The 143,826-nt window shown below is 40.1% G+C and overlaps 4 protein-coding genes across 6 annotated transcripts in view; 2 read left to right on the top strand and 2 right to left on the bottom strand.

Moving 5' to 3' along the window:
* Window positions 1-8,374, top strand: part of ZDHHC6 (zinc finger DHHC-type palmitoyltransferase 6) — an 11,837-nt gene extending 3,463 nt beyond the window's left edge. Inside the window, exons 3-10 of the mRNA XM_034062513.1 lie at window positions 1,072-1,231; window positions 2,193-2,354; window positions 2,946-2,999; window positions 4,478-4,645; window positions 5,520-5,561; window positions 5,912-6,057; window positions 6,146-6,189; window positions 7,800-8,374. Of these exons, the coding sequence (XP_033918404.1) occupies window positions 1,072-1,231; window positions 2,193-2,354; window positions 2,946-2,999; window positions 4,478-4,645; window positions 5,520-5,561; window positions 5,912-6,057; window positions 6,146-6,189; window positions 7,800-7,903 (880 nt within the window). The 3' untranslated portion in view covers window positions 7,904-8,374. The remainder of the gene's footprint in view (window positions 1-1,071; window positions 1,232-2,192; window positions 2,355-2,945; window positions 3,000-4,477; window positions 4,646-5,519; window positions 5,562-5,911; window positions 6,058-6,145; window positions 6,190-7,799) is intronic.
* Window positions 8,375-12,172: 3,798 nt separating this feature from the next.
* ACSL5 (acyl-CoA synthetase long chain family member 5) lies at window positions 12,173-43,373 on the bottom strand. Its single transcript, XM_031053884.2, has 23 exons — window positions 43,310-43,373; window positions 42,686-42,876; window positions 33,357-33,534; window positions 24,084-24,269; window positions 23,432-23,540; window positions 22,708-22,772; window positions 22,528-22,629; window positions 22,099-22,198; window positions 20,721-20,899; window positions 19,874-19,906; window positions 19,608-19,659; window positions 18,979-19,052; window positions 18,455-18,532; window positions 18,127-18,261; window positions 17,520-17,654; window positions 17,348-17,443; window positions 16,923-16,995; window positions 15,880-15,968; window positions 15,682-15,798; window positions 15,102-15,245; window positions 14,030-14,131; window positions 13,578-13,649; window positions 12,173-13,149 (listed from the first exon to the last, which is right to left on the bottom strand). The coding sequence occupies exons 4-23, from the start codon at window positions 24,237-24,239 to the stop codon at window positions 13,009-13,011; spliced, it is 2,052 nt and encodes a 683-aa protein (XP_030909744.2). The 5' UTR covers window positions 24,240-24,269; window positions 33,357-33,534; window positions 42,686-42,876; window positions 43,310-43,373; the 3' UTR covers window positions 12,173-13,008.
* Window positions 43,374-60,317: 16,944 nt separating this feature from the next.
* On the bottom strand, window positions 60,318-70,755 carry TECTB (tectorin beta). Its single transcript, XM_005154523.2, has 11 exons — window positions 70,701-70,755; window positions 69,730-69,818; window positions 67,747-67,937; window positions 67,182-67,324; window positions 67,032-67,104; window positions 64,404-64,507; window positions 64,241-64,324; window positions 63,901-64,063; window positions 61,950-62,019; window positions 61,002-61,034; window positions 60,318-60,516 (listed from the first exon to the last, which is right to left on the bottom strand). The coding sequence occupies exons 2-11, from the start codon at window positions 69,803-69,805 to the stop codon at window positions 60,464-60,466; spliced, it is 990 nt and encodes a 329-aa protein (XP_005154580.1). The 5' UTR covers window positions 69,806-69,818; window positions 70,701-70,755; the 3' UTR covers window positions 60,318-60,463.
* Window positions 70,756-85,766: 15,011 nt separating this feature from the next.
* Window positions 85,767-134,674, top strand: GPAM (glycerol-3-phosphate acyltransferase, mitochondrial). 3 transcript variants are annotated; one of them, XM_034062160.1, is made up of 21 exons: window positions 85,767-86,093; window positions 106,092-106,221; window positions 108,183-108,305; window positions 111,172-111,245; window positions 114,151-114,264; window positions 115,517-115,666; window positions 116,555-116,651; window positions 117,584-117,720; window positions 119,094-119,193; window positions 119,901-120,113; window positions 120,512-120,625; window positions 122,608-122,693; window positions 123,357-123,472; window positions 124,093-124,163; window positions 125,249-125,513; window positions 125,925-126,067; window positions 127,646-127,723; window positions 129,792-129,932; window positions 130,667-130,856; window positions 130,966-131,024; window positions 132,985-134,674. In XM_034062160.1, the coding sequence occupies exons 2-21, from the start codon at window positions 106,120-106,122 to the stop codon at window positions 133,099-133,101; spliced, it is 2,490 nt and encodes an 829-aa protein (XP_033918051.1). In that variant the 5' UTR covers window positions 85,767-86,093; window positions 106,092-106,119; the 3' UTR covers window positions 133,102-134,674. The 3 variants fall into 3 exon arrangements, with proteins under 3 accessions (XP_033918051.1, XP_033918050.1, XP_033918052.1); XM_034062159.1 differs by lacking the exon at window positions 85,767-86,093 and adding an exon at window positions 104,515-104,570; XM_034062161.1 differs by lacking the exon at window positions 85,767-86,093 and adding an exon at window positions 104,515-104,570 and having other exon boundaries at window positions 129,795-129,932; window positions 132,985-133,536.
* The last annotated feature ends 9,152 nt before the right edge of the window (window positions 134,675-143,826 follow it).

The raw sequence follows: 143,826 nt of genomic DNA, 5'->3' as shown, positions 1-143,826 counted from the left end.
CTCATTCCACACGTATTTCTAGCCTGTTGCAATGAAGTAGGTAACTTAAACCAATGCTGAAAGTCTTCTGTGCTATGGCAAGTTTCAGTGTATGAATGGAAGTTAACTGCTTGTGCCCCACCTGAATGGGGTGAGACCAAAGGACTTCAGAAGCACTTGTGCTCATGGTTATGATTGCATGTTCGAGAAATTGTCCAGTGACAATTGAGGTAGCAGAGTAATTAATTCTTGAAAGGGAGAAACTGAACTTCCTATTGAGAATGAACTAGCTTAAAAGATAATGAGGTCAGTAGTTCTAAAACAATTAACTTTTATTTTCAGAGAAGCTGGATATTTGCACAATTCAGTCCTTTGTTTATCAGTTAGATTTGGTGCAGATGAATTGCAACATTATAATGTTAACTTTTATACCCATTAAGTAAAATCAATGCAATTTGGGATATTGGTTATCAGTTGGATTTTTTTGCACATGTAAGCTGCATAGAAATAACCAGCTTTGTATTGGATACAAGAGTGTCTCTAAGGTATTTACTCTTGTTAAAAGGTATTTGAAAAGGTCTTACAGTGGTGTGAGGTCAATACATAACAGTAAGTAAAGCTTTCAGAGGGTCTACTAAAAAGAAATTCAGTTCTGCTTGTGAATCTTTATATTCTTTCTTCAAGTAGTTCACAGGGGATTTGGTATTTCATTTATTTTCCTGGTGTGCTTATTTTAAAGAAATGGCAATAGTTACTACTATTGTGTTGACAGTTCTTACACGACCCATTCTAGGCCTCTGTCTGCTGGCTCTGAAATATGATGCAGCTACCAAATTTGAGTAAAGAGGAGGGATCATTAAGGATGGTACGACCTGGGGGGCACTTCTTGTTCTGCTTTTATTTCACTCTACAACATGAAATACCATTCTGAATAGCAACAAAAAAGAAGTTATTGTGTTAATTTGTCAGAAACTGGTGGGTTTAAAAGAATTAATGAAGGTTGAGTAGTAGAAAGTTAGCTATCTTATTCTATGAGCGTTTTGAAACACATCATGAATGTCCTTTATATTAATCAATACTTATTATTCACAGATGTGTCATGAAGATGGATCACCACTGTCCTTGGATCAACAACTGTTGTGGGTACCAGAATCACGCATCTTTCACTCTGTTTCTCCTCTTAGCTCCACTTGGATGCATTCACGCTTCTTTCATATTTGTTATGACTATGTACACTCAGCTTTACAACAGAGTAAGAAAACATAATTAAATGTTTAAAATATTTAAGTCACATGGATAATTTATTTCTGGAAGTATGAGACAATTTGGTTTCCTGGGAAGCAGCATGCAGAATTCCTTGTTAATCTTTCAATATATACTCTAAGTTCTGCTCTCCGCCTGTGAGAAGTTGCTTGTCATAGTCACTGGGAGTTTTCTAGAAATAGAAGACAGTTTCTGAGTAGCACTTTGTATGGAGAGGGACAGGCTGTGTTTTGGCTGGCATAGAAACTAGCTGCTATTTATTTCTAGCAGACAAGTTAAATGCTATTTATTTTTGCTTGCCACTTTTTTTAGAATTGTATTCAGTTTTTCAAGGGGGTCTAAAAATAAATTAAGTTGTGTTTGTTTTTAAATGGAAAAAATTAACTGCAGCAACAGTAAGTAAAGCTTGTTCTGGAATACATCCCTTATCTCAGACCCATGGTTAAGATTATAAACTTTGATTTCAGCCTTTGTGGTTGCAATTAAGAGCTTGAGTATATCTACTGAGTGTAACAGGTGAAGACCACGTGCTGTATTTGCAGAGCAGTAATGCTGGGGAACAGTTATCTCCAAAAGCTTTTAGAGGAAAACTTGTAGTGTTTCTATTGAAAATGGGTGTTGTGTTATGTTAATATATTCTATCTGAAACTGATGAATGTGTTTTTGTTAATGTGCCAAAGTCCAGATTTTTTTTTTTGTTGTTGATTTTGGGCCTAACTTGTGGATCTTGCAAGATGGGGATTTTGGTTTGTTTTCCATCTAGAGAAGCCCTACACCTAGCAAAGAATGTATTCCTAAAGAAAGGTCTTTAGAATATTTTTTTTTAATTACTCCATTTGCGTTATAAAACATCTGTAGTTGGACACTTACAAGCCAGATTTTTTATTGTCAACTTGTTTTGTTTCAGCAGTCAAAATGTTCTAAAGCTGAATGATACTTTTCCTTTGCAGATATCTTTTGGGTGGAGTTCTGTAAAAATTGACATGAGTGCAGCCAAAAGAGACCCTCGACCCATTATTCCCTTTGGACTGTCTGCATTTGCTGCATCTTTATTTGCCTTAGGACTGGCATTAGGAACAACTATTGCTGTTGGTATGCTGTTTATTATCCAGGTAAGTTTATGGCTTCTGTTGCAAAGAAGTTAAAAGCACTAAGTTGTGCCTGCTTGTGGAACAGAAGCAGAATTTGGAATTGAGATGGGAGCAGCTGTTTATAGCTTATGTTGCTGTGTAAGTTTTTTAGGGGCTTATGTTGCTTTATCTCAGTTCCTCTGTTGTACCACAACCATTTTTTGTGGGAGAACTTAGAGGTGAGAATCTAACACTAAGAAAATATGAGATGGCCTTTATAAGCTTTCTGGAAAACACAAAATACTTGGTATTTCAGGAGTATGTGCCCCTGTCCCTGAGGATAGATATAAACATGCCTGATGTATTACTTCGAAAGTCTGAAATCTTTGGAAGGAAATGAAAGTGTGCATTTTATGCATAAACGGAAATACTGTGATACTGTCTAAGTGTATAGTTCTAGAGGATAGCATTAGCACGTGTTTATGCTGAATCTTAATTATGAGTGTTTTTAAGCCTATGAAAGTTGCTTTGTTCTTTAAAGCAAACTCAGTTTGTTAAATTAAGTTTTCTTTGACTAGCTGGTGTATTCCTGCAGAAAATCAACATTAACTTTGCCTAACACCTTTATTTTAGATGAAAGTCATTTTGACAAATAAAACTTCAATCGAGTCCTGGATTGAAGAAAAGGTAAGCTTTTATTACAGTATTCTTGTACTATATTGTTACAAAGTCTGTTCTCCACAGTTATTGATTTGTTGTTTCACCTCTCTGGCTTTAAACCAAAGGTGTCTTTTCTATTCACCACTGAATAGAAAAGACCTACAACCAGCTTTTCCTTTACTGTCTCTGAAATTACTTAAAATAGATGATAAGTCACTGACTGCATAGATTTTTCTTTTGTTTGGGGGAATTGATGTGAACATAATAAAGTATTTGCTTCAAGAGTCTTTGTTTATGTACTTGGAATGAGTGTGTGTGTTCAGCTGAAACTTGAGTTGTCTTTGCTTCTCATCATGCCTATGTCTTTAATTGTCCACCTCCCCATTCTAGGTGGCGTGTTTGGGCTCATGATTTTTCTCATTTCCTACTTCTCTGATTAAAGTTGAAATTATTTGCCTCCATTTCAAAGAAGTACTGGAAAATAATTATACCTAATCTTTTCTTCTCTAAATTTCTCTTTGATTTCCTTACCTTTATAGAGATTTTTCTCAAGATTTTTCAAAAGAAATAGAGCCAAGCAGAAGCTAACTTTAGATGAAGCAAAACTGACTCAGCATTTAGAAACTAGTTCAGTGCTACCAAGTTATTTTGTATAAAATCACATACATTTCATTATTACCTTATCTTTCTTCTGTGTCAAAATTAGCATGAGGATTTTGACTGTGTGTAAGTCCCTAAGCATTGTAATGCTTTCCCATTGCACAGAATCTAGCTTAGCTGGATCCTAGTCCTATTAGACCTTTTAATAATAGGACAATGGAATGTAAGTGAAAGAAAACCCTGTTACAACTATGTAGTAGAATTTAGAGTCGTATATTAATATTTTTATTGTAAAATACAAGCTGCTAATATGTCCCTTCTGAAAACTGAACACAGACTGTAATACATGACAATGCAATACAATGCAATAATTACATTATTGCAGCAAAGAAGACAAACTCTTCTGTGGCTGCTCCACTAGATGTCATTGTTACTGAGAGAATGGAAGGTTCATGGCTGCAGACTGTGGGAGATTCAGAGCATTCCTGTGTACACAATTCTTAGAGGTGAAGTAGGCACTACAGATGTTGAATTATTTTCACGTTGATTAATCAAAGAATCCCGAGTAGTGGATGCCTTTGTATGCAACTGAGAAATGGTCAGGCATCGGTCCTTAAAAAAAGCCATAAAATAAAATCAGAACTTAGAGTGGATTAATGAATATAGCCAGTTAATTCTGTTAACAAGTTAACCTAAACCAGGCATACTTCAAAACGCTGGTTGTTGTACGTAGGTTTGAAAGCCTGGTTTACTATATCAGGAATATACTGCTCTTGCTTCAAAATGTTTGCCTTTAGGTCTCATTATACATACAGAACTTATGATCCAGCCTTCTTAATATTTACTGCTCGATTGCAGTTTGTAGGTTATGTTTTTATGTACTGTATTTCTGAATTATTTTCCAGGCCAAAGACAGAATCCAGTACTACCAAACGGGTGAGACCTTTATTTTTCCCTATGACATGGGAAGTAAATGGAAGAACTTCAAGCAAGTGTTTACATGGTCTGGGATTCCTGAGGGAGATGGCCTGGATTGGCCAGTAAGAGATGGCTGTCATCAATACAGTTTGACGGTAATTGATCTTCAGTGATACCTCAAATTAATCCTCCCCAGCATCCAATTGCCTGCTTTCCTTAGCAGTAATATACCAGTGTTTTAAATAACAAAAATAGACAGACTAGTAGTACATATATTTATGAAACAAGACTTCCGTCAAATGTTCTCCCATTTTCGAAGGAGGTGATCCTGCCCCTCTACTCTGCTCTCGTGAGACCTCACTTGGAGTACTGTGTGCAGTTCTGGTGTCCTAAACATAAAAAGGACATGGAACTGTTGGAACAAGTCCAGAGGAGGCCACGAGGATGATCAGGGGGTTGGAGCACCTCCCATATGGAGACAGGCTGAAAAAGTTGGGGCTGTTCAGGCTGGAGAAGGCTGTGTGGAGACCTCATAGCAGCCTTCCAGTATATGAAGGGGGCCTGTAGGGATGCTGGGGAGCGACTCTTCATTAGGGACTGTAGTGATAGAACAAGGAGTAATGGGTTAAAACTTAAACAGGGAAGGTTTAGACTGTGTATAAGGAAGAAATTCTTTACTGTTAGGGTGGTGAGGCACTGGAATGGGTTGCCCAGGGAGGTTGTGAATGCTCCACCCCTGGCAGTGTTCAAGGCCAGACTGGACGAAGCCTTGCATGGCATGCTTTAGTGTAAGGTGATCCTGCCCATGGCAGGGGAGTTGGAACTGGATGATCTTAAGGTCCTTTCAAACCCTAACTATTTTATGATTTTATGATAGACTAAAAAAGTTATGCTTTTGTGAGTGCTTTTAAATGCTAATGATACTTCCTGTTTGTTGAATGATTTCAATACCTGACTTTATTTTGTTTTGAATGCATAAGTCCTCTTAAAAGAAACACTGCCTAAATTTCTGTTTGTAATCATTTACAGATAGAGCAGCTGAAACAGAAAGCAGACAAGAGAGTAAGAAGCGTAAGTATTTGTCAAGTTTGGTCTTTTGCTGAAACAAATCGCTGAAACACTTTCTTCATTTTAAACTTAGCAATTAAATAGAGGCTTTGTGTTTCCACACAAACAATATGCTGCAACCTCTGCTTAACCAAACTTAGCATTTAGCTTTCTTTGCATTTGCTCCTTAGGTGGTAATAAACATGATAATAAATATGCTTCATTATTAAACAGTTAATTAAAAATTTAGAGACCCTTTGACAGCCATTGTCATTATGCTCAGTTCAAATAGTATGCTTGAATTGCCTTTCTTGGTATGAAACTGTCAGCAAGGCTTATAATAATAGATTGCCATGTTGTGTTCAAATTTGTAGGTGCGGTATCGAGCAATAGAAGATTACAGTGGTGTCTGCTGCCCTGTGACTAAAGGTGTTAAAACGTTATTCACAACACCGTGTTCTGAAGAACCTAGAATTGCACTGAGTAAAGGGGATCTGATTTTAGCCACAAGAGGCTTAAAGTTAGTGGCTCCACACCTTAATTTTTGGTTAAAAGAAATACTGAGATGAGTTCTGATATCTAATTACCTATTACGCTTTCTTCCCCAGCCACTGGATGTATGGTGAGAAGATTCTCGACTCAGCTGCTGATGGTATTATGAAGCAGTTATTTTCACTTTTCCTGTTGAAAATTACAAATCACTTTTATAGTTCTCTAGAAATGTGGACAATATTACATGTTCAGTTCTCAAAAGATATAATGACTGACCTTACTGGCATTAGCTTCTCTCCCCTCTAAAAACACATCCACATTCTTTGCATCTAGTAGACTTGCCAGTCTTGAAGCTTATTGAAGGTTGAGTGGGAAGCAGGGAACTTCTTCATATTGAAGAAAAAGTTAGATTTTTAGACTCTTAATGAGGTTAATGATTATTTCTTTTTTTGATATTTAAGTATTTCTTAAACATGTTATTTCCTATCTAAACACCTTTTTCCTTGCCTGTGCCTTCTGAAGAGCCTGTAACCATCCATTGCAGCACTCCAGTCGTGCAAATCATTTGACCATGTTTCTGTAATGGCAATTATGTCATGATTTCCCTGCTGCACATGGCTTCCATCTGCTGTTTGTTGCCCATGCTGTGGGCACTGGCATAAATGCATTCAAGTTGCTCTGTGGATCTGGACTCCAACAGTGGCACGTTACCCTGTGGCTCATTTCTAGCAAGCCTGATGTTATCTCCTTTCCCTTCAAACCTAGTTTAAAGTCTACTCTATAAACTCTGCTATTTCCTGAGCTTAGCAACTCACTCCAGTGAACTCTCAAACATCAAACCTTAAATGAGTCAGAGAGATGAGCATGGTAATTGTTGTGTGTTTGTTCCTACCAGAGGGTATTTGTGCTACATTGACTAGTTTAATCATGTGAAATGGGTAGGGAACTGAGTGTAGACTGAGAAGCTAGATTAGAATTAAAAATAACACTGGGATTTTGGAGAACTAGGCTTCAAAAATAGAGTAAGATTTGTTGGGACTGCATAGCAAAATGCCATAATAAAGCCAGAGTAACAAGCTGCACTATTAACAAGGTGGAAAAATTAATTTTTAAGTAGCAGTTCATCTAAGCAAAAGAGTTAATCTTAAGATGAGTCAACACTTCCAAGAAAGAAAAAAGCATATAGCTTCTGAGTTGCATGAAGTAATCCTTCCATCCTATTCAACACTGGCAGAGACTCAGTTGAAATACTGCCACAAGTAAAAGCAGATACTGCATCTTAAGAAAGAGGAAGATCAGCTGTAAAGGGTCAAGAGGAAAACAATGAGAATTATCAGAGTAGTAGAAAATGTGACCTATAAGGGAAGGCTGAAAGATTTGGGATGGCTTGCTGGGAGAGAAGAAGAGGTAGGAGAAAGCCCAGGGTATATACAAATAGTCATCAGCTGTGTGAAACCATGTTGTGGAGAAGGTTGTTAGGTGTGTCTCTGGTGTGTAGAAAGAGGAGTTGTGAACTTGAACTGTAGTCAGAAAGATTCAGATAGGGTATTAGGAAAGATTTTTCTTAAGGAAGGTAGAGCACTTTGAAAACATGTTAGGCAGTGGAAGAGAACTGCTGCATAACCAGGCAGTAATGTTGGGAATCATTAGATATCCTTGGAGAATAAAATAACTTGGGTATAACTTTTTGATATCTCTTCCAATCCTGTGTTTTTCATCTATAGTGGGCTATGTTTTGTTCCAAGTTAATGCAACTTTTCATGTCTTAAGGTGCAATAAGAGAACGAGGCTGGTTCCCTAGGAAATGTGTGGAAAAATGCCAATATGACTCAGAAACGGATCAACCAGTGGATGGAGAGAAGAAAAACAGATAGCCTTCTCATTTTTTTAAAATAAGAAATGGAATTTTTACTTCAGACCACAATCTTTTACTTGAAATTTTTTGCATATTACTTCAGACTTATGCAATGAATGCGTTAGGACAAGGTTTTCTTTTCCTCGCAGCTGAAAGGGTTGGATATGCCTGTGCCATGGTTTGCAGACTTTTCTTAACAGTAAATAATTGAAGAAGCCATTCAGTGGATTGCCTTCAAGATGCATCTTCTTCAGCCCGAGTCAGGGCTTTTTGTGTTTCAGTTGCATTCTGAGGGTTCATGATTTAGATGTTTTTCTCAACCACATCTGATTGCGATGCGTGCTGCATCTCTTTTATATTTTAATTTCTCTGAAGCTGCCCCTGAAAGCTATAAAATAAACATCTGATTCAAATTCAAGGTGAAATTTGTTACCTGTGACTTTTAATGATGTGAATTGTCCACCTCAAATAAATGGTATGTTCATATTCACTTGTGGATTTAATTGTTCTTCGAGCTACCAAGAACTTGTTTATGAGCATGGGAATGTAAAATGACTGGGAGGTAAAGTGTTCAGAACTATAAGTTGTTTTTCAAGGTTAGAATGACTGCAGCTGTGAGAATATTCTATGCAGTGAGAATATTCTATGCTTTTAATGCGCAAAAAATATAGCCAGCTGTATCTGCTCCCTCTGAAATATGAGTGCATACCCAAGAGACTAGTGTTCTTGATCCATCTTGGAGTGAAAGGAAGCAATAGAGCCAAGAATAAAAATTTTTCTAAGCCTAATTGCTACTGATTAACGCCTTTTCTAAAGCATTTTTATTTAGCATCTGGTATGAATTATTAGAAGGAAGACCTTAAAATGTAGTAACCTGTACCAGCTGAAGGCGTTCTGAATGTATCCTAAATGCAGCAGGTCGTTTTGTCTCTCGTAGTGCAGTTGCATGTCACATGTTGGGAGTATTTGCAGTTTACTGTTCTAAACTAATACCTGCTTTACATCTACCTGCATGAGTTTCCTCAGATGAGCATTTCTTAACCAGTATCAAGTGTATAGAGAAATAGCTACATATAAACAAAGCAGCATTTCTCCTGCATGCTTCTAGTCTCAGGCTTTTCATCTCCAGCACAAAGAGAGGCTTTTGTTACGCCCAACCTGCTGTGCATTAATGCCAGTGGTGAGCCATAATCCTAGGTTGTTTCTCAGCTGTGGTAATGGGGCATTTGTTAGTGATTGGTTTCAGTAGCTTGCAAGTAGGTGTTTTGTCCCTCTTGAAATCAAAGCACTTAGTAGTATACCCTTACATGTATAGGAGTGTATTATTCTCCTAGTTTCCCCCACTAGCTAGTAATAGCCAAAAGGCCATAACTCAGCAGGGTGTAGCTATATGGAATATGAGCAGAAATTGATATGAAGTCTTCCAACCTGCATGGAATACTCTTAGTCTCAACTGCAGTAGTTTCTGTTCAGTGTCTGGAGTTGAGAACCAAAGATTACAAAAATAAGCTTGTCTCTTAGCTGAAGAAATTGACAGCTAAGGACCTCTTTGAAATTATCAAATAGCTGATGTGTATTTTAGCAGGCACCAATTAGTGTAATAAGAATAGAGTAACAGCACTGATGACCACAGTTGATTCATAGCTACTAGGAGGGGAATTTATTTAAGCTGTGGTCTGTTTATAGGGGAGTGGATGTCTTCTAGTGGTTGAAGAACATGGTTTCATCTTACTGTAGGCATAAGTTGAGTCCCACCTCTTCTGTAACACAGGTAACTGGGGTTGCTGTTGCCCTCCCATTGAAAGAGACTCCATTGTAGAATGGCAGGTGTCTCAGTTCTTCATGAGGGAGAGCCTGGTTGCCCTGTACAACAAGCTGTGCAAAACACTAACCTTGGTATTCTCACAGCTGGTAACTGAGGTGATTACCAGCAGTACAAGAAATCAGTGACAAAAGTTTCCTCCTCTGAGAGACTTCTGATATTAATCCAGATCTCTTAAGAGTTGAGCACGTACAAGTTAGTGCTGGAGTTTATGCATTTCCCATATAGTTAGTTTTTCAAATGCTAAGAGGTAAGCAGATGGAGAAAAGAGAACTTCCCATGCTAGGATGCCAGTGATATGCAGGTTATTTAATTTTTACATCAAGTTGCCCAGCTCTGCCATTTGAAGATGATTCTACAGTGACCTTGATAGCTTTGATTGAAGTAAGAACCTTGTCAAAACCAAATTATGAATGTAGAGGCAGTATTATCCTCTGAATACTTTTCTGGATCAGGAACAGAAGAGACTAACCAGTAGTTAGTAAGTTGCAAGCACAGATTTTTTTCACAGAGATTGAAATAAAACATGCTTAAAAAGTTGTCTTTGGTATACAATTCTTACACTATATGGAGAGCTGAAATCAGGCAGTCTAATTCCCGATGCAGTCTATACAAGTTGTTTCCAATTTGTTAAGTAAAAGGAAGCTATATTATCAACATTCATATTATGCCTGATGTGAAGCATGTATTAGTCATGGTATCTAATTATTCAGCTTATATATGCTTCAATACTGTAGACCAAATGGATAAGTTCGTGATGGACAGCTCCTAGAGAAAAGTTTTCAATGCAAGCAGAGAAGACTGGATGTTAGTTTTTAGCACCAGCTTGTATGACAGGTAAAAAAAGTTGCAGAGAATTAAGCTTCATTATACCTATAGTCATCCTTACCTCAAATGCTTGTTCACTGGATATAATAGTGTTTCAAGCCTGCTATAGCATTCTCTACTGCTTCAACAATAGCCTAAAATAACTGTTGTACTGTTTCAATGCAAGTGCGGCTAAAGTGCTCCTGTCTTCACTTCCGATCTGTATGGTGTAAGTAGTTCATGTGGTAGAGGTTTCAGACCAATTTACACTTGAATTGCTATGTATTGGTTAGTGCTCAGACAGTTCCAGTACTCAGTCAATTCTGTCATTGTAACAGCTACTAGCAGATGCTGCAAACATGAAAAATCTAAAGCACTGTGAGAAGAGACTTACTGGCATTAAGAGCAAATCAAATTCACGAACTGAGGTTTCCTTTTCTGAAAGGAAAAGCATCTCTGCTCTATTAGGAAGTGATCTGTACAAAGTTGCCTACTTCTACCTGTTATGCCTCAGAAAGTAGCATTCTTTACTCAGGTCACAAATGAGATCCCTTTAAGCTGAATGAAATAATGTGCTTGATACCCCAGTACTGCTAGTTAAAGGGCCCACTAGAGTGCTGGGTTTCAACATGCAAACAGATCACTGTAGAGAAGTTTCACTTGTTGATACACCAAAACAAAGTACTTTCCTGTCACTGCAGCAGGTGGCATCATAGGATTCAGCGTTGAGTTTATACAGCGCTCAGTTGCCTTATGTTTAGTGTCCCCAGACGAATTGCTTATCAGAACCCAAACCCAGTCTCAGCATAACTTTTTCTTCTTTCTGGTTCCTTTTTCACTCCCCAGTCTCACACCGGCGGAAAAAGATCAAGCCAGCAATAACTTTTAAGTCCATTGCTTTTAGGAACCATGGGAGAGATAAACAACACTGTTAGTGCATTGTCAGACTCTTAGGCACCTTTATAGCCTCAGGGTATAACAAGCACAATAAGTGACACTAAAGTTACTTGAAAAAGCCAAAGGCTTTAGCTTAGAGTAGAAATAGAATTGGGCCAGTTGTTTCTACTATTCAAAGCTATGTCTGCCTCAAGGCTTTCCTAACCCATCTATCGGTTGCTTTAATTTTGGGATATCTGATCAAAAGCACTAAATAAAGGGTGGAACAGGCACTAGCCATGGGAACCCAGCACAGACAAGGAGAACTGGCATAGGAAAGCTACATGTACTCCTCCCCTATGTAACATCTCTGTTAGCACTGCATTGCCTTTGATTGACAGAGCAGACAACTTACAGGGACAGCAGAGACAGCATGCACCAGTTGAAGACATCCTTCTAAAGACAGAGACAGTATGCATCCTGCCTGAAGAGGTTTCTAATGAAGCAGCTTTAGCCCTAGAAAATTATATCTTATGCCTTAGTTCATGTGATATGCTAAGCTGGAAGAACAAATTTGTTGAGGACTGTAGCCCATTATGCCTTACACTACAAGGAAAGTAACATCTGACTGTCATATTGCCTCATGGCTTGAGCAGTGATAACAGAGGAAACAGGGTAGCTTTCTGCAGCAGTTACATTGGAACTGCAGCTATACATAACCAGGCAGCAGTAAACTTTTCAACTGTCTGGCTGCAGCAGAGAAGTCACACACACAGGCTTTGATTTAATTGTGCAGTTACAATTTATTGCATCCTGTATCCTTAGGAATGACAGCTAAAAGTTCTGCACTTACCAACCTCAAATTTAGAAGTGTAGAGGTTTTTTAACTGCCATTGCATTTGAGAACATGTGCAAAAACTGATCCAGTGCCTCCCATACTAGAGTATAAACTATGTTTGCCTTAGACACAAGTACTTTGTAAACTGGTTGACGTCCAACTATTCATTAAAAACAGCCTGTACGCTGTGGTCCAGGGTTAGGAGCAGGAAATTCATGTCTGTATTTGCTGAACAAATGTTAAGTTCCAATTCAAACTGTGACACATCAAGTTGAGACAGGTATCCCAAGTAGACTAGCATCCCAAGTGAAAATTGAAGTGTTATTTTCCTGCACTTGGTTTTGGAACCATCTCCCCCCACCCAAAACATAACTTCATGAAAAAGTTCAGTCTGATTGCAGATCAATCCACAAAAGGTCACAATGGAGGTTATAGCTGGAGCAGGAAAACAAGGATTTGCTTTTGACAGTGAGATGTGCACACAGCTGTCTTTTAAAGGCTGAGGGCCTTAAGTGGTCTTGCATTTCAGTCACAGTCCAAGGAAGACCAAAGCTCTGTCTCTGCCCAGACAGCTGATGCTCAGTCCTGCACCATGTGAACACTGCCAGTTGTCAGTTATACTACAGCCATCTTCATCTGAAAGTCATCTTTCCCAGGATACCAGAAAAAAATACATTGAAGTTCTCCTTGCTCCCCTCCACTCATGCCTGTGTCCTCCATAGGTCATGTAGTGTCACAGATTCACGTGGATACTCCATGCAGTTTAATTTAAACCAGCCACTTACTCCTCTGCACTTGTATAGAGGGCCTCAATCTGCTTCTGGAAGAGTTTAACAAGCTCTGCTCGCTTTGCCTTCAGCGTTGGTGTCAAGAGTCCGTTTTCTACAGAGAACATCTCTGTGTGGATGTACAGGTCTTTAACCTGTTAAAAGAAAGTATTTTAGCAACTGCATTTACACAGTTACTTAGGGGATAAACAGTTCCTGTCACCTTCCTTGAGCTCAGTGCAATGACTCAGTCTCAGGAGTTGCCATTAGATAAACTGGTTTATTTTTTCATGAGCTCAAACTCCTTTAGGCTGACACAGCAAGAGGAGAGGCTGGAACCACAGTACAGCTCCTGCAGCCTATGGTGAATCTCCACTCCATCCCCTGGCAATTACTACTGTTGCCCTGTACAGCCACCTGTTTGCTGATCAGAAGTCACTGTTTCACCGCCTGCTTTGATCAGTTGTCTGGGGCAGCTGTCTTAGGTCCCATTCTGACACAGCCAGTATCAGGAATGAAGACTTCCCAGCCATTGTATTAGCAATGCAAGTGCTTGTGACAGGCAGGATGTAGAAGTACTCACTTGTTCAAAGGATTTAAGGCCAGCCTCTTTCCCCAGTTTGACCATATCTTCTAAGATAGCTTTCTTCACTGTCTAGAAGAAACAGAGCATGAAGAGAGTGGGCAAAGCTGCCACTTTGTAATTGCAATTCAAGACCATACCGATTGCCCAGTCAGTGAAAACTAAGGTTGGCAAGAATACATGTACATATTTCAACAGTCAAGATTTATCGTGTTAAGGCCACTGTGACCTCACATCTTCTCATTAGAAAAGCAGCAGTGATAGCCCTTGAAACATCAAAAAACACCTATACTTGGTTCCAGTTTTTAATGTAAGTCTGCTTGCATCACTCACCTGGTATTGAGCCAATTTAATTTACAAAAAGGGAAGGTAGAATGAAGTCAAATCAATGCAAGACTGGACTTCAGAATTAAGTTCTATCTACAAGCCACTAAAAACATTAAGCTACTCACTGGATTTTTGCAGAGGTCTTCATAGGAACCTTTTACTCCTAGTTTTGCTGCAAATTCTGGAAGTGTCTCAGGATCAGGAACCACTATTCCTATTAGAAAAGACTGAAAACAAGTGGAAGTAGTCATGTCGAGACCAGGAAAAGACATGTGAAATTATGTGTGATTAATTGTAGACAATGTCTCTATAAACAAGCCACATTGTAGCCTCATCTGTTCCAGGAGTTTGGAAGGTAGCTACACAGATTTTAAGTCACTTAGACAGCAGTAAATGTACTAATGCAGGGGGTTTTGTGTGCTAAATGTTCCAGCAATTGCTTTTGGCTGATTTAAATACTGATGAATGGCCTGTGCTAGCATATGAGAAGTGCGTGGAAAAGGAGTGGAGAAACCCTCCTCCTATGGAGAAAGGCTGAGATAGCTGGGGTTGTTCAGGCTGGAGAATAAAAGGCTCCAGGGTGACCTTATTGCAGCCTTTCAGTACTTAAAGGGGTCTTAAAAGTAAGATGGGGACAAACTTAGTAGTAGGGCCTGTTGCAACAGGACAAGGGGTAATGCTTTATACATACATCTGTGCAACTAAAAGAGGGGAGATTTATACTAAATATAAGGAAGAAATCCTTCATTGTGAGGGTGGTGTAACACTGAAACAGGTTGTCCAGAGTATAGGTGCCCCATCCCTAGAAACATTCAAGGTTAGGCTGTAGAGGGCTCTGAGCAGCCTGGTCTAATTGAAACATCCCTGCTCACTGCAGGGGGATTGGACTAGATGACTTTTAAAGGTCCCTTCCAACTCAAACTACTCCATGATTCTAAATTCTCCAGAGCTGACCTGACATACTTATTGCACACAAGCATGTAATTAGCCTTTACCCAGAGCTTGAAATCAAGCTCTCCTTTTCTCTGGTATCAATTGGGAAGGCTATAGGTCTGAGCAAATAGCCCTATAAACATGGCACTCTGGGGAGCAGATCTTGTTCAAAGACTCTCTTGCATGTGGATACCCTTGTACCTGATCTTCTAGAATTCATTGAGGGAGGAATCTTGCAAGATCCTCTCTCCTAACATCACTTACCCTCAGGCTTTCCCCGTGTACAAAGACCTGGGCTACAGGAGCACTTCTGACATAGACATTTTCTATCTTCTCTGGAGCAATGTATTCTCCTTGTGCAAGTTTAAATATATTCTTCTTCCTATCTATGATCTTCAACGTTCCATTCTAGAAGTTAAAGAAAGCCATTAGTTTCAAGCCTGTCTTGCTTTTATAAGATAATAGGTTAGGGTTTGTTGCATGAAAGGCACATACTAGTCTGGAACTGGTGTCTCTATAGACAGAAGGAGGCACTTGGTCTAAATTCTCCAGTTGGCTCAGGACATGATTAGATAGCTCCTTAATTCTTCTCTGAGAGAAACCAAGATACCTTGCTGCACTTCACTGTGGAAGTGACAGTGTTAATTACTGGCCTAGCAGGTGTTATTTGAGATCTTGTAACCTAATTGGTCTTTGGAGCTTTGCCTGGAGTTACTTTGGGAATGATCATAAAATACTGTGTAAGGCTTTTATCTTAGAACTTATTTCTCCAGCTTTTTCAGATTACTGTGAACGAGCCAGGAACTCATATCCAAGGAGTGGTTTGTATTAAACAGTTACTCACTGGCAACCACCTCCCTATGTCTCCAGTGTGGAGCCATCCATCTTTATCAATTGCTTCTGCTGTCTTCTCAGGGTCCTTCAGATAACCCTTAAACACATTTGGTCCTTTAATGCAGACCTGTAGCAAGCACAGAACATTGTTAGTCAACAGTGTCTTGCATTCCAGTATTTCCTGACACATACAGGAGATATCACTCACCTCGCCTTCATTGTTAGAAGAGAAGTAGTTCATTTCTTCCACATCATCTAGTTTTATGATATTACAAACCAGAGGGGGTCCAACATGGCCTAAAAAAGCAAACCCCCAAAAAAACCCAAAGAAGCAAAAGATAGTTATGGTTTGGGAGTTCTGCTAACTGTTGAACTTATTTGGTCTAAAACTACAAAGCCTAGGTATTTAAGTAATATGAGAGAACTCAGATGCCCCCAACATATGAAAGGCCTCAGCAATGGTAGATACTTAATGGCACTTTATTCACTGCTTTAACAAGAACCAGTACAGTTTAAAGGATTCTGACACTAAACACTTAAGAAAGTTATTGGAATGCCATTTTCAGGCAATTAGCTGCTATTTATCTTGCATTAAGTATCAATTATTACAACCATTTATTGGTGCAATTAACCACAGCAACCATGTAGCACACCTGCCTCCACTGGATTCCCTCATAGGCCATGGTATTCACTTGCATTTAATCCTCATTATGCTCTTTATGTAGCTATTACATTACCAAACATAATAACTAGAGCTTGAATTTAGAATACCCAGTATTAAAACATCCTTGCTAATAAGAAAGCCAAATCATCAAGGTCAGGTGGTCATTCAGGAAAATAGTCAAGTATCATGTCTGATATTTTAGTCATTATTCTTGGAGTAAAACAAGTTACTTGGGAGCTAAAGCTAGCTTCTTAGAGACATTTGGGAAATCCTCATCCAGTTTTTCCAGCTCTGTACAGCCAATCTTTTCCTGTACACAGATAGGACCTAAGCAGATCTACATCACTTAGACATAGTGTGACATGAGAGATCCTCATGTACTTGAGTCCTCACTCAAGGACTAAACTACTTGAGTCAAGATTTTATATCTGTTAAGCATACAGGTAACTGTTACTACTAAGAATCACTCTAAAGATAAGTACCCAGGGATTTAACTTTCATTTAACAAAAATCAGTAGAGCACCTAAGCTTGAGTGCCACTTCCTGCTGACAGATATGGGAGAGTTTCCAAGTCTCATCTACTATACCTGTTGTCCAGTCTCCAGGCATTGAGAAAGTGCATCCAGCTGAACATTCAGTCTGGCCATAAGCTTCAAAGATCTGTGTAAGAAAGGAGGAATATTCTTTGAACATCAAACCACTGGTGTGAAAGAGCTAAGTTTCAAGTATGCCTGTGTTCAAGTCTTAGGAAGGAAGCCAAGACTTCTTGGTCTTATTGGTGCAACCAAATGTTCATGTTTACCTAGCCAAACCTTGCTTTGGTCACCTAATTTTCAGAACAGGACAACTGTGTTCTCAAATGTACTACACTGGTAGCCTGTTGAGCTTATCAAGCAGCCTGTAAATACTGAAGACTGACAGCAATCTTCCCTGAACAAGCTGGGCTGGACCACAGCTCTATTGATGGTCACTTATTCGGGCATAATCAAACATAAGCAAAACCTCATCTTACCTGACAGCCTAATGCTGCTCTAAGAAATGTCAGGACAGAGGGAGATATAGGAGCTGCGCCTGTTACCATTATACGTACTCTTCCACCCATGATTTCCTACAAGTGAAACAGAAGCCATCAGATCTTCCAGTTCTACATGGCTCACCTGGCATTTACACCTAGAATACCTTACCTGAACTCTTTTGAAGATTAACTTATCCCAAATGCTGTCATTACGAATTATGCCCTGTTTTATTTCAGCCATCTTCATAATCACAGCAAAGTTTAACAGGCAGCGTTTCACTGGGCTCTTTGCACCACTTTGTATCTGCAAAGGAATGTATTGATGACTCTTGGGTTTAACACTCACATCTGTACATCCTGTTCTTGTTTATGAGGAGTCACCATATCTTTGATATTCTTGAGTCCATCTTCACTACTGCCATGGTCTGGGCTATGAACCAAGGGACAACACTAATCTGTGTTACAGCTGACATATTCAGCTCATATCTTTGATGGACAGAGATCCTTCTAGCTTTGAACTTGCTTCATTTGCATTCCAAAGTAAATGAACATCTCATCTTTGAACAGCAACAGGCTTAGCCCAGTCATGACTGGATATGCTGTTCTTATACTCCAGGTCATAGGGCTCTTTCCATCTCCTCAGAAAGGATTTTAAAGAATTCTTCCTGCTAAGGAGTAATTTACTAGTGGTGATGATGCATTCAATATTCATTTAAACTTGTATCTTGCTTAGATATATGAACATGAAGATGATTTAGCTAAAATTGCCCACATACCTTGTCATATATTCTATTGAGCAGTCTTGGTACAACTGGAAATAGTGTTGGCTTCAAGGTTTTCATATCGTCTGTTAGGAACTTGATGTCCCCTTGGAAGAAGCCCACTTTTGCTCCACAGCTGTAGACCACAGTCTGAAAATTGACCAAACAAGTCAAGGGTAATTCCTAGCTTCATTAGCCATAATTATTGTCTATGGAAAGCAGCATGATTTTTGGTGCCCAGTGGCATGAAAGTTCTATTGCAAATAGCTTTTGAGAAAATACAGGCCATTGTACCTTTTACTATTTGATTTATAGAAGTTCAGATGCGTATATCTGTACATACCTGTACAACTCTCTCAAACATGTGAGCCAAGGGAAGGTAGGATATGACAACATCTGAACTTGTAATCTCAACTGTGTTCTAGAGGGGAAAGAAACAGATGTAGGTCAGCACTTCCTATGCCTTCTTGAGTTAGTTAAGTAAACAGCAAGTATAGTTTGGATCAGTTTGAGTACTTTCAAATAGACACTTCAATGACTGAAGCAACCCAAATCATCCATCACTTCTTCAACATTTGCAGCTGTAACTCTGCCATAGTAGATCAACATAGTTTTTTGGCAAGACTTGTAATAGTGTAGTTTGATACTCTTGGCACTTAGGACTGACTCATTCTAGAATAACTTCTGTGTGGAAGTTCTTGTTCAAGGTTAAATCAAGTATCTTGCAATACCATTGTCCCATTGATATATGGACATTTGGGAAAATATGAGTTTGCTGCAAGTGAGTGGTTTGCAGAAATGCCCAGATTAAAGCTAGTTCCATGACTGAGTGACACAGCCTAAAGGTCACCATTAGCAGTAGCCTACCTCTGTGCATCTAAGGAAGGCAGCAGCATTTGAAACAACATTCTCATGTGTCAGCATGGCTCCTTTAGGGTTACCTTTGGAGAGATCAAGCAAAGGTCACTGTGACTCTGACTGCTTATGCTGTCAGTTTCCCTTGTCTTCTTCGACTCAGTTTGAGCTATGTTTGTATTAGGTTTAGTCATAGCATGCTTTGTCTTAAGAGATCACAAATATGCCTCATCTTGGGCACTTTCAGCTAGGGATATTATATAAAGGGAAGGTCTATTGAACCAGCAGAGTAACCAGGAGTAACACTGAGAATGCTACAAGATATTTCTCTAGGCCCCATGGATCAGAATACATACCCTATGAAAAATAGAGTCTTAACGTTAAAGATTGACTGTTTAACTGTATAAGACAACATGGATTTGGCTATTCTTCTCCCCAGCTCTAAGGAGCTTTGTCTTAGTATACTTGACTTGTAGCAACAATCTCCCAAGTAAAACTGAAGTAGTTGGCTGACACTGTTCTTATTTACTATTTTACTTCTGTGTTGTTATAATTTCCTTTCATGCTGCAAAGCTATTTTTTCAGCCCAGGGAGTTTATTGTAGTGGGGAAGCACTACTATATATATATTTATTCTCTTACCTGTGGTTCCACTGGTAAAACACACAATGCAAAGATCTTTAGGCTTTGGAGGCTAAAGGGAAAAACCACAAAGTTAACAGGGTAAGGATTATGTTTATTATTTATGTATCATATTTAAATTATCATTTACATACTCATCCTAAAGTGGGATGAACTAAGAATTCTGTTTAGAAACAGAAAGCCAGCTTCCTCTACTAGCAGCATGGCAAAAGGTCTTTGAAAAGACTACATTTACAGGTTTTTAACTGTTCCACAGAGATACTTACCACTGGTTCTCTGATGTTGTTTCTTCCAAGCTCCTATGTTAGAGAGAAAACACAGCTTAACAACTGCAACAGAAATACATAGAATCATAGAACCATAGAATAGTTTGGGTTGGAAAGGACCTTAAGATCACCCAGTTCCAACCCCCCTGCCATGGGCAGGGACACCTCACACTAAACCATGTCACCAAAGGCTTCGTCCAACCTGGCCTTGTACAACAGTAGATAAAGGGGTAATTGCATTCACATGCAACACTTGTTTTTACTTTGCCTCTTGATATTCTGTCTCAGGGAGAGCTGCTGGTCTTCCTGAATTTCCACAACTTGGGAAAGTGGTCTCCTGGGGTTGTGGAAAGCACAAATTAAAATGTGTAGGAAGCAGTCAGAGTTACTTAAGGAATTTGGAAGTCCTGAGTGGTGAGATTTCATTTTATTTAATGTAGGCCACATCTCTTAGACTTCGCATTTATCATCTGGAAGATTAAGCCCAGTATTGGGATGTCAAAACAGCCAGTAATTTGCACTTACAGTTCAATAATACTCAACTGTCAGCTTAAAAACCTGACAAATCCCATTACAAGTACACCATAAATTAAGCTAAGGAGGTCTTCAGTTTCATGCATACTGACTATCCACAACACGTGGACACAACTTCAGTCAATGGTTTGAACTTTGCAAGTTCATTTGGCTAAATATATCAATTTTCAAGATGACTGCTCATCAGCATTTCAGGTACAGGTGTGACAACTGGATAATGTGATCAAAGTGTCATTGTTGCCAAAAGAGATCCAGATGTCTAGATGGCAAGGTACTCCTCTGTAAGATTGAGCAGAAGCCTTTAGTCACCTACCTCAACCTCCTGCAGTGCTAGAATTTCAACTCCCACTTTAGTTCCTCTGTCCTTGAGATCTTTATCAAAGAGATCCATGAGAATGACAGTCTTCAGACATGGGGTCATTCCTTGCTCACAGTTCTCAAGCAAGACCTGTGCCTTCTCGGGCTTGTCACAGATCACTATGCTTATGTCAGCTACAGAAAAGAAATTACATTTCAGAAGTCTGTTTAGAAGACATGAGGCTAGTGACAGCTCAGCAGAACTTACATTTAGAACATAGCATTGTTTCTAAAGCCATTTGTTCATGTGGATTTAGCGGCTGGCTTGCAGTGCTATGAACATTCCTCCTACCACAGCCAAATGATTGATCAAACTTGAGATTTTGGCTATACAAAACACTGAAGAACTGAAGATGAATCTTCAGTCACAGTCAAGAGAGGCATTTAAACTCTTGATGTTATCATAAAAGCTCAAAGTTGTCTTCACAGACTGTTTAGATTTAGCAATCTTCCTCAAATCTAAAGAAATTTAGACCTAGTTGAAAGAGGTAATCAAAATAGAGTTTATGCCTCAGCTTCCCTACCTTTAGAAGAGAGTTTTGTGCAATTGCAAACACATTTCCCATTAAGTCAGCTGAGGAATTGAGTTGCCTGAACATGCCAATTCCTCATTAGCCTAGTAAGTAATAGCTGCATAGTCCCAAGGCAAGACCTGTTTGCAAGGTTTGCCAGCATAACTGTTGAAGCAATTTTGTATGGAAATCCTGTTTATGGGTTGAATCCCAGATCATCGTGACAGCAGTGGATATCCCCCCCCTCCACTCCCATATATCCTGACTGGAAGAAGAAAGCTTGAACTTGAATTCAAACTTCCTCACCAGTTTATTTTGTGATGGCATGCTAGTTGTTGGTTCTGTAGAACAACAGGCCCTAACCAGATAGGTTGAGCAGATTTAGGCATATCTTTACCCTTCCCTCCTCCACTCTTTACATCCTGCAACTTTAAATCAGAGACACACATCTAGTCTTAATTTGCATGCAAGACTGTCTGCATTGTCTGGCTGTTTGGCAATGTGGGAGTTCAGGATTGCAAAACGTCAAATAGCAAATAGTTGAGCACTTTGATTGCAGGATGATGCACAAGATCTAGCAGGTCTTCAGTGAACGTGCAGTCAATACACTAGGAGACACAGAAAAGCCACTGGCTTCTTCTAGGCATTGACCATGCCCCCTGCAAAGCAGCTTCATTTACAGAAATTAAGTGTCTATAAAAGTATATGAGCAATAAAGTTAAAGCTACTCTGATTTTTGCTTTGAATTCCCTTGAACTTCAGCCTTCTCAAAACAAAGCTTCTTAGAGAAGTCCTTATGAAATAATGAAAGTCAGTATTTACCTTTCTTAACAATATATACAATGGCCTCTGGCCCCAGAGTGTCATAGAGTGGAACAGCAACCATTGAGTAAGTGTAGCAAGCATACTCTGAAATGATCCACTGAAAAGAGAAAACAATACAGCTAAGAAAACCTAGCAGCTCAAGACAGGATTATCTGCAAATTTCATACAGCTTGACTAGCCCATGCACACAATAGTAGTGGGGGTTGTGTAAGGAGCATGTGTACATGAGATTAAGAGTAGTGAGGGTTCAAGATCATTGTATTATATGTCTGGCATGCTATGCACTTAGTCAATAATAAAGTAACTGAGAAAGAAAAGCCAGTTGTGATTGTTCCTCAAGTGGCCTCAAACTCTTTAAATACAGACCCTCCCCTCTCCCTATTGTGTCAGAATATTCTGGGAAAGAATATTCAGGTTGTTTCTTACCTCTGGCCTATTCTGAGCAAAAATGCCAATGAACTGGTTTGGCTGTGGTTTGCATCCTTTCTGCAGGAGCCCTGATCCCAGGTGTTGAGCTCTGTCCAAAACCTGTAAGACAGTTTTCCCAGACTTCAGTGTTACAAGATAGGATCCCAAATGAAATAATCTGTCATGTACAGTACTCACTTGTTTATATGTCAGCCACTGATAAGGTTGATTGGGTTTTCTGTAGCCTAAACAGCTGCCATTTCCTAAGGGAGGAGTTCAGAAAAGCAATCGTAAAGCTCAGTACTGAAGTTGCACAGCACTCCAATGCAACATTAAGTAGGAAATACATTCAGACAGACATCCAGCTAACTGCACAGAGCATGGAAATGCTGTGTCTATAGTTAACCATTCTGCCTAAGACAACATTGTAGGACTGCTCGGCTTATCCTTAAAGGCAATAGTTCCAAGATCTGGGGATATTTTCCCATTTCATAACACACGAGATTGAAATAGCTTGCAAGCTGTCACTCATTTCCATGGACAGGACCCCCCAAGTCATATGTGCACAAATTCATACCTGTTGTAAACAGGCAGTAATTTTACACTGAAAACCACACAATGAGGCAGAGCAGAGGGGTTTTCCTGCAACTCCCTCTGATGCTTAGTGTCTTCTGCCTCTTCACTGAACTCTACCATCTTAAGCTTCTGATGTTTGTTCCTGCCCAGTCTGCCAACTAAGAGTGCTTCTAAATTGGTGTGCACGTGTGGGGAATATGATCACTTGTCACTTTACCCCACAAAAGGCTAGGAAAGCTTTTACTATCCTTAATTATTACTACAGACAAGAGGCAAGGCAAAGGAGCTTGGAATAATTTTATTTACCTGTGATAGGGAAATACTAACTAGCAGATGCAAAGCTTACCAGAAGCATGCAGTCCTCTCTGGAAAACTTCATATAAGGTTTTACTATCTTCATAGTAATAAGAAAGTAGGTTATTGTCTGTCAAGAGTGCACCTCTTCTGGCTCCTCCCTAGAAAAAGAGCACAGTTATGAAACAGTGCAGAACAGATGCAGTGTCATTTGTTCCTTAGGCATTCTCCCAGCAATTTCCTTTGAAGCATTTCAATAGCTTTGCTTTGTTTAAGGAAGTCTCATTCTCCTTCCTGATTTTGATCTGCTCAGTCATATGCAAAGGAATTTTCTAAATGGCCTCTAAATGGATTAATCTTCTATTACAAGTTATTAGAGAGACCTTGACTAAGATTGAGTGTTATCACTTGCTTAGTTACATGAAGCCTAGCACCAGCCTCAAAGCTGATGCAAAGGATTTAAAATACAGAAGAAAGTCAGTGACAGCGAAGGCCACCTGTTAAAGAGACCACCTAATCCTGTTGGCAAGAGCAGCTGCTTCCTACTCTTAGTGTCTTAAGACTTCTTCTCCCCATCATACTCTTGTGTTGTACACCTGGGAGAAAAGGCTGGGTATAACAGTTTCCACCAAAACCCAGAGTCAGAATGGATCAATATTTAGATTAAGCTCAAAAATAATGTATGCCCACAAATAGAGTATTACCTCAATTCCTATTGACTGCTTGTTCAAGTCAACAGGAGGCAAAATAGGCTTTGGCCTGCTTATCACCCACAGGAAGACGCCGGCTCCAAATACAATAAGACTAATCAATGCTGGTGTTGGGAGCGGTGAGAACAAGACTTGAAGTATCCAGATCATTGTGCTGGATCAGGGGAGCCAGAGTTGAACCTGAAACAAACAGGAAATTCAGTAGACATGAGCTAGAAGCACTCACTACCCCTGATCTATGGTTCCTTCAGCAGTTTGTTAAACAATACTACAAATTATTTCATCTGTTTTCTCCTAAAGAGTCTTGGTACAATAATAAAGCATGCTTATGCAATGCTTTAAGCCTCTTAAGAGATCGCAAGTCACCTGTCCCCATTAATCTTAATCCATGCTGCATCCACCTCCACAAAAAGCTGAAGCCTGATGAAGTCAGACAAGGAACAGATGTTATTCACTGTATTGAAGAGTAAAAAACTCTGTCTGGGGGAAAAACAGTATACAATTTCACAAATTAAATATGACCAAAAAATGCCTACAGTTCAGTGATGCGAGCAGCAAAAGTAAGAAAACATTCTGCAATAGGAGGAGGTATTGCTAAAACAGCAGGGGTATTGCCAAGTTAAGTGTTTGGTACATGTCCTGCAGACTTGTATGTGTACAAGAAGTACCTTTGCGATCAGCTGCTCTTGCTGGAAAGCAGGGTTCATGCTGGATAAGTATTTCAGACAGTGAAAAATGTGTCTGGCACGAAATACAGCACAAGGCAAAACTGTTCAAGTTAGTAGGAAGCTGTGACCTAGAAGACAATGTGTGCAATGGAATTCTGGCCAGGAAACAGCAGCAGTTCTGCTGTTGCATCCTCCAGAGTCTTTCTTCAAGGACACGAAAGCAAAACCCAAAAATGCAGGATTTCTTAGAAGTGACAGGCATCTACCTCAGCCTCCTCCCTTTGAAACAAGTACTTTAAAGTGTTCTGGTATGTTTAAGGTTGAACAGCTAAGAAAATGTAGCACGGGTGACAGCTTTTTGTCTGAATCAACTCAGATTTCACCAACTTATCTTTGCTAGTGTCTAAATAGCTATGCAGGACATGACACATCACATTTTGCAAGATGAATAACCACACCCTGTCAAATTCCTTCATACAGAATCAAGGGAACACAGTCAGTAGACAGTATGTCAGCTAGAAACTAACTAAATCCCTGTCCAAGACTATCAGGCATTCTGGAGCAATGGGCTCCAGTTATCCTATAACTATAACTTCAAGAAAGTTGAAGGAATTTTCCAAAGTTAATTAATCCAGCCAGGCCCCTAAGTCAGAATTCATGTCTCTGAGCCCAGACGGACCAGAATTAGATCACCCACATCTGATTTATGGGTTTGTATATTCAGTTTCCAGTGGCTGTGTTAATCAGCAGTCCTCACATGTTCTCTGGTGACAGAAGGCATGCTTTGACTGCTCAGCATCTGTATAAGGAAGAGTATCTCAGAGGATTGTCATCAAGTCCAAGCTGCCAAATCCTGGCCGCCTACATATTTGAACAGTACTAACTCCCTAGCATTGGAACTTTTCTACTCCAAGCTTTAGTTATAATGTGCACTTCAAACTCTTGACCTTGGTTTTACGTATTGAGAGTCCCCAAAACTTGTGCTACAGAAAGAAAGGCAGGAACTGTGCCATTCTGCACTGCCTGACAGGTCCAGTCACTGGGTATATCAAACCTATGAAGCACAAACCTGGTCTTTCTGCAGCACAGAAGTCACCCGTCTCCACGCTCTTCCTTTGGGCCTTGATCAACCAAGCCTAGATTAAATAATTCCCCTAAAACCAGGTCTGCTGGTTAAGTTTACATTCAGGTCAAAGGCACGTAACAGTATAGGTTTGAGCACTGCTTTGTCTGAAGCCTGAAGGTTATTAATAAAGCAATTTGGCAATCAGCTGCTCTTCATGATTTAGACATTTGGCCTTGTAACTCATTACTGGAGCAGTTAGCAAACAGCTTTCTGTAGGTGCTTAAGCAGTATCTGGTTTATGGTGTGACTCAGCCACTTCCTCTTTTGTTAACAGGAACAAGTCACTTTTTTATAGCATGAGCACTGAGGCAGCCTGGTAGAGGCATCTCCACTTTCCAACATGAACAGGAGTTAGATATAGACTTTATTTGTTTAACTCAAAGGCCAATACTAGATCCAAGTGACAGAGCAAATCACAGTTCTACCATTTGTATGTTGGAAGCTTAGCTTGTTGGCAAAACTAGACCTTGGCACATCTATTCTCACATCTTTTCAGACAGATACCAGAGTATTCATGTTCAATTCACCTGAATTTTCATAGACTGGTTTGGGTTGGAAGGGACCTTAAAGCTCATCCAGTCCAACCCCCCCTGCCATGAGCAGGGACACCTTCCATTAAAACAACTTGCTTAAAGCTTGGGCTGTTTTCCAATCTTTTTCCATCCCTACATGGACCAAAAGGGGTTTTCACTCATAACCCTCCCCAGACATGAAGTTTTTCAATCATTAGTAAGAGAGTAGAGCTATATAAAGGCAACAGAGGAGACCACATGCCTGTACAGCTTCACTTCTTTTAATGGCTGAAGTATGCTCTCGTGTGCTCATTTTAATAGTGATTTTAAGATAATTTCCTAGAAACCAGGAAGGATTGGTTGTCTTTAGAGTATCATGCTAGAGGAATAAACAGAACTGGGGATCAGGCCTATAACACCAAGTCCTCTCCTATAACTTATTAACACTGCCTAATCAGACTGATCAGCACAGTTGTCTCAAATAGTTACTGCCTGTTACATGGCCTTATTTGACAGAAAATTAACAGAGGTCACTTGTCTGACCTTTTTGAGGTAAGGATCAGAGAACTCACTAACCCCAAATGCTCCATGCAGCAGTAGATAAGTCACTGGAAATCTTTCCATCAGGGTATTCTCATCTCCTCACTGACTCACATGCAAGGCAGTTTGTACAAAGACAACTAGCAAGAGAGCATCAGGCACTGAAAGGAAATGATGCTTGGAGCAGAGAGCTCTGAGTCCAGAGAGAACAACTGATCAAGTTGTGAAAAGCCTGAAGACAGTTAAATGCAGCAAAACTTTTGCCTTCAGATTCTAAACTGATTCCCTGAGTCTCTGGTTTCTCTTCCTCGCCATGTAAGACAGTAGCCTAATCCCACTGTAATCTAACCAGCATCCCTGTAGCTAGTCAAGGATGGTTTTCAGTTATAAGTCAAATGTATTTTTCATTTAAAGAAAGACCTGTTGATGCTTTTCTCTCTCAAGCCTCAGAACTATTATATGCTCACTTGTTTCTAGGGGTTTCTTTTGGGTTATTTTAATAGCTATCTTCATTAGCCTGCTTGCAGACTATACATGACAGTCAAAACCCAACATCCTTTAAAGCTACAGAAGTCAGTGTTGTGCCAAAAGAAAAGCATAGATACCTAGATCTTGTCTGCAATACATAAAAATAAAAATGTTTTTCATATCTGACAGGCTATTTTTAATTCCTCTACTTTATTAACTGTTTTGCTTTTACTTTCCAACCCTGTTTCCTCAGATGGGCTTTAGTCACTGCTATCAATGTACACAGGGTGTGTTATTCAAGATGTGAAAAGAGACTTGTCAGCAAATTTGTCTCAGTTCCCAGTATTAGGACAGTTGCTTCCTATGCCAACAGCTTCTACTGCAACTTCTCAAATCCAAGTCATTGCTAGTTAATCATCACTGGTATCCTCCAAAAGCTACTTAATCCTGTTGCCCTCGAAGCAGAAGAACGAGCAGAGAAGGTACAAGTTCCTGCCCATGGGAAGAGAACAGCTCTACCCTAGATCTGTTCTCTAGAGCAACTACAACCAGAGTTAAACCCACAAATCCAAATGTCCTATGCATTCATAATACCCAATCTATATCAGCTAGGTGAAAACTCAACTCAGTGCAGCATGAGCCAAAGCCACAGCAATTTTGACAGACACCAGCTTGCACTACAGGGCAGGTCTGAGGACCAGCTGCTTTCTTAAGCATGCAGGGATGAAGTGCTGGGAACCCCCAAGTTCCAAAGGGCTCAGCTCCCAGTGACCAGATAGATATAAAATGCACAGGGTGTCTCAAACCAGATGTAGGCCTCTTGTGCAATATGACACTAGACAGTTAAAGTATACGTGGATTGTCTGCCCTGATCAACGGTCAGGGATAAGACACACTAGGCTCCAGAGTGCAAAGGCTTAGTTTTTATCAAAAGAGATTACAGTGATACCATTTACACCCTTGGGTCCAGGAGTGCATGTTCTCATTTCTACCATACCCCACGGCTCCTTAGTCTCTACAGCAATTCCTTCAGTAACTAAAAGGAAGGAAACAGTTATTCCCTATTCTCTCCCAGGCAGGAGATTCTCTCCACTGCAGAGTGATTGAACTTTGTGCTTCCAAACATATAAGTATGAAGAAAGAAAACTCAATCACAGTACTTCTTTAAGGACAGCAAAGCAATGACAAAACTCATACAATTTCAAAAGAAATGGTCATACACTGCTTAGGAAAATGCTTTCTAGAATTTTCCCTAAGAAACAGTTTGCATATGCTTTTGAGGTGATCTCAAGAATTTGTTGATTTGCATTAGTAAGGTAACATGTAAGAGTATGGACTCTTTCCAAGCTGGAAGAGCATAGCTAACTACACTGGGGTTGCTTTAGATAGCCTACTTTTTACATGTGCCTACACAGTGCAACCTTTGCTTAGTGCCCTGCAGATGTGAGCCATTGTGCCAGTTCTTGCTCCTTGGAAGCATTATATCCCACTTTCCTCTAGCAGCAAGGACAAGCCTTGTGTCCTGCAGGGCTTAGGAGCACCTAACTTTTAGCATCCAGAAAGAAGCTAAAGTGTAAAAGCTCAGCAGTGACTGCTGAACAGAGCCACATAAAAACCACCAAACCAATCCACAGTAATTTGCAATAAGCCTAAGTTAGGCTTTGTTTTGAGAGTACCTCTTGTGAAAGTCAGAGACAAACAGTTCAAGTACCCTTTGATCTTGACTGAGAAGGACTCTGTGCAAGGGGGGGGAAAGAATGAGGCCTCAATAATTTACTTTCGGGAAGTAGAGTGCTCTGTGGTTTCAGAGTGTATGTTACAGGCTGTTTCTGGGCCTTGCTCATGAAACCTACTGACATCAGAGCTTCATTATACTTCAAGAGAAAGACTATTTTTTAGAAATAATTTTACTGCATCTGGTATTACTATCCCTCTATCAGGAGAGTAGCAACACCACAACACTGCTTAGTACTAGAAGTTTTGCCAGCTAAACTGAAAAGTCGAGCTTTCAGGTATTTTTCTATATCAGATTTTCTCCTTGAAAGTGACCTATTCAGAAACAGAACACATGCAACTATCCCTTTGAGACTTTGAAAAGTTAAGGAAAGTAGTCAATAAGAAGTTTTGTTACTGCTTATCTATTAGATAATACAGGACCAGGTTCCAGCAAAACATAATTTCCTATTAATATAATGTTGATGCATATATCTCTAGATGTTCAGCAAACACAACTTAGAGAGCTAGAACTTGAAAACTCACACAGAACTCTTAAGAAAGCTAGAACATCAGCATCAAGCACATTACATAGCTTACATATAGCCATACAGACAAAAAGTACCACTAAAAATTTTCAGATGCTACTGTATTTTATCACTACATATTATCACAGTACTTACATGCTTGCTCTTTGCTCTTCATGGTGTACATGAACTTAACTTAGCCTAAGATTCACATTTGTTCCCAGTAGCACACTACCAAAGATATCCTATCAGTCTCCTGAAAGAGCTCATTATCTTGGACTCTACAGCTAATCACCACACCTGCACACAAGTTACAATAAAGCCCATGTAAGTAACAACAAGCAATGCCATCAGCAATAAAGGAAATAAAAGTAGAAGCTCATTACTTATACAGAAAACACTTCAGAATAAATACAGGGAACCAGTAATCAAGAACACCTACCATTGTGAAGATGGGGAGGAAAACCAATGTCTTTTCCTTAAGTAAAAGGGAGTCTTACCAACACAATAACAAACTAGCACCAATTAGGTAGCACTCATTAAAACCTACAGCAAGTATCCTCTCCCTGATTTAAATAAATCAGCAAGCAGAAAAGCATTCTGGGAAGGGAACAGATAAATGGGAGGAACTTGCACATGGGAACTGGAGTGGTAAGAGAAAAAATAATATAGAGGAAGTCGTTGAGTTTTTTCTCTGTTGATGAAAAGAGCTTGAGGTTTGCGTGTTTTTGAATAGCCAAGTGAGAAGTAGAACAAGCCCTATTGAAGCAGGATTTATCATTTATTGCTTCTAATCTATTTTCTGTGTGTATAAAACTGTACTTTCAATAATAGCAATTTTCATCCTATAGCAGAGCTTTGTAACTTGTGGTATTGAAAAAATTGCTTTGGGTACAGTATTTCTCATATACTGCTGTAATGTATTTGCTAGTGGGTTGGATCCCCATTTCTGCTGCTGGTTTTGGCTTACTGGGTTTTAGTGCTTTTCTTGTTTTGTTTTGCGATTTGGTTGGTTGGGGTTATTTTTTGTCCCCAAAGCTACCTGCTGTTTTTCTGCTGTGGTATAGACTTACATATGCGTAATTATTTGCACAACATAACAGTGAATCACGTTTCAGTCTTCAGTTTTGTTTCCTGCTATGACAAGGTTTTTCTTTGTGGTTTTGCAGTTGCATTTCTTCACTTAAAAGTTGAACAGTTTATAGCTGCTGCAGTTTCGTTTTTCTCTTTGATGCTTGTTTAATATAACTGTAACTTTGCAGCAAGTTTGCAGGGGTGAGAAAACAGCAGCTTTTCCTATCTCTCTTCTTTAGTACCTTGACCTCAGGTCTTGGAATTGTTTTCCCACTTAACAATTAGCCCATATGAAAGTTTTCTTTTATGTTGCATGGTTTCAGTTTAATCTGCTTAGCCAGACTAAGCGTATCTGTGATGGAATAACATGGCACGTATGTGCATAGAGAATACAACCTGTCCTGGACCTTGGCTTGCCAAAATGCATAGTCTCTAGTAATCATATCTATGCTTTTATTGCTGCTGTAAACTTTATGCTATTCAGGTAAAGTTAACTTACATTGCAATTGTGATATTATTTAGCAATGCAGATACATTGTAGGAAAGCTGAGGCTTAATTCACTGCTTTATGTGAAAATGAAGAAGAAACAGCTTGTTCTGCATGAAACTTCTCTGCCTTTGGCTTTGCCTACCTAGATCTGTTCCTGTGGCATTTAACTGAAGTTGTGAGCTTCAGCTTTAATAGTGCACATCAGGGTGACTCCTGCTTAGAGAAAGGCAATACCCCTTACAGAGAAGAGTAAGAAGGCCAGGCTCCCAGCCCAGCCAGCTCCATTATCACCATCTTTGAGTACCTCTCTGAGGACTTTCCCCCTTCAGATATCTGGCCTCAGGCTGTTTTTTTTTCCAGGAGGAAGAAAAATAGCAGTGAATTTGCCCTGTCTCTGATTAACTGTTAAGTAGTGATGCTGTGTACCTCATGCATAGGCTGTGGGTGTGAGAGAACATGCACATAGCACTGTCCTATATGACCTGCCAGAAGCCCAGCATGTGAAGCAGAGGTCCTTGAGCTGGTAAAGTTATGCTGCATTGCCTGGGCTCAGCAGGTCTCACAGCTCCAACATTAATGGGATTAAAGGATGCATACAAAAAAACCTTGGGGAGGATAGCTTCTCCTTAATGATAGGTTCTGTTTAATGCTCCTGGATTACAATACAGCTGATGCTCTTTGCCTGGTGTGCATAGGAAGTGACATGAAAATTTTTAGGCTTTTCATTTCTGATACTGCCTTAACTGATCTGAATAAATTCCAGATTTTTTGAGAGGCATGAATCCATTTATTATTAATAATTCTCTGCCAAAAAATAAAGCAGAGTTGTGAATAACTCAACCTTTACATCTTTTTATACATATATGTAAAAAGTATATGTGCATCTTCCTACCCATTAGTAAATTAGGATGAGCAGTAGGTAGAGTATGTACATAGAGCTCAACTTGTTTCCTTCCTGTTGTCACTGTTACAAAGGGTTTGCATAGACAATAGATGAGCTTTCATAATAAATCTTAAGGTGCATGGCACAGCATGAGCTTTTGCTATCCAAAGATGCCAAAATAGTTCATCCACCTATAGCAAATAGCAGAGGATGTAAATAAATGGAAGGGAAGCATTAGCTCAGTGAAGAGTTTTTTCTGTTGTCTCTTCAAGACTTGAATCTAAACTTTGTGAGTGTGGGAAGTTTTGGCTCACTTTATTTGAAGGATTTCTGAATTCCAGTTTGTTAATGCTGTAAAAATAATTATTCTTTATTGCTCTGCTACACGTTTCAAGGGCAGCCTTCTGACTACTGTTAAGCAGAGCAACTATACAGGGACGTAAATAATCTCGGAGAAAGTAGTATGGACAGCACAATGGGTTTAGTGCTTGGAGAAGCAATTTGCTTTGTGCCAGTTCTCTTTCTTGCAGCGTGGCTTCTGGTTAATGTTTGTCTCTGCTCCTTTGTTACATCTGCAGCTCTGTACACAAGAAAGAGCTTGGAGGAGGCTCCATCTCTATAGCTACACCAACCAGCTGTACTAAGGCAGAGACAGAAATCTGGTGTGCCATACTCCAACATCTTGCTTTTAAAATACTAAAAAAGGCATTATAGCCAGTTTCTGTGTTAATAGTTGGGGATTAAGGTCCTATTGGATGTAGTAAATGTTCCCAATAAGCTTCTGTAAGTGATATAGCATTTAGCAATTTTTTACTGACAAGATTTTAAAGCCTATCTGCGTTGCTGTGTAACCAAATGATTCTACTATTTCTGGAACTCTTTTAGATGTGAGTCTGAATGGGAGCCTGGCACTGTGTGCACTGCATCTTTAAATAGACGTAACTAACAAACTGATAAGAAAACGGCTCCAGCTGGAACATAGGTTTCCAGTTCCAGCCATTCTGTAGCAGCCTGGAGTGTTCAGGTGGCTGCTCTGATTCAAGCTGTGATTTCTCTGTAGGCCACCCCTGAGCCTTGCTTCTTTAGTAACATGCAGCCAATTACACAGTTGTTGCCTTTAGCAGCACACAGTCTGACTAGAAGAGTACATTGGTTCCAGGCATTGCAGCAGATTAAGGCTATTATCCCATCTGCAGTACTTCTCTGCAGGAACAGGGTGTCCAGTACTTGGGAAACACAGGCTCTGATCGGGAAAGATTTACTTACCTTACTTCAGTGCTTGAGGGTGGAGGGCTGATACAGCTTGCTTCCTTCACTGCTTTACAACTCCAAGTGTGTGTTCAAGGGTTGGTGCTTCGCCAGCTCCTGTGGCAGGACTAAGCCCCGAATCATCAGTGTGTGGCTTTAATAAACAGGCAACACTGCACCCAGGTAACCTTTGAACCTGCATTGCAACAGGTTCAAAGGTTAAAAAAAAAATTAAATTATTCCTGATCAAATATAAAGAGCAATTTTGGCAGGTTAGAAATGTGTGTTTAAACACACAGCTCTTGCACAATAGCTTTAGAAGAGAGCAGTGCATTTTGAAAGCTAACCCCAGCCCTGCAAAAGCTGCACGCTTGAGCTTTAGATAGGACTCTCATGTACACAGACTATGCACAGGGCACTGAATAAGTCTTGTTCCACCGAAAAAGAGTGCCTCTTGGACCACACTTCGAGCAGGAAAACTTGTTCTCTACTGTTTTGTGTAGGGGACTCTCCTTAATCATGTCCAACTGCTGTGGCATGGGTTTCCTTTGCAGCTCAAGTGGTCCATGAAGTAGTCTGCTCCTTGATGGCAGGGATCTCAGTGCAGTTGGGATGTACAGGGAGCTGGTTATCTTACTGTGATGCACCTTCCCTTCTGAAGGTGTGCAAAGGGTGTTGTTGCACTTGCTGGTCTGGCAAGTAGGCTAAGTCTGCTTCATCAGGGATTTCTTCTGTTGATTTAAGTGAGAGTTGGTTGCTCTTTTGTCTTCTTCCATGTATGAAATGAGAGCAACAGGGCTGCTATGCCTAATGCTGCTTGAGAAAGACCCAGCTGTGTGGTGAGGTATGCCAGCTGGGCTGGCAGGTGGAGCCAAGGGCTCCACTTCCAAAGGCTGTGGATGTGATCTTTGGAAGAAGTTTGCTCCTCATGGTCCAAGAGATAAGGCTCAATACCAAAGTCCTTTCAGCACTCACTTATTACTGTCAGGACTGGTCAAGTTCATGAAGCTTTTGTTAATCCAGGCCTGGTTTGACTGATGCTGGAATTTGACTCCTGTATGATATTTGAAGAGTAAATCGATGTTAACACTTTTCACTTACGATCTTAAGTATTCTTGATAGGAGTGGGGGAACCTGCCTGTACCAGTGGACATGAATAAAAGCGGAAGCACCTGGGGAACACTCATCCTAGACATTCTGATTGCAATCTGCTCTTAAGTTTTTAGCAAATATCAGTTTGAGGAGGATGAAAAGAGTGGAACAGATCCAAACTTGAAGTAAAGAGATGATACTGGTGTGCAAGTCTCTTGGTTCCAGTCTGTGGTGCATTTTGCATATGGGAAACAAAGCAGTCAATGTTGTTACAAGGTATGCAATACATACTAATAATTAGTAGCTTATCAGGTTCCTGTTCCATGTAAGTGGACATTGTCTCACCACCTCAAAAGAACTAGACTAACACCATCTATGGTTTAGGCTCCTAGATGCATCTTTTATAAGGATGCTGGGGAGGAACTCTTCATTAGGAACTGTAGTGATAGGACAAGGGGTAATGGGTTAAAACTGAAACAGAAGTTTAGACTAGATAAAAGGAAGAAGTTCTTTCCTGTAAGGGTGGTGAGGCACTGGAATGGGTTTCCCAGGGAAGCTGTGAATGCTCCATCCCTGGCAGTGTTCAAGGCCAGGTTGGACAGAGCCTTGGGTGATACGGTTTAGTGTGAGGTGTCCCTGCCTATGGCAGGGGGGTTGGAATATGATGATTTTAAGGTCCTTTCTGACCCTAACTATTCAATGATTCTGTGATTCTGTGTGGGTGGAAAAGGACAGCAGAGCCACTGGAAGTGGAAACAAAGCCAATTACTTGAGCTAACTGTACATGTAAAGCTATAACTGCTTTTCCTTCTCCACCCTTTCACATTGGTACATAAAGTGCATGGCTTTTTACCTCCTTTGAACAGCAAATTTATCCAAGTTGTGGTGGTTGTCACCTTTCAACTATATAATTGCTTCCTGATTCATTAAGGCTACTGATTAGTTTACCATTTAAAACCATTCTGGGAATCCTAAGCAACTCTGAGTAGTGAGTGTGTCATCTCGGAGTCTGGTAGGTTGGGCTCTTGCTCAAAAGTCTTGCTGACTTGCTAATGGTGGGTGACCTTTTTCAGCTTGTTTTGAAGCAGGTGTGAGAAAACGTGCTCATAAGCCTTGGAAGCCACATGGGCTTATGTTCTCTAGTGCAGGCTCATCTGTGTATATTACCTGTGTTCCTTATTGTTTCTGAATGATTGACACTGTAGTTTGTGACCTCAGTGATGAAACCACATGAACAATGACATGATAGACTAGATCAGCTGTGGGCATCAGCTGTGGACATCACCTATGTCCCAGTTCTGAAAAAGAGGAACTTGAGGCAGAGCTACTCACATAGGTTGTGAGTCAATCATAAGATTGGGAAAAAATGCTTTCAGATTATGAAAATGATGCCAGTTTTTCCCCTCAAAACCAACTTATGAAGAAAATAGCTGACAAATGGCACAGAGCTGTCTGTATGGGTTGTATCAAGCTAGTAATTTTTGAAATCTCTGAACAGGTTATGGCTCAAAACACTGTCAAGGTATTAATTTTTGACAAGAGTGTCTGAATCCATGTGGTTTTGAAGCATGTGATAATCCAGATTTTCTCTTGGTAGTTTTCAGAGGTGATAGAAAGATCTCTTTCTCTGTTTAGATCCATTATCTGTTCTTACCTAAATCATCACTAGTCACATTAACACTTTCAAGTATCACACTGGCACTTTAATCATTTGCTTTGTGTTCAATTCACTTGACACTCGAATGATGAAGAATATGCACCAAAAAAGGAGCAAAAAATTTGAATGGAGTGTTTTTTCAAGCTTTTTTTTCTGGCTCCATTACTGACAGCAGGATTCACAGGCATGTTTTAGATACCTGCCAGTGAACATACAACTGCGGGGTATTCCTGAATGCTGATTTAAAGTGATTCTTACTGAGGTTGTGCAAGCAGTGTGAGCTGTAAAGAGTGGAGCTAAAGGTCATTACCACATAAAGCTGGAGTTTAATCACTTCTCTGTAACATATAAGAAGCCTTTTTTTCTTGGTCTTGTGAAATCTACTGAAATGCAATAGGCTGTTGAGTGATAAACATGTAAAGAACTAACCCTTCAGCCTAAGTAACTGCCTTGACTGTAGTTTAGTGCCATGATATTATATGTTGTTCTTACTGCGTTAAAGTCTTTGTGTAAAAGGATGGATGTGTGTAAAACTGTCGATCAAATAATGAAACTGCACATGTCTGAATGTTTGCAGTTGGTTTGTAGTGCCCAAGAGCAACTATACACTTACTTTGTGGACTGGTATAGCTGTTGAACAAAATTGAAGGATCTGACTGAATTTGCTTCTTCCATGTTACCATTGACAATCTTGCATTGTCCTCTCTGCAAGCAAAGCTCAAGTGGTGTGTCCCAGTGTCTGTGATTTTTAAAACCAGATGAAACAGACTTCTAAGACAATGGCAAATGTTACATAGACACAAGTATGAATTGTCACCAGTCACTTTGCAGGAACTGAAAGTGTCTGATTTATATCTTGACTTGCTGACTGAGAATAACAACTGACAGATAGTTCTACTGTTTTTGACTAAAAAATTATGTAAAACTGTGGATTTACAGTGGTAAATTTTGATTTGGGATCAGAATTTGTCCCCAAAAGATTTATTCTTACTCTTATACAAAAAAAAATTGACATTGATCACTTCTCTTTCATCTGATAAGAATCATTGATGAGAAGTTAATGAAGCTGTCTCTGTGTAATCTCAAAGTAGAGCCATTCCTATCTCAAAAGCACAGAATGCCATATATTGCACATCAGCTCCAGAGACCATCCAGCACACATGCTGGCTGGCTGCACAGATTTGACAGCAAGGCTCTGTGGAAAGTATGTGGACAGATTAAATTATCAGGTCTTTTCATTCCCTAAAGGTTAATGGCAACGGAGGCTGCTCAAACATGAAGTGGGCAGACACAATGGATACACACAATCACGGGTTCAGCTTGCAGCAGTTCAGTTCATGAAGATTTCATGGTATATAACTCCTGATGAAAATGAGAACTGCCTATCAAAGTTGAGGGTCTGCTGACAGTTTGAAGCTCAACATAATTTTGTTGGGTTTTTTTTTCCCATGCAGATCTTGGCTTCTGCATCAAATCCAGACTTTCAAACTCAGTCCTGAATCACAACTAAACTGAATCTTCCAATTCATTTGTTCAGTAGTTTTCACAGCTGGGCTCTGTCTTTTTGCCTACACATTTACCTGAACATTTTGCTGTACTTAACCTCCTCTACTGCCAGGATAAAATGTGGCCAAGAGAAGCAGACATGACAATTTATGAACAGACTTTGACTATTGACCATTCATACTGGAAGTATGAATATACTATTGACTTGGTGACTTTAGACTTTGGATTTGTGGACTAATAAAAGAGTTAAAAGCTAATGTTCAAAGTAAGCAGTATCTGACGTGTAATATTTGGATGAGGAAAGTTTAAAGACCACTGGGATTGCTTCTGGGTGTTATCACGGAGCTGTAATATGTTTAGGTGGTTACACTTTGTTGAAACAATCAGATTCTATTTGTAGTGTAGCAGCCATGAAGTTTTGATTTGTCAGTGTCAATCCCAAGTAATTTTGCTCAGCAAGAGGGCCAGCAATGATTATTTTTTTACTTTATTTTGTTTTAAGACACTATGCTTTTGATAGTGGCATAATAAATACATTGGTTTGATAAGTGGTCTCTTGCAGTCCATTTGTGTTGTGTCTTGGACCTTATCTGTTCGCTTGTGCTAAACATAAAGGATCAGCTTTGGAGTTCAGCTCTTATTCTCATATTCTGAAGAGCTGTGATCTGATTTGGGGTCCAACTCTAATATTGAAATGTTGTAATATAGGGGGTCTTTTTTTCCTTTCAGACTAGAGATAATGCCACACAGAGCTTGCCTTTAACAACAAGCCTTTAAAATACAGTAGATCTTCTGCTTATACATTGTTACAGAAGCAATGCAGAATGCTTGTAATGTTCTGAAGGCTTTCTACCTGTGCTTCAGCTCAAGCCTTGAATGGGTCAGTTTTTCTCAGGTAAAGACCAAGCTGAGTATAAGATCAGGATGTGACTTGTTATGAGGTAAGGTGTTCATGTTTTTGTGATTTAATTCCACGAACTTCATTAGATGCATACATTTAAATGACCTAAGAATTATGCCATCTGGTGAGTACTGGCACAGGCTTTAATTTCCAATGTAATTGGACATATTTCTTTATAAATCAGTTGAAAAAGACCACTGGAGCTAAATTTAGAAGGCTTTAGAGATCATAGTCCAAGATCACAAAAAGAGACATTGTCTTAAACTGTGGATTTAGATTGTAGTTAAACTTCCCTTGTTGAAGTTGTTTATGGTTTGGTGCCTAAAAGTAGGTTCAGAAATTTAGGGGCTGTGATTGAGGTTGTTTCAATAGCACATATGGCTTTTCAGGGTTGTGCAGATTAAGGATTGTCAAACTTGATTTTGTGCCAGCTGAAGCTACTGACATTGAAAAAATGCCATTTACTTGACTAATCTGTAGGTGTATATTGCAGTTCAGGGAAAGAAAGAGAGAAAAAAGGTAATGATACTCAAATTCTGGTAATGGCTATTTTCTATAGTTAAGTTATAACCCCTGCATCATGTTTAGTAAGGGTTTGGAATGAGGTGAGTAAATAACTGTGTACCAAATTAATCAGTGTATGATGTACAGGTGTGTAACAGGCACATCTATACCATTTACACTGCAGTCACTGCGATAGACTTGCAAAAGGGATCAATTTGATGCTTTAGGGTTTAGCTACATTAAATATAATACTCAAAAGGTACTTCAGCCTGTGGAAAGTCCTGAAAAATCACTAAACAGGCTTGTCATGGTGAGTACTTAAACACAGGCATTTTCCATTGTGTTCAGTGGGATTTCTCCTGTGTTTTAAGCTAACATATTTCCCAGATTTAATTTGCTATGGACAGAGAGGACTCTGCAATACCTGTATTAAAAGATCAGGGATTTTACTTGGGTTAGGTTAGGAGCAAAAGAACATGCTGATGTATGTTGATTGTATATTTGTAGTTGATTCTGGTTTAGTTAGGGGATGGATTAGAAGTCCTGAGCTTGCAGCTCACCTTGCAGTGATTCTAATGGAGAATGAATTCAAGACAGAGCGCATCATGTCAAGTTCTACAACTTTTATGACCTTGTGCTTTGAATTGCTGTCACCTAGTACATTTGAATGATATCACTACTAGATCTTATGCAGCAATCCACTAATATATATTGCTGAGTTACCTCAAGACCTGTGTCCCAGCCACAAATGATTTGAAAAGGACCTACTGTTCTTGTTGCAAACTTTCCTTAGAAGATTTCAGACCACAGCTGGGGTAAATGACTGTGTTCTGTCAGCTGCCTATTCAGAGCAAGCTCAGACACAGATTATCTGGGTTGCATCTTCTGTTTCAGAGGTTGTGGGATATTTCATGTGAACAAAATACAGTGATGTGTGAGTACTGTAGCAGTGAACCATGCTGGATCTGTTCCCAATAGCCAATGAAGAATATGCAGTGCTAAAAACTTTGTTAAAAAGAAGAAAAAATGCAGAAAGAGGAAAAACATTTAGAGAATAAACAGAATGCAAGAGAACAGAAAACCTGTTCATGCTGGCTGTAAACAGACAAGCTGCCTATTCTGCCTTGGTAGTTTCATGACCTTTGTCACCAGTGGTATTGGACTACCTGCGAGGTCTTGATTGTGTAAAAGTTTGAAGGTCAAAGGAAATCATTTGGGCAGGAAAAAATGCCAGTAGATGTTTGCAGCAGCCATTGATGACCCCTTTCTGCAGGACACTGCTGGTATGCTGAGCAACAGGGAGGGTACCAAGTGCCACATGCTGCTTCTCCTGGATCTTTTGCTGGTATCTGAAGTTGTTTGCCTAGGTTGCTGGAGGATTCGGAACTTCTTCAGCTGTTGTGGTTCCACTCGGTTTCAAAGCACATTAAAACTACCCATCCTGCCTTAAATGCATCCTGTGTCTGCTGGCACACTGAGCAGAGGAGCATGTCCAGTACTTCACAAGGCTGTAAGTTTCATTCAGTTCTCATTGAAGAACCAAGGGAAATATATGAAAAGCAAAGAAACAAGAACACCCCAAGCAAATATACCAAACTTAGTACTGCCTGCCTTCTCCTCCATCACCTGCCAGGCTTTTCTGTCCAGGAAGAGACTTTCTACCCTATCTATATTATACATAACTCAGCTTCTGGCTTAGATGGAGAGAGATGAACAACAGTGACCCTGAGGCAAGCTTGCTTCATTTCTTGATTACTGTTATACTGCATACCATATACTTACTTGTTTCTTCCCAATTGAAATGTGATAAACAATACATGACAGGCTGTAAAATCTGACCTGCCCTGAGACGCAATATACGTTGAATCCAACCAGGGTGCCACTGGAACAATTAAAGGTGATCTCATTAATTAGGATTATTTAATTAAAATCTGGTGACAGGCAAAGAAGTTGGAGCCAGCAGAATAAAAACAGAAATAAGAGGGAACTGTAGCGTATGAGGTTCATATGTACTGCCACTTGGTGATGGCATGGTCTGAGTGTGCCCTTCAGTATCTAGGAAGACTCCTGTCTGTTACAAGCTCTTGCTCTGGCAAACCTTGCCAATGCCTTTGTTAATGTACTAGACACCTGTGGCATTTCAAGCGCGTTGGAATGCTTCCTACCCAGATGGCAGCCAGCAGCCATGTTCCACTATCCAGGCTGAGTCAGCAGTCACTTCAGACCAATAGGTAGCTTTTTCCTGGCTTTTCTTTATGCTGATTGTGTCTGTGGTGCCAAGAAGTCTCTTAGTGCCTTTGATAGTCAGGTTCAGCAGGAGAATCTTTCAGCCCTTCTGGACCAGATTGTTCCAAAGCAGCTGGGTAAGACCCAGTTTGGCTGCAGCTTTCCAGTAGATGCAAAAATAGTGTGTTCTTTTTCCAGGCTTTTCTGGAAGAGTGCATTAAGGGAAAACTGTTACTATGAGAATCCATGATGATTTTCTCAGGGAGCTCTATCCCCTCTGACATGTTTCTTCTGCCTCTGAACTCACAGGTTATAGCAGTTCATGCATCTTGGATTGTGATAGTCAAATACTTTGCTCTTCAGTAAAAACCACTGAAATTCTGGTGATGTTCCCATGCTCCTGTTGATAGTTACTGACATTTCATGAAACTTTGTGACAGGAAGATGGGAAATTTGGTGTAGGGAGGAAGCTGAAGATGGCTGATGTCCCCATTGAAATTCTGGTGATGCATGCAATAGGAAGGCAAATGCTAGAATATATTGCCAAATTGTATCTCTCTTTGCAACTAGTAACAGCCAACTCAAAACTTTCCTTGAGGCAATTATGGCATCCAAGCAGGGCTCATGTCTGTATCATATAATGTAATCTGTCCCTCTGATTGCAGGAGCATGCAATGAATGCTATAAATTCTATAAATGTCAAATCAGCATAATCAGTGAGAAACTGGTCATTAATTATATGAGTATTTGTCAGATAACTGAGTAACAGAGAAACATGTTAATCTGTTCAGTCACTTTGTAAAGACTAAAAGCTGCTTGAACACAGTGAACAGTATCTACTCCATATGCTGCGTATACTCAAAAAAAAGAGACTTGTTCTATGGTAATACCCTTTGTTGTTCTCTTCTAGATGCTAAGAACCTAAGCTTACTCATGTTTCGACCCATAGTGTGGGGTGCAGGTCATTACAAGACTTCTTCCTGATATGCAGTCACATACCATTCTTCGTTTTACACACCCATGTACTGTTGTAATACCTTTGGTGTAAGTAATATCATTGTCTGGTATTAGAATAATCCAGATCCAGCTTGTTGACCAAATGTAAGGAGAAGGTCCCATATTCAAAGATAGAGCAGGAACTAATATTGAAGGTATTTGACTTCAGCCTCCCAACAAAGCTGGAGGAGAACCTATGGGCTCTGAAGATTCCAAGTGCTGGAAACAATGAGTCTTCCTTTACATTCCCTGTCTTCTGTTTAATTCTAAAGTGATGCTTTTAAATCACATTTTTTGGATTAAGTTTTTGCAAGAAGATACATTAGGTAACGCTTTGTGACACCCAGCCAGATTTCATACCATTTGCATTCTCTTTATCTCCAGATTTTGCAATCCAGGTTTGATCTTTTTAAAGGCAAAGACAACAACAGAAAAAAGGGAAAAAAGTAAAAACAAACTCCAAACCTGTGATGCTTGTCTGAGGAGGTGTATCAAGGCTTCGCTTAGCTCTGTGTAGTCACTGGTGTAGTTTATATTCCTTAGTACTACTTCATTATTCAGAAAACATTAGCATCCATGCTGCTGCTGAAGTTCTCCTTTTTTCCTTGTGGGTTTCAGTGTTATTTGCTTCCAGTCTTCCATGAAGTCCACAAGCTCTTCAAAAATACATACCAGTATACATTGATTCATTATCTCACAGGTTTCCATGTATAAAATAGTTGTCATAAGAGTTAAGAACTTAGATTTCTTCTTTTTCCCTTCTCCATCCCCTTTCTTTTTCCCATCTCCAGCCCCAAAATGCAAATGCACAAAAGAAGTGAATATATAGGAGCTGTTTAAGACTGGTACATTGGACTAGATATTCCAGAGAAGATGCTTCTCATACATAAAGCTCACCTAACATTTTTTAATGACCTTGCTGTGAAAAACCAAAATATACATCCTGTCACAAGAGAGAGAAGAAGAGATCAGCAGTATCACTGAAGTCTTAACTGTCTGGCAATAGGGACCAGCTAAGCACCTTAGCCCAAGAAGTGGACAAAGCAAGTAACATCTATATAGTTTAGGGTTTTTTCTTAAGTGACTCACCTCTTTCAGTAGAATATCGGTTGTTGTTTCTGTGATCTTCTCAGCACTGTTGCCAACTTCTTGCTCTTTGCCATTCCATCTGCTTACTCAACCATCTTTTATACTGTGACAGCTACACCCTCACATAATAACCTGTTTTTATGCAGTGCATTCACCTTAGTGATTTAGCCAGCCTACTCACAGGCTTACAAACCTGAAAACAGTTTTAATGGGACACTGCCTACCAACTGCTTTTCTAGTCTGTTAGTAGCTTCCAAGATCTATAGCAAATGGTATAGATTTGCTATAGATATATATGGTGAAGAAGAATTTCAGTCTGAAATGGATTTTTCCCATTAAATTACAATGATTTGGAAAAGTATTTTCTCAGTGAAGCCACTTTTACAGTAGAGAGTTTCCATGTGCATTTCTGACATTGAAACTTTCCTAATGGACATTCAGTGCCCAGAGATAAAATAGAGTTTAATACTGAAAAAGTAAATAAGCTTTTAATCCAGAGAGCCCCTGTGATCACTGGCTCCAGTCATCTTAAGGCAACACATTTAAGTGACTGTCAGTTATGTGGGTTTCCACTGGAGGCTGGGGGAAGTCCCTCTCAATTCTTCCCCAGTTTGAATGGCCTGAAGCTTGTGCAGTTGCCTGATGCTGCAGAGATTGTAATTCTTTAACAAATTGTGGGCTGTGGCCCTATGCTCCAAGTGATCTTGATGCAGTCTTTTAATGAGCCCGTCTAATAAGCCTAAGTAGAGAATGTCCAAGAGCAGCTAATGCAGCTACTCCTGCTTGGGTCTGCCGTGCTGGGCTCCTCCTGAAGTTGCAGGGTATATTATGCAGTTCTCTGTGTTGTCATAGGATTTGTGTAAACAGCATGGCATGCTTCCATAGAAGAGTGGTTAGCTTTCATCTTGCAGCCCAGAAAGCCAACTGTATCCTGGGCTGCATCAAAAGGATCATGACCAGCAGGTCAAAGGAGGTGATCCTGCCCCTCTACTCTGCTCTTGTGACACCTCACTTATGTTGGTGTCCTCAACATAAAAAGGACATGGAACTGTTGGAATAAGTACAGAGGAGGCCATGGGGATGATCAGGGAACTGGAGCACCTCCTGTATGAAGACAGGCTGAGAAAGTTGGGGCTGTTCAGCTTGGAGAAAGCTGCGTGGAGACCTCATAGCAGCCTTCCAGTATCTGAAGGGGGGCTATAAGGATGTTGGGGAGGGACTCTTCACTAAGGACTATAGTGATAGGACAACGAGTGATGTGTTAAAACTTACACAGGGGAAGTTTAGATTGGATGTAAGGAAGAAATTCTTTACTGTTAGGGTGGTGAGGCACTGGAATGGGTTGCCCAAGGAGGTTATGAATGCTCCATGCCTGGCAGTGTTCACGACCAGGTTGGACAGAGCCTTGGGTGATATGGTTTAGTGTGAGGTGTCCCTGCCCATGGCATGGGGGTTGGAACTAGATGATCTTAAGGTCCTTTCCAACCTTAACTGTTCTATGATTCTATGATTCTATGTTTGCTTGATTACTTTTTCATTTCTTACTGACATTCCTCTCTCAAGCTAAATAACTTTTTATTATTTATTTTTTAATGAAAGACTATTTAGGTGCAAAACTTGTTCATTCCCTTTGAATTATTGGGTATAACTCTCAATCCAGAGACACATCATAGGGAAAAAAAGTGATGCTGATTGTGTAGGAGTTACTTAGGTAACCTATGATCCCATATAGTTACCTCTGTTAGTCCTCTGTTTTTAATCACTGTCAACTGCTGCATCTTCTAACTATCTTGCAAACTCCTTGGTTTCAAGACAGTCTCTTCCAGTGAGAATGTCAGGCCAAAAATGTTGAAATTTGGTCTTTGATCTAGGTATTCCAGTGATATAAAGAACAGCAATGTGTTGATAGAGGAAGTTAGACCAGTGTATATTGATTAAAGATCTGGGAAAACAGCACAACTGTATCTTTTTCTAGAGCTTGTACCCTAGAAAAATAAGTGATGTTGATTGTGTAAGAGTTACTTAGGAAACCCATGATCCTGTATAGTTACCTCTGTTTGTTCTCTGTTTTAAATCATTGTCAACTGTGTGAAAATACATGTGAAACCATCATGGTAAGGAAAGCATCTATTTGATCTTGATTTCAAATTGAGAATGTGGTTGTATCAGTGAAAGTGTCAGCAGAAATGCATTAAGGGAGCAAAATATAGTACATATCAGCCTGGCTTTGTCAGAATTTTGCTCTTAGCTTTTCTTACCTATGATGGTAAGGAAGCGCTGTGCTGAGCTAAGGAAGGAATGTACTGCACAGCACTTGTCTCTTGCACTATGAGATATAGAAATGGGATAATGTTGTAAGTGGTAAATATTTACTTAGTGCAAATTTGGGTTTTAATAATAAATAAACATTTCCTAGTTTGTTATGGTTAATATTCAAGTGTGTAATTAACATTTGGGCAGAGATTGTCAGTTTTTGAGGATATATGTAGTTCCCAATAACTATAGCATATCCCAAACTGCATGAACTCCATCCTTACTGTTAGCTATTTAAAGGGTGATTTATATTTCTTTGTACTTCTTGCAGAAAGTGTGTGAGGCTTTATAAATAAGGAATGTTACTCTCCATGCTAGAACGCAGCTACCATGCTGCTTGTGTTGAAATTGAATATTGAATTTGAATATTGAAAAATATTGAAAACTGCTATTGTGACTAACGCTGCAACCATCCTCTTTGCAATTTATTTTATGGGCTTTTTTTATGTTACATATTTCAGTAGCATAGCACAAATCAGAACACTCGGCAAGGATTAATGTGGGCCTAACACAGTGAATTAAAGAATAATCGGTAGTTTTAAAATATGATTCATCCACACAGAGCAAAACTCTGGATCTAAAAGGCTATCTGACCCAGTTGTTGGAATATCTCTAATTAGGATGTCTGTACTCGGACCATTTCATAGTGGTTTGTATCTGAGCTCTCTAGGGACCTGCACCTTGTAAGTGCATGATTTATGGAAGTTGTGATCACTGAATATCTGCTTCTTATGTAACTTCTAAATTCAAATGCCATTTTAAAAATACATGCATATTATCTTCTGCCATGTTACCTTAGAAAGGCATATTGCAGCAATAGAGAGCCCGAGCACAGGCCGCTGAGTCTAGCTAGGTAAATTACATACAAATAAGTGATCTTTTGACAGAGCTCTTGCTGGCACTGTACTTGGCCCCAGGACCATCCTGATAACACGTGCTGCTTTCCCTTCTGCTTGGTGCATCCTAGCTGTGCAGAAGGAGGACTTTGCTCTACTCACTGTAGATTAAGCATTTTGCTCTTCCCTGAGGCAAAGGGAGGAGAAAAGTGTTCACTTATGGATCAGAGTCTGCACCGATCCTGGGCTTTTCCAGGACACACTGTTCTGCTGCCAACTGTGACTCAGCTCTTTGTGGAGGGCTCAAACAATCCCTGCTTGCCAGCATTAGTTAATGGCCAATGTAGTGAGGTGGTCTCTCTGCATTCTCTAGACACCAAAGTAGTAGAAAAATGCATCTCTTTGGAAAGCTCTGGAGGCAGCATCTACTCCTGGTCCCTCAGGAGGTGAACTTTGCCAGGTATAGTCACTAAGTCAAGGCATCAAAACTGCGAGCAGTTGCAGGGAGGGGAACTTTGTACTTGTTCATGTTGATTTTCCTCACTGGAAATTTCAAACTTTTTCAGAAATTTGGAAAAAATGGTTAAATAACTTTTCATTTTCTTGGAAAGTCCCACGGTTTTGAAAGAGGGAGAAATGCCATCTTCCATTTTTAGAAAATGGGAAAGTGCTCTTTTGTGTAACTGGAAGCTGCCACATTCTAAGATATCAGTGGAGTTTTGGGCTTTAAACTCAACATTGCCAAGGAAAAAAACATTTTAACAAATATTTTTCAGCTTTTTGACGAAATATTTATTTTTGGAAGATGAGAGAATGAATGAAGCTGTTTCTTGTCTTTAGTCGTCATGTCTCGTTTGCAGATGTTTCTGTGCTGGTTTACATTGTTGCTCACCATCACTCAAAGAAATGCTTTTCACAGGGATTTTTCTATCACTTGGTAGGTTTGGTTTGATATTCTGGATGAATGTTATTGTTTCTGTACAGCAGAGAAGCCTGCGGCTGGCAATCCCCTTGCCTAAAAAGCAGTCCTTTCTTGTATTGCCTCCAGGCAGTTTAACTGTAGGACTATTAATAGGTAAAATATCAGCGGCAGTTTCCAGTGGCCACAAAGCACTTTATTTTCCATCACCACAAGATCTTTAAACAGTTATTAGCCAACTGGTACTCAGCAAGCAATACATTTTTTAACTACTCAATTACAGCCCAGTGGGCTTTCCAGGAACAGGTCTCCAGTTAAATTCTGTACATAGGTGTTTGCTGTGTGGTGACAAATTCAATTCACGGAATATTACTACTGATCAGTAGCTCTGTTTGTTCTGTGACAAAGGGGAATGACTGTATGTGCTCCTTCCCTCTCACCTTTGCAAGTGCTGGTTTAATCTGCAGCTCTTCAGATGTCAGTTATGGTAGAAATTAAACAGATCTGCTAATGGGAAACTTGTCTTTGTTGTCCAGCAGTTTAAGGTCAGCAGCGACGCAGTGTGCCTAATGTAACTTTCTGGTTTACATACTTGATGGTCAATAAGAGAGAATCAACAAATAAACTAATGGATTAAAGTTCTCTCAACCCAGCAGTGAGCTGACCTGACTTTCTAGCCTTTTCCAGCGGACTGATTGGATAAGTGCTGGAGTTACTAATTGCATGCCAGAGGAAGGGCATTGTTTCTTGATTTCAGGACATGTTCCTAGAATATGGAGAGAGCAGCAGTGTTCTCCAAGACACTGAGCACATGTTTCTGGTCATCATCAGCTCTCCTGGGGAATCTACTGAGTATTTAGATGCTTTGGAAGAAGGCTAGGAAAGACTTGAAGGCACTGCCTTTTCACAGCTTACTTTCTTCAGCTCCCTTCGGCTGGGGCTGTTCAGCCTGGAGAAGAGAAGGCTGCATGGAGACCTCATAGCAGCCTTCCAGTATCTGAAGGGGGACTGTAACAATGCTGGGGATGGACTATTCATTAGGAACTGTAGTGATAGTACAAGAGGTAATGGGTTAAAACTTAAACAGAGGAAGTTTAGATTGGATCTAAGGAAGAAGTTTTTTTTACCGTGAGTGTGGTCAGGCACTGGAATGGGTTGCCCAGGGAAGCTGTGAATGCTCCATCCCTGGCAGTGTTCAAGGCCAGGTTGGATGAAGCCTTGAGTGATACGGTTTAGTGTGAGGTGTCCCTGCCCATGGCAGGGGAGTTGGAACTGGATGATCTTAAAGTCCTTTCCAACCCTAACTATTCTGTGATTCTATGATTCTGCAGAGGAAGAGGTTTGACATTGCATTCCATGTTTATAGCACATGCCTTATAGGATATACTTTAAATCTTTTCCTTTTCCCAGTTTGTGATTTCCCCAGATTTGTATATCTGAATAAGTTTTTCTCCAACCAAAGTGCATTTGAGGGCACTGGTGTGTGGTTTTCAGTCCTCAGGGACTAAAGAATCCCAAACTCCATGTAAGAGTGACATTTCCAGGCACGTTTTTGTTCCTTCCTACTTGAAGAATGACACTAGCTAGTTCTAGATATGGATTGTCTATTAATTATAATAGTCTGCAATCACAGCTGCATTTGGGACAAAGCTGAAATGTACTTACTGAAAATGAAATATACCTTTAACTGAAAATGCTTTGGCAAATACCAAACCCAGGAAGCATATCAAGACTGCTGCATTTTTGTTGCACTTTGGGTTAGGTTTGTTAGTTAAGGTGTGTTCTTACTTGGCCTACCTGCATGACGCAGTCCTGCTGTTATGACACATCTGTAAAGGAAATATTAAATCATGGGGCTATGTCTGTAATAAAGAAAAGAAGGTAAACGATGAGAAGGACATCTGAGGTCAAAAATCACTTACTGCAAATCTGACACTGCAATAAAATCCCTTTGTCTTTTTGCATTCAGAGAGGTGATTTTCCTGGTTGTATACATTTGGAGTGAACCAAGAGGCTTCTCTTCATAGGCTGCACCCGGAGGCATGGTTGCAGGACTTGTGAGCATATACTGGCTGTAGCTGTGTTTTGAGATTATATCAGAATGTCCTGTTTCAACTGTCCCTGAAAGAGGGTGAGATCAGTACCTCCAAATCAGATCCAGGCAGCTCTGACGAAATTACCTTGTTACCTTAAACATTTCTCAGAATAACCTTTTGTTTTGCCTTTTAACTCCAGGTCATTGTGAGGTTGCTGGGTTAGGGAGAGGGTTTGCTTAAGGTCAGGCAGGCAGTGGAAGCTGAGTAAGGCACAGCCTGACCAGCTGCGGTAGCACCACTGGCTTGGTGCCAGTCCTGTGTGGTTCAGACAGTTCATCAGCCAAACTGCAGGCTGACCCATTCCTGACATTACAGGCAAGCAAGTTTTCTGTGTCTGTTGTCTTCTTCTCCATTAAGAAGCAGTGGAAATTGAACAGGGATCTGTCTGTCCTGGGTCTTTTCTGTTGAATTACAAACCTCACTTGAAGACCCTCAGGAGGTCTACAGAAGCTGAAGAGTGCCCTGATTTAGTCTCACACTGGGACTAGGAGCATGCATGGCATGTCTTTATGTTGTGGTTTAAATCCAGCCACGCAGTATCCCTCTCCCACCCCCCACCCCCCCTTCTTGCCCTCCCCTTACTCTCAGAGAGATGAGGAAGAGAATCAAAAGAATGCAACTCCCACGGGAACAGTCCAGTAACTAAGGTATAACACAAACCACGACTGCTACCACCAAGAATAATAATAATAATAATGATAGGGGGAATAACAAGGGAAGAGAATACAACACTCCACCACCTGCCAACTGATAAGTCACCTCACCCAGCCCGACTGAGCACTGACTGATACCTAGTCCAACCCCCCAGTGCACTAGCCCTTCCGGGTAACTCTTGGTTACATCCTGGGCATGACATGCTGTGGTATGGAATACCTCTTTGGTCAGTTTGGGTCAGGTGTCCTGTCTCTGCTTCCTCCCGACTTCCCCTCCTCCCTGGCAGAGCATGAGACTTAGAAAGTCCTTGGTTGGACTAAACATTTGAGCAGTAACTAAAACCATCGGTGTTATCAGCACTGTACCCAGGCTGAAAGTCAAAACCACAGCACTGCACCAGCTACTAAGGAGAAAAAAAGACTGCTACTGCTGAACCCAGGACACTTTACCAAGCTCATAATCCCAGTTGCTCTGAAGAAAGAGAAAAACCCAACATTTAGGCTGCTGAGCGGAAAGGAGAGATGTGGCACTAGAACAGGAGCTGTACATCCTAGGTCAGCTGCTTTTGGTGTTTGCCTCTCTTGGAATATGCTTTTTCTGTTTCTTTTGGACATGCACAAGCACAGTAAACCTTTGAAAAGTGATGTAGTTACTCCACCATCTGTCCCAAGTCCCACTAAATTCCTTTTTGGTTCCTAACAACCAAAAAATAAAAGCCAGTTTAAGGGTCAGGAAAGCAAATCTTGTCCTGAAAGCTGCTTTAATGCCTTCTCTGGGCTTCACTGGGTGTTGAAGTTTTCAGGGAGCACAGATGCCTCAGCAATAGCAGCCCCAGTAGATACCACAAGGCCTTTCTCACAAGAGGGTGGCAGTTGATGGAGAAAGGAGTTTGGCCCTTCTTCACCAGACTGGAAAGTACCATGTTTGAGATACAAAGTCAGGAAAGTGGCTCTGCTGTCTATGAAACAGGTTGTGGAAGAGCTCTGGTGTAACTGGAGCCTGAACTCAGTCAGCAGCGGTTCTTCTCTGGGCAGCTTTTGATCCTATTGTTGCCATCATATATTTATATATAAATCCCCCCTTCCAGTAAAATATCATCCTTTGGGTGTCTGTAATTAGCAGGTTGCTCTTATTTCTTTGGGAATTAGGGCTTAGAAGGATTAAGGCTTTAAATTCAGTGTCTTCTAGAGTTGGTCACCAAAATAAAGTTGAACTCTGCTTGATTAATAAGGAGCCCAGAAATTCAGGGCATGTGGATTTGTGAGCAACATTAAAATCAACCAATCTTGGCAAAGATGTCCACTGTTCCAGCACCACAGTCATCTCCAGGCAATCCTTAAGGCTGATTTGCAGAGGTTGCAAACCCCTTCACTGAAAACCTCTCTGGGAAAGCCCAGGTAATGCTGTACCTTGCAGGCTGCCCCAGCTCTGATCAAAGCAGTTCCGTGATTGTTCTTTCTGTTCTGCTGCACTATTTGTGTTGTGTTGCTCCACTTCCTTGTACCTAGGAAAAACTGATAGAAGAACATCTTAATCTTGACATTGTTAAGAAAAGCCAACAACTCTTGGGTGACCTCTTGGAAAATTATGCTCAACCTTCAGGTCACAATTACAAAGGAAATAGGATCTTGTTTCACTTTTGGGATGGAGTCCTGGGCATGGATATTATATGCTCATTTTCTGAGTTACAAAGCCCTGGAGCATAGCGTTGCTTTTAATGTTTGTGTATAAATAAGAGAGCTGCAATGGCAGAACTATAGCAAGAGAACTGTCATACTGTTGTTGAACAGACATAATATCTAATCTGATTGTTCCCCTGTGGTTACCTGAACCAGTTTGTTTTATGTCTGTGGTCAGTTCTAATTAATGGGGTGTAAAGTTAACTTTTTCTAGAGCCTTTCCTCACAACTGTTCCTTTTTTCTTTCTCCTTTCTTTTCTTGATCTATCTTAGGCTAAAGGATGTTAAATTTAAATTCTTATTCCTAAAACAAACTTTCACAGCAGCCGTTTAGCACTGCTATATCCTTCCTAGCAGGAAGACTAGCATTCCATGAGTTTCCTACTCACTCTCTGTACTGGGTTTGTACAGCCAAGTCAGGTCTGGTTCTGTGAGCTGGGTCTGTTCTCAGGCATCACTTGGCTGGATTTAGGCATAAGCATTGAGATAAGCCTGTGACCTGAGTCACTGGCAAATGTCTAAAGGTAGATGGGACAGTGCCATGTAGCTATAACAGAACCATGACACTCTGTAGGCTGATGGGAAACAGGATCCCCTCCAGAGCAGGCAGTTTGCTGGATGGAGAAGAGAGATATCAAGGATTTCTGAAGCCAGTGTTGCCAGATTGTTCTATTGCTTGTTTTCAACTGACTTTTCACGCAATCCTTTTTGGAAGTGCACATTTACATCCTGAAAGAGCTATCTTTACTGTATTTGCATTGAAACATTGAATACCTGAGATGAGTACAGAGTAATGTATCTGTCTCCTTACTAAAGATGTCATCTTCCGTCTTTGAAGGCTTGTATGGATTTTGACCTTTTGATAAATATTCTACAAGGCTACAGAATTTGCCTAAGCTTACTAGTAATTCCTTTATTTGATTTCTGATGCTAAATGGACATCCTGTTGCTGACTGTAAATCCTATTAACAAGAAACCTAGCCACATGCACCCCCCCCAAGGTCCCCCACAACTCACACCATGCCCAAATTTTCAAGCAGCTCCTGAATAATTCCTTAATTCCTTTAGCAATTTTATATCTGTTTCAGCAACCGTAGTTGCTCTTTCTCTCCAGCATATTAAAGCACTCATGTGGTGTCTTCTTGTCCACTGCATATTGGAACACTTCAGAGGGAGGACACAACCCTTTTGTTGTTACATGCGTTTTCAGCCAAATAAGAATAGTCATATGGGGACTTGGGCTCATTATGAATCTTGTTTACTGTATTCAGAAGATTATCAACAGACTCAAGGACTACAGCCACCCATGTGTGTGTGTGTGAACAAGTGCAATACAAGGACCATTGCCATGTTAAGAGCTTGTTGGGATGAAAATACAGAACAGAGATTAATTTTCTTCTCTGTGAAAATGTGGTCAAGGGAAGCAAGCCATAAGGGGTGAGTTTTGCTCACTTGTGAAAGGTTTATTACCACAAATAGGTTGCACTTTTCATCTAACAGGTATCAGAAGCGTTTTGTAGACCGTGTGAAATGTGCAGTTGTTTGCTTATCAGTTAAATGCAGCTGGTGTAGAGAAGGCAAATAGTAGCTGCTAAACAGCCCACAATGACAGTGTTTGGTGGTTTAGAGCAGGAAGTGAAGATGGTTAGTAACCCGCTGAAATTGCCAGATATCAGGGTAATTACAAAAAATAGTAAAAAATAGAAAATTAGCAAGCTAGTGCCCTTTATTTTCATTTCAGACTGTGGCTGCTTCAGGTGCTATGGGTGACAGAGTCCCTCCAGCTTATTTTCTGTATCCATGGTCAGTATTCTCCCTACTCATTTCAAATGTTTGTCCAGGTCACATTAATCTTGCTCCATCTAAAAAGCCTCAAAATAAGTTAAAGAGACAAAATATATACAAATGCCTTATTCTTCGTGATTGTGTTAACTAAACAGTAGTAAACAGTAGATACCCCTGCTCTCCCATCTCTGCAGCTCCTTCTTTCAGGTAATTTTATTCCTTTCAACATCTCAGCATTATATAATAATCTATGAAAGGATTTGGCCAGGATGCAAGCCTACAGCTTTGCGTCTTGCGAGCCAGCTGTAAGTTACAATAGGTGCTATAGAGGACTCTGAGATTCAAAGTGTCAATGTTCTGTTGCTTTTGCACTATAAGCAGCTGCTGGTGGTGGTTACTGTCAGAGCAAGGCTGTTGAAAGAGATGAACCTTTATTCTGCTCCAGTGAAGCTAGTGTTAAATTGTGCCAGATGGGAAAGTTATTTTATTCCAAAATTATTATTATTTCAAAATTATTACTTGCCTCAGCAAAGTAATTCCCTTTAAACTAGTATGAGAAATGGCTAAAATATCAGCAGTGTATGTAGATTCTGCAGAGATGTGTGGCAGGACCACCCAAGCATGATCAGACTATGGAACTTCATGAAAAGGCCTGGAATACTGAACAAATTGTTCCCTCCCTTGCCATGAAATCCAGCTTCCTGGAGGCTGAAACTGTGGAATGGAATCTGAAACTATTCACTATATGCTGTGTCGCTTGGCACCAGATGATAAACAAATGTGACCTGGTTGTATATGCCCCAGTAGGCACATTTGGATCTTGGACAACATGGTGAGCAAACAGGGAAAATATGTAGATTGTTTGGAAGGACGGTGCAGTTGATAGCAGGGAAAGGAAGATAAGTGAGCTCTTGTCATCAATGTTGGCTGGGTTTTTTGGCTGACACTGTACAAATGTGTTGCTAACCGATCTGCTGCTCTAAAATGCTTGAAATTAAGAAACAAAAGCCATCCAGAAGCCTGTCTAGCAAACAGTCATGGAACTGCAAGCTTTTTTGATGGGACTCATCTAATGGCCTTGGAGAGGGACCTCTACTAGAATAACTAGGTTAGAAGCTAAAGCATTTTCCTAATCTATTAATGGGTGTGACAAGGAAACTTGTTTCCTCAACTGCCAAAGAAAGTTGTGAAGTGGCTGAAGATCTCTCTTAGGATAAAAGCCTGAATAAATTTTCAGTTTAGTCCAGTGAAGGTTTATAGATACAGTAACTTCAAAACGTTTTTGGGTTTATTCCCCCCACTTTTCTCTACATTTTGGTAACTGTCATTGCAGGATTGAAGTTCAAGTTTATTTGCACTCTGCATCCCACATCTAGATATGCAATAAAATAGTTGCATTCTTTTTGTTTGCTAAAGATAGAAACCACTGGTGATGCTTCTATGGTGGCTAGCAGCCTACCCATCTGCAGTGGGATCAGTCAACTGAAGAAATAGCTATTATGTCTGTGAAATTCCTGAGTGCTGTGATTACTTTCAAGATAGGTGATATACCCAGAGAGAACCTGAAACTGCATTATTGGCCCTCAGCCAGGTAAATAGCACAAGTCTGGCTGGTTGTGAGCTGGGGGTGGAAGTCTGGGTACATCAGACAGTAAGGACTGCCACCCATTGAGGCATGGTGGCACACACATCATAAGTGAGATACAAAACCTCTTGGTGTAAACTGCTTTCCAGCTGGTTAACCTTTGAGTTTTAACATTTGCTGTGGGTACTTGTGGTTTGTTATTGTGGGTCAGTGGGTACGTAATAAATTGTGTATTAGAATCCTTAAATTTGCTGTCTTGATTTTCTGTGCATATGGGATTTCTCTTTCCCATACAGATAAAATAAATACAAGTTTTCTCAATTTACAGTTCATTCCCAGAAGCATCAGATGAGCCTACATATTTTTCTTTGGCTATTTCTGTTGTTACAGAAACATTCCCTTCTCCTGAAATGAGTACCAGACTGATGCGACCCTCTGCCATGACCTGCTCATGTCATCCTTTCTGCCTCAGTTTTTCTTAGTTTGTAAGTTAGTTTTGTAAAGGGAAGATTGAATCTTCCAGATTAACTAGTTACTGTTTTTCGAGTACTTTGAGGGATTCATTAAAAGGTGCTAGCACAGAAGCACTGCATATGAAGACAATGAGAAGTGCTCAGCATGCTCTTATCAGGTCTTATTAATCACCATGTAAATTTATAGTGCTGTGCAAACATTTCATAGTGATAAGGCCTCTGCTTTACTGACAGATCTCTGATTTAGTGCTCATTGAGGAACAGGAACTATATGTGTCACTTCCCATCATGCAGTGCTGCATCATTAGGACTTTGCTGAATGTACTTATGGAAAGACCGAATACAGTTTAAATATGCGAGATCTTCTCAAAACATATGTCAGGACCATGTTACTGATAAGTCTGTGTTATCTATTGTGGCTTAATTGTCTTTTTAATATAAGGTCAGTATGATACACATCATCAATGTCTGTTCCTTAGACATATTGATGGATGTTGCTGTGTTGCTTCCAGAAGAAAAATGCTGGTGTTTTCCAATTAGAGCAGGTGAGTGTAAGCAGACAAGCAGACTGTCTTGAAACAGGGTGGGATCCCTTCTAGTGATGCTTTCTGTCACAGTGCCTAGATGTCCAGAGAGATCCAGTCTGTGGGAAGAGGGTGTTAAATGTGGATGAAACCACATGCAAAGAAAATTTAGCAGGAGAGGAGGTACAGCCTGTTCAATGCGGGAAGCAGTCTGGGAAGGCTGGAGATGGGTTGCACTACAGAGCAGCTGTTTGCATTGTAGGTGAGCTTTGTACAGCAGAGTTTAAGCATCTCTCTTTAGAATTTAGAATGGGAACATATCCAGTGTAATTACTTTTAAAGAGCAGGCTAATACATTAGGTGGGTAATAGGTTCTCTTTGTAACAACAAAGTGGAGTGTATTGGAGAAAGGGGTGATCTCTCTGTTTCAGTGTGCAATGCAGCTTCTGACAGAGCTCAGGGCACTAGTCTCCTCCTTGAGTGCCTGGCTACAAGAATTGTTATTTATTTCTCTGAAGCCACTGGACTTGACCTTTGCAGAGCCACAGTAATACGCTACATGAAAGGGCTGCGGGGTCCAATCAATCAATACCTATTTTTTCCTCTATATATGTGAGTGACAGCTGCTCTTTGGATGGAGGTAACTTGGAAAGATTTGCTATTCAGAATTAGGTGAGGAGATTCACTCCTAACACAGGCTATGTACTTCTAGGATGTGTTTTTTATGTGTCGAGTGGCTGCTCTTGTGATACTATTTTGAGTTAAGTAGGGTTTTACCTTGTTCCTGTCTGGGACATTTAAACTAAGTGTCATGGATTTACAAAATAAAGAGATGAAGTTTGTATTTAAATTAGGATTAAGATGGGGAGTTTCTATACATGCTGTTTGTATCTGAGATTTTGACTGTGTTTACATTGTGTGATATATTGCCAATTCTGGCAGCTTATGCAATGTTTATCTCCTTGTGCTACTGAGTTGAGATCCCCCTGTAGAAAGGGTTGCACCCCTGGCGTGGCTTCACTCCTTTCAGGGCTGAGCAGCCAGAAGATGCACAAGGTGGGCATATCAAGTCAGACCTAGCCTTGCATCTCTGCAGCAGAATCAGTTGTGTGTCCTCTGATAACCAGCTACTGAGGATTCATTCTCAAGTTTTGATTTGAAATAGTGGAATCCCAGCATGAGGCATAAGGCATAATGCTTGACTGTAATTAATTCTGACCTGACAGTCCCAGAACCTGGTCCTTCTTTTTCACTATTGACCTGGCGTGGCAGTAGCGGAAGGAATTACAATGCTATGGCACTACTTGTTTGGGGACACGATGTATAGAATGTCAAGGATGGAAAATACCAGCTTGCTCTCTGGCTGGTACTTCTGAGATTTAGTTTGGATCTGACTCACTCTTTCATTGGCAATTTTTGTTGGAACTTCTTAATCCTTATTTGCATCTGCAGTGACTGTCAAACAAAGGCCACCCAGGTTAATGGTGTTTACCCTTTGCAAGTGAGAAGTGACCTATATTTAATGAACAAAATATTGTGCAAATGCATGTCACTGTACTAGCAGTATTGTGCTGCAACCTGTGTTGTTATCATCTCGACACCTCTACGGGTTCACTTCTGTCCTACTTTTTGCCAAGAACTCAGTGGCCTTCTGCCTCAGCATTGCAATGGCAAACTGCAAGAATGAAAGCATGTAGAAAACTCATGCCTCATTAGGGTTTATCCAAATGAGAGGAAGAACCAGGACAAAACCAAACTGTAATCTATGGGAAGACAAATATTGGTTTCTAAAGAGATTATGCATGTCCCCTGTAACTAACCTTCCTTTCCCTATGCTTCAATGACCAGCATTGAGTTGGACTTTCAGATAGAGAAATCAACGCAAGCATCTTCATGCCCTGCCAGCTGGAAAAGATCTGTCAGTATAGTGCATCTGAAATGAAGTCTATCAAGCTTCAGCCTGTGCTAAAATCTTTTGCAGTCACTGTATTTTCTGATACTGGCAATGTAAATAGTGTTTTGTAGAATAAATAGTGATGAGCCATAAGCAAGTTAGGAAAAATAAAAGTGAATATTTTTTATGCAAACTATTTAGGATGAACAACATGTGCTTTCTTAAGCAGCAGTACTTCTGGAGCTGAAACCTGTTCATATGTTGCTACCTTTTTTCGCAGATAGACCTTTCCACAGCTGCCTCTGGGGGCTGTTTTTCAGTTGTGTTTCATTTGTTTTCAGCAATAAACCATTTCTGGACTGTAGGAAGATAGTTATCCAGACTTGGATTGGTGATAGGACTTTGCCCATCCTGCAGTCACTGCTCACTGGCTGTCTGAGCCCCACTCAGCACAGTAATAACACATCCAGGAGATATGTATGCCCAGAAGCTCCATCCCACGGTGAGCAGGGAGGCAGCCTGGGAATTCCCAGGCACTTTTCACAGCTGCTGCAATCCTGTAGGGTTTGTTCCAAAGCAACATTTACTGCATAATCAGGAAGAAAACTGATCAACTTACCAAGGAAACCCAGCTCAATGCTTTCTGCACAACATAGCTGTGATAGGAGAGTGGTGACTATTAGCAAAAGAAAGGCAAAATAACAGGCTTTGGAGAAGAAGCTGGTGTGTTCATCTCATTTGGCAAGGACAAGAATCTGAACAGATAAAGCCACCTGGCAGATGTTGGAACTTGGGGTGTTAGTGCGAAGAGGGAAGGGGAAAGGGAGGCAAAGCAGCAAATAGGGGAGAAAAACCTGCTGGGTCATTATCTCAAATATCCCGGGGTGCACAAAACATTCAATAGATCAGCTCTGCTTTAGAAACTTGCGCCACTAAGAAATACTTTGAAGTGACAGATCTGTGGTCCGCCTACATCACACAATTCTGTCAAGAGGGTGCCCTCTATTGTACATAATGGTCAAACTCATGCGGTTGCAATGGACTGCTTTTCTTCAGGCTGTCAGGGTGGGTGATGTCTTCTATAATTTCAGCTTTTAAACAGCTTCACTATTCTCAGTTACAAATAGGTATGGACTGAGTTTACACCTAGAGGAACCTTGGAAAGGGGCATCTGTGTGTGTCTCAAAACTGTGGCTGTAATCTATCCATGCTCTAGCTGTGCATTACATTTATAACTGTGATTTCAGAGAGAATAGATAGCTTAAAATCCTTAATAGAATTATTCAGGAAGTTTCCTCTCTACAAATAATAGTAAAAATTCTATAATGTGTTTATGCTGCAGTACGTGCAGAGAGATGTGTATACCCACTGTGTTCATTATTAGGAAGTAACGGCTGTAGTTATTCTTTTCTTTCACATTTAGAGTCCTGGAGGTTTCATGGAAAAGGCTTGGGAATGTTTCTTACAGTTTCAAGAGTTTTGTTCAATATTGGTTTAATAATTACTAAATTGGGAAATTGAGAAATTGTTTCATGCCCTCATTTTTTTCCTGCTCTTTAGAAATCATGGTTTCCATTTCTAGTGTTTTCTTCTTGCTGTTTAAGAGCTGTTGTTACTCAGATACAGAGCTAACATCTGGACCCTTGTTGCGTCTGACACCAGCTATGTCTTCAAACAAGTGTAAATCTCATTAGCTTGTTTTCCAGCATCAGATGTTCAGATGTACTCAATTTGCATCCACACCATGCAGCTATCGTACATGCACTGAGTCTGTGCAGTCAGCAAGACATCCTACTCCTAACAGTGATGTATGGTACTTAACCCAACCAATCAATACTGACAGTGCTGAGAAGAAGGAAAGAAATATCAGGTAAGTAATTCTGAGGACCTTCTAACTACTGCTACATAAAAAGCATCATTTTCTGCCTGACATGCTGGGTTAGTTTTCATCTTATTCAAAGGCTTCACAGATAAGCTAGGACCTTGCAAGACCAGGCCTGTAGCAGAGTTTGGTACCACACTGAGACTGATGGGAAAGGGGAAACCTGAAGGTAAATTTGGTATTGAGAAATGCTGATTTTGCGTATTTCCATGCTCCTTACAGAAACAACTGTGTCGTTGGCATCACAACTTTTTGAAAGGGGGCAAAGGTAGAATACAGAACCCCTGTGTTTTCACTAGTTTAAAATGCCTGCAGAAACTGGGGAGAGGCAAATCTGCTCTGGGATTCTTCAGTAGGTAAGACACAAAGCTCATGGAATGTTTTATTTGTCTGGTAAAATGGTGCACAAGGGATTTTTGTGACTTTCATTTTTCCTCTGTAAAATAAACATCTTTAGGACAGAAGTCCAGGTCTGAACAGGAGCAGGGAAAGTTAAACACAGCTGGGCCGCCTTTTATAATAAAACAGCACAAAATCCAATCACAAAGAGTAGGTGGAAGATGATACCTGCAAGAGAAACACAGACTAAATGTGAGCAGTTCCTTATCAGCTGTCCTTCACTATTCTCTCCCTACTCCCATCAATGTCACTGCATGCCCCTAATGTGGCTCTATCACCATATTGTGTTTTAACAAATAGGCTTTGAAAAGCCTTTTTCAAACCCTCTGCAAATAGAAAAGCTTTCAGACATCTCTGTGAGCCCAGCGAAACATGTTTGTTCCTTTTGGGGGAGAGGGTGTGAAAATAAGAGAAAGTAATGTTCAGTATTGGAAGCTATTGCTATTTTATTGTCCAGAGTGAGAGATGTGCCAAAAGGAGGAAAACAAAGTGTGTAATGTTGATACATTAAATTTACTATTGAAATATTTCCCTTTTGGTCAAATTTACTAGGTTGTTCATCTCTTTCATTGAGCTATGAGGTTTATGTTGACAGATTCACTCAAAATCCATATCCAGGACTGATAAATTCATTGTCATACTCTGCTACTTACCCGAGAGTGTGTAAAATCTGGATAAAGCTTTGCCTGTATAAAATAATGGAAAAAGATAACATTGGGATAGCATGTTTAAAAAAAGGCAAAGTGCATCAGTGTGCTTTGTAAAAGCAGAACAGATAACATTTGCCAGATTTTTAAATGCTGGATATTCCATCCTCTTGGATTTACTGTCTGAAGCTATAAAAGGATCCCTAGTTCTTTTATCTTCTAAAATTGAAGAGGTTTTATTGGTGCAACATAATGAACTGTAATAATGCTGCTCTATGTGTATCTGTGATTTTTAGATTGGCTTTCAGGTTGGTGTGAATGTAGTTGATAAACTAGTATAAACGGCTCTAGTGAGAATGTGATGTAGGCATTCCTTGTTCCAATGACCTGTTTCAAAGGATGTGCTGGTTCTGCAGAATTAAACCAGCTCAGGGACAAATTCCTGGTGCCTCCAGGAGGCAACAGTTAAAGGAAACAGGCATTGTTTTATAATGGAGAAACCTAGTGGCAGTTGAATTTGTGTATCAGAAGGGGTAAACATGAAGGGTTAACCTACAAGAGCTATGGGCATGCTGTAGTACCAGCTCACCATGTAAAAAATCCCTTTCCTGCTGCTCCTAAGCCTGACCTCTCTCCCACTCATGTGCAACCTGCCAGAGCTTGTCTAGGCTGTTGCTGAGGTCAAATCCAGGTGAGCAGAGTTTACATTGCTAACTTAGTGTTTAAGTGGTTTGGCCATTGATCATTAATGCTAAATGGGTGCCTTTACTCACTTTGAGCTCTGCTGGAACCCAGAGGGAACCAATTTCTGTGCAAGACTCCTGCTGCCATAGGGGCAAATGCTCTGGCAGAGGGCTCCTGCTCCCTCTGCTTGCCCCTGTGCTGCAGCTACGGGTGGCTCTCAACTACATTGCTTCCCAAAGGGAGAAACACCGCAGAAACTCAGTCACTTACTGTGTACAGTGATCTCTGCCATTAAAACACCTCCAGTCTGTTCCATGCGCTGCTTTCGTTTGTCACATATCTCAAGAGAACAGAGAGAAAGCCACGTATACCAAAAAATAGTGCAAATAATTTAAAAATCTAAACCCAATTCTCATGTTCCCAATCAAGGAAATGAAATCTGTATCAATATTGCTGCATATTTCTAGAGATTTATTTTTTTGTCCCCTGTAATTATTGTGTTTAATGATGGAGAGATGTGAGGAGAGTCTTTACAGTGCATTTTCTGAGGATTTTGGTGTACCACAGCCATTACAGTGACTGTCAAATGTGAGATGGTAGGAAGGAGCCCAGATGGGTGCCCACTTGCTAATCACAGGTCCTCCTGCACTACCCTTTCTACCTTGCCTTCAACAAAACTCTTGTTAAGAAGGAAGTGGGGAGCTGAACTCCATCTGTTTAACCAGTGACCTCTGTGAAGGCTTCTGTTGTTGTTTATCACTAATTGTTGCCCATTGGGTAGAAATAAGAACCACTAAAGCCTTCCATACAAATCATCTCATGTTCAGCACTAATGATGCTTGTCACAGCTGACAAGGTCTGTACTGGGGGCAGTGCTCTACAGATTAAAGGTCCTTGTCTGTCCTCTGACCTTTGCAGATCCCCAGCTGTGGGCATTTTCTTTTTACAAACTCAGTATGTGGTAATTCTTGTCATGAGTTGCTTGTAAGCACAGACCCCAGTTTGGTTCAGCCTTAATTGCAGCAGGAAACCAGCTGCATTTTTGGGCTGGATATGGACTCAAGGGATGTTAGCCTGATTGAGCAATTATCCTGTGCTGGAGGATGAGGACTGAATTCCACCCTGTGTCTGAAAGAATGAGGTAGATGTTTGTCAGTACTGTCAGAAAAGAAGATATAGAGGACGGGTTTTGTATTTTCTTTTAATTCTGGTCTGTGGCTGGATGAAAAATGAAAGAAATCTTTAAAGACAAACAAAAATCTAAGCCCAGAGGTTTTGGGGTTTTGCCTTGAAACTTAGAATTTCCAACAATGTGTATTTGTCAATCCTGCAAGTTTTGCTCAAATCTGTGCCCTCTGCTTGGCACTGAGGGTGGGTAATTTGGCTCCTGGACTGAGAAAATGTAAAGAAAGAAAAGGTGGTTTCATAAGGAGTGATGCCTTTTCTTCTCCAGCAAGAAATACTTGTTGCTGAAATGACAATGTGTCAGCCAAGGAGTATTGTAGGTTTTCATTTCAGGTTAAGTAAAATTCAACTTCACTTTATAGCAATGACACATTTGTTGCTTGAGAGAAAGAACAGTGAAGCTCTGACTTAGTGAAGGAGGAAGAGAGAAGTCTTTAAAGAAATACACTTCAGTAACCCTTGCACCAGTGCTCACCTGCCCACGCTAAATAACACGCCTGTATAGCATCCCCACCTCATTCCCACCTGAGCATATAAGAACCTGCTTTTCAACCTCAGTTCCCGCTCCAGTGACAACTTCCGTATTCCATGCAGAATAGGACAGCTGAAAAGCAGTAACTTACTGCAGGATAACAAAGAGTACTTTCCCTGGGGTTTAAAAGGTTTTGTTTGACTAGCAGAGGGCTTTGAGCCATGCTCAGCCACTGCCCCTAGGGTGCCCTCAGCACCAACATATTTGGTAAAATGGAAAACTTTTACTTTCTCCCGTTTTTCAGGCTCATGTTTAACTGCAGCTGTTTGTCAGACAGGACTGTAGCCTGGGATGTTGACAAGAACCGAGGTTTTCAGTGGCTATTGTATTTCTCAATGTGTTTAAACAAGTTGCCCAGTGTTGACCCGTGTGGCGTGACTGGGGTCAGGGTGCACAGCTGACCACTCAGTTTCATGCATTGCCTTGGTGCTGGCCTTGCACTGATGTACCCTCAGGAAGGTCTCGACATCCTCTACCTAAATTTAGCACTGCTGTGTTTCTTACCACCGGGCAGGAGAACTTCTCACTGTCACAGATGTGTGTCTCACAGTGCAGCCAGACCTTGGACAGCTTGGGGATGTTACGGAAGCGGAAAGCATTGAACTGGAATGTTGCTCGGCTTGTTTTCCCATTCTCATGCACCAGTATGGAGCTGTCTGTGGCACACCTGTGTTGTATATGGAGAAGCAGTGTCAGAGCCTCCATGGTTTCAGAGAGACATCTGAGGTTCCTGATTAATGCATTTCTCCTGCTGTGAGCAAGCTTCTCTTTTGCCACTCATCCCCCAGCTTTATGTTATCCTTAGGGCTGGGCTAGGGCTTCCCTAGGTCCCACTTGCACCTACCCCTTGGTGATAAGAGGCCAATGGATCTGATAGAAATACTCTGAGGAGGGAGTTGCCCAGCAGTTGTTGAGAACCACTTTGAACCTGGGGAGATAAAAACCCCAGATTAGCATGGAATGTCCTGATTGTCAGTTTATTAATTACTACTCCTTCCCTTGCTCACCTGTCACTTAAGCCCTTAGCTTCCACTCCAGAAAATATGTCAGAACCAATGTCTGATGTTTCAACGATGAAAGGGGCTTCTTTTATACTTGAAAACTTGGCATTCTTTGAAAGACAAAGGAAAGGCATCATACGTTACTAGTAACATGCAAAGCAAAGGCATAAGGAAACTTCAGACAGCTCTGGAGAGATGGTCTCCAGAAGTCTGAGTTCTTCCTATGTGCAAGCTCCAAACTCTACACCTAGTCACAGGACTAATGCAAGCCTAAGATGGTGTTTTAAATCCTTTTGTTAATGTTTGGCTTATAATAAGTGAAGGAATTTGATGCTATTTGGGTTGTGGTATGTGTTATATCAAATCATGGGTAGAAAGCAAAGTTGCTGCTGCTTCACCAGGGCTGGTGGGGGAAGTGGTGGGAGAAAGACTGGAGATAAGTGTATGAAATAGGAACAGGGTTCGGAGATGGCCATGTATCAAGGAAAAGGAATGAAGGCAAACAGAAAATAGTTGACCATATGTCAAAGTTCACCACTCTGTGATATATACTTGTGGTGGCCAGCATGGTGGGAGCTGAGGTGACACAGGTGTCCAGAAAGAGCTTTGCCCGCTATAGTCATTCATCCACTAAAAAGCCAGACTGTTCAAAGTACAGTGCATTACTTGGGTGAAAAAGTTTGGTTACAGATACACTGAAGTACCAACCTTAACCATGCTGCTTTTTATTGCATCAAATCACAACATAGCTAGTACCAAAACTACCTAAAGAGTAATATGTTTAGTCATAGCATTGGTTTACTTAGTTAAATCTACACAGCAGGGTTCAGGAATGTGTAGTTCAGAGCTTTTGGACTAATGTTGCCTGCTGTGCTTGCTCAGTTACTTGGCACTGATTTTCTTACATACCTTTCCTGCATACACAGTGAGGTGCTCTGAGGCACTACATTATTCCCACTGCAACATCTGATAGATTGGATGCATTCTAGTCGAGGCTCAAGGCTGTGTTTACATCAGTGTTCCATGGCTGTAAAGTTCTCTAAGAAATTCTCATTTAACCAAAAATTTCTCTCAAAGGAGAGAACTTGTAAAAATACTGTCACAAAACTCTTACAGTCCTTGCTCTAAAATGAGTTGAACCTGGTATAGTGCTTCTTTTATCAAGCTATTCCACTACACTATTTTAAGGTACTATCTTGCTCTTCATAGCAGGTTTCAGTCTTGAAGGTCTGATTTCTGTTCAGCCTCCAGCCCCTCATGCTGCATCACAGCCCGTTGCTATTAATGGTGTGTCACAGATTAAAGGGCAGGTGAGGTGGAAATGTTCCACTGGGTTACTCTGTAGCTTGGGTGCTGCTTCTGGATGTGGAAATGGGCACCAGAAGAACCTGAAATATAGCTCACTGGAGGCAGAGGGCAGTGTCAGGCAGCAGCACAGATGGATGAATAGCAAGGCAAAATGAATCTTTTATTTCCATTTTGCCAGAAAGAAAAAAAGAAAAGAATATTTCATTGAAATGAACCTTTTCTCCCCAGTGAAAACGTGAACAAAATAACAAAGGAATAGTATATCAGCTTTCTGAGCTTGTTCGGTACATGTGCTCAGTGGGAAAATGGACTAGTACAGTTCAGTCACTCCTTCCTTGACTCCTGGGAGCCTCATGGCCATTAGAACAAAACAGTCATCTGGCAAAATATTAAAGTACCAGAGATCCATTGCTCACTGTTTGTCATTTGTTTCTGCAGCCATTCTGTCAGGAATCGACACGAGCGGTGTGCTACCTCCTGGTCCACTGCTGATATGCACTACCAGTGTGCCATATATCAGAATTAAAGACCACATGGGCTTTTATGAGGCACCCAACTCTGACAAAATGTTCAGTGTTCAATTGGTGCCCAAAATGTGAAAGGGGAGAGATTTCCATCTGTCCATCTGTGGTAAATAGCCCCTCTTCCTGGACTACAAATTTAACACAGTATGTTACTAGCTGCACTGCTTCTAGCTGTGCTAAAATAGAGAGGCTTTTCTGGTGCTTTTAGCTGTGCTTTGGTTGGAAAACAGATTCCAGGATCAGGAGCTGGTTGCTCCAGCAGCACAGAAGAATCATGGGGAGGAGAAGGATGTGTCCAAACATTGGCCTGATATCCAGGAACAAAATTTTATTGGAAACAAAGTTCCAGCATGACTTTAAGATCTCTGCCAGGTGAAATATCTGTCAGGTGAGAAAGGACAAGGAGACAAGCTGCAAGAGAAATGCATGGGGTTTTGCTGTGCTGATAGAGACTATGTGATAGCAGCAGTGCCTGCAGATGCATGCTGCTCTTCGAGTGGGACTACAAACAAGCTTTGCTCTTCCTTATAAAACTTGTTGGCATGTTAGAAATGTATCTCTCAGCAGAAAAATCTGTCTGATGTGGAGGGATTAAAAGAACAGCTGGCATGTGTCTGCTCTGTTCAGTTTTACTATATCCCTGTAAATCAGCAGAAACAAGGACCCCTGTAGTTATCTGTTCCAGGCTAGTAATGTGCTCCATGACACACAAAAGTCAGTAGCAGCAGCCTCTTTTTACCAGCACATAAACTGAAGCCTGTAGAAGATGAAGGCAAAAAGTTCTGTGGCAAAGAGCACTTACAGAGTAGAAGTTGAGGGACAACTGACTTTCAAACGAGCCGGAGCTCCCATTCTTCACATGGATGGTGGCCACCCTGGGGACATAAAGTATGAGTGAGGTGTGGTGTCACCCTGAAGACAGGGTGAGGCACACTCACAGAAGAGAACATACCTTTGGTCAAAGGCAGCCTGGTTCACCAGGTAGTTGGCATTGTATGTGCAGGTGAACGAGTAATTCACAGGCTGGCTCTTCACAATTATTGAGGTGTCATTGGAGATGATGGAGTTGTAGAAGTGATAAACAGGATTCTTGAACTGTGGATGGTGCAACAGAGAAATGTAGACAGGACTAAGTCTTTAAGGCATCACCTTCATACTTTGAAACATGAAGACTCTATCTGGTAACAACCCCAAGGAAACATGGTTTTGTAGCTCTTTATATACTGTGCTGTCTATACATATGCTGTAATGTATGTTCTGTGTAGTGCAGGTCTAAGTGGGTTGCTAACACACTGACTAATATTACAAAGCCTGTAAGTATTTTGCCTGTAGATTCAAAGCACAACTAGATGATCTTAAGGTCCTTTCCAACCCTAACTATTCTATGATTCTATGATTCTCCCTTCTCCCTGATACTGCAGTCCTCCTTCCATCAATACTAAAAACCTACTGGAAGCTGAAGCAAATGGGACTCTCATGTGAGTCCAGCTGAGAAATGTGCATCTTGATAGTCTTACCTCTGACTGTGTCCCACAGTATGATTTATTTTTAGGTGACAAGTCTGGGATCGTGAATTGGTAATACCCCGAATCGTGGATTCCATTGTAGCAAATGCCTCCGAGTGCGAGCTGATTAACCTCCCATCCATAAGGACACTCCGGAATTTTGGTAATGATGGTTTTAGGATAGCAGTATACCAGAATTACATCTGAAAGGAAAATATACCTAGAGTGATATTCAGCAGTGTTTTTCTTTCAAATAGATGAGTCTGCATACCTGCTTGCCATTGAGATTAAGCATCCATGAGCAGGGGTGTGTGCTGAAAGGTCCCCTAATGTGAGTAGTTTTTGTTACACAAAATTGACCTTTGGATTGTTAAATTCTGTCCTTTTTGGACAAGTTTGGCCTTTGCCTTCTAATCAATGCAGAACTTCTGTAAATTTTGTACCTTTCTGGAATAGCTGATTGAGAAACAGAGACTCTGCTGAGGAATCTGGCTTCAAAAATGGTTGCACAGATTAGTTTATGCTGCAGAGCTGGCTTCTGCAACACTACTGACTCTGTAAAAATAATACTGGTGAAGTTGTTTGCTAGGTAGACCTGCACCTTTCTGTAGTGGTGTTAGATCTAGGCCATGGCAGATATCCTGCCCTTCCTCTCCTTGCACTGGTATTGCAGCACCAGCACAAAATGGATTTTTACAATTCTCAAGTTAAAAGCTGAGATCTAAAAAAGACCGAAAAGCCTAGCCCTGTTAATGGCAATAATAAATGCATTGAAAAGCCTAGCCCTGTTACTAGAAATATTAAATGAACTGAAATCCTAGCCCTGTTAACAGTGATGGTTAATAGCAGTACAATGTGTTTCCAAACATGGTGACTACTAATAGAACCATGAATATTGAACATTGTAACTTATAGGAGAATTGGATGTTTTTCAAAGAGAATCATGCAGTGTGAATTTGAATGTCTGATGGGAATTAAAAGGGCAAATACTGACTAACCATTAGTGACCTGAAAACTGAGAAAGACTTCCAATTACTACAGTTAGAAAAAGGACACCCTGCCTAGAATTATCCAATTATTTCTTTTATTTATATCATAAGAGCCTCATTTTGCAGCCTTTCCATGTCTGTTAGGGAATGCTTAGGGAGAGACAACTAGGGACCTTATCAATTTGCTCCTTTAGGTCAACAAACTTCCGCACACGCAGGCTGGTTTTGCTTGAGTTGATGGTTGCATCTGCAACACTGGTGACTTTACAGCTGTGAGAATTCCTGCAGTTCAGATAAACTGCTTGTGCAAATGAGGGTACCTAAATAAATGACCAGAGGGCCAAGTATTTCAGGTATACCATGAAATTACTGACAGTAGTCTGACACCAGTCACACACATACAAAGCAAAAACTCTATATTGAGCCATGTGCCAGCACATTTCTAAAGCACATTTCTTAATTGTAGTAAATTCTATATTACAGGTCTTGCTCCAGATCATTTGTATTTCTAGGCAGAAGCCAGTGTGCAATTAAAGCCTTAGCTTCAATGTGTTTTTTCTCATTAAACACAGTAGTGTGGTTCAGCAGTTCAGCCCAGCACATTCATTCACCACTAGCCATCTGATTGCAGTCAGCGGGACTAAAGCCCAGCTTGTGCAGATAAGGTCTACTGTATCTAGCCTGTGCTATTGCAGATAATTTCTAATTGTTGCTGATTTCTTTGACAGTTTATGTCTGAATTCTGCTTCTGATTAACTAACTTCATTGCACTATAATTATTGCACAGAGTTAAGCATTCTGTTAAGCAGGGCTAGGACTTTAATGGTACGTGCTTTACTATGCTAGCTAATAGCAGATCAATAAAAGAAATGTAAGGATTAGCTCTCCAGAATCAACAGCTTAACCTTCTGAAGAAAAACCTTTCCACTTTTACATAGGAAAAAAAACCCAACCCTTTGGCAGTTTAATTACAAGAGAAGATCATAGAAGACTGATGTTATTTTACCTGCTTTATTTGGACTGCAAGGCCCCGCAAGAGCCCGAGCCAAGATGACCAGCAGATATATAGTAAGGGCCAACATTTCTTGCAATGATCTGAGGACACAGGGAATAAAAGCTGAAATTGTTTTCAAAATTGGAAATAAAAATAATGCATTGACTGCAGACCTGAAGCTGCAGCTACTCTTAAACATGCTCTTGCAGAGAGAAACAAATAACATTAGTGGTAGTCTGTCGTCCAACGTAATTGCATCTACAGGATAAATGCTTCCAAAACCATTATTAGTGCTGTGACAATTTTACTATTTCAGTTTAGTGGTGGCTTTTGATTATTCTAGCTTTTCTTTGTTCTTGTAAAGAGGTGAAACCTAAAGCGTTAATGTAACCAAATAAAACTGAAACAATGGGAGCTGACAAAGAGAGAATAGAAATTACTAGAAGAAATATGTTTCAATAACACACATATTGTGCTTATAAATTAAATGCTGACACTGTGCTCTTAGGTGATGGGTATCCTGATGTATATAACCTTAAGATCATGTAGCTCAGTTTTGGTAAATTACACATTTTCTCCTTGATTGCTAAATGATGAGGGTTTAGGAAAACATACACCCCAGTAATTTACATTTCCACTTCAGGCCTCAAACCCACAAACTATTCCCACAGGCAGAAAGAAGCACGTACAACTTGTGGGACTGGGACATGAGCTCTCATGTCTTCCTTTTGTAGACACTCTTCAGTGTCTGCCCTTACATACACATCACTAAGCAGACCATCAGAAGTAACAAATGTTATTCAGGTAAAGAAAGCCTTCCTTATTAAGCATTTCCAACAAAAAAAAAGATCAGTTACAACATTTTCACTCAGCCTCTATTTAAAGAAATGTATTTAAGGAAAAGCTCATACAATGCATTTCAGTGAAAATTCCTTCTAAAGATAATCCTATGCACTATATAAGAAATTAAATATTATACCTACGAGGCAAGAAGGGGCTAAGTATTTCAGATTTTCATCCCGGTCTTATTCCAATAGCTGCGCTCTCAGCTCTTCCCAAGATGTCTCATTTCAAATGAACTCAGCTGGTGTTATCTTCTCTTTATATAAGCAATCTTGTAAAAGGAGCCCATCTCTGGGTTAAATCTCAACCCGCCAGTATTGTCCAGTGTGGCAGGAAAAAAAAGAGTTATAGAAAAGCAGTTCTTTTCCCCTAGATGGGACTGTCTTGCTGCTATTTGATTTTTAGAAGTCTTTCTATGGTGTTTTTTTTTAGGTCTTGAAAGTAACTGAACAGAAACCTGCTGAAGGTTTATAACTTACACAACATCTTCGGTTTACAAGTTAATTAGGAAAATGTTGAATTTCTGTAGAGGTGAAGCCACAGCTGCCTTCTAGAATTCAGTGAAAAGGTATTCATAGGAAATAGATGCTTGTCTTGAATGGCTTATTAACGATGTCAACCTTTTGTGCCATGCAAGTGGACAAAAGTAATTTCAACAGATCACATTTGGGGTTGTTTTCGGTGGTTTTACTAATTTTTTTCTAAAAGTAAACAGGCATGTAATCTGAGTTTATGTAGGATATTCCATAAACCTGAGTATTATACTGTATAACTATAGTACCTAACACTGCATACAAGACTATGTTACATACATTAAATATTGCAATACAGAATGTGTACCATTCACCACTGCACATAAAATTAAAACAAATCTTCTCTTCACATGATCATCAGTCATGTAGTTGCTGCATGACAGTCCTGGTCAACTGGTAAGATTTTCTGGTGACCTATTACATCCTGCTTGTGTTAGCTTTTAGTGATAGGCCCAGGAAAAGTGCTTGGTTATGCTGCTGCTATTTTACATGCCTGCTTAGAAAATGTGAGTTGTAAACAGTCTTGAGACATAAACTGGCACAGGCTCAACTTTGGGCATGTGTGTATCCACCCAGATTCAGGTGGTGCTGAGCTGCTTATGCTTCCATACCTGTTTGGAGTCACAAAACACAGAGGATCTCACTGACCTTGCCTGTGGGATCCAGTCCTGTCGGGCTCCTCAGAGATGGTTTTGGTGTCTCCCTCTGCGGAGAGACTCATTCTGCCTCATCCATGGCAGGGGTTTGGTGTGGGTCTGCCTTCTCTCAAGCACATAGGGGTTATGCAGTCGTAAAGCAGTTGGCTGGAGTTTTTGAAGGAGGAGTACATGGGGTGGAAGAATACAGTGGCCTTGACCTTAACCTGAAATGCTAGACAGTGAGTTTTCAGCTCTCCTGTGGGTGAGATTTATGGATGTACTTTCAAGAGAGCACTCACTACAAGGAGTATCTCAAACCAGATGGCATTAGCAAAGCATGGCTATGACTACACCATGCACTGGTAGTAGTAAGGGATGCTAGCAATCTCCCAGAGATGATGGTAAGCAGGTGAATCTACAATGAAAATGTTTATAAATAATTAGGGTGACTTCTGCTTCTTGCAAACTGATCAAAAGCACTAAGGAAAGGTTGAAAAGCCTATAAATTTCTGTGTTTAGTTTCAAATAATAAGCCTAATCCTAGACCCAAAACTTCATAGTGTGCAGTACAGAGCACATAATAGGCTACTCTCACTATTCTTGTGAGCCAAGTCCTGCAAGCCATCACATTCTGATTTAAATGAGATTAGTTAAAGATGTACACACAGATCAAACCCTTTGGCCAGGGTTTGTTATTTTAATTAAATTAAAGAATAATCCACTAAACAAGAACCAAAGCTCATAACTGATTTGGTGTGACTGAATTGGGGATTAACCTCAATAGAAATCCTAAAATAAGGAAGATTTAACTCTAGGTATCTCTTTTTTTAGCCTTAACCCTAAATCCTGCATGCATGGAGGCCCAGATTTGATTTCCTAAACCCAACTCTGAATATATACTGTGTGTATACACTGAATATGCACTTATTTTTTTCTTTCTGTGTGTGTGTATTTGGTCTGGAACCGGAACCCAGGGTCTGTGAGACATTACGACCCACCCTGTTATCAAGCATACATATGGGTCAGAAACAAGGAGAGGCTTGCAGGAGAAAGTTTGTGACTTTGGGCATGGGAAAGGCCATATGACCCTGTACAAACTGATTTTTCAAGCTCAAGGGATCAGATTCAGCCCTGGGGTTGGACCTGGTCGCACAGGTCTGCCCGCACAGGGCTGATTTGGAGCATAAGGTATATGGCTAGTCTTGATTTGGCATAGTGTAGATGCCTTGCTAAAAATTACATAACTGCTCAAGCTCGCCGTAACATTAACACAGCACTTGAAAGACAAATTAGCTTTGTTCTGATGATATTTCACAAATACCGTAATTAAGTTATCATTGGTGTAATGCTACAGGTTTGAGTGGAATTACAAGATAGAGTTAGTCTCATAATTTGTGAAAGAAATAAATGTCTCACTATCTTCTCACAGGAAAGTAATCTCCATGTACATGATATCCCTTCTAAAAGGGCTGAAAGGTAGAAAACAGAATGAAATCCATGAAACAAATTTGGCAGAAGTACCAACTGGTGTATAGTAGTTTTCATTTGCATAAGAAACAAGCACAAAATGTACCTAAGCCAACCAGTATTTGATACTTGCTCCGATCAAAGATGAGGGCTTGGGGAAGGGTTAGGTTTCTCTCAATAATTGCACACATAGAAAAAGGAAAGCCATTAAATTGCAAAGCAGACCATTGAGGATTGTTGTATTTTCCCAACTCTTTCCAAGCTCACTGAATAATCTCAGCAATCTAAGTATCTGTAAAGATTTTGACAAAGAGCACATAAAGGCCTTATTGTGAATTTCACCTACAAGGGCAGCTTGTCTCTCCAGCTTTGTTCCTCACATTGCGATGGAAAGCTGTGCATCTACTGTCTGGTTCTTACATGACGAAAACGAGGATCTGCTGTTTGAATCTGCAAGGGATATTGTGACATCCAGTTTTCATTGTTTTGGATAAAACAATAAACCTGAAGAGCCCTTTAGCTATATGGAAGGACTTTATGGGATAATGAGGATCAATGGAGCAGCTAGTTGATCCCAGGAGGAGTGAGATCTGATGACACTCACCTAGAGGCTGTAATGTACTGATGATCATGTTTCCAACCGCACATCAAAACTTGGCATACTCAGTTTTATCTGACATAAGGAGTGTCTTTATCCCACAGGCATGGAGACATCTGTGCCAGGTCTGGAAGCATGGTGACTGCATTTGCATTGAGCCTGATCTGAGTTAATGGGTCTTGTTGAAAATGCAGGATTATGCTGGTACAGTCAAACTTGTCCTGGATTGGAAGTCACCAGTGAGCTGTGCTGTGTAGACTTGTTGCCTCAAGTCATAAATACCTTAAGGGTTTCAGCATCATTTTGCCTCTTATAGAATAAATACCATGACAATAGTTAGTTACACGTGGCACGTGGTTGGTCACTCACTTCAGCACATGATCAAGTCACCAGCCCAGGAGGTATTTAAAAGGCATCTGGATGTGGCACTTAAGGACATAGTCTAGTGGTGGACTTGTCAGTGTTAGGTTTATGGTTGGACTCAATCTTAAAGGTCTTTTCCAACCTAAATGACTTAGTGATTCTATTCTGTGATGTTTCAACCTTGTGAGCAAGGGATAGAATTGTGCATATGCATAAAAGAGCTCCTGGGGTCCACAGATACCCTGCACCCTAAGTCCTCAGGTGGCTGACATTCTTAATAAGTGCACAGAACAAACCAGGAGCAGGAGAAATCAGAGGAAATCGTGTTTGTGGGAGAGGGAGTCACATAAAAATCAGAGGTGAGGGTTCAGGCCACTGGAAGAGATAATCTTCTGCTCTAAACTTGCTCATGCATCACCTGTCTGTCTGTGTAACTACATAGCACTGAATCATTTTCAGCAATCACATGCAGTCGTATGCTTGGTGAGACCGTGCCGCTGTTGGTACATGCTCTGCCTGGTGAAGAAGCACACTCTCAACTGAAGAAGCATTCTGCTTCTGATATTTCTGCTGTCCAACGCTCACACACACATTTACAACAGCAAACCTTGCTGAGCACAGAATTGTGGCTGGAATAAACAATCGTATTTCATGTTCACTCGAATGTCTGATCCTGTTGTTGTTTAGCTTTACCGGCATACTCAGAGTAACATTCTTTGGAAGCTTTTCCAGCAAAGTTTTGTCTGGAATTCACTACTACTGGAAGAAAACATCGACTTCCAGCTGAGTTTCCTTGACGCTTTTGTGTGGGTAAGTGTTTTATTTGGCATTTTGTTTTATGGGCTGTATTGGAGCTAGTTAGTTATGCAGGATAAGGATTTGGGGCTTGATTTAATAAAGGCATGAGACATGCAAAACAGGTCATGCAAGACTGGAACTGGTGACTCTACACAGGTCAGGTGAGACCATAGTCTGCTGCCATTTGGAGATGCTTAAACTTGCCAGGCACTTGATTCATTTGCCTAGGCAAGGTATGTATTACATTAACGGGTGCTGTAAGGTGGCCAAGATATTCGCATCTGAGACATAGGACCTCTAGAAGACTCTAGGAGGCTTGGAGTGGGATCTGTGGGCAGAGAGGATACTCAAGGACATCTTAAATGGCACTAGATGTCTGTGGGCATCTGAATGGAGACCAGCCAGGCACACTGCTCTGGTTGGCTTGACATTCATTTTGTGTTTGCCTTGGAAGTCTAAGCACCCCTGAATGCACTGCAGCACACATGCCTGAGCCTGCTCCAGTTGGCACAGCACCCTCAAATTATTCACTGAGTACCCAAGGCTAGCTTCTAGATAGAAATTAGAGCACTTCTGGGGAAGGCAGCTTTGAACTCAGCAGGCAAGGGGAATAAAATCTGGGTGTCCCAAAGCCCTGGGCAAGGGCTCTGACCACCAGGTCTGTCTCCTTCAGCTGTCCTTTGAAGAGAACACGACTGCTGGGCTCAGCTGTAATCAGCACTGCTGTCCCACGGGGTATGTCCCATAGAACTGCAGGTATTTTCTGTTGAGCATATGTGAGTTAAGTGTTTTGTAGTGGAATTATGCTGCTGGGATCACCTGAATGTGGCCTAAATGGCTTCCAAGTTTGCTTAAATGTTTTTTTGGATCTCAACCATGCTGCCCTGTATAACACCTTGTAAGCTTTTTAGTCCTTATTATCTCAACAGCAGGTCTTGATCTCTTGGCAGTGTGGGGTGGGAGGATGCAGTGGAGGATTTTAAAAGGAAGGTGAGAAAGAAGGTAGAATGGACTCTTTGCGTCATTCATTAGTTTAATCTTCTCAGGTTTGCAGCTGGCTCTGACCCAGTAACCATTGCTCTTCTTGCTTCAGCAATGCTCACTTTGCTGGATGCTATCCCACTAGTGCTGGGAAGGTTGCAGTAAACTGATGTTTCTCAGCTTAGGTTGCAGTATGTCACTACAGCTTTGAAAGAGTGTGTAGCAGCTGCCTGATTCCTGGCCATGATGCGCTGGCCATAAATAAAGCAGCTTGCCCAGCCTACATGCTTTGCTACAGAAAAGCTGACATGGAAAAAGACTGCAGTGCAATGAGGCTTTAAAAATATATCAAAGGCAAATTTCACCTCTGGTGTCCCTCAGTAGCAGTTCCATTGAGCACTGAAGAACTGACCCTGAATCATAGAATCATAGAACAGTTAGGGTTGGAAAGGACCTTAAGATCATCCAGTTCCAACCCCCCTGCCATGGGAAGGGACACCTCACACTAAACCATATCAACCAAGGATTTATTATTGCTTATTTTAAAAATATGATTAAATGAGAAAAAACAAAACAAAAAAAAATGCAGAGGCAAAGTGATAAAGAAATTTTAGAAGCAGGAGGAACATAGAATTACAATGAAGAACTTGATTTCTGCCTATCTTGGAAGTGCCTCCACCTATTCACTTTCCCAAGCCTAGAAACCTTTCCTCAGATTTACAATCTATATTGCACTGGGAGTCTGGAGTACTCTCGCTCCCTAACACCTCTACCCTTAACTGAGCTGCAGAACCTGTCTCCGACTCCCTGTTTACCTGGTGGTCTGAGACAGCTGAACTATAAACCTGCTCAGTGGATCTGGATAGGGTTGCATAAATGGAGGACTGGTAAAAATCAGGTTCTAGAAGTGTTCACCATAATTCCCGTCCTTTGAAGAGTTAAGATCCATTCATTTTCCTTATGAAATAATTTCTCAGTATCTGTAGTGTTGCCCTCTCAAACCAGACACAAACCTCTACACTTCTGTTTTAATCAGCTGCTGATTAAAATCACAGCTCTGGTTTCCCAAGCTACATAATCCTGCTAGTTCATTCTTAGACCTACTTTTCCTAGCACACTGTATCCATTATACTAGTGTTGTCCCTAGGTTTAAAAGTTTGTGAGTTTTCAGCAGTCTGATAGCATTCTGCTTGGAGACAGTCTCTCTTGCCATGAAAAGGATCTGTTTGTTATAAAGAATTACCTGGTTTTGAGAGCTACACCTATCAAACTTAACTGTATTAATTACCTTGTGCTGTGCTTGTAAAGTGATCATAATAATGCTTATCACAGTTTTAGTACTGCTATCTCTGCTGTGCAGATAGTGGAACTGAGCTACAGAAAGGCAAAGCCCAGTGTAGGGTTCTTGAGCTGGCCATGCTGCTCTTATTTCCCCTGTGTCACTGTAACAATAAGTAGCTTGGAGGAAAAGCTGTCCAAGCAAACTTTGGGTGGGTTTGTCCTCTGAGTAAGAAAAGCTTTCTGGGATGCTGCAGGACTATTGCCTGGACTGTCAGGCCGTGTCTTCCAGAACAGAGGCCTTCCATTTTACCACCCAAAGTAGTAAACTGCCCTGCTTGTCAGCTTGTCAGTTTACCATTCACACTGGCGTTATGGCTTATTAATGATCTGATGACTCACAGTCCATCACCAGTTTTGTTTCTCAGTGGATTTTCCTTTTTTTATGCCATAAACCACTTTGTTAAGACATAGTGAGCTTTTTGGAGGGTGGATGAATTAAAGGCTAAGACTTTCCATAGATAACAGGTGAAATTTCAGTTAAAGATCAGTTAAAGGATATGGTTTTCTTCAAACTGCACCAACACGCTAATGATGATATACACTGAGATGATTCTTTCCATTCAACATGTTTTATAGCAGTTCAGAGATGTTACAGGCTCCATGTAGTGGGATGAAGCAGAGCAATCAAGTCTAGAGGCCTCAGGCACTCAGGTATTAATTTACTTGTTTCTTTATGACTCAACCAACCACAAATAAAACCCAGATCTTCCTATTTTAATAGGCTGCTTGAAGATAGATAATAATAGAATCAGTGAAACACCAAATGTAAGACATGACTGTGTTACTGCCCATATACAGCTCTTCAGAGATTTTTCACAGCCTTCCTCTGATAATCAAGTTTGAGAAAGCTGATGCCTTTGCTTTTTCTTCTGCTGGGCTGTAGCTGATGTTGCATTGATTTGCTCAAAATCAATTTGACCATCTTGTATGGTGATCATAAGTACTACTTGCTAGCTTTTAAAATGACAGTTTCTGTCTCCTAGTGAGGCTTGCTAATGTGACTGAGTATGCCCTCTGCAGAAACCGATCATTTCAAGTTAGCTGAACAGAACATTGTGGTCATCTGCAAAATGCTTGCAACTTTAATATAGAGTGGCATTCATATAATATGTCCTGTAAGCTATTCCAGAAGTATGACACTGCAGTTCTCTCCTAAGAAAATCCCTCAGGATTACCTGATTACCTTCCAAGGATTCATAGAGTTGCACTCCTCAGAAACCACTATAGCTCCAAATACTCAATTCTCAAAGACAGATTGTGCTGAAGACTCTAATGATGCAGCAGGCTCTGACACTGTTTGTTTAGCTAAAATTAGAAGTTGACCCTATGCTCCTGAATTAACTTACATGCAAAAATACAAGTTACTGATTCTGATGATTTCTGTGGAATTACAGTCTCTAAAACCAAAGCTCAGGAAAGTATCTTCCTTGAACTGTGATTTTTCAGTCATTTTGAAATGAAAAGCGATTGGGCAAATTGATATGTATGAAAAATAACACCTGAGCAATTTCCAAGGTAACTCCTTCACATGCTGTGTTGAACATCTACAGATATTTAAGATTTTGAAAGCTTGTTTTAAATGCTGGAAAACAGTGGGATAAATTCAATAAGCGTTAATGGGACAGACCTTGGTCTATTGACTGCTTGGTTGTACTAAAAGCATATGAAGTTGAAGAGCTATTCTTCTGCATCTCTGAATGGTCTTGATATCTAAAAAAAACAGCAAAAAGAACAGGGAGTACTGAATCTTCAACAGCAATAGCTGGTCAAGGTACATTAGCGATATTTCAGAAAATATGTAAGGTTTAAAGTGCTGAACTTGAAACACTGAGAAATGGTCTGTTTTCACAGGCTTTTCCTTAATATTAGTTTTGGGTTTTCTCAGTGGGCTTCAAAGCAAGATATACCAAAATCAATATCCAGTTCTGAAAATATAAACTGATATTAGACTATTCAGATACACCTTGCTGGAAACCTTATGGTAAAGAAAAGCAAATGTAGTTGAAATGCATTCACCCTACATCTAATTCTGGGGCAGGGTGGCGTGGTATTATTTTAGGTAAATAAGTGAGTATGAATGTACATAAAATACAGCAAAGATGGTATTTTCTATGTTTGCAATACCTTTAATTCCAGTCTTTCAGATATCTTTAAAAGATTCTACTCCAGATACCAAGTGGCCAGGAGATGGTGTCAGTGGTGTACTTATAAACAGACAACACATGACAAAAAAAAGCAAAGTGACTCACACATATGAAATCTGGTGAAGACATCTCACCATCCTCTAGGAGCTGCTCCATCTCCTGGGCCTTTCATTGACCTGTTCAGATTATTTGCATTATCAATAATTATTATTATTTAGTGTTGCTGTTTCAATATTGCAAGCAAGCAATGATACGAAGGCAAGCATAATTTCCTTGAATCATTTGGGATATATTAATTACGTAATAATTTATTATCAGGTAATTCAAAATAGAATAGACCAAAGCTTACATCCCTCAGGAACAGCAGATGTGAGTGAAATAAGTTCAGTCACCGAGACGTTTTTGACTTGTCTTCTAAGCTTTAATCTGTGGCTACTAATAGGTAGTTTGGAAAGATGTTCCTCTCCAGGACAACAAATGCCACATGTCCTGGTCAACCTGATCTAGCTGAAGATGTCCCTGATCATTGCAAGGGGGTTGGACTAGATGACCTTTGAAGGTCCCTTCCAACCCAAAATATTCTATGATTCAATGTTCCCTTCCTCCTTCACTTCCTGTCAGGGGTCAGCTCAGCTGAGATCCCCAGTTGCAGAGTGATCTCAAACCTTTCAGTCTCCTTTTCTATGACCAGTGTTGATCCCTCATTTCTTCACTTTCTAGTCTTCATTTCCCCCCTGTAGTTGGGATCATTACCATCTGTCCAATATGCCTCTAAAACCACATCTGCAGTTACTATGTAATGCCACCTTCTGGTGTGGTGGGCTGCCTTCTCATCCTCACATCTCCTTTATTGTTTCCTCTCTCGCCAGCCTTCTGTTCAGTTACCCCTTTCATTGAGCTCATTGATCAGCTCAATTGAGTAAACTCAATTGAGTAAGCTCAATTGAAAATGAAAAAACTCAATTGAGTAAACACTGATGTTCATAGGGTCTCCTTCACTTCATGACATTGCCTATGCTACTTTAATAAGCTTGTGAGATTATCATTGTAAATCTTTCCTTCCAACACTCCCTCACTTTGTGCAGGGTTGCAGTGCTGCTTTCCTGATTGCTTTTACACCTCTGCTCCTCTCACCGGGAGTGTGCCATCAGCCAGGAAAGGCTGTGCGAGCAATGAAACAGTAGTTGGTGCTGGGCAGTTGATGGTGGTCAGCTAACACAGCTCCTTGGCACTAGGCTGTTGCTATGATCCCAGGTTATTCATGCACTGTTTTGCACTTTATCAGCTATTTTAATCATTACCAAAGAAAAGGACACAAAGGCTCTTATACTTCCTGTGTTACTGTGCAGTCATAGCCAGCTTGGACCCTTTAGTCTTAGCCTATGCTCTCTTGAAGTGAGGAGGCCAGGTACAGCCGGAGTTTGCTGCTCAGAGGCCCCAGAAACAAAAAGGAGAAACAGGGAAAACAGTACCTTGATATTTCATTGCTCTGCCTTCTTCAGGGAGGTTTCCACAGCTTCGTGTGCAAGGGAACCTGCCCCAGCTTTTCCCAATGCATGGACTGTCCTTGCATCCCATTTTGCATGGATCACACAAAAAAGAGGTGGCTCCTCTTGTCCTCTTATTTCTTGTCTGTCCATGCTAAAGCTGGGGGCATCCTGATATAGTTCTTGTGCAGGGATATGCCCTGATATTTGTATCTAAATGGCTTTGTTATCTACAATGGTTATTATCTTTCAGATTTAACATACTGGACAAAGTGCCCTAGATGGCCTGGGAAAAGAGCCATCAGGAGTAAAGGCCACTGCAATCAATCATGCTGCTGATTTATTTATGTGGTTGACTATTGTGATGATAATAGCTTTTTCTGCTTGGCCAGTAGGCTCTAAATTTGAAGATTTTTTTTAATTACATAGCTATTCTAATCAAAACTTCCTGTTTATTGTTAAATATCTTAACTCTAGGGGCACTTGGCATCTAAATACCTCTAAAAATGGATCCAAGTAATATAGATGGCTAATTTATATTTTCAAAATGAGTTCTTTGGGAGTCTAAATCTAGTAATTTTTCAGGATTGCTAAACTAATGGTCCTCTTTCTGCATCTATATTTGCCAAATAAATCTATTGCTCTTCAAATTTCACATACAACAGCTTTGTTAAAAATAAATCCTATCTATCACAAAATACCTTTTCTTATGAAGCTGCTTTGCCTGCAGTAAGACTATTTTACAACGAGGCTGTTGAGCCAACCACGTTCTTCAAATTGGGCTTCATCCTGCAAACACAGAGAGCCTCCGTCATTTCTGAGGGCAAATTGAATTCATTGCCCTGAGAATACTGCAGAAAGGATCATTCAGAAAAGCAGTGTAGACCATGAAGATGATGTGTTGCCCTTGAGTTATTTGAAAATGAGAACGGGTAAGGCGATAATGTTCAATTCTGTCAGGAGAATATATTTATAGGATATAGCAATATTTCTCTAGAGTTCATGATTCCAACTTTTCACCTAACTTCTGCAGAGGATGAATGTGAAAATATTGCAGTGTTCTTCAGGATGGAAAATCTGAAATTTGATCAGTTGTGCTTACAAAGCTGGAAGTGCTTCTTGTCTGGGAATGTTTTCTGTCCCCCACAATTACCTGAAGAAGAAGTCTTTTGTCCCAGGAATTATATAGATTGGAATTTTTACTTAGGAAGAGTGGAGGGAAACGTCTGCTTATTCAATATGTTTCCTTTTAAAGACTCTTCTTTAAGAAATTGTAAAGGCCTGAGTGTGCAAGTGAAACTGTGTTTGAATACAAATGATAGTTAATATAGAATGGGAAATTTGTGTATGAGAATGTGAGAAAGCAGAAAGTAGGCGCGTGTGATTTGGGTACCTGTGTATATGGAATATGGAATATTGCAGGGAATATTCCTCAGGGAAAAATCCTCAGGGAAACAGTAACAGAATTCAGGAAAAACTTAATCAGTAGTTTGACCATAAATGCAGCTGCAAGGTTGGTAAATAAGTGACCACTCAAGGTAAGGGTGCCAGAACTAGAGTATTTTTAACAGACTATTGCCTGTTAGTTTAAATGGGCCTCTTAGCCTCATGCCTCTCTTAGATATAATGTTAAGAAACTCCTTGGGTGTCAGTGCATCATGTTTTGTTAAAATACTTCATTATTTTCTTCAGGCTGTCTTTGAGTTGAGAGATCTGTTGATTGAAAGGTCATATAATTGCTCCAGGTAGGATACCCTTCAGGAGATTCCTGTCCTCACTCCTGCCGTGATTGCTGTTGTTGTAGTGATGATGTTTTTCAAATGCTGTTTTGAAAAAAAAATAGGGTCATGATTAATATATAATTATGATAATCAATTATGATGGCTGTAGTATGCCTTCCTGTAATGCCAATGGGAGATCTGTGCCCATATCCACAATAAGAGTCTTTAGGTGGCATTTACAGTAATTAAGATTAATTAGAGAGGTGTTTCAGTAGTATTACTACTGTGCAGCCCTTGGACTGACTATTCAGCTACTCCATGTGCAAGGACAATATTTCCCCTTATTTTGGTGAATAAGGACTATCACAGTTACCTGTGAAAAGGTTGGCTTTAGCTGGATTATGAGTGCACCTGGGGCTGTGCAGCAGTGGAAACAGGTCCAGCCATCTCAACTCACCAGTTTCAGGGCATGGCAACCTTTAGTTTCCTCTACAGACATCCTGAGAAATTCAGGAAATAAAAACTATTTTGCATTAGCTGTCCATTTGCATTCAGCTGTGTGTCTGAGTAAGACTGTGCTTATGCTTTGCACTCACAGCTTTTCTCATTTTGCTTTCTACAGTTTGTTTCTCTTTCAGCTCATATAGTTATTGAACTTAGTATGATTAACTGCATTCATTTAGACAGATATTCAAGTGAGAAGTCCTTTCTATTATACTGATAAATTCTTTTTGTCACTATTGTGGAGCATACGGGTACATACCTACATACAGAATACATTATAATTTTGGAAGATGGAATGAGCTAATCTTTTGTTCATTTCCCCCTCGCCAGTGTTAAAGTCTGCAGGATTGGCATCAACAGTATAGTTGGCTGAATGGCCCTGGTGACACGTCAATCACAATTCAAACAGATTCTGTTGTACAAATGGCAAAGGAAAGGAAATACTGAGCCTGGCTTAAGAAGGATTTAAGAGTGATATTCATGAAGAACTAGGGTGTCAAAGCAAACTGGAGAATTCTGGAGTGGTCTGGTAAGCTCCCAGGCAGAATTCAACACCTGTTTGCAGATCCTGATAGCTCAATAAATTCTGTTTTTAAAAATGGGAAAAAGGGGTATAGTTTCCTTTAATGACTGTGGAAGGCTCTGAGAGGCAGAGGTGAAGGGGAAAGGGGCAGGCTGATCAGTCCAGGCACTAATTAGGGTCAAGGTCTCTTAAGGAAGTTAATGAGTTTCTAAATAGCCAACTAGCAGCTGATAGGGGGTGGAACAATAGTCAGCCTCTGCATCCTGCTTTTAGTTCTGCCCTAAAGTGAGAGATACCTTTTAGAGATCTAGATAATCTTTTGTGGTCAAAAATCTTCCACTAGGAAATAGCTGTTTCTGATGTAAAAACTTTTTTCTTACACAGTGCAAGAGAAATTGGAATGTATTTTTAGTGTCTTGAGGTTGGTGATGACTTACATGAGTACCTCTTGAATCTTACTGCAGTGCTCAGGATAGGATTCTAACCGTTCTGCTCTCTCTGACCCTGCCTTTGGCTATACTTAAAGTGTCTGGCATGACTGCTCTTGTTTGTACTTCTCCATCTTTGTATGTCAGATAGCTTTTGTCGTCTTTCTGGCCTTACTGGGTAAACATTTCACTATCACAGCTTTTGCATAGTGTTTCTTTGGTTTTGAAAAACATCAAAAGGCAAAAGAAATGCAAGCAGGTAAATGAATGAGAAAAAAGATATAAGATGGGAGGCCAAATTGGGATGGGAGCACAAAACAGTGGAGGAGTATGCTCTTAGCACAGACTGGAAAATTACCCTGGAGAAGTGTGGGTTCTTCTTCAGTGTGTGGATATGTTACCCTGAATCAGGACAGAAGTGCATGCCTGCTGGCATGTGTGTTCCACTGTGGGTGTAAGTACACCCATTAGCTAAGCACCCACCTGTGGATATGTGAATCAACCATGCAGTCACAGTGAGGATTTGCTCTTTCAGGTTCCCAGCTCTGGAAGGGTCTGGTCTTTCTGAACTGCTTGCACTGTGGACCTGACTTCATCAGTTTTGTTCCTCACAAGACTCTGCGCTACTCATGTCTAATAGGTATTTAATAACATGTGTGGCCTAAGTAAAATATTTTATCTGCTATAAGGTTCCCTTTCATTTTCACTGCCTTGCCAGCAGGTGGATCTGCATCAGGAAACACCAGTGCATTTCTTTCCACTTTGAAATACTTGTCATGCCTGTGGTGGCTCATTTATGAGTCACGCCTTTTCTAATCACTATAAAAGTAATGCTAATATAGCAACAAGCAATTAAGAAACCCCAGAATATTTGGCCCACACTATCAATTGGGCGTGATCCCACAGCTGTAATTAACTATGCAGTGTTTGGTAGTGTGTTGTGTCCACTGCCTGCCTCCCCTGTGCTGAATTTCTACTCCCTGTGTTGTTCTTACAAACTTTATAAAGAGTAAAAAGGAATGCTCAGAAAGGAGACATTTCTTGACTGAATGTCAAGGAGGCCAGGAATTCTCCTGTGGTGTGGTGGCATGTCTTCTGCAGTTCTTGGTGACAGCTGAAGTTTTATGATCTTAACATTGAAGGCATTGTTTCCAAACCAAATTACCTGCACTTTCTTTTGGGAACAAAACCCCCTAATTCTCTCCCACATGTAAAATAGGTAACTGTTAATTCATTTATAGATTATGCTCAGCTTTTATGTTGTAACAGTTGTTTTGTCATGGATGTAATTGCCTAAAGATACTGCTTTACTCATGTCATGTTCATCATACTCTTATATCTGCTTTTGGTTAATAATGTTCAACTCAGGACCCTGATTAGCAGAAAATATACCTCACGGCCACACCTATATAAACTGGTTACCTGAACAGGATATGGCTTAGTGTAGGGGCATAATTTAATGAACTTCAATATTGTTCCCTTCAAACTAGCATAAGAAAGGGAATTGCCAATGAGTCATGTGTTATTTGAAGATTATTACTATCCAGAACTTGGTGCCAAGGAAACTAATTTATTCTCTGTTATTACTGCATTATTCATTACATTGTGCAATAGATCAATTCCAAATATAAATACATTTAGTAGACCATGGCTAGGAACAAATCCTGTTATGTTCAAGTACGTACATGCTGCTACATGCTAGCCCTGGAAGAGGGAATTAGAAGTCTCAAGTAGTTTATTTGGACTTTTCATACTCTGTTACTAGTGTTTTTGATGCAGATTTCATTGCTTGGGTTTTGTATTGGTTTGTCCTTTGGCTGTTTCATTTTTGATGGTAGCTTCAAAGAAATGGCTTGAACAGAATATTTTGGACTTTGCTCTGAAACCCATCATGCTCACTGGGTGTCTCCTGTCTATTTTTGAACTCTCGGTGTCTGTGACGGTTGCATAAGGTTTTGGGAGCACATCATTTCTCCTCGACTTTCCAACCAGGATTCTGCAATTAAGGTATGTTTATTTTTGTATTGGTTAACTTTTGTTAGGTGAAGAAGACAGAATCACTCTGTATTATTGTGTAGAACATATTCCTATTTTTGCAGCTCCTTGTGTTAAGACTGGAGGCACTTCGGGGGCTTTGGCATAGGAGAAAACCCCTTTCCAGGCTTGTGTTTACAGTCCAGTTGGGATTTCTTCAGTGCCTTGGACCTCTCCTAAGGCTCACGTTATGATTTGCACAGCAGTTTCTGTAAAACAACTTTCTGATCCAATTCGAGGCTACTCATAAACAAATCCCACTACTGGTTTCATCAGACCTCAGACAGTGCTGGTAGAGTCAGTCATTTAGAAGCAGATTCTGCTGTCTGTTTTACAGAAAAGTAGCCAGTAACTCATGCAGTCTTGCACTGATTGGGATCTTTGGCTTCATGTTAAGGACAGTGTGAAAGACATCATTCCATGCAATATTTTTTTCTACAGTCTAGAGGCTTTTCTCATCTCCACTGTCAGTCTCTGGGCTGTATTTAACCAGTGTTGAGGGACAGAGAACAGTCCTTGGACACAGACCAGCCATTTGATCACTGATAAAGAGTATCACCCCATGCATTTGGCTGCCCTTCAGCCTTTGCCTTGTATTTTTAGCTTCCAGCCTCCTTAGTGGAAAAATTGTCTCTTCTGACTATATTTGTGGCTCATTGAGTGGTTAGTAGTTCTGCTCATGCCTCCTCTGGTCTGTAGTAAAAAGTAAATATTAAATACTGACTCCTTAACTGTGATTAAAGAAGACTTGTATCTCCCAATACATACGTGTCAAGGCATCCTTATTTAAGGGAATTTGTTTTAACTGACATCCCAGCTTGGGTTGTCTTTGTCACACAACAGGTGCTTCAGATCACTAATCTCCTGCAGTCCAAGCTGGTATTTATTCCAGTTCAATGTCGGCATAGCAGAGCATACCATATAACCCACAAACTGTGCTGGCATGCATATTTAACCATATATCAGCAGATTACCTATAATTAGCTCTATTGCAGCTAGATCCTTGAAGATCCTCAGTGGGAGGATAATGTCTACTCCAAGGACTGAAGGAACCCTGCAGGGAAGATGGGAGCCAAGCTGGAAAGTACTGATGGAGTAGATTTGAGTCTGTAATGATGAGTCTGAAGTTGTTTATAGTTTCATATTTCAAAGCCCTGACTATGGTTTCCATGAGCTGTTCCAGGGGGTATCTCTGGACTCCATGTCAGTCCTGTGCATCTAAATAAACTCTGCATTTATTTGCTTTGTACCACACTATCAAGGCTTGTCAGCTGGGCTGGAATTTACCCTGCCTGTCACTAAAAGTCAGTGGTTTGTATCTGAAATAGTGACCTTAACCTAATGTTGTATTCAGTGCAGAAAGGTGGTCGTTGAGAGGCTGTTATGAGCAATGCATCTGAGTATTTAAGGCATCTACTTTGGGATCAGATGAACTGTGTCCTGGAAAAGATTTTTTTCTTTCCAGAGTGAGATAGAGATACAGATATCTAAGCTTAGCTGAATGAAACTCACCCCATACCTTTGCCCTTCAGTCCAGTTCAGCTTTTCCTCTCAGTAATCTCTCCATATTAGCAGGACTAAGTAGGATATAAGATGCTTTTTCTAGATTGTAGAAGGCACAGAGAAACCAGACAGAGAAGTGGAGTATGGCAAATCATTTGTATGACTTGTTTGGATGTGTAAGTCCACTCCACTTTTGATATCAATGCTTTTTCAATAAACCTCCAAATTATCATCCCTTCTAAGTGTACTAGAGCAACATCTGGTACCACACAGACCCTGTGGGTTTAGCACTTGGCTGGAGAGACAGAATCACAGCTCTTCTTGGGCCAGAGCTGGGGTTACAATATTGTGGTCATGATATATGCAGTACTGTTCCAGATGTTTAACTCTTCTAGATTAAGATGCCACAATGGTTTCCTGTTTTGCCATTTCAGACTTTCTCACCTGATGAGCACCAAATCTGTTTTCTCTCATCTGAGTATCTACTAGTCACATTCTACCTTATCATATCAGCAACTGGATTTGCCTAGATGTTTGTATCTAATAATCTAATTTCTTGTAAGGGTTTATTTAAGAAGACTAAAACCTGAATCTTCTGATGTGGAGTGAGCTGTGTCTCTGCCCTTCCCTCTCCCAGCTGAAAAAGCTGCACCAGGATCACTTTTGAGACTTGCAAATCTAAATGAAATGTGATTAAAAATAGAAACAAGAAGACATATCTGAGGATGAAAATAAAAATCAAGGATATAGAAATAAAATCAGGAAGGCTGAACTGATACATATTTTAGAGGGTATAAAAAAGGCAAGAAGATTCTATAATGAAAATATGAAGGAAAGATAAAGGAAAGTTAGAATTTTACTACTTTATGTGAAATGAGATGAAATAGCAGATGATAAAAAAGTGAAATTATTTAAGGTTTTCAATCTGAAAGTTAGTTGTGTCCTGAAGTTTAGCAAAATTAATTCTAATTACGTGGTAGGAGCTTAAGTCAGAAAATAGAACATGCTAGGGAATATTTTAAGGCATGCATATAGAAAGAATCAGAATATAAAAAAACCCTTCTCTAGGATACTTGAGGAATTGGATAAAGCAGTCACTGAATTGTTAGGTGTCTGCAGTAGTGGAAAAGACACAACACATTTCCGCTTTCTCAGAATCATTCATCAGTGGATTTCCATCGCCACTGAATTGTAAATCTACTTTTTCCTTCCTCTTATTCATACATAGATTTCTCTCTTATTGCCTTTTATGGTCCTTGCATCTTGACTCTTGTTCTCTCCAGTATAACAGGCCTGTTATGAACATTTAGATGTGCTGATGTAAAATTGTGAGAACTCCTCATAGCCTTCATTCTGTCCTGTTTCCTCTTCATGGAAAACTCTGGTTTGAAGTATGGCACAGCAGCAGCTATCAGCTAATCCCAGTTGCTGTGGAGAGCTGTGTACTGCACATATTGCTGTGACACTTATGTTGAATGCTTGTAGTTTTTCTTACTCCCACTGCTGTGTAGTTAAAGTGTGGTTATCTGGGTAAGCCTGCCATTAGGAGAACTGAAACCATACATGCATAATGAGCTGGAAGTGACTTTCCAGTCTTGCACCATGGCTCCTGTGAGTAATACATATGTTGCAGGCCTCTTCAGCATCGCTGAGATTCCTGTCCTGAGAGGACACTATTCAGCTGAGCAAATGTTCAAGGGTCAGGACTTGAATGAATTTATGCCTGTAATATTTATTAACATCATTCTGCTGCAAACTGCCCTGGATTGCTAAACATATTGGAAATATTGTCACATGTATGTGCAATGATGTCTCTGGAAAGAGAAAAGAGGGAAGTTAGTCTGTGTTCACCTGTCTGTTCAAAGATTTCTGAGATGGAAAACTGAAATGCTTGCCTATTCAGAAATATTGCTGCAGAGACATGGAGAGATGGATTTTAGTGCATGAACTGCTATCTCAGGCAAGATCTCACAAGATGCATTATGCCAGGGCAGATGTTGCACCACATTTAACCTAGCCAAACATCCTGGCACCGAGAGGAGAATGAAGGCAGGAAACACATGAACTACATCTGTCCTGAAACATAATGACATTATTGATAAGGCACTATTAAACTGTGAGCTCATTTTCCATCTCCATAAAGCAGTGTTGCAGCATTCCTGAGCTAACATCTTCATTTTTCAACAAGTTATCGGGCCACAATTACTCATGTCTCTGGATGAAAAGAGAGCTGAACAACAACAAAAATTCTCATAAAGACTAACTTTATATAATACTTGCCATCGATTCTTTCATGCAAAAGGTATCCAACCAGCTCTAGTGCAAGACATTATTAAAACCTGTTCAGAACATTTGAGAATTGGTTGGCTCTTACATCTGACTGCACCACATTAAGGTTAATGTATTACATTAATCTTAAAGCTTACACTGATTACAGCTGAAATAGCCAAAATATGAAAGGTGGAGTCCATAACTTCCCAAAGTCACCTACTGGGTGCTTCCTGTGAAACTGTCTAGCATTGTTGCCATCGGTTGCAGTCCAACCCCTCTGATTTTTATTAAGCTCAAATTGCCACCATTAGAAGTTGAAATTTATTAAACAGATGCTGAAAACATCTTTGATTACATTGCTGCAATGATATTGCTGCAGAAATTGTCTATGGCATATGGAATTTCATGACAAGACCAGGTTGGATGAAGCCTTGGGTGATATGGTTTAGTGTGAGGTGTCCCTGCCCATGACAGGGGGGTTGGAACTAGATGATCTTGAGGTCCTTTCCAATCCTAACTATTCTATGATTCTATGACATTTTCTGCTTGTATGCTTTTCCTTCAGTACATTTATTGGTCACAGATTTTCTGTTATAAGGATTTAAATAAAAGTTGGTTTGCACAATAAAATGGCTAAAAACCACCATTTTCATAATGAAATCTGAAGTAATTACTGCTGACTAAACTTATTGAGCACAAACACATACTGACATCAGTAAAATCATAGAATCATAGAACAGTTTGGGTTGAAGTGACCTTCAAACATCATGTAGTCCAACTCCCAAATGATGGGAGATGCAATAATTCATTGTGTTAGAAGGATGGTACTAGATAAAAAATATTTAGATTAAACTGGAATGCTAGGTGCTTTAAGGGAAAAGATGCCAACATAGTGAACACACTACTTTTCATTGCCAAGTGTTGTCTAAGTCTATTATTAATTTTGAGCAATCCAGGCTTTGCTGGATTTCCTTTGGCTACCAAGGCCCATGAGGCTGTAAAGATTGCACAGGTTGCAAAGGATGACATGAGTGTGTGTTAACCAAGTGTTGGTGGATCATGTATTTCTTTCTCTTGCAGGACTTAGATTCAGCAGTCTTAAGAGCTTCTCCAAATAATAGTTCAGTATATTTGCCAAAATCCTAGCAGGGTGGTAAGTATTTTGCCATTTTATAGACAATTATAAACATATTAATACTTTCTGATTGTATAGTATAATATGGGAATCATAAAGGATTGTAATAGGGAAATCATAAAGCAGGTGTATAGAGTTTATGGAGTAAGGAGTATAGAGTAGGGAGTAATGGGTTATTCAGCTGGCCAATAAGGGGTTACTCGGCTGGCCAGCAATGGGTACCTCTACAGGAGAAGCTACCAGATGACATCCAACCATCAGTCTGAACTTACATCATTCATAGCAAATGTTAATATGACTCTGTCCCACCCAGAAATCTCACTGCTGGCTTCAGTAAATTAACAAGATTAAAATAATTGACTAAAATAGAAATATTTAAGTCTTATTATGAAATATATTTATCTTGAAACCATAGCTATCAAGATAGCACCAAAAGAAACTACTAGAAGCCAAATACCACTTCATCTCAACCATTCGTTCATGTCCAATAAAACCTTCAAGATGACATTTAGCATAAATGCTTGAGAAATGCTTGGATACTTTGGGAATGGGGTTTATACAGTTTTATACAGTTGTTGGTTTATACAGAAATATATAAACACCTTCTACTGAAAAAGAGCTTGTGAAGCTTGTGCGACGATCTGTTCTGCTTCAAACTTCTGACCTAGTATAACCCATGTAATCTGTCTACCCTATCTGAGTGTGATAAGAATAGCCGTACGTTCATATATATTCTGGCATGGCAGTAATGGGAGAAGTGTAAATGCCTTATCAAGACAGATAAAATAGCAGGGGACAGAGATCATCCCTGGCATGTCTACTGGGTACCTCCCCTCTAAATATCAATCGGGCTTCACCCAGGCAGATTTTATGTCCTTGTTCATGACCACACATCGGCTGGATGTGGTAAGACACTCGTTATTTTGTCATTATTTTTTTGCATAAAAGGAAAGAAAATACAGTTAAAGGTGCCCATACAGTGCTCAGGATGCTCACAGGCAGAGGAAAGGGTGGGAAATAGATGGTTCTCATGTTCTCACACTCATTGTCTTGCACTGAGCAAAGTGAACTGGATTATTTGGGAGAGAGCAGCATAACTTCTTTCAGAATCACTGCCTATTTTGCAATTATCTTTTTATATGTTGCTAAATTGTTATTTTTTAATCGAGGCAGAGAAATCTGTGATTAAAAATAAGTCTGTGGAATGATATTTTGTACTTACCTGTGTTAAAGCAATACAATTAGGATGTCATAGATGACAGACAATTCTGGAATCACCAGTACAAAGAAGGCTTAAAAAAAATGAAGATGAAGGTAAAAGTAATTCAGAATATAGTAAATAAATGTTTCATCACATTTTCCAGGGTCTTCTGTACTCATAGATCCTTAAATTAATATGCAGAGTTTTTAACCATGTATGCCAATAGCAGGCAACGAAAGGAAGTAGCCTATATGACAGTAAACTGGTTTCCAAACCATAGGTGATAGAAACTGCTTTGGAAACCTATTTCATTAAGAAAAAGGTTATGCTCCTTACCAGCATAATTATAGTGTTTCCAAGCATGCCTGAATTGGATTTAACTTGTAGCAAAACTTCACATTGAGAAAAACACCTTGTTCAAGAAAAACTTACTTTGGTGATTATTCCCATTGACACAACTGTGCTCTAATGGGTCTTGACAAATGGAATTTAGCTTAATTAGGGAATGAATACAATTATATTCTGGTAAATGGAAGTGTAGGCATACAAGCAAAACTGATTACTTTTCATTTTTAACTTGGAATTCAAATATGGGAAAAAGCCTGTTATAAGTTACTTTCCCTTTGTCAACCCCAGAAAACAGAACTAAGCCTTAACCTGGATAATCATGTAAAGAATGTACTTTTTATAGCTGTGATTTGACCCCATTCTTTATGAAGTCTGTTTTCCTACTGGGGCTCTCCCTCCCCCATATTTGTATTCTCATTCAACAAAAGGAAACAGAACTATTCTTCACAAGCAGAAGGATATGACCCTGAGCACAGCCCCACGTACATGTCTTCTAATGGCTCTGCCACTTTGTGCCACTCCCTCAGTTATTCCTCCCACCCTTCCGCTGCCTTTATGGCTGGACCAGCATGATGGTTTTGATGATGACTTATTTTTCATATTGATTGTTTCCCCATCTAGCTCACTGCACACCTCCCAGCTGAAGGGTATATTTTGTCACTAGCGAGTTTTAATCAGAAAAAGCCCAAAGGAATGGTGCATTTTCTTTCTGTTGAGAGAGGAGGGAAAAACATTAGGAAAGGTAAATTAGGATGGGTTGGATTTTCAGGTGATTCTTAAACCTGGTCCTTGGCCTTTGTTGGGTAGGCTTTTCAGTGACTGAATGTATTTAAGTATTTCCAGGTGATTATGTTTGGACAGTTGGAAACCCAAAAACAGGAGTCTCAACAGGGGAAATAAGATGCCTCCTTAGACTGATGGGTTAGAAGTAAAATTGGATGTGTGGATTTTTATCAGGCTGTGTAAAAGGTCAAAACCTAAATTTTCTCTTCTTTCAGCATTCCTGTTCCCCAGAATACAGCGCAATTCTGTGTGTCCCAGTCATAGAGAACTACTGTTTGAATGTATTTGATTCAAACACTTTACCTCTCAAACCATTGTGAATGCCTCAGTCAACGAAGCAGGCAATGCCACATATTAAAAGATAGGCTCTGTGTTTTCTTCCAGCCTTGATGGTGTTTAAAATACCTGAGTGATTTCTAAAGATTTAATGCAGTTAAATTGTGATAAACTATGCATCTTTTAAAAAGTATTTCTGACCACACAGTTATGTCTTGCCATACATGTCAGCCTTTTATAATGGCAGAGGAAAAGAAAGTCTGGTTTGTTATACCAGTAAAAATCTGTAGTCATCCCGATTTCCATTGATGTAAAAGTGACTGTAAGATGTCACATAAAACAGTTTGTAGAGCGCTTCAGCTGCTGCACTATAAAGTATCTAAAAAGGGCTTGGAATGCAACTTCCTCACAAAATAGAATTTATTTATCAAGAAATTGTATCAACTTTGAAAAATATCTCGCAGGTAGTACAATGATAATTGGATATCACTCCTTGAATTTAGAATATATGGGCATGGCTGCTTGAATTGAGACATACCCTGTGACCTAAGTTAAACCCTGAGAATGCCTCAACTAACAGTTACAAGTAAGGGACACCACTAAACTTTGTGCGCAGAGAAATGGAGCATATTCTCCAAATCCTAATAGATCTGAGAAAGCTGCGAGGCCCTGGCAGTTGTGCTCAGACATCACACACTAAGCATGTGAAAAGCGAGTGAAAAATGGGATCACAGCAGGAGAGGGGCCCAAGTAACCGCAGTGCACAAAAGTATCTGTTTGCTAATGACCTGTTTGTTTTAGACCAAAAGTTTATTATTGCAGTCAGTAAAGATATGAGTTGAAGTGCACACAGAGTTTGTGGCAGTCTTGGTCAAAGTTTGTATCAACAGGTTTTGAAGGATAAACAGTTTACAATAAAAAGCCACTTTGTAGCAGACTCTCTATTATGGCAACCAGCAACTGAAATGCAGAGCATCCCCTAAAATGCATTTAACATGAAAAAAAAACCCCAAATGTTTTTTTGTAGGTAGAATTTACTCTCTGGCACTGCTCTGATGATTACTCAAGATCCTGCCTGTGCCATAGATTTCCACCTGTTGGTGGTGTTTGCATTAAGTTGTGTAACTGCTTCTTAATGCCTGTTATGTAAGGATACATAGATTGCAGCTCCATGAGGCATCCTGCACACTACACAACTGATAAAGTGATAATGTAAGCATGGTTTCAAAGATTACTACTCTTTGAATCTTATATTAATTAAAATCCTCCCTACATAAGTCAAATGCTTAATACAGAAGTGTAGACTGGAAGTTCAAATAGGGCTCAGAAAGTAGGTAGCTGTGGTTGTCCTGTAGTCATACAGTATATAGGTTTTGTAATATTCATTGAACATATCAGTGCAATGGTCAGAGTGGGAGTTTTGCCATTGGCTTTTCCCATGCTATGATTTTACCCCAAGGATGTCAGGCTATAACAGCTAAGGCACAATAACATGTAGATAGAAAAGGCATCAGAAGAAGACATAGTCAACATTCACTAGGTCTCTAGGCTTGGTTTTGTTGTGTTCTTGTTTCTTGAGGTTCTCTTTCAATTTTATACTACTTTTATTGGTTTTTCCCTTTTTCTTCTATTTAACCTAATTTTAGTTAGGCTAAGTACGGACGCATACTGAGGAAAGAGAATCTAAGTTTGCCTCAGATGGTATACTAAATGCAAAGTTGAGCCTGGAATAGAAGAAACTCAAAAGAATGGACATGGGGAAAGGAATTTTAGTTCAGCAAAAATGTATTTAAATCTAAATTTAAATCTAAATCAGAAGGATTGTGGGAGAGTTGCAATTTGAAATGTTGTTAGCTTTAAAAACACTTTCTTTTCTTCTCTAACATTAATATAACACCTTTCTAAATTATTAATTTCAACTCCCCTAACAAACCCCAAAAGGTAGATTTAAGGCATATCTTTACTGGAGTGCTCATCAACATATATTTTCTGGTATGGTCCTCTGAAAATGCATACCTTGCTTCATATGGAGCCTTTTCAATTCTGAGTATCACCTGACTACAAGAACATGAAACATGGCACATCTGCGGTCGTGGTCAGGAAACATCCTACACAGGTTTTGCAGAGGAATAGAAAAGGGAGCAGAGAGAGTGGATCATGCTACTGATCACGAAGTTGCAAAATGGCATTTGGACTCTTTGATCATGCACTGTTCTGCTTCCAAGTTTTGCAAGTATAGAGATATGGACGACTTTTTCTCCAGATCTGCCTGACCCATATTTTAGGAGACTAAACACCACCTAATAATAAATTATGTTTCAAAATGTGTTCGCTCTCACCTTGAGGGCTGGTCAGAAAAAGATAACCTATCTATGCTAGTGCTGGAATAATAGTTAAAATATAGTAACTATGACATTTTTAGCAACAAGTGCTCCTAGTGTAAACAAACTGAAATTTTGCTCCATGTTTCATCATACTAGGATTACCAATGGTACCTCTTGGCTTATAGGTACTAATGGTCTATCAGAGATACTGAAACTGAATAACAAATGGCCAAAAAATAAGGATGATCCTGTGATGTAGTTGGATTTCAGGCTGATATTTACGCCATAATACTCTTGAAAAGCTGTTCCAGAATTTACGTCTTAACTGCACAGGAGCCTTATCTGATTTCCAGTTTGGCCAGTGCTTCTCAAGTGCTATTTTCTTTTTATTCATTAACTTAATTAGCACATCTTAAACTTGCTTCATAAGAAATATTCAATATCCCCCAAAACATATCTGAGAAATGTCACAGGTGAAAATACACAGAAAGTTCTTTTATGAAAAAAGCTGGTGGGGAAACACCTCTTAGTCTGAGTGGTGAAGCTCAGCTCAGTCTTGGAGGCAGTGCAGGAGCACAGCTAGAAAATGAGGAGGAAGACTCCAAGGCAAATGCATGCCCAGTACATTCTGACCACTAAAGGAGATTTCTGAATGCACATTCAAAGTTCACTGGCCTAATCAGTACTTTTTATATTTCATAAAACCAGACCGGTGTGGTAAATCCATAACATTAAAAATTAAAAAGTCAATCATAAGATACAGAACTGGTATCTACAGTTTACTGGCTTTTTTTCTTCCAGTTCCTCAGAAGAAATAAATCACTGTTGCTTCAGGAAGCTCCTCATCTTGCCTTTCAATCTGAACTCTATGACACATTGTACGAATTTTGTTTTACCTGAACTCCTGTGGCACTTTCAATACATCATGCTGATCGATAGGTGCTCAAATGCACCCATTTTTTTATGCTGGATGAAATGGGGTTTTTGTGTAACTTTGTGTTACACTGGCATCTTAAAGGCAAAAGCTGATAGAAGCTTCTCTTGTACCTCAGGTTAAGCTGATTAGGTCCTAATGAAAGGTATCAATCATTTCTCTTCCCCAAAGGACCTCGCTCAAAACACCTCTGTCCTGCAGCCGAGGGTATTTTGCTGCAAGAGGCTGTGTAGCCTAATCTCTTGCTTCAGTTCAAACAAGAACCCTACAGAAATCACTGTTGCTTTGCCCCTCCTACAGAGAGAAGGAAAGGTGAAAGTGCAGCAAGAATAAACAAGGCATGTATGATCCTGTGTTATCCTAAGTCTGAAAAAGCTGTGGAGTGATTCAGTCCTAACCCACGAACAGCTTTATGAAACCAGCCTGCCATGCTATGACCCGTCCAATTTTCCTGAAGCTATGGTTTGTCATGTGTGAAATACCAAGCTAGTAATATGCACTGTTCTTTTATAGATGGTAAAGGCCAGGGTTGCAAAAACATAATCTCTTAGCAACAGATTATATCCTTTTCAAGATCTCTGCCATTCCAGGTGACTATCTTGGAATAGCTAAGCAATTTAATAGTTTTGGATATACACATAAAAAGATTTCTGCTCTCACAAAGGTATAAGGTGCTTGGGAAAGTATTAGGTTATGCTTCAACCAGTAAAAAAACCCAGCCATAAGGAGGGTTTTATCATGTTATGAAATTACTATCTGTTATTTAGTAACTGAAAAAGTATGCTTTTGCCGGGTCAATTTGTATCATTTTGATCATTGATAGATGGTGAAATCTAGCACTGCAATACAATAGTTGGCTGGGTCTTAGATCCTAAATAGGATCCTAAATAAGGAGATATTTTTCTACAGTTTCCAAACCCAGGAGACACATGAGTGGGGAAAAAAAATGCTTTTGTTTGGGAAACATTGTGGGAAAATTACTCAGCATGACTTGAATGTCAGAACTGAAATGTAACAACTGGTGTAGCCAGATCAGTGCGAAGAGAAGGCCAAAGACAAAACCCCTCTTTTTATCAGGGTTCTCAGCTAATTTTGTAGTACTGAAATGAAATTTATAGTTTTCTTTCTGTTGACTGTGCTCAGAGATAAAATTTCAGTTACTTAAAATTAATTATATATATCTATGATAAACTAAAGCCTGGAGACCTTGTATGTTTTAGGGAGACTGACTTATCAAAACAGAAAAAGGTATTTAGGCATCTATGGGAAATTTTAGTTCCTGCTTGCTCTTTGCAGCGACCAGCTCAGTGAATCCATTTTGTTTGCTTGGGTAAATTAAGGGGCAGGGTGTGTTGCCCTTTGCACATGGCTCTCTGTTCATCTGCAGAAGAGAGAATCAAATAAGAGACTGGAAAATATTGATGTTGTAAAGCTTTCATTGCAATATATGGAGGCCTGCATCAGGATCATTGTATCAGGTCAGAACAGTTAAGACACTCTCATAACCCACCCAAGGTGTTTGCAAATATGTTCCCAGAGGTCTGAGAAATTTTCCCAACCAACAAGTCCTAGATTAGTCTGGAGAACAGAAGGCTCATAGGGGACCTTATTGCTCTCTACAACTGCCTGATAGGATGACGGAGCCAGGAGGGGGCTGATTTCTGCTCTCAAGGAACAAGGGATGGGGCAAGAGGAAATGGCCTCAAATTGCATCAGGGGAGGTTTAGATGGAGATGAGGAACAATTCCTTCCCCAGAGGGTGCTCAGGCATTGGAACAGGCTGCCCAGGGCAGGGCTGGAGTCACTGTCCCTGAAGTGTTCACACACCATGTGGATGAGGCCCTCAGTGACATGAGTTAGTGGTGGCCTTGCCAGTGCTGGGGTAGGGGTTGGACTGGATGATCTTGAAGGTCTTTTCCAACCTGGTTGATTCTATGTTCCATGTCAGAGGCATTATGACTCTTCCAGTGGCTCATACAGCAGCACCTTGATTAAGGTCCCCAGTACCTGAAAATGAGAGGAGAAGTGGGGTATCATGCGATCCAACACTTGGGTTATATAATCTGTTGCAAAGACTCTTGTGCACTGGTGGTTGAAAGAGCTGCCTGTGATCTCAACTTCCATCACCTACAGTGTTTTAAATTATAACATATGACAAGTCCTTCTAAAGCCAGTAACTGCACAATAGAACAAATCCAAGCAGTGAAAACCACCTCCTTTTGAGATCCTGATGAAAGACTTGCCTAGCATCTTATAATTATTAGGGGCGTGCTATTCTAGAACAATTTGCAGTCTCTCAAGGATGAGTCACAGATTTTTTTAATGAGATGCTGTTTTTTTTTCAAAATGGTCTATATTGCCCTCAGCTTTCAGGTTTCTTTATTCCTTTATTCATTGGCTGTTTGTTTGGAGGGATAGCAAGCAGCTCTGCATTCCTGGAGAGAGGATAAGATGAGAAGAAACTCTTCCGTCTGTCTTCTGCAGGGAAGTTGGCAACAAGTAGTGGCCCATTGGGCTTGACATAAAATAAAGTCATTAGTGAAACTTGAAATACCTGCAAATAGAAACCTAGATTTATCCTATGTATAACCAGAGTCCCACACACATACTGATATTTAACAATTTACAAGTGGCTAATACCTTTGGGGTATTCAAGAGTATTTAGGGCCTATATATAGTAATTAGTTGTTTCATTTGTGCTATTTTTTAGATAAAATCAACTCTCAGCTAAAATGTCAGCTTCGCAAATACCCTCAGCAAACAAAGGAGAGAACAGAAATAACTGCCCTTACAAAATGTACCCCCTATTCACAGCAGGCATGGGGAAGTTTGCATTGTTACGGCAGATAATTGCTCAAGGTCTGAGTATGGGAGAATCTTGTTCCAGATTCTGCCATTCATTAACCCTAGATTAAAAATGTTGGCAAATTCCTTTTGACAGTGAAGATTTCCTGGTTTGTATATAATATAGATATGTGTGTAATTGCTTGATAGACAAATGGGGCTAAGAGTGCAAGTGTAAAAGTTAATTTTACTGGTTTTGTCCCAGTTTTGTTCTGTTAGAACAAAAGCCTGTTTTGTACTAATGGACCAAGTTCAAGAGTAAAGCTAGGAGCAGCTTGGGCTGAAATATCCTTATCTTTCCAAAGTTACAGTAACAAATATGATATTTGAACGAGAAGAAATTACAGAAACACAATGTACTACATTACATAGGAGAGAGTCAATGTACTCTTAATGAGTTCTGCATCTGCTCTCAAGATAAAGAAGATGAAATAGAAGAAATCATTTGTCTTGAAAGGAGATAAAAACTATACCCAAACCATTTCTATGTACAATCTTATCAGTCCATTTCATGGCCACTTGCCATTCTGAGATGCTCTTAATATATTGTATACCAAAGGCAATGCTGCTGACATCGAGTTCTGCAATGGCCAAATTGCATATTTATTATTGTTCATAGTCATGTGAGGTCAAGTTCGGTCATGGCACACAAAGAACCTCTGTCTGGATCTTTACTCCCTCCTCACATCGTTTTCGGTTTCTAACTTTTGTAGCACTCCCAGAGCTGAAAGTTTCTTTTTCAAGAGGATGCTGTGTACTCTTTTGTAAACATGTCTCCGTTACTGCAAGTGACATCATGGGAATCGCTGGGAATGAGCTGAGAGCACAGACCCAGGCTAGAAGCAATATAAAAAGAAGTTCCCCTGGTCCTTTCTCCCTCCTCCTCCCCACAGCATTGTCTAGCAAACAGGTACTTTGTTGAACTCTGCTGGAAGCTTCATGAGGAATTTAAACATAGGAAGGACTAATCATTATTTAAAAGAAGAGTCCTGCCAGCTCTTTCTCATCCGTAGGCTGCTATGCACAATGTGGTCAGCAGCTTATTCACACAAAGCCAGGGTTCTGCTGATTTGCCATCATATGCAAATTACCCCTCTGGACTCATTGGCATGGTAAACACCTCAGTTTAAGAAGTTTAAAAAGACGGATTGCAAAACTTAGGCATGCTCCCACTCCTACTGAGGTCAGTGGCAAGCCTCCCATGCACTTCAATGGCAGCAGGACAGAGTCTCTCTTTACTAGAAGCGAGACCCAGCCGTATTAGAACTTTTTTGGAGCACACACAGCTCTGAAAGGCTGTTCCCCTACGGCATTCCAAACTTTTTCCCATTTGCTTGATTCCATGGCAACACAACATCACCACCAAGCTCTCAGTACTGAAACGAGATTTTACTCCTGAGGATTTGCACTAGTGTGTCCTGTAAACAGATTTGAGCTGCAACTGCCATTGGAGTAACTCTGTGTCCTTTTCAAGTGAGTGCCAAAATTATCTGTGGATTTATTTTACAACCAGCCAAGAATTTTCTAAGGTTAGAAAAAAGCTGCTCTACAATCATACCAGAAACAACTTTTTATTACTCAGAATCACTATGTTTGTGTAAAACACCGTATCTATTTGCTGTTCTTTTCAAAACAGTCTAGAGAATAGCCTAAGCAGTTTGCGCATAAAATCTACTAAAATCAGACTCCGGAGACCGCATAAAATGATGATAAAACCACTGAGGCTTTTCTTCTGTTTTCTGTATTTCTTATATCACAGAAATAACTGGTTTGTAACCTGAAAAATAGAACAGTATAAAAGCATGTGAGGCAAAAAAATCTATATTAGATTTTGAATGTGCTACAGTTCATCTCTCATAGAGGGAAGCAAAGCAGACAAGCTTGCTTTACACTTGGTGGCTGCAAGTTTTCTCTGAGTTACATTATAGCATTCCGCAACTGACTGCACTACTACTTGGTTCCCTACTTTTATGTGTGAAAGGGGAAAAAAATCAAAGTGATTCCATACTTAGAGAAGGTAAAGTTGTGTGTTAAGCAATATCAGTTGTCCTTTATAATGTAAAGTAGCTACTAAGAAGTTCCCAATTAACAATACAAATACAGTGGAGCAAATAAAATTATTAGGCAACACTAATAAGAATTTTAATTGCCCTGTGTTTCATTCATTTTCTCAGACAACAGATGTAACTGTTCATTACCATCTCTGTTATATTCAGTTTTCATGTAATCCAGTTGTTGAATCTTCTCCTCCAATGTGATTTCTGAGATAATTCTGCTGCTTTAGTCAACAACTCTGGTTTCCCTATTGCACACAGTCTTACACAGCCAGACCCATCCTGGAAGTAATCATAGAATCATAGAATGGTTTGGGTTGGAAGAGACCTTAAGTAGACCCAGATCTAGTTCCCACCCCCTGCTATGGGCAGGGACACCTTCCACTAGAACAGGTTGCTCCAAGTCCCTGTGTCCAACCTGGCCTTGAACACTGCCAGGGATGGGGCAGCCACAGCTTCTCTGGGCACCCTGTGCCAGTGCCTCAGCACCCTCACAGGGAAAAAATTATTCCTAATATCTTGTCTAAATCCACCCTCTTTCAGCTTTAAAGCCATTACCCCTTGACTTATCCCCACATGTCCTTATAAAAAGTCCCTCTTTGGGTTTCTTGCACCCCCTTTAGGCACTAGAAGCTGCTCCAAGGTCTCCCTGGAACCTTCTCTTCTCCAGGCTGAACAAGCCCAACTCCCTCAGCCTGTCTCCATAGGAAAGGGGCTCCAGCCCTTTGATCATCTTTGTAGCCCTTCTCTGGACATGCTCTAACACGTCTATATCCTTCATATGTTTGCAATGACCAGAATGGGGGCTGCAGCATTATACTGGGACTTTGACTACTGTGATCTGCTCTTTATGCAAAGAGTTATGAAAATACATGCTGTAACACTGGATTTCACTTTTCTGAATGGAGTTCAGGGTTTCTCCTTCTGATGCTTCCAATGCACCTAGGACAAAATCCATGCAATCCTGAATGCGGGATGTGGCCCTGCTGACTGGCTGGACCACAGGACTGGAGATCAGACATCTCTGGCTTCAACAACTCCACCAAGCCAAAGAGATGCTCATTATGCTAGTGGAGCAGAGATAAGGATGCAATAACTCAGATCACACTGCATGGCAGCACTGTGCCTCTGATGGTATTTTCTTTCCATATGGATGGCCTGCTGGGCTGGGCTCTGGTTAGTGAAGAAGTTACAAATCCACTTAGCTGCAGTAGACCCAGATGAAAGCAGAATCTGCTCCCTCTTTCCCAGCTGACCTTCAGGAATTCAGTTCCACAAAAAATTGATATAAAGTCAAAAGCTTTGTTATAAAGCCGGACAGTTATGGCCTTCAAGAGGCTAGAGATTCTATGTTGCATCTCAAAACTACAACTCGAAAGGTTGTTTGGCACTATTTAAACCAACTCTCCTTCACTAGAACTGCTCATCAAATTTGAAATTCCTGGACCAGATTATAAGAAAACTGTGAGAAAACCTATAGTATGTGCTGTAAGAAATACAATTAGAGGTTGTCCTTTATACAGAATGTGATGCCATAAAAAATGGTGCTTTGCTACACATAAATGCTTTACTGTGTATTATGCAGAAATACAAATGTTTTAAGTTGTACATCTCACTACTGTATTTTATCTCAAAAGTCTTACATTCCATAGTCCACCCTACAACACAGAAGAGTATCTTGTCTTGCTAAAGGAGGAAAATCCAGATTCAAAACCTCTTCAGACCCATGAACTGCAGAATGCAGCTTGTGAAGTATCAGGTCTAGTATCTGTGTGATATTCCCTGGGAGGCACTCCGTTGTGGGAGGCACTCCATTGTGGGAAGCAGGGCAACTCACACATGCATGCAACAATCTGGGGTTTGTCCCTCACATCCTATATACTTTGCGTGTGAAAAGTGTTTGTAATTCCTACAGAACAATTCTTGTTTGCAATAAATTCAGAAGAACATCTAGAAGTGAGGCCTCTAAGAGAATACCTCCTTGGGTTGCTTAAATGACTGGAATATTTGGATTACCATAAAACGATGTCTTGTATTTTGTCACTTTATTCCTGTGTTGTGCTGTTTAGCACAACCATGAAGACTCAGACATTCAAAGAATGGAGGTGCTCACCCTCCATAGGTCTGTAAGTCAAGCCACGGAAAAACTATCTTTAACTAGCCCAAGTCTGCCAAAGCCAAAACCCCCTCTCGGCCCATGTTTGCTTATCTGCAGCAATCTCAATCAACATTTGCACTCAGTAAAAGGCAAACTGGCACCGCTGCAAGGCCAGGTGGGCAGATCGATGCCTGTCCCGAACCTTCTCCCACTGCTCTCATTTCAACACCACTTGCAGCCCAGAGCCGCTACGAGCCCGTATAAACACGATTTTATCATCCCTTTCCCAGCGTTTTTCCCTGTCGGCAGCTCTGATCTGAGGGCAGAACAGGAGGAGCGGGTGAGGAGGCGGTCTGGCAGCGAGACGGCGGCCGAACGCTGCTCATGCCCCTATGCGGGCCGTTCACTCCGGTCAACGAGGGGTACGGCGGCTCACAGCGGGGCCCGCACGATGGCGACGGCCGCCCAGGAAGTCGCGTCAGGCCCGGCGCCGCCGGCTGAACGCGGCCGCGGTGCCGGCGGCAGCCGCCGCTGGAGCGGGAGCCGGAACAGGGTGCGGAGGTGCCGCCCCCGGCACCGGGGCGGGGCGAGGGGCAGCAGCGGGGCGGGCCGGGGCGGGCCGCGGCCAGCAGCCGCCGGCAGAGCGTGGAGCCGAGCTCCGGGACAGGCCGGCCGGCTGGTGAGTGTGCGGGAGCCTCGGTCGGGAGCTTACGGGGCCGGTCCTTTGGCAGCTCCGCACCCCGCTGTGTTCTGCTTTATATCAGCTCTCGGGAGCGTGTGGGGTCGTGGAGCGTGGTTGCCGGCCCGCAGGATGGCATTCCGCGGTGCGGCGGCTGTGTGAGCCAGGGGCTTGGGAGGGGGATTTTGCTTGAGGTGGGTATGGGGCTGCTCCTGCTCAAACAGGCTTTTAACGGCGTGGGTTTTGAAGTTCATCTTTTGTGTGTTGCCGGTGCAGCCAAGGTCACCTTGAGCACAAGAAGGACGCATTTCGTTTTCATTGTGAGCTTTCTTTTATGTGTTTATTGGGTGGTTTAGATATCGATTTGCTCGAGCACTGGTAAAGTATTGAGTATTGGGCAAATTGAGTGTGAGAGCCAGCAAAGAAAGAAAGATGACTTACGTACTTGGGCTGTGCAAAGATAAGTACGTGTGTGGATGCGATAGATCCAGTTTGTATGGGAAGCTCTGAACGGGGAGGGGGTTTCTCGCAGGAGGGGTTTGTGCCTGCTGGGGAGGATGGTGAGAAAGACAAAGCGTTGCACTGAAGTTTTAGGCCTTGCTCTTAATGATGTTCATGTGCAGGGTGCGAGCAGTCTCCCTCCTTGTGGCTCATAGCTTGGCTGTGCAGTTTCTTTGCGGCGGCAGATGGAAGAAGGCTGTATTGCCACTTCAGTTTCTCTAGATGGAAATGCTGGGGTTCCTGCTTGGAGCAGTTGGATGTGCAGTCTTGCAGATCAACCATACAGCAATAAGTTGTTTTGCTGTGTTTGGCCTACTTTTTACTTTGTACAAGTGAGAATTACTTTGCTGTGCTTATTATGTGAACTATAAAACTTCCACTTTATATAGTGCAAGTTTGGACTTTGCTACTGCTTTTTAATCCCACAAGCCTGTCATGACACCTGTGTCAGCCGCACGTTTGGATTTAGGGCTGTGCTTTTGTACACAGCACTCCATTTTCCCAGTGGTTTGCAAACTGGTTTGACTACAGCTGGATCAGACACATAAAATATACTGTGCGATAGGACTGGGAGAGAGCCTTAATGAAATTGCTTTTGTAAATAATGGGTGTCCTTGAGAAGCAGATGATGAAAGTGAGGTCATGGTGCAAGAGAATAGTAAACTTTGGAAAGTGTTTGAAATGTGTATGGTTGTGGTAGAATGGTTTAAAATAGGCAGTGAGGAACAGTGGAAAGTGCAAAGGGACAGCACTAAGATGTAATGAATGGGAAGAAGAGCAGGGAGAGATGAACGTGTAATAGTTGTTTGGTGTGCAGTGTTTATGGAAATTGAAAGTGCTGGATTTTTTTTATCATTAAAATCATGCTGATTGCTGCCTGCAGTGAAACTTCTTCAGAACCTGACTTCTACTGAAGGGTGCAAAAATTTCAGGTTGCTAATCTGTTGCTAGATACCCATCACTGAAATTATACGTGTGTATGTGTGTGTATACATATGTATGTATGTTATTGTTTTGCAGCTCTGATCTTCAGTTCAGCTCCTGTGTCATGGATGAAACTGCTTTGTCCCTTGGAACAATAGATGTTTCCTATTTATCCACCTCAGCAGAATGCAGTATCAGTAGATGTAAGCATTCCAGTGAAGAATGGGTAAGTGAAAATATATTTATCTTATTTTTTTTGTTAGAGTCAGAGGTGGACTTTCTTATGGCTATGAAGAATGAAGCTGAGGCACCAGCTCTCTCATGCATGAGATAGTTTGGTTTTAATTTAACTTCAGATGTAAGGAGGAGCCCAAGTTGAGGGCAGTGCTACAGAACAGTGTTGCTAGAAAAGAAAAACCTCATCAAATTCTTTTGATAGTCTTACAGTCTTATGGTGTGATATTACTAATAATTTTATATAGCAGTAAGTGTGCAGAATCCCACTGTGGTGTAGAGTGAGATGAAGTGGAAAGCTTGTTGCTGTTCTGAAGCATGTAGTTTGAAATGCACAAGCGAAGTGTGAAACTAAAGATGCATGCTTGTGTAGCCATTGTAGCTGGAGCTTTTTGTGCAGTACGAGAGGCAAAGAAAATTTGGTGGCTATAAATAAGGAGCCTATTAAAAGTCTGTGTCCTCTGTGGAGTGAGTCTTGGGATTTGAAGGAGGCAAAGGGGTCAGTGAGCAGAGATGGCTGGGTGGAGCAGAAAGAGCCCATGGGGACTGCGCTGGTCCTGGTTGGTTTAGAAGCAGAGGTCTGGAAGCATTAGACATGTTCTGGAGAGGGGGAGTTTGAAGTTGATACAGAAGAGTTGGACACATGCTCAGAGTTGAAGGAAAGGACAGATGTCCTGGCAGCTGGGTTTTCTGTCTAGCTAGATGCAAGTTACATTGGACAACAAGTTGCGCTAACCAGGGGATCCATGGGAGAGTGAGGTAAAGGCAGGCGAGACACAAGAGATAGAAAGGAGGTTTTGTAAGACATTTCTGATGAGTTCAGTCAGGGCTTGGGGGCAAGTAGAAGGAAGACAATATTGTTGGAAAGTTGATTAACTTTGGAATTAGCATTGCAGAAGGTAATAGAGAAGGAATTAAGTCAGGTTTAGCATCTTTATGCTTCTTTATTTCAGATGGAAAACTTAGCCTTGTAATACTGGCCAGTTCATACTGGCCAAATATGATACATGCACATTTTGGTTTTTAGGCATCTTCAGTGTTGGCTTTTGACTTTTTGGTTGTTTCTCACTGGTCTGGCTTTCTAACTGAGTAAGTGATTATCTGTATTTGTGCTTTCCAGCCCTTATGCTGGTTTAAGGTATTGGTTCTGCCCTGCTTTTCTTCCACTTAAGTGTGCTATTTTAAACAACATTTTGATTTGGTTTGTTTCTGTAATTTTCCTTTTACTAAAATCTTGACAGTAGATGGTTCAGAAAATGGCAATCCAGTGCTCATTCTCAGGCAAGCAATAATTCAGTAGACTTCTATGGGAACAGTTAATGTCTTTGTAAAAATTGTAGTCAAGTGTATTTTCTTTATGTCCTCGCATAGAGAATGTGTTCTGTGAATGCAGTTGCTGTGGATTTTTTTGTTCTGTAATCTTTAGAAAGACAGTGTAACACTGGAAAAGGCACAGTAGTTCCTCTTTCATATCACTTTGCATGGAACTGCTTGAAAAATAGCCTGCAGAGTCAATGGAGTTAATGTTTTGCATACATCCAGCCTTCCTGCAGTTCCACAGGGTGATGTCCAGTAAAGCTTAACATATATTGTTCACATTATAAGCAGCATTACACTATTGAAAGTGTAATTTACTGCTAACTTCTTCCACTTTCTCAGCTGCCAGTTTCCTTGCAGTTTCTTATTAGGGTTGTTATTTATTTTAAACCTTTGTGTGTCAGCAAATACTGCAATGCTTAAGTTTACAACAGTACAATGCTGATTTTGCTTTTATTTTGTAAAATTACATCATCTGGAGATAGTATAATTTATTTTAGAAAAATCTTGGAAAAATTTGTCTTAGCTTTATGTGATTGGGGGGGTAATTACTTTTTTGTTTCTCACTCCAGTTTTTCACATGCTCAGTAAAATATGTATTTCTGGCTATTTACACAGCACTCTTTTGTCCTGCAGGGAGAGTGTAACTCTAGGCCCACTCTCTTCCGATCTGCTACTTTAAAATGGAAAGAGACACTATTGGGCAGAAAAAGGCCTTTTGTGGGACGATGTTGCTACGTCTGCACTCCCCAAAGCCGGGTAAGAAGATTATGGAATGGATTATGTTTGACAACGTGTAACTGCAGCATGATGAAGTTTCAGTAGTTTTCTTAATTTCAGAATTAAGGTCACAATGTTTTTGCTTCATAAAGGAATATAGTTTTTCACCTTTGTGGTTATATTTGTTTGTCACAGAATTAATGGGTGATGCAGACCTGTTGTGATGCTTTGTCTCCTACTTTTTAGTGCAGACTTACTCCTTGCACAAAACTCTCAATCTCTCCAAATTCAGCGCTAGGAAATTGTATAGGAAAAAATTATCTGCTCTGCTAGATTAATAATGGAAATTTGGTGCATATGAAAGTATTAAGCCTTACTTTTAGGACACTTAATTCCCTATTATCAGAAAAAATACAGTTTTGAAAGTAAGCCATGTGTTTCCCTTCAAATTTGAAGACATCAATTCTGTACTTGAGAAGACAGGCAGATTTTCCACATCTAGCTGATTCCTGGCTTCTCTGCCAGCCTGTAAACAAGGAGCACCAGTTACAATAGTGGGGATATTTGTCTGCTGGAAGCAGTGTCAAGATGGTGGCTCCAGAGAGGTTGTGCAACCTGATTTAAAATGTGAACTTTATTGAACTGCAGTGGTCAGCTTTCCATAAGCTGAAGATGCAGAATGCTGATAAATGGCATAATGCAATTTGCAGTCAGTTCATCATGTAGCTTGACTTACGTGTACTCTCTGGGCTTTAAATTGCACTCAATTGTACCTGCACTGAGCTCCATGATTGTTTGGGCTGGAATAGAGTGAAAATTTCCTTTTGTTTCTTTGACCAAGGAAAAGTTGTTACTTCACTCTATTCCTATGCCAGAACAGAAAATTGCAGCAATGAGATAGAAATGTGGGCTGGAAATCCAAATGTGCTGTGAAGGCTAGGTATGGTAAAGGCAACAAGGCAAGCAGTTAGATAAACTGAGACTACTTCTAACAGACACTTGAGTGTTTTGCCTCATACAAAGATGTGTAAGAATCCTCAGCTTAAGGCTTTATACATTCTTTATACATTTAGTTATCAATTAGTAATTAGGCTGTTTCTCTCAATTTGGGACTCATGCTTTAAAAATAAAAATCTTGTTCTGTATTTTGTACATTTAGTAAGAAACTAATTAACTACCCTGAGATCTCACTTAAGAAAGGGGCATGACCTGATTAAGCCCTTTATTGCATTATGTCACAATGCAGCAGACAGCAACAAACCAGATCCTTTCATTAACCTCCAGATACTTCATTCGTTTTTCTTTTGAGCTGCCTGTTTTGTTAGTTCTCTTAAGGAAAAGGGATGGATGAGTGAGACAAATTTACCTAAGTGCATTGGCCAAGCTAACAGTTTGCTGACGCTGGAAGTGGGAAGTCTAGCTTCTCCTCCTTGTTTTCTTTCCTGCTGTCCTGGGGGCCGATCAAGTTCACCATCCGAGCAGAAAACTGCCTGCTTTATTTATTCATTTAGTCTGGCTGTCTAAGTTTTCTGCCTTGCCTGAATGAAGCTGGCTCGTTAAGTGGTGTGATGAATGCTAGAGGTGGTATAATTTAAGAAGTGAGAGAAAGTGTTCAGTGGGAAAGGGTATGATGTGGCGTTGGGAGCTGGGCTTCTTCCTCACAGCAGCATGGACATGCTTTATCGGCTCGCTTGGTCTCCTGGAACCACATTCTCTGCTTGATACAGGTCAGGAAGGAGTTAAATAAGGAAAAGACAAAGTGTGACCTTACAGCTAGGGGATGAATTTCACAGAGCAAGATTGTAGCCTAATAGAGCACTGATCTGGACTGGGGCATTGAGTGATAATTAACTTTGTTGCTGACTTTCTGTGAGACCAAGAAAAAGTCATTTCACTTCTTTTTGCCAGAACATCTCAAGCTTTAAAATCCACAAAATATTACCAGTGAATATTCAAGGAAATTAGTATTACCTTGAAGTTGTGGCAAATGGCGTATCCTAAAAAAAAATACAAACAAATGAGACTCTTCCCTGACTCCCATTGCAGCATTGGTCATGAGGCTGTTCTGCAGCTCTGCTGTAGCTGGTGACCATCTGTGTCCTTCGCTGCCCTGTTTTTGTCTTCCTTGACATGCACATGCCCAGTGATTTTAGCTGTAATTCACTGTTGGCATGGTACCAGTTTTATAATTAGATATTATTTGGGCAGAAGGAAGCTAGCCTCTCAGTCAAGGTACTTGGAATATGGAGGATTAAAATTTAGGTCTTCCTGCCAGGAAATACTTGTTTATCCAAAGTGGAACTGCTCCTAAACTCATCCCAGAACAGTTAATAGGCTGGCATGTAGTGTCTGTACCAGGGATGTAGAAGGCTGGGTTGAGTCTGTTCTTCAGGCAGAGCAGGAGTGTTGAGATTTGCCACTTTAACCATGGATGGATATCCTGACCCTTGGTTGCCATTGTGTGATGCCTGATCTGCTGGCAAACTGGATGTCACAGACATAGCATCAGAGGTTGTGACTATACTAATGCTGAATGTGGCTTAATGAAGTTCTGTCTCAAAGGTGGGCTCTGTATTATGACAAGTCCTGGTTTATATTACATCAGAACATGATAAAACATTCTGGCTTGAAAAATGCAATCAAAACAACCATTTCTATATCAGTAAAGCCTAGAGAATGCTTTAAAAATATTGGAGTGGGAATAGTGACTTTATGAATTTAATTTTCATTTCAGAACAGCTTGTATGTACTTAATATGCAAATTCAGCACTTCTCTGCTTTGGCTTTTGTTTATATTAGAGCTGAAAAACTTAGGATTATCTAAAATGTTATGATGAATATAAAGACACAACTTCTTATGTAATGAAATAGTCCACTAACCTTTTCTTTCTCCCTGGTTTTACAGGATAACTTCTTCAATGCTAGTATTCCTTCTTTGGGTCTGCGTAATGTCATATATATCAATGAAACACATACAAGGTAATGTAGCAAGTCTGTCTTTTGCTTTCAAAATTCAGTGTGTTCTGATCTTAGGACAGGGAAATCTCTAGGATAGCATGGACTCAGTGAGTGTATGTTGCTGTCCTAAAATGCAGGAATTGGTGCTGACTTCAGGAAAGTAATGTACTTGTGGAATCTGGCTGTATTTGGGAGCTGGGCAAAGTCCTTTGGTGTTATAGGCAAGGAATGTAAGGGTCAAACCTGTTTCACAAAAACCAAAGCATGTTTAAATCCTTTCTCCTTAGTGCAAACGCAGCATCCATAGCATAATGCTGAGACAAGCTGTTTTATTCCCATGCTTCAAAATTACTTCAGGCTGCATTTTCATTTACTGAGCAGATCTGGCTCACAATTTAGGTGTTGACTGTTATCACTAATGACAATTAAATCTGAGCATGGCTTGCTAGACTGTCTCTCCTGTGCCTCCGTGGCAGAGTGCAACTGCTGAAGGATGGTGTAGATGACCTAAAACTGATGATGTATCTTTGCGCTATTGGAAATATGTCTTGTGTTCTTGGACGAAGATACTGAAAATACACAAAAATCTATTCTGTTCTATGGCAAGTTAATAATGCTTGCTAAGGTTTTTACAGTCATCATTAGCGTAAGCAGATCCTGCAGTGTGTGTTGTAGAGTCAGAGCAAACAAAGAGAGGCCAGCAGCCCAAAAGAAATGAGCCAAAGTCTCTGAGTGGAAGAAAGGCAACATTGTGCTGTGCTTGAGAGGGAGGAAGCTAATGTTAGAGGCTGTTCTTTCTTCAATGTGATTTAATGATGTCTTTTTAAGAGTGGACCTTGTGGTTTAGAATACAGAAAATTAAGAGAAATAATATTAACCTTTTTTAATTAGTTTCAAAAGTCTAACGCTTGAATGGTTTTAAATGGTCAGAGTTATTTAAATTAGGAATATAAAGGCAACAAAATATGGGTTAATGAATTACTCTGAAATAAAATGCCTTTAGCTCAGGATGTCATTATACTATGAAAATTGGCAGTTTTAATGAAGTTCTGAAGTCTGATGGGGTTACTTAGTCACAGTTTCTTGTCCTTGGAAAGCAAGAGGGATTCTCTTTAACTCCTAGTGTACTGTATCTGCATTGAGACATTAACACAGCCTTTTTCTGAGGTGTTAAAATGTCAGTTTTATAACACGTCTTGACTAGATCTATTCTGTGTGGTTTTTGTCTTCTATCATTGCTAAATTATTAGAAAACAGATTTTTCTAATTGTACTATGTAGTAGCTAGGCTGTAAAATGAATATAGAAGCCTTTTTACCTTGACAGATCCCTGCAGGAGGTGTATGCTATTGTGATATGTTCATAGTTACCAAAATTGTTGTCAGAGAGAAACATCCTTAACTTTGCTTTTTAGAAAAATCAATAAGACTCTCAGACTCTGATGAGAAGGGGAAAATGGAAAAGCAATTAAAGCAGAGCCACCAGTCTACTTCCCTGGCAACATGAATAGCAAAGTTCTTTGTCCTTCGAGGTGGTCTGAGTATTTGTATAACAGTTAAGTGTCAGACTGCTGATGACTTGTGCATGTGCACTCATGTTAATTATAGCACGAGTGGCCTGTTCACTCAGGTGGTTTGCCCTTTTGCAGTGTAAACGTTCCTTCTCATCTTTCCTAGCTGGTTTTAACCCATGTATAAATTTACTGAAATGTCACAGGGAGGTTTAACAACCAAGATCGGTAACTTGGGTGACAACAAGGAGCGAGATCTTGGCAGCACTCCAGCATGGAAACCAACATGAGTATTGCCATCCATGGTTTGGTTTGAGGTAGTCGCTGGAGCATCAGCATTGCAACAGCAGCCATCAGGACAGGGTTTTGCATGATAGAGAATGCTCTGGTCTTAGAAATGGCCAGAATTGTATTTCTTCTTCCAACTGTTAGTTATTCCCTACCACATCAGCTCTGCTGTTTGGGGTCCCAGCTCTGTTTGGTTTGGGAGTGACCAGTATGAGTTGGGGCTTGTCTGGTCTTGGCCTGGTGAGTAAGGGTGGTAAGGAGAGAAAATAGTAATGAACATTCACTGCTGGAGACTGGATTTTAGCCCTTCCTATATCACATTCATTGTCTGTGATGTTAGTAAAACTGGTCAAAGTAACATTTTCTCACGTAATTACTGTTGATGTGATCCAGAGAGTAGAGAACAGGGTTAAAAGAAAGAGACTGGCAGCATAAACGAAGTAGCCTTAGTTAAACACTTGAACGTGTGAAAAGATTTACTGATTTAGTGGTTCTGCTACTTTTATAACTTTGCAAGGAGAAAGTACATAGGAGGCACATACGACTGGGAGTTTAAAAACACTGGAAAAGAAGAAAAGGTTACAAAAAAAGTGGTTTTAGTGTTGGTAGCTAACGCAAACATACTTTTAGAAGTGTTTGTGAGAGTTTACGCTGTGTGTACGTGAGCAACTTTCCCAAGAGAGCTCAGTATTTTGTGAAGAAGTTGACAAACCTCTTAGCTGGGCATTTTCATTCCCTGTTGGAAAGTCACCGAAAGGGGAGTTGGCACTACTTCTTTTGTCTTTGCTGAACTAGGGAGTCGGTTCCAGTGGATAGACAAAATGTATGTGCTGGTTTGTAGCCAATTTCCTGTGATACTATGGATGTTTTAGGGCCGGTATCACCCTCAGCTGAAGTAATGCAGACACCAGCTGTGTCAGATATCTTGTGCTATGCATCAGTTATATCATCCGTAACATTAACATATTGATTATTTACCAGAAAATACAGAAGCTTTTAGGCAGCCCATCATAAATCCTTACATAGTTTTGCTTCTTAATTGTGTTCTAGGTGTTTGTATATTCTTTCTTTTTGTTTTGTGGTGAAATGGTTTGAGGGTCAGATCCAAATATCCTTTGTATTTTTGTAGGTACAGGGGGTGGCTTGCGAGACGCTTTTGTTACGTCCTTTTTGTGCAAGAAAGGGATGTTCATAAGGGTATGTTTGCCAAGAATCTGACGGAAAATGTGCTAAATAACAGCAGGTAAGATAATGCAAAATAAACTCTCCTCTTTTTTTGAATGACTGATACTTTATAATATGATTTAAGAATTTGGAAGTGGCAGGTTTTGAAAATCAGACTGTGAAAATATGAGAGGGTACAGTATCTTCAGCACAGCTTTTCAGGTCTGTAGCTTGCAGTTTTCATTTGAATAGTAATAGTGGAGATTAAGAGCTAAAACACTCCAAATGAATGATGCATAGTGGGTGAAAAGCAGACAGTACATGGAAAAATAAATTGCTACATGTGATCTCTTTAAATGTTTTTTATGTAATTTATGTTTATGTAATTCATGTAAATTATTACTACTAAAGTCATACTGCAGTCATAAGAAGCTGTCAGTGTTTCAAAAGTAATAGCAAAACAGCATGTTAGAGTACCCTGAGTGTACACCAAGAGCATGAGGCAAAAGTGGAAAAAAGCTGTAGAATGAAATACCCACCCTCTACTTTGTGGAGCTTGTTTTCTGTTTCCTATACTGTATTTTAAATGTCATGTTGAGCCCCTGATAAGCTATTAAGGTATCAGTTTTCCCTGGACACAAAGAAGTTCAGCTGCCCACTCCTTGAGTCTACTCTTGTCAGAGGGCACACACTGCCTACATTAACATTCCTAACCCTCCTCAATCTTTAATGTTTAAGTCCCATCTGAAGAGCATAGTGTTGCTTTTGTAAAGCAAAGCAGACTGCATTGTGCTATAGTTATGGTGTGTTAAACCACTTAATCTCTGTTCGGTATGTTTTAAATGGTGAACAGAGTCCTTATGAAGTTCAGTTATGCTTTGCAAAAGTGGGAATTCAAGGAATTATGCAGTGCCAAATAGCAACTGCATAAATGTGTCTAATAAGGTAAGTGACACTGCTGTGACAGGAAAAGAATATTAACATATATTTCAGATATTCTTTCAGCATTTTAACTTTATTAACAGTTTCTGAAAATTTGCCATCATTTAGTATCAGTACCTCTGAACAGTGTACATACCATAAATGGTCAACTTTGAGTGCATTCACCAATTGTCCACCTATTTAATCAGAGTTTAGAAAACTACTGAATGAAATTTGATGCATTTGGAGTTCATGATATTCAGAGTGCAGATTATTTTATGCCTGCAAGGTGCTTTTGTAGTAATAAGTAGCTCATAACATATCACTGTCCCATAGCAACGCAGCTGTTGTGTGTGTCTTGAACACTTCTGTTGTGTAGTTGTCTCATATGTTTTACTTTTTAATGTTAGAGTCCAGAAGGCCATTGTAGATGAAGCTTCTGAACCAAGTACTCCAGGTAGTTTTGTTCAGACAGATCCTAAAGCTATCAACAAAGTGAAGAAAAAAGCCAGGAAAATTCTCCAAGAAATGGTAGCAAATGTGTCGCCTGCTTTAATCAGGTAAGAAAAATGGCTCACCAGTATTGTCCGTGGGTAGAAGGATGGCCAGGTTCACTCTGTGTTATACCAGCAGAGCTTATAACACATTCACAAATAATAACTGTTCTAAATAATAATACATTATTCATAAAAATCCCTGTTCTAATGGTTAACTAATGAAATAGTAATTAGTCTTCATTTTCCGATGCAGCAGAAATGATCTGGCTTTTCAAGGGATAAGTCTTGTGATAAGGTTAAATAAAAACATTTTTTTTTTCTTCTGAAAGCTGGATTTGGTGCTAATGCTTAGACCAGTATAGTGTCCTTTGTTTTAGGCTCATATGGTGAGAACAGCTACCTGCAGCATCTTAAACTGTGTAAGATCTTGTTTTTCACTAGCCCACTGAATATAATAACCCAGAAAGCACCTTAGACAAAATCGTCTGCTGCAGTGTCTCCCATTACTACCAGGGATTAATTTGTCTCTATAATGTTCCTAGTCCTTTACCAAGTTCTATGATGCAAATCCTGTATTTTTCTAGCTATATTAAGTACTCCCACAAGACCAGATAGATACTGTCACCTCACATAACTAGCTTAGTTATTATAATTGGTTATACAACCGCCCTTAATTTGCCTTGTATGGTAAGTGGTCTTTGCCCTTTGAACAGCCTTCACTGAGGTTGACACTAACAAGATTTGTGTCATACCTGCAGGAGGCTGAAATGTGGTTACTAACCATGGCTTAGCTGATAGGCAAAATCTTGTTAAGCAATTGGATTTTGTAGTAATTTTGTTTGAATATAAAGTAATGAGATCTTATGGCTTTGCCTTTTGGCATATAGATGCAGTAGGAGAGGGAGGCAGAAATGAATGGAGCTTTTTGAATTGTGTTTATGCTTCCTTCAGGTTGACTGGCTGGGTGTTACTGAAGTTGTTTAACAGCTTTTTCTGGAATATTCAGATCCACAGAGGTCAAATAGAAATGGTCAAAGCAGCAACAGAGGTAAGGGAGGTTGAGAAAAATCTGATAACATAGATTTCTGATTAGTTTCTAATAATGCTTACAGCACTTTCTCATTTTAGAAGAGTTCTGCTAAGTCTGTGATACCAGATTTGTAGAACTGTCTCATAGTTTTTAAGTAAATGTAATGCTCTTTGAGTTGTGTAAGCTAAAATACTATGTGAACTCTGGTTTTATCTTTGATTCAGGATCAAATTTGAACCATCAGGCTGAATGATTATATCAGATAACCTTCCTCCAGCAATATTTTGTTTTTTGTGCTGAGGCAGCCAGTAGTAAATTAGTAGTAGTCTATTTAGGATTTTTCACTCTTGCCTTAATTTGGATTAAAAATCTTTAAGAAATAAACTTCTATTTCTTGCTAGAAATTTGTTCCCAGTCATTCAATATTTATTGAAATTGATCAAAATAACTCATTTTCTTTACACTCAAATTAATTGATTCTATTTGCAGGGTTTTCCTTAGAAAGATGGATTAGATAAATGAAACAAAATAAAGTTCCTAATATTTTCTTTTATCTGTTGATTACAGTGTTTGGGAACTCCACTATTCATAAATCCTTGCTGATATCTAATAGAAATAGAAGTACCTTGGTGACACTGATTTAGCCACATCCATTTAATTGTTCGATTGTTGTTTGAATACTGTGAGTTTGAAGAAACTGGGAATATTAATCATTGTAAATGTAATGCATACAACTAAAAACTGCAGCCCATGAAAACAGCAAGTACAGTTGACTAAAATGTCCTTGTCACAGCTGACTGAAAATCAGAAGGAAACAAACTGATGCTAACCAGAAAATGCCATCAGTTCTGATAACATGATGCTAGCAATCTCAGTAATTGATCAGAAAAAGAGTAATATTCTACATTTCTCACCGTCTTCTCTCTTTTTTCCTTCTCTCCCCACCATAGATGAATTTGCCTCTTATCTTTTTGCCTGTTCACAAATCCCACATTGACTACCTGCTCCTTACCTTCATTCTTTTCTGCCATAACATCAAAGCACCCTACATTGCTGCAGGGAACAATCTCAACATCCCCATCTTCAGGTAATAACCTCTCCTTGTTTGTTCCTTTAAGCCTTAATGATTCTGTGATTCTATGAAAAGACTGAGTGGGGGAACTTCAGGAGACCTATCACTCCATATATCTTATGTCCAAGTGTAAGATAATTTGAGTATTATTAGGCTATCTAAACTTCTTTGGTTCCTATTACGTGCTTAGAGAGAGAGCATAACAAAGTCCTTCTGAGAAACTGTGATAACCTAAGTAGGGTAAGGAAGAATATTCTTTTCTTCTAGGAGTCTCAAAATGGGTAAGGGACTAGAAAAGATGAGTATGTGAAAAAGTGGTGTGAATGCACAGCTCTTCATGAAGTTCAGTGACCTGTCTAATGGGCAACAACAGTATTGAATGTGCAATACTTTGTAGAAAGTACTCCAGTTTGGTCTCTCTTTAAATTATATTTCTGGTGGCTGAAGAACATACAGTCTTTTAGGTAGTATTTTGCCAGTGAGTCAGAATTTGGTGATAACTAATTTCTAAAAAAAGCCACTGGATACTGCAGTAAATGGTGAGGAAAGAAGGGGAGTACCTTGACTTAAAGGGTGTTTTACACCAGTAGATGCTGGTCTATGAGGATCCCAGTAAGAAAGGTATTCAGAGTCTATGAAATATCAATTAAAATTATATCTGTTAAGGCTAGCAGTATAAAAAAAGAGAGATTAACATAGGTAATCTAAGAGGCCTTCAGACACTGGAACCCCAAGTTGTGCAGCATCCAGAGGGTCTCCGATCCACATTCAGCACATCATGTGGACCCTGTCTGCAGAAGGGGTTGCCCATTTTGGTTGTTTGAGTTAGTACAGGATTTTCTTACAAGAAAACAATTATTCATAATTTCTTCTGTCAAGTGGAAAGGATGTTCTCATGAGAACTTCTCCCTGCACTGCTGGACAAAGGCAAGGACATGCAGGTGGTGTAACTACTGGTGCCAACTGGATGCTGCCTGCAGGCTCTTCTGTTAAAATTAGTTGGCTGAGCTGATCCTGCAGCAAAAGGCATATGCAGTACGACACGAACATGAGGGCCATGGTTTGTGTGCAGCATATCACAGACTTGGCCAACTCAGCTAAACTCTTATGTGAGTCACCAGCATCTCAGTGTGGAATGATCTCCCAGTCAGGTTCAATGCAGAGAGCAAGGGATCTGGCAAGTGAGGCAAGACAGCATAGAGAAGCCTGTTTCTTACGTTAAATAGAGTAATATTTGTATGGTCCTATCGTTTGCAAATACTATAATATGTTTTATTGTCTGAGAATTTCAGTAATTTCAGTTCCTGTTGTGTGCTAGGAATTTTGTACTGGACATGCAGTTTCTTACAAACTAAATTCAAAGAGTATAATTCTTCTTTATCATATAGCACATTAATCCGCAAGCTAGGAGGATTCTTCATTCGTCGAAAGTTAGATCAGAGTCCTGATGGTCGTAAGGACTTCCTCTACAGAGCTTTGCTCTATGTGGTATGTATTTCTTGTCTTTGTTTCTCTAGGTAGCATTTCAGTCAAGTGGCAAGTGGGAAGGTGAGTTCTGTCAGTCTGGAGATGTTTTTTACTGCTTTGAATTTGTCTGAGGTTTCATGCTGCAGAAAAAATGATATATTTTTGTATGAAGTCTTGGCTGTATAGAACAAAATTGAATGCCCAGCAGGTTCAAAGATGAACAGATTTTCACCATGAGTAATCCTTATTGAAGAAAGTGAAATTAATGCCCTTTGAATTAATGTTAAAGTTAAGCCTTTTTTCTCTGATTCCTTTTGTACTGGGGCAGATCTACACAGATTCTATAACTTAATGGAAGTCTCTGTTTATCATGGGTTGTAGTAATCCTTTGTTCCATTCAGTATAATAGCTGTATTTGCATCTTAGATAATAGGATGTACTGACAAACCAGAAGGATTGATGTATGCGAATTGACTAGATCAGCTGTTGCTAGAGATGCTGTTCCTGAGCAAATGGCATTACACTGCTTGTATATTCATGCAGATTCAATTGCAGTTTGGTCTGGGTTTATATCAAGGATTAATCATTAGTTTTAGTTTTTGCACAAGTATTCATGCCAACTCATGATCTTCCAGTGTTTGCAAAAGGAAATGGTTGCTGATGATGTATTTCGAATGTGACTTTGCCAATATAATTTTTGTCTTCTTTTCCAATCTTTTTGTATTCAGCACATAGAAGAATTGTTGAGACAGCAGCAGTTTTTAGAAATATTCTTGGAAGGCACTCGGTCTCGCAGTGGAAAGACATCTGGCGCTAGAGCAGGTCTTTTATCTGTAGTAGTGGATGCTCTCTTCTCAAATGCTACTCCTGATGTCCTAATTATACCTGTGGGAATCTCTTACGATCGCATAATTGAAGGTCACTATAACAGTGAACAGCTGGTAAGAGCAACTGAACAACTTGTTTTGCCTAGGGGATTTTCTGTTTATGTGCAGGAAAATGTGTTACATATATAAATGATGTGCTAATAGTCCTCCCTCATGTCTTTGGTGTTAATATTGTAGACTGCACAGCCATGAATCACAAAACCTCTCTAATAGGGAGTGCTGAGGTATAGGTGACATAGTTCTAAATGCAAATTCATGACATATCCACTTGAAGTATTACTTGTTATCTATGGAATAAAATAGTTCTCTAGATTTAATGGAAGTTATAAGGTGTGTCAAAAGGTTTGGCCTTGTTTTGTCTGCTGCCACGTGCATTTTAATTTTAATCATAACCTTTTAATTGCAAATTGGAAAAGAAAAACAACAGCAAAACAATCACCTCTGTTTTCCAGGGCAAGCCTAAGAAGAATGAAAGTATTTGGAGTATAGCTAGAGGAGTCTTCAGAATGCTGCGGAAGAACTACGGGTGTGTCAGAGTAGATTTTGCACAACCGTTTTCCTTAAGAGTAAGTTTCATATGTTGAAGATCCTTCTTAAGGCTTGACATTTTCAGTGTTTCAGTAGTGGGGCACACTAGCTTTACATTTTCTCTGTGTGGGTTGTCATCACAAGCAGTATCTGCTGAAGTTCATTCTGGTGGGACAAAAGTATCCCTGGTTTGCTGATTGCGGGAGTCTTTGGACACATTTGTGTTAATCTGAAATAGTGTCAGAGCTGATATAAAGTATAGTTTAGTTTTGAAGTAGTGTAAGTGTTCTCACAGAGGTGAGAATCTTTAAAATGATCCTTGCATCATGTAGTAATTCTTTGTAGGGACATTTGGAGTTGAAGGAAACTGGATACTGTTCTCCAGTTTAAGCAGTTAATTGGCTTACCCTGTTGTTAAGAAAGGTCATTTATCTCACTGTACTTCTAAAACTGCTCAGTAAATCAGTAGCTATTAAAGTATCAGGGATAATATGTCATAAAAATGTGTATGTTCTTTACAAGTCATAGTTCATTATTAGTTTACATCTATTACCTACACTAGCTCACCAGATACTGTTGTGTAGTTTCTCAGGGAATGAGGTGATGCAGAAGTATCTGTCTTCACTCCCTAAATTTTCTCTGATCTCTTTGCAGAATTTGCTAGTACTATACTTACCTGTATTTCGCTAATCTTGTGTTCTGCTACAGTATACCTTATTTTTAGTGTGACTTTAATAAGTTAGCTACTGTAACAACAGCCTACTAGAACATTATTCAAATTAATTAGGTGTTCTTCTTTCTGCCCTACTTCTCTCAGCAAAGCAGTAGGTTGGAAAGCTTTGGAGGGTTCAATTACCACAGCATGAAATTACTGTGACCCTCTGCACTGCATTATAATTGGTGTAGTAGGGAAAGATATTAATCCACTTCCAAAGGAGAAGTCTTGCGCTATTCTTGGTGGGGAGTTAACAATTGTTGTTGGATCAGTGTAAGGAAAAGAAGGTTATCTGCCCTCTTAATCTAGTGAAATGCTAATCGCTCTTTACCTTCCTAGCAACCTCCTTCAGGTCTCATTTGTCTCTGTATTCATTTTTGTACTCCAAAAAGATAATAAATTAAATAAATTTTGTTAAGTATTCCTTAACCAAGATTTGCAGAATTGTAACTGTATTTTCAAACTGAAGTTATATCACTAGAGTTTTTAGTAAAGGAGATGAGCTTTGGGGGTTAATTTTGGGCATCTACAGTTCTGCGAGCACAGGCTTAGAAGTGTGAGCTGGCTGTGAAAGTCTTTTAAGCAGCTTTCCTGGGAAGGAAGTTTTCCTGACCAGCAGGTTAAGTGGCTCTCTAGTTTTCCAGTCTTTATAGAAACTGCAAGAACACAGTGTCCTGAAAACAGAGTAATGTAAATGCTAACCTGTAAGGAGAGGTGTTTGGCTTTTGACAAGTTAGGGATTCAAGAATTCTAAGCATGTGGTACCTTCCTTGCTTCCTGGGTGCTTTAGCTTGTGGCACTGTAAGGGGTCTTACAAATAGAGTATCTGTGCTAGTGTTTACCTATGGAGAAGTTCCCTACCCTGGTATTTGAGGAAAGCAGCAAGCAATAATTACAGTCTCCATGTCGCCTCTGAAAGGATATTACTTTGCTCTCTCTCATGTTAATGAAGGCAGTTCTTATTAATTTAATCATGGAGAAGCTAGTCTCAAAGGAGTTGTTCCCAGCGTGGTACTGACAGGGTTTATGTATTCTTTTTGTTGCAGTGTTTTTTATGAAGTACAGATTTCTTGCTGTGGAAAGTCTGCCTTTTCATAGTATAAAGTCAAAAGTGAATAAACTTGAAAAATTTTTATTTCTGTGACCTAATTACTACTTTTTTAATGTAAGCTATTTTGAATTGCACTTGCTTTTATTTTATTTTTGTTTAGTAATTGCCTGTTTCATATAATAACATTATCAGTTCAATGCCAGAATAAGGTGAGAAAAGTACCAAAAAAAACCCAACAAGTCTTCTCTTCACAGGAATACGTAAACAGCCAAAGCCAAAAACCTGTGCCTGCGCCTCTTTCTTTGGAACAAGCTTTGTTACCAGCTATACTTCCATCAAGGTACAGATTTTCTGGGGGTTGGGAAGAGGGAAGGCAGGTTGAAGTGTGCTTGTTATTTTAGTTCTTTACATTACGTTCCAAGTGGTGCTTGAACTCCCCATTGTGGATAGAAAAAATTGAGGACTTGGGTAATTGTAACTGCACTTTGAGTTTCATTCTTTCTCAATAGCTCTGTTTAAATAAGCTCAAGGAGGCTTTTTTCTTGTTTTAATTTTAGTGAACTCTGTAGGTTTCATTTTAAGTTTTTTTTTAGTAACTTTGGGAAAATAACACCCTAAATGAAAAACTAAGGATTTGTTTTGAAACCTCAAAAACATTTCAGGTGGGTTTTGGTGTAATTTCAAAGCATGTAGAACTTGGGACTGAGTACCCCTTGCTCAAGGAGGTGATTGTCATCTCCAGAGCTGCAAAATTGTGCACAGAGGCTAGATCTGCATTTGTTACATGGGTAAACATTTTGGTTCAGCTGTTTGCTGGACTTGTACAAACCTGTATGGTCCTGGTAGAGACAAAATCAGTCATTTATCTTTACGAAGTTGTAGGTCCATAAAAAAGACCATTTCTAGTTTGTAGGGAGGCTAGGCTGGAAATTGCCTTTTGGGCAGGTTTGCTTCATGTACTGTTGTCTAAATGTCATAATGTGAATTTTTATTATGTATTCAGACCTAATGATACTGTGGATGAAGGTGCAGAGGCCTCGCTGCCCAACTCCAGGGATATCACCAGTGAACCCTTCAGAAGAGAACTAATATCCAACTTGGCTGAGCATATTTTGTTCAGTAAGTGTTATAGTATCACTATCAGCTACCTGTTTTGTTTTGCTGATTGCATGGACTAACTGGCTGTTTGGTAATGTTGTACCTCCCAGTTCCCTCCATTCAGTCGATCATTTCATGACTTCAAATGCTCTGTTGATCTGTTTTGTTAACTTTTGTATTCCTTGGACTAGTATACTGAACTTACTGTACTCTGAAGTGTTTCATTGTTGTCTTGATACACTGATGTCTTATCACTTTTAAGAAGTTATTGTAGTGTCTCAATGGCATTATTTAAGATGAAACTCGCATAAACTCGTCTAGCTGTGTGGACCAATGATGCCAGGTCTTACAGGTTATGTGGTGTGTTTTTCAGTCAGGTCTGTGATTTGTGGTAAAAGAGATCCATACAGAACAGTAGTTAGTAAACTTCTAAGCTTTACTCAGCCTTCTTAGTTCAAATTAATTTGATTAATACTGTTAACATATAGACAAAACACACCTTGTATTTAATTTGGAATGTGCAATTCTGTGCCAATATTGCTATTATTTGTATTGATTTCTTAAAAAATGAGTGCTCTTGCTCTTGTTACAATATTCTAAACTTCACAGGTGCTTAACAAGTGTATCTTGTTTGCCTCTAGCTGCTAACAAGTCCTGTGCTGTGATGTCTACCCACATTGTTGCCTGTTTGCTGCTGTACAGACACAGGCAGGTAAGGCCTCCATGCTGCTTAAATAGCCAGACATTACTTTGGCCTTGTTAATAAAAAACAAAGCATGTATTTTACTATTGTATGATACTAAGAAGAAAGATGCATTTAAATTAAATTAGATTTCAGGTAGTTGTGAGTGCTAATATTTAGTTGTTAGTGGATGCTTGAAACTAAGCCATTATTGACGGGGTGGTAACACTCGTGGAAATAGATTTTGTAGTTTGAAATGTAGTTAGGCTTTTCTTTTGAAGAGAACATGGGTTTGGTTCATTATATTAAGATTGTATTTTACATCTCAAATATGTTCACCACTGAATATGCTAGAACCTCTTCTGTTAACTTTCAGATTAGTTTGGCTGTTCTTCAGTACTAGAATATTATATCACAGTGGCAGAAGGATGCTAATGTTTAACTGAAACCTTGTGCATGGGGCTTGGGTGAAATAGTTTTTCCTCCTACAAGCGTGTTTTGCTTTTTTTTTTGTGAAATTCCTTCTCTTTCTAATCTGAAGCTTTCATTGCACATAAATTGAGAACGAATTGAAAAATACTGCTCAGATGTGTAGTCTTGCTTGTCAAGGACAGTGTTGACTTTCCCATCAGTCTAATCTTTCCAATTTCCTGAAATAATGGGACCAAAGAAACATTTTATTGCGTGATCTGAAGCCATCTTGACTAAAAGGTTTTCCTGGTGTCTCCAGCCAGTTGAACAATTCCTTTATTTACAACATTCCTAGATAATTGATCATTAATATTTTAGCATAGGTACAGAAATAAGGTAGCTCTAACAAGTTCTTGAAGAACAGCTCTGGTCTCAGGAGGTTGTGAAATAAACCAAAATGCAGACAAAAAACCATTGCGTTCCCAAATAGCTGCATGGCTTTAAAATAAAATTGCGTGTTGTTCAAAACCTGTGGGGCTATGTGCAAAATCTCCATGAAAATTTTTGCTCTTGTGACTGTTGTGATTTGGCTTATTGACAGTTAATGTATTGTATGTGTTTGCTATATATGTGGTTCTGTGGTTTACAGGTAACCATCTGTGCAGAAAAATTGTTTAACTGTGTGACTCTGTTTTTCTTCCTAGGGAACTGATCTTTCCAGGTTGGTAGAAGATTTCTTCTCTATGAAGGAGGAGGTCTTAGCCCGTGACTTTGACTTGGGATTTTCAGGGAACTCAGATGATGTTGTCATGCATGCCATCCACTTGCTGGGGAACTGTGTAAATATCACAAACACAAGCCGAAACAATGAGTTCTTCATCACTCCCAGCACAACGATACCTGCTGTCTTTGAACTCAACTTCTACAGCAATGGAGTACTTCATGTATTCATTAAAGAGGCCATTATTGGTATGTTTCGGGGTTTACCAAGGAAAGGCTTTCTTGTAACCCATGAAGTCAAAGTATTTGCACAAAAAACCTCGTCAGTTTTTCGTGTAATTTACTTTTATATATTTCTTCCCTCTTTCCTTCAACACTTTTGTTTGTGGAATGTTTCCACTCATTTTTGTGATCATCCTTAATCTTCCTTGGAAGTATTTGTGTATTGGTCACAGCCATAGGCAATGCACTATCAGAGTTTGAACGAACATAGCAAAATCTATGCTTTTACATGAACAAAACAGTGGTGTCTTCATTCTTCAGTAGCATGTATAATGTTTGACTGCTTTTAGGCCAGAAATAGACAACCAAAAGTTTTGTTTCCTTTGCTATAAAGCTCTTTGGAAAAACAAGCTTTGCATATGTTTGTTTCTGCTGTAGCCTGCAGTCTTCATGCGGTTCAGAGCAGGAGGTACAGAAATGGTACCAATGGTGCTTCTCCCAGTTTGATTAGTCAAGAACACCTGGTCCGAAAAGCTGCCAGCTTGTGTTACTTGCTTTCTAATGAATTTACTGTATCTTTGGTAAGTAATTGCATTAATTGCCCACGTTTTAAATTTTTGTTCTGGTTGTAACTGCATATATTATTTTAAAATGAATTGATGCTTTTTTCAAGTGTCACAGTTCTGATACATTCGCTTTAAGGACAGTCTGATGGTAGTGAGTAGCAAGAGGCCGAATGTAATTTGACAAGATAGCATTATTCCATTTGTCTCAAAATCTCTGAACATTTGAATGAATGTGGCTCATCAGGAGAGTTCATCCAAAAGGTGTCTGGCCTGAGATAACACGTGAATTAGCTTGCCAAACTCCTGTCAAAGAAACTAGGTAGTGACAACATTGTTTGATCTTACTTCAGGGGTTCATACTGAGTGCACACCTGCTGCTCATGTAAGTCCTGAAGTGGGTGATGCTGGGGTGAGCCTGCGGCATTTCTACTGTGCTTTGGGCTTTTCGTGAGAGAAAAGCTGCTCACTCTGTCTCAGCTTCGCACAACTTGAGGTTGGGCTTCTTAATGCCTCCCACCAGATTTTGTGTTATGTCATTAGACCATGACAACTATGTGTGCATTCTGCTTAAACTGTTTACATTTTTTTACTTAAACAAATACAGCTTTCTGAGAGTACCCAGCTTATAAGGGTTTGCATGGATGATTGAAATAATGCTGGGAACTAAGGCTCCAGATTCTGCAGATACTCTTAGTTTGCATAGGAGTGCAAGTCACAGAGTGCCACACCTAGCACTTAGTGGCAACTTTAAACATGGCCTGACTTTGGTTTTGCTTGGTTTGTTCCAAAACACTGAAGGTAGCTGATCCTGTCTCAGTTCTCAGGCGCTCTGTATCCTTACACTTTGGAGACTTGCAGTTTTAAGTGCTAGATTTATTTATTTATTTATTTATGGGTATAATTACTTAGAATTCTGGGGATTCTTGTATTTGTGCTTAAGCTTGTACACATATTTCTGACTTTTGCCTTTGTAAACGAAGCATAAGCCAAATTTAGTATTTTTGCCTCTGCAATAATGTAGCTGATATGGTGGGGCTCTTCAGTGATCTTATCCTTCTGCTTTCAGAGATGGTGATTTTAACTTAGAAATATTTTCTGCATCATTATGAACAGTGTAAAAGAGGTTGTGGTTTTGTTTTGAGGGGGTGGTTTTGTTTTTTTTTGTTACTTTTTTATCTTATTTTTATTCAGAGTTCCAAAATACATAAGGAATTTTTTCCTTTTCTAAGTAAATCACTGGTGTAAGCGCCAATGATTTTAGTTTTACAATTATTTTATTCCAGAATTGTTTAACTAAAATTTGGTTAGAGGTGATTAAAATGGGGGAATATTTATGTGCTTTTTTACCAGCTTAATAATGCATTTCTTAAGAAAACTGGACAAGTTTCAAATATCCTATTTCACTATAATTTCTTTAATGTCTGTCAGGTTAAACATAAGAGTGGTGCATTGGGATTATGGTGAATCTTCAATAACTGGTTTGAAAGGAATAAGTGCTGTATCTAAAACATTCATACAGACCAGGGAGCTGGTGTTACTGTAACAGTTATAATGGATATGATTTTTTCAGTGCATTTCTTTTATGTTGCACAGCCTTGCCAGTTGATCTATCAAGTTTGCCACGAATCCGTGGAAAGGCTCATTCAATACGGCATTCTTCTGGTGGCCGAGGTAAAGTGATAGAGATATTAAATGACCTTTGTTTTATGTACTTGACTTTAGCCATAGTAGTTTGCTTCTTAATTGTGAGTCATGTTCTAAATACATGCTGCTGCTGAAAGTTTGTATTAATAGGTTCAGGACTGATACTATTCATTCCTACACTGTAAGCATCAGACATTTGGGTATATTCATCATGTGATGCTATTAATGACTCTGTAATTTCATTATGCCATTAAACCTACCAAGGAAAACACATGTTTTACACTGTCTTGTAAAATGGAGATTTATTTTATTATTGGAACCCTTTCAGACTGTAGCATAGTTATGTAGGCATTTACTTTCTACTCTACAGGAGTCAGTAGTCCAGATTTTTTGTCCTTATTCGATTCTTTGCATTGATCTCAAAGTTATTGTGCATCTCTTCTACTAGCACAATTTTGCAGTTTCAGGGATGTACTGGAGTGACTGTATGGTGCAATCTGCCATAGGTGCAGTGTAAAGAAAACCTGGGGAAGAGGGGGCAGCTGACTTGCAATACTTTGCTTCCCCAGCTTTTTGTGTGCACAGTAAACAAACCTCGATGCCCGGGAGGACGTAGCAAGAGCATGTGGAAAAGAAGTTATGCATTTGGCTGCTTTTTTCTTGCAGCTCTTCAGTTTCAGAGGCTAGAGATGCTTCTGTATACTTGTCAGTGGCCACTGCTTCACTTTAATCTTACTGCATACCTCTTGATACATGCTTCCATTTTTAATATATGTAACCATAGGTACTATTTACTTAATACAACTGGATATAAAATGTTCTCTGGAGTTACTAGTGCTTGCTTTTTATCTGAACTAATGACATCCAAAAATAAATGCTAATCAGACAATTAGAAAGAAGCCTGTATGTTGCATACCTGGGGCCAGATGAGGAAAATAGGTGTGGACTGTAGTAGATACGCACCTCTGTCTACTCAAGCATGAAACCTGTTTTGAGGGTTCTGCTGTAAGTTTTGGTTGTGAGTCTGGTGCTTTACAACTGGAATATAGATAGGTGTCAGGCAGTATATAAGTACTTGTGTATGCTGTCTGATACACGTCACCAGTGCAACATTTGAACACTTGAAAAGGACGTACATTCAGCAGTGCATTCTTATGCTTAGAAAACCTCTGAATCTGCTTACTCTTTTAAAATGTTAAGAATTTGCATGATCAGTGCAAACACTGTAAGCAGTGGTTCTTTCATGAGTTTGAACAGGCTGGAAATGTTTGTGGGGGTTTTACAGCCTGTTCTCTAAGAAAGGTCACTAGCTTCTGCCCCTTCCAGTGATTTCAGTTTGCTGCTGACTTTAACACATTGATAAATTTCCCATTATATTGAGTTTCATTGAGCCCTGCTGGGTTTTTTAACACTTTTCCTGTGATTCTAGTGTCTGCTTCAAAAACTAAGAAATATTCCTAACACCTATTGATTTCTGGTCTTTTTCTAAACTTATTTTATCACTTCTGCTTTATTCAGAATGTAAGATTGGAAGGATGTTATTCTTCATTAGCTGCAGAGGCCTTTTTCACTGACATTAATATGACAGTAATCACATCTATGAGGTGTCTGTTATCCGTTTGGTTTTAATCTTGCCTGATTCATGTTTCTAAATGGAATAACTGTGAGGGGTCTTTCTTCAATGGCATAGTGCTGGTGACCTCTGAAAAAAATCTTTGTGTTCTACTACTTTGAGCAGAACAAGTAATGATGAATGATAGATAATAAGGCTTCCCTTACTCTTTGTAATGCAACTGAAAACACTTTTTTGACAAGTGCTACTAACACTTTTTTGACAAGTGCTACTATATGGTCTCTGGTAGGAAGATTCATCAACACTTTCACTTTTTTATGTGATGGGCAAACTATAAAAGAAAACAGCCTTTTTCACCAAATGTCTCATTCCTTTCTGCTTGTCTCAACCCTGTCTATAATTGGATCTCACCTGCTGTCATTAAATTCTGGTTAGCAAATCAACTAATTTGTATGGGATTATAAAATCTATTGTTTGCCTGGGTTTGGGTTCTTATTTACCACTTTGCCTTTCAAATTTAAGCAGGATGATCAGGAGGACGTTAGCCCCAGTCTTACAGAACACCAATGGAATAAAAAACTCCCTGAGCCATTATCTTGGAGAAGTGATGAGGAAGATGAAGACAGTGATTTTGGAGAAGAGCAGAGAGATTGCTACCTGAAGGTAATATGATCCTAGGGCTACTAACATTGAATGCTGTTGTGGGAGATACAAAATACTTTACTAGCTCAGGAGGGGTAATGATAATTTTTTATTACTGGGTCGCTGTGTGTGTTGCATTTTGCTACAGTCAGTAAAACACCTTTCACTCCTCCCCATGAGGAAATATCTGAAGAATAATCTCATAGGAGGTGGAAAGACAATGGTTACTGTCATGAATACTGAAAAAGGTTTAAGTGTCTTAGGATCTGAATGTTTTATTCTTTATTGACTGCATGCACTCTAAAAGGGGCACGTCTGGCTGGTATTTCTTTTCAGCCTGAATTTCACTTCATAGATTGATCGTGTTGATGTTAGCCATAATACAAGTTTTCTCACAGGGCTGACACAAACACTGTGAGGATATCTTGTTAACACTTAGAAATCCATATCCATCTCTGAATGTATGGCAACCCTTTTCCTGACTGCAGAACAGTGCAATGTCTTTAATTTTATCTTAGGAAAATAGTTATTAATACCCTGATGGAGGAAAAAAGTGGCATTGATCTGTGACATGCAGTGACTCTTTTGCCTGTCATGGTAAACTGGTTTTCTGCTGGGCTTTCTTAATGTTCTGTGTTGTGCTTCCTTTTTGTATTAAGAATTATTTTGGCTACTGCTGTGCCATGTACTGTGTTGCAGGGCGTTTCTTGTTTCCACTGGTCTCTGTCACTTAAGCTCTTGTTGCTCTTTCTTAGGTGAGTCAGTCTAAGGAGCACCAGCAGTACATCACTTTCCTGCAGAGGTTGTTGGGACCTTTACTGGAGGCATACAGCTCTGTTGTCATCTTTGTGCACAATTTTAGTGGTCCTGTTTTAGAGTCTGAATATGTTCAAAAGTTACACAGGCACTTAATAAGCAGGACAGAGAAGAATGTTGCTGTGTATGGTAAGTTAAACTGTTTTTGGAACTGGACTTGATTCATTCTGTTCCTCCTATCACAAGGTATCCCAAATCCATCTGCAGTTTGCTTACATCTGGGTTTTCTTTCTTGCAGCTGAGAGTGCTACCTACAGTCATGTGAAAAATGCATTGAAAGTCTTTAAGGAAATCGGGGTAAGTGTGCAGTGATAAGAGCTGGAAACTGTTAAGTTTCATTTTAATAGTGAGAACAGTTTTGACTATTCATGGAACCTGTTTAATGGTAGTTCAAAATCTGTGAATGTATCCGTGCAAATGTATTGTGGGTTTTGAGCACTTTGCTTTCCTTAAAGCTTATGGCTGTAAGAGAAGAGCACATATTGTGGAACAGGGCATTTCTTGCCACTGAGAAAACCTGTCTAGATGAGGGCTGGGTAACTAGATATTTGTATTCAGAGCAAATGACATTCCTGTGCTCTACTCCATGTCCTTACTGGACATCAGTGACTATGTTGGAAGGCTGAGAGCATGCTGTGTGCTTATTAACACCTACATTTCATTTTGGATGAGTACTTAAATCTTAAAAAAGTATTAACTGAATTTTGACTTAGCAGTGCTCAGTACTCCAGGGGAACCATCCCAATAGACCCACAGTGTCCACCATGAGGATACAGGTGTTCTTTAAAATAAAGGATCAGTTTTGCACTTTACTACTAGCATTTTGAATTTTAAATCCCCTAGCTAGACTCCCCTTCAGCCCTGTGGAGAAGGACTTGGGGGTGTTCGTTGATGAGAAAATGAACATGAGCCAGCTTCAGTGTGCTCTCGCAGCCCAGAAAGCAACCGTATCCTGGGCTGCATCAAAAGAAGTGTGACCAGCAGGTCGAAGGAGGTGATCCTGCCCCTCTGCTCTCGTGAGACCTCACGTGGAGTATTGTGTGCAGTTCTGGTGTCCTCAACATAAAAAGGACATGGAACTGTTGGATCAAGTCCAGAGGAGGGCCACGAGGATGATCAGGGGACTGGAGCACCTCCCATATGAAGACAGGCTGAGAAAGTTGGGGCTGTTCAGCCTGGAGAAGAGAAGGCTGCGTGGAGACCTCATAGCAGCCTCCCAGTATCTGAAGCGGGGGCTACAGGGATGCTGGAGAGGGACTGTTCATTAGGGACTGTAGTGATAGGACAATGGGTTAAAACTTAAACAGGGGAAGTTTAGATTGGATCTAAGGAAGAAGTTCTTTACTGTGAGGGTGGTGAGGCACTGGAATGGGTTGCCCAAGGAGGCTGTGAATGCCCCATCCCTAGCGGTGTTCAAGTCCAGGTTGGACAGAGCCTTGGGTGATATGGTTTAGTGTGAGGTGTCCCTGCCCATGGCAGGGGGGGCTGGAACTTGATGATTTTAAGGTCCTTTCCAGCCCTAACTGTTCTATGATTCTGTGACTTTGCAAATGAAGGGGTTTTCTTTCAACTAAATAATACGGCTTCCTGAATGCCAGATGGAATTTAGCATTTCAATTTTGGAAGTATCAGCATTTGGATAGAGTATTGCTAGATAAGGGTTTTGAAATCTTTGTCGTTAATTCTAATGTAGTAAGTAATCTAACAATAGTTAGACTATAGTAAAGCCTGTAGTAAAGGTATCTTCCTGTAAGAGCTGTAAAGAAAGCACATATCAAATTGATCATTTTTAATTCATTCTGCTGTTGGAAAAGGGGAACTAGATAGCTTCTGCTAAGCATCTATTCACGGCATAGCATCTGAATTCTTTTTATCAAAGTGCTTTCACTTTGAATTCAGATGCCTTTTAAATGCTTGTTTATCCCTTGCTGTTAAGAGTTGGCTGTTTATCATACTTTTTCTCAAGACTATTCTTCCATACCACTTGAAATACTTCAATGTTGAGTGAATTCTAATCATATAATAGCCCCCCATGACACAGAGATTGGAACTGGATGATCTTCAGGTCCTTTCCAATTCAAACCATTATATGAGTGTATGCATATCTAATGGCATTACCATGTAAGCCTTCAAGAAAGGGAAAAAAAAAGTTCTGTAAATGAGGGCAAATTTATTAAAGACCATAAAATTTTCATCACAAAAGAAAGGAGATCCCTTTAACATGGTGATACTTATATATATTCATGCTGTGCTTTAGGTTTTCAGTCAGACGACACAAAGAAGAGACACCATTTTGGAGCTAAGCACTACGTTCCTACCTCAGCGCAACAGGCAAAGACTACTGGAATTCATCATGAGCTTCATGGTATTATAGACCACCTATAGCACCTTAGTCCAGGGACACGAAGACAGGTTTTGAGACTGTGTCAAAGCCTGGGGACATTTGCTAATCCTTCGAAGTGTGAGGTGCCACTCTCTGGGTAAGGCCTTCTCTGACTTGAACTACTGGAAGACAAGTGCCTTCTTACGTATACATTTGTGGATTTCTTACAGTCCCAATCCTGTTGTAATTACCGTGATACTCACATGACACTTTGGATACAAGTAATTAAACACGTTGCAAAAAATAAGGTAAATTATTAAATTAGACTTAAAATTAAGAATAAAGTTCTATGTGTTATGTTTTAACTATACTTTTAAAGACTGTAGCAGATGCACAAATACACATATTGGTGATCTGTAGCTAACCCTGAGTTCTTCAGTTTAGTGGCAACACAGATTATGGCATAAACAAATTAATTCCAATTCAGTTTTAAATAAACGGTTAAAAATTGCTTAGGCAGGATAAGTATTTCATGGATAAAGCCATAGTTTTTCACAAATGTTAACGTAAATGCCAAAATTCTAATGAGAATAACAGTTACAGACATCTGAGAATAATGATCATGTAGCAGACGATTGTGAGAAATGTTGGCAGCAGGCACACCTTGCACTCTTAGAGCAGTGGTAAACTGTACTAATCACTGCTGCCATAAAGAATGCGAGAGCAGCATTCTTGTTTTTATTATGGTGTCTGTCATTCAGCCAGATAAAAGTCAGGAGACAGTTGCCTGAATGTGAATATCTTGTAAAATCTTAGATTATTTAATTGAAAAAAGCTATTAAGTTTGGGTTTGTGTTGTTTTTAATCAATAGGACGTCAGATTTGTTTTTTAAAAGTGAAGACTTGATTTGGTGAAATAATTGTGGCCCTAAAAATTTCAGCAATAACTTCCGCAGTTCTTCGGAAACAAGGGTTCATATTGTATTCTGTTGTTGAGCAGGTCTAAATTGGCATGAAGTAGTAACCTTTAGAAACACACAAATATCAGAAACAATGTACTTTTGACTCTGATCTACAGAGTCCAAACTGACAAATAAAATCGTAGACCAATTTGTGATGAATAAATTCTGTCCTCTGAAACAGGACTCTGGTCTTGTGATTTGATCCTTTCACATGGAGGACTTGCACTGTAGATTTCATCTTCATGTGAGTGGAGATCAGATTGCAACTTGTAGTCCTGTATTTTAGTACAGCTGATCTAGCTGAAGCAATAACTTGATGGTATGTGAAGCTGGTTTGTTTTGCTTGTGAAATGTGGTTTTCCTCATTTAGACTGCGTTCTATTTTGGGGAAATCGAACATTTCGATTACTGCAGTGTTTCACTTCATTCTCACATCCTGGCCTTGTGAACAGAAAATCCCCCAAACTTCATCACATAGTCTCTGTTGCTTAACATAAATATGGAAAAACATACTTGAATCCCAGCACTTGCACTGTTAATGCCAGCACATGACTGATGCAGATAATTTGAGTTTGTGGCCAAGGATCTTGCATTTATACTGCACATATGTCAAAAGGAATGTTTCTGTAAATTTTTTTATTAAATGCTATTAATATTTTGAACGGGCGGTTTATAGTTTATTAGCATTCTACTGTTAGCACTGTGAGATGCGTGTGGTCTGTCACTAAACCAGGTGCTCTACAACACTTAAAACTTTCTGAACCAAAGCTACATATAACGCGGATGGAAACTGACCCTAGAGTCGCTTCTGTTGTTGCATCCTTCTGCTGTCTCAGCAGGATAGTGACTACATCGCACATGATTTTGTTTTGTGAAGTCTTTCTAGCTATTTAGAAAACAGTTTCATCTCATATTAGCTGATGTTAACCTGACGAGTGCTCCATACAACAGTTGTTGCCGATGGCTTCCATTTAATTCCATTCAAAGAAAGACTAGGTGCTTCTGAATAATGAGCTTTCGTGGTTTACTGCATTTCAGTAAATCTCAAGTGTAATAACAGCAAATTGTACATCAAACTGATTTTTAAAAGTAAAGCAATATGAAAGAAACAAAACTTGAGTCATTTTATGGAGAATGTTCTGCCAACTGATGTATTAGTTACCGTAAAACCCAGGAGTACTGTGGTCACCAGAGTGTTTGGGCTAGGTGTCAAAAGTAAATGATAGTTTACATTTAAAAATAAGTAAATAAATCTGGTTAATACAAATCAGTGAGTGGGTAGGGCAGTAATGCATGTGAATACGCATTAATGCATGCATCGAGTATGCAGAGGGAGGCGGCACCTCTAAAACTAATTTGGTTTTGTATGAAAATAACTCTGCATGTGAGAAGTCAGTACTACAGATCATATGCCACTGGAAGCCTTTGCATTCTGCAGCAAGTGTGTATGTACACGTATATATGCAAATGTGTATATTATGACACACAAGAACTATGCTTTTCCCTGAAAATAAAGCACAGAATATAAAATTATCAGGCTGTAACAGTTAAAAACTGAAACTAACACTTTTGCACTGTATTTACACCTTCAGTGTCTTCTGATTCTTATTAATATCTCATGTTTCTTTTGTTGATAGAATTTCATGTTGAGTTAGTTTCAGTGAAGTTAACCAGTAAAGAAGAAAGGTCTGGCCTGGAGTTACCACTGATGTATTTTAAGACTCTCCTTCTATAAAGACTTGCACAAGTCTTGTCATTCTTGAGCATATAACTCAGGTGGGGCCAGGATCTTTCAAGATATGAGAAACTTAATCTTTCCACATGCATCCTGTAGGTATCACATTTTTAGGGTGATGAAAATGTAGAATTCCCCTTCCCATGCTGCCACAGCTACCCAGGCCCCCAGGGATCATAAGCTTGTTAATACATTTACTTCCTACTCACACTGATGTTGGAGGCATACCTGCCTTCTTTTGGACAGTATAGGGCTTTATTCACCTAGCTTTGATTAGGAAGCGTATCCACACACTTGCATTCAGCTGACTGCTTGCTCCACAGAGAAATATCAGAACCACCATGCAGAAGAAAGTTGGGCTGGGAGGTGATGTAAGGTAGTGTTGCTCTCGTGTTTCTGTGGTAATGAGCCTGATACTGCTTCCTTGAGAATGTTACCATGTTTTACCTGTTACGTGTAATGCCGTGTCTGTTGTAGAAGCACAGAGGTGTACTGGAGTCATTTTAATACATTAAACTGTTTGCTAATATGACATTTAACAAGTTTTCCTAGTTTTTTTGGGGGTTCATTTTGTTTTTTGTTTCTCTATGTGTGTGGTTGATTTTGGGGGGGTTTGGGGTTGTTTCTTAAATAACCTGCTAAGATAATTCATTCAGTAACTTTGGCCCATTCCAGGTCATTTCTGAAACTAAACAATTAAAAGCTTTCACTGTAAATGTATGTCTAGCAGTGCGTGTACCATTTGACAAGCAAATTGAGGTGACAGCCTGACTTCCTAGTCACTGTATTGTTCTGAAGCAGAGGTGTCATTTTGCTCCTCTCTTTCTCCATCCCTGCAAGGCTCTTGCATGTGGTTTCCTCTTTCTTCTCACCTTATGGGGGGTGTGGGGGATGTCATTCAGGAGTCTGGGATGACTGATGCTACAGACTGTCCCTTCTCATGGTGATTTCAAGCTGACCTGGAGGGCAATAAGCACCTGTCAGCAATTCTGACAGCATCTAGCAAATGTGGATCGATTGGAGTGGGGCTCTAATACAATAAAACCTGCATAGATGATCATTACTTAAATTGAGAAGGAGGGATGCTGTTTCACTCTTCAGGAAAAAAAATCCAAGACGTTGTAATCAACTGATTCTTTAAGAGGCCTCTAGCAATGTTCACATGCAAGCAAGGCTCGATAATTGACAACTCTAGGCTGAGGCAGGAAGCTGAAATTCAATTATTGTCCATAGCTTGAATAAAACCCAATTCTTATTGGTGATGACCTTACATGTTATTCTTTCTGTAAATGTCTTCCTGTTTCTCAGCCTTTTAAAATCCCAAATGTCGGATAAAGCACTTATCCCAGTTTTTTGCTTAATTCAGTTATCTGGTAATAAAAGCTTGTCAGGCTTGTTTAGAAGGGTCACTTGGTTTGAACTCTCTGCTTTGTTCTCACTTATGGTACACCAAGTTTTCAGCAGCCCTGTATTTTCAAGGTAAGTTCCACATCGATCTGAACTGCTGCTTGAAAACGTGTTCTTTTTAGTCTTTTATAGATGTTGATTGCACTTTGCATTTGCTGGGTGAGATGTATCATCCTTATTAATTCTTCTGTAAGTTGATGTAGCTGTTAATGTAATTCTCCAAGTATCATAGTTGATTCTGTCACTAGAATAAGGAACTTTCTGGCTTTGGAGAAGAAATATGAAGGAAGTATTCATTGCTATGTGTTATGCTGGAGTTCAGACCTGGGAAACCATAAATCCCAAAGAAACTTCTAGATTTCATCTGTCATAAAACATTGACAGTTACAGAAATAAAAGCTATTTAATTATTGTATAGCTATTAGTCATACATGTGTATGTAGTTATATAGTGCAAAATTTCAATAAAGGATGCATGGCATAATTGCTATGAGTAATCTGCATTAAAAGGGTGTTCTATAACATAGTAACACTTGGTTCTTAAGCTGATAGTATTTGCAGTCTCTTGGTCTCAGATGTTTTAGAGTGACAGTCTGACAGATGAGGAGACTGAGACATGGAAATCAGATAATGTGTCTAATGCCATTCATGGGTTCAGTGACACCTATGAGCCTATTCTTTTGTTCCTAATTTACATGTCACTTCTGATGCTGCCTTGTATTTTCATTAGCAAGTGATGGTAGTTTGAGGAAAGCTGCATGTGTACAAGCACTAAGTGGATTCTTTTTTTTTCCCTCTCCTTAAAGCACCATTCACAGTCAGAATGGAAGAATTATGGAGTGGAATAATCACTATTAGTAGTGGACACAATTCCAGTATCATCTGTTCTGAGTCTCATCTCTTCAGTATCTTCATTAGTGACCTGGGGAATGGAAGAGAGTTTGCTGTATACATTTGTAGATAGCAAAGATCTGGAAGAGCCAGGTTGTGATCCCAGTGGTAATGATACATTTTGGAGAGAAGGTAAAAAGAAGAATAACCAGGGAAGCACAAGGTACCAAAACTGAGAGAATTAAAACTAAATGTGCAGGTGCAGAAGAGGAAATAAACTGTCTGTGTAGCAAGTCTTTGGAGAGAACTCCAATTTACTGGCAGATTACAAGCAGGGCATGAGTCAAAAGTGGCCTTCTGTTATGAAAAGGACAGACGTCATGCAAAGTGACGCCTTGTGCCTGCACATAATGACAAATATGGCAAAACTTAACAGTCCATTCAGTTTGATAAGGTCTCAGCTGGCATAAAATGTTCTTTTAGAGGAACTCTGAAGGACGCTAAGGGCAAGATGCAAGGGGGAAAAAGAAGCTTTTTCTTTCAGCTTGTGCAGAAGAATCTGGATTATTCCCTGGATGTGGGACTCCTGAGGTTGGATAACAGCAGTGAATTTAGTTGCAGTGGAAAGAGTCAGGTTAGATAATGTAAAATCTTTTTCTGAAAGTAAAGAAAAGCTCTGAGGTAGATGGCCTGGGGCAGGGCTGTTGACGTTTCCCTTGTTCTGGGTATTGGGTCCCTGTCCCTGCTGGTTGTGCCATTTTGAACAGAAGGGATGTGAGGTGAAGCTTTGCTTTGCAGGTCTAGTCATCTTTTTAAGGTCGGGTTGGATGGAGCTTTGAGCAAACTGAGCTAGTGGAAGGTGTCTGCTTCTGGTAGAGGGTTGGAGCTGGATGAGCTTTAAGGTCCCTTCCAAACCAAGCTGTTCTATGATTCTATGAAAATAGAAATGGGTTTGTGCAGAAACAGCTTGGCCAGGCTGCTTTGACTGGTGGTCTGGCTGGCTCTTTATCCCTCAGTCCCAAGATCAGGAGCAGCTCTCATATAGATTATACCTCTTATTCCTATAATTGTTCAGGAATAAAATATATGAGGGCTTTTTTAAGGTTGTTCTGTAGAAATGTTTGCTTAGTGTCTCTGATAGGCAAAAAGCACATGGAGTGCCAGCAGTGACCAGGAAAGGAATAGAGAAGAAGCCAGATAACATCACCATGGCTCTATGCTGAGTCTGGAGTGAGGTGTGATCCTTTTCACAGAGATATGTGTAGGAGCCTCCTACCTCTGCCAGTAGTAAAATCCCTGCTGACTGGAAAATGGGTAAGGAATCCTGCCCCTGGCACTGTCACCTTCCAGACTGTTCTTGGCAGTTTACAATAACAAATTACAAATTAACCCTGTAATCTGTTAGCAGATTACAGTTTAACTCTGGGCCTGGGTTAGAAATGCTGAAAGCGAAGGGGTATTTCCTGAGTTTTGGGTTTACCTCTGCCTTGACTATTGCCTTATCTCAGGAGTTCAGGCTCCAGCAATTGTATCTACCTGAAGTAAACAGCATTTATGTATGCTACAGAATTTCTTTGGAAATTCTTTGGAATTTCTAGGATTCCCCCGAAAATGCTTAGCTAGCCTCTTTAAGTGAACTCTGTACTGTATGATGGCTGCTGTGTAATTGGTACTCAAGATGGCTTGTTAAGAGCTAGTAGGAGTGTGTCTATAGAACCAATATCTCACCTTTGATTGTTGTCCTCCTTCAGATGAGGCTAAGGAAGAGCTGATGGATCAGGCTTGTTCCCCAGTTAAACATTTTGCATGTCTGTGGAAAGTTTTACAGGCTCACCTTGTGGCTATGTTAATATAGATGTTCTCTAAATCGAGATGAAGCCTAATTTTAGCAGTGGTGCTAGACATCTGGTTGAATCAGCCTTCCTCTTGTCTCTGCAGGATGGAGAAGGCCAATTAAGCTGCTAATTATAAGAAAGCTCTAAAAGCCCCTTTTCAGTGTTGATATTTCCCCTCCATTAAACTTAATTATGATAAATCAGCACCTTCAAATCTCTCCCGTTGTCTCTTTGGCTCACTGGCCATTTATAGCCTCCAGTCTCCCCAGTTTCTTCTTTTTGTGTGCTACAGGTTTACAGCCTCATCATCCTTGTGACCGTTCCTGTTCCCAGGTGCTTCTGATTGTCCTTTACAGCAGCTCTTTTGTTGGGTGACTCAGGTTTCTCATTCACAGCCCCCAGAATATAAGAATAGGCTCCTTTAAAATCCAGACATGGTAATTAAAATGAATGATTTTTGTTTTCTTTTGGAATATCCTGTTTCCTTATAATAAATGTGATAAAAAGCGGGTATGTTTCTTCCTGTACTTCCTTCTTTTGGCAAGGCATTTGCAAAAGAATTAAATCTGAAGAAGGACTTTGCATTGAAGCAGTGGCTTTCGTCAGTTTTGGGGGTTTGAAAGTGAAGGTAGAACAACCTTTTTCTAAAGAGTTTTCCATGAAAACATTCACCAAAACAATTGGATTTGCAATGTTTGTGATGTTTCATTCAGCTGTCATTGAAATGTCTCCTCGTGTTCTTGGAGAGTAGCTCAATTAATCCAGTAATACTTGTTTTCCTGAAAAAATGCTATTTGTCATTCTTATAATGGTCAGCCTGACTCAATGATATTGACGCTGTACTGCAGAATAACGTGTTCTATCACAAAGGAATGAGGTTTCGAGGAAACCATACCACAGGGCACATTCCTTGAAAGATACTTCTTTATATCTCCAAAAGATATCATGACATGGAATAAAGCCGATGTTCCCTGGTTTTAGGAGATGAGGAAATTTAGACATGTCTTATTTTTACAGTTTCACAGTACTTAGATACAGCATGAATTGATTCTGGTGCTACATTTTAGAGCTCTGTTCTCCCTTCAAAACTGCAGATTCTGTCCTTTTTACTCCAAAATGTTTCTTTTTGTCCAAGAGCCTTGGAGAACTGTTTTAGAGAGAATTCTATCCCTTTTCCAGCTGAAATCATTAATTCAAGTTGTAGTTTAAGGAAGACTGAAATAAAGAAGTGTAGAAATACTAGAAGCTGATGCCTCTGGATATACTCCAGAGAGTTAGGACAGCAAATCAGGGCAGGAGGTTGTGTGTGTGCTTTTGTCTTTTAATTGGTTTATATGAAGTTATCCCTTTGCTGATGCAGAAGGCAGTAAAAATGAAAAGTGTTGGAACCAGTGACACATGTAGTTAATTTTTTAAATTAAGTAAATTAAATACAAATTGGCTATTAGTAATTCAAAGCAAACTGCTAGATAAGAATTTGAAGCAGCTTGTCTATCATCTTCCACCATTAAAAGATTAGTCTAAGCAAGGCAGTCTGAGGCTCCCTGATCTCTTATTAAAGCCTCACTTTTTCATTTAATAAAAGAAGCAGATCTGAATGATGCAGCAGGCTTGAGACATTGCTGTTGTAACAGCCCATGCGTCATGCCCTGCTGCAGACTAGGCATAATCTAGAAGGTGGGTTTGGTGTAGGAAGGCTCACGTATGTGGGATAGCATGGTCACTTCCTTGGGGATTGGAACTAGATGCTCTTAAGGTCCTTTCCAGCCCTACCTGTTCTATGATTACTGTCAGTCGTGTAAAAAGGAGAAGAGCTGGAGATCTTAAACCACAGCAGTTTGTTAGGAAGTCCTGCAGTGCCCGGGAGGTAATGGCATGATGCCCCGTGGTACACATGGAGCATGGCTGGAGGATGGACTGACACCTCCATAGTTCCATTGTTACTAAATTGCACAATGCTATGCACTAATGTCCCACCAAATCCCAGTCATCTTGGTGCTGGCCATCTCTTGCCCATCTCTGCCCCTGAGGAGGACAAGCAGCACATGTTCAGCTACTGCACAGCAGGGATGGAGCATGTTCCATGCAGAGGATAGGCAACCTGCACAGGTCCTGGCCATCCAGCAGCAGTGCAGCAGGTATGAATCACTGGCTGGGGAGACACAGTGAGGCTCCTTGTCCAGTTGGCTCAGGGTGTCTTTCTTCTGTAATACAAAACATTCAATTCTCCCTGTTATTGCTATGTGACTACAGCAATTTCCACTGTCTGTATGGTCTGTGGTACAGTGTTTTCTTCTAACTCAGTCTCATAGAGAGAGTTAACCCTGAATCTGACTGTTCCCTACCGTGTAAGCCACGTAAGGGTTTTCTGTTTAAATTGCCTAAGAAAACACTCCTTTCCTCACTGTTTTCCTGCTTTTGAATTCCGACTGCACTTCATGAAGAATTGCCTCTCAGATCTATCAGAGCTACAGTAAAATGAAATGAAAACAGACTTTCCAAAGGAGATAATGTAGTTGTCAGTTGTGTCCATAAGTAGAAAATTCTGGATGGCTGGAAAATAGGGGAATAAGGGTTTGCTCTCAGAATTTTTAACTGTTTTTTTCTTTAGAGGGTTTTTATAGTTTTGGTGATAGACAAACACGGAAGAGCTCAGCTCCATTTTCAGTGTGTCCAGCAGATGGTGGTGGAGTTTCACCTACAGCTGCGATTCCAGCTGAGAGCCTGGACACCACGGTTCCTATAACTCAGTCCTCAGGTTGTCCCTTCAAAACAAAACACCATTTCCTCAGCAGCCAGATGCAATATGTGCTTAACATAGAAAGTACTTCTTTTGGAGCTGATTTTTATCTGTTGCTGTGATTGGTTTTTATAGTTGCAGGATTCAGGCTGTGTTTGGCACCTCATACAAGCACAAAGACCACCTGTAATGCCTGTGGCCATGGAGTGGTGCTTACCATGCTTCAAGAGAAAATGTGCATTAGGAGAGAGGCTCTTCACCTCTTCCCTCTGCAGCCTCTGGTCCTGATGATCGTTTTAAAGAGTCAAAGCATCCTCCCAGATGTGAGGGTTGCAGACCTGTATCAGACCCCCCCACTCTCCCACCCTGTACAAACTGATGCCCCTTCACAGCTGTGGAAGGCAGAGAACTGGATCATCTTCAAGGTAGGTGAAGAGGCTGTGCCATTGGGGTACTTTGGCGAGCCTGGCAGTGCTGTCAGCTGAGCTTGCCCCTCTTTAGATGTAAACCTTCCTCTGATGCTGGAGAGCAATTCCAAGACTTTGGCTGAATATGGCTACAAAGTGAAGCATTAATTTAGTTTTAGGATATTCTGCAGGCTTTTCCTTGTGAAGATAACCTTGAACCCAAGTGTCCCAAGAAGAAGAGTCATAAAGGCACCGGTGAACAGCCTAATTCATCAACACACAGCGTTTTTCAATCAAGAAGCTCTTTATGCACCCACCAGTGCAAATCAGATTGGAACCTGCCTTATGGAAAAACTGAGGAGTCCCCTGACTTTAAGAAATCCTTCAGCGTAGGGAGGGCAGCACAGTTCACTCTGCTGCACAGCACGTAATTGTGGGGTCTGGACAGGGAGATAGCCAGTGCCCTGCTGAGCACCTCTGTCCCTGTAACCAGTTGGCTCTGTGGAGCCCAGGAGATGTGGTCCATGTGCATTCCTTAACAGTGTTGATGGTGACAAATCTTGCCCTTTCCCTTCCCTGCTTGGTTCCTCCCCAGTGTCTGTGTCCCCTATTCCCAGGCAGCTGCTTTGAGGCTTTGCTGAAAGAAGTTCTGCAGCTTCTTCCCCTTCCACATCCTCCTCTTCTGGACTATTTTTGAGGCTGATTGAAGTCCCAGTCCACTGGCCACTGTCAGCATGGCAGGGGGAGCCAAGCTGGTGACATGAACAAATGATGGGGAAAGGTTGAAAGGAGGGCAGGAATACCTTACACGGGTATTTCTGAGTCTCTTAATCTTAAGGCTCCAAGTTTATGTGGCAATT

The sequence above is a fragment of the Melopsittacus undulatus genome, chromosome 4 (assembly GCF_012275295.1).
Source record: "Melopsittacus undulatus isolate bMelUnd1 chromosome 4, bMelUnd1.mat.Z, whole genome shotgun sequence".
Lineage (NCBI taxonomy): Eukaryota > Metazoa > Chordata > Aves > Psittaciformes > Psittaculidae > Melopsittacus > Melopsittacus undulatus.
The sequence above is the reverse complement of the archived record's forward strand: the minus strand, read 5'-3'. Positions and strand labels throughout refer to the sequence as shown.

What these genes read in the sequence shown, in the direction of transcription:
- TECTB (XM_005154523.2), bottom strand. Translation starts at nt 69,805, where the DNA reads ATGTTGGCCCTTACTATATATCTGCTGGTCATCTTGGCTCGGGCTCTT. An exon ending in GCTAAGGGCTTAAGTGACAG is followed by an intron (nt 64,325 to 64,403) that starts GTGAGCAAGGGA and finishes TTATCTCCCCAG; the next exon opens with GTTCAAAGTGGTTCTCAACA. An exon ending in CAGATTTTACACACTCTCGG is followed by an intron (nt 60,517 to 61,001) that starts GTAAGTAGCAGA and finishes TTTCTCTTGCAG; the next exon opens with GTATCATCTTCCACCTACTC.
- GPAM (XM_034062160.1), top strand. Translation starts at nt 106,120, where the DNA reads ATGGATGAAACTGCTTTGTCCCTTGGAACAATAGATGTTTCCTATTTA. An exon ending in ATCAATGAAACACATACAAG is followed by an intron (nt 111,246 to 114,150) that starts GTAATGTAGCAA and finishes GTATTTTTGTAG; the next exon opens with GTACAGGGGGTGGCTTGCGA. An exon ending in ACAGAGCTTTGCTCTATGTG is followed by an intron (nt 119,194 to 119,900) that starts GTATGTATTTCT and finishes TTTTGTATTCAG; the next exon opens with CACATAGAAGAATTGTTGAG.
- ACSL5 (XM_031053884.2), bottom strand. Translation starts at nt 24,239, where the DNA reads ATGATCTGGATACTTCAAGTCTTGTTCTCACCGCTCCCAACACCAGCA. An exon ending in TGTATATATTGTTAAGAAAG is followed by an intron (nt 20,900 to 22,098) that starts GTAAATACTGAC and finishes TCTTTTCTGTAG; the next exon opens with CTGACATAAGCATAGTGATC. An exon ending in ACAACATCAGAGAACCAGTG is followed by an intron (nt 19,660 to 19,873) that starts GTAAGTATCTCT and finishes TTTTCCCTTTAG; the next exon opens with CCTCCAAAGCCTAAAGATCT.